General features: G+C 47.6%; 1 protein-coding gene across 6 annotated transcripts; it reads left to right on the plus strand.

The window, feature by feature from the left end:
* The first annotated feature begins 45,956 nt into the window (after positions 1-45,956).
* On the plus strand, positions 45,957-104,862 carry Smco4 (single-pass membrane protein with coiled-coil domains 4). 6 transcript variants are annotated; one of them, XM_057767938.1, is made up of 4 exons: positions 45,957-46,195; positions 78,683-78,759; positions 87,687-87,883; positions 104,105-104,862. In XM_057767938.1, exon 4 carries the CDS (start codon positions 104,187-104,189, stop codon positions 104,364-104,366), a length of 180 nt encoding a protein of 59 aa, XP_057623921.1. In that variant the 5' UTR covers positions 45,957-46,195; positions 78,683-78,759; positions 87,687-87,883; positions 104,105-104,186; the 3' UTR covers positions 104,367-104,862. The 6 variants fall into 6 exon arrangements, with proteins under 6 accessions (XP_057623921.1, XP_057623918.1, XP_057623922.1 ...); XM_057767939.1 differs by lacking the exon at positions 45,957-46,195 and adding an exon at positions 46,245-46,678; XM_057767935.1 differs by lacking the exon at positions 87,687-87,883 and having other exon boundaries at positions 45,959-46,195.
* Positions 104,863-117,464: the final 12,602 nt, after the last annotated feature.

The following is a 117,464-nucleotide window of genomic DNA, read 5'->3' on the forward strand; positions in this document are numbered from 1 at the left end:
TGGCCCAAGTGTTCTCTTCATGGGTAGGTTCTGCCTCTGTGCCCAGCACAACAGATCCTGCTGCAGAAGCACCTGCCTATCATCCCTTAACCACAGACTTTTACATCTAGCAATACCGCACAACCGTGTGTATTCCCAGATGAAGAGTGCAAACATTCGCTTTTTTCACACAGTCTTTGCTAGCTAACTGTACTGGAGATATTAAAGAGAACTACCTCACGACTTGCTGGCAAAAGCTGAGCCACAGATGCCAGGGATTAAGTATTTTATTCTTATATTAAATTTAGAAATTGGAATTTGTTAAGCTGGCTTTTTATTTAGGGATTTGTGGCGTTAACATATTCTGAACATTGTTGGCAAGACAATTTAGGTAAGAAACTCTGGCTATCTCTCGGCACAGGTGACAACATTCCAGTGAAGAATTTCACAGAGTGCAGGACGCTGCCATTAGCAAGGCGACGTCCTCAGCAGTCATGCGTATTTCTTCTTCGTAACAAGCATCTCGTTTGGTGACGGCAGCATGGCAGCTTCACAGGGCATGCCACATTGAAATTCAAGAAGTGCAATCTGTTCTATGAAATACGTCTAACGGCTTTCTCGCTCCCGTTTCTAAGTTGCTGTGTCTATCCTTAGGACTTGGGGCTTTAGGAACACTCACCTTATACTGATCCTTCAAAGCAAGTCTTCCCTGCAGTATAGCCATTATGTTGATTGAACCAACATCTTAAAATACAGCCGGCTCTCTCTACTCATTAATAACTGTGTGGAAGAGGCCATGCTTAAAAGGGGGCGTGGCAAGGATTACGGCTGCACAGGGGCATTGTACCGAACCTTGGCAACTTTGCAGAAAAATTTGGGAATACAGGCTGCCAAAATACACTGGTAAAATCAAAAAATTTGAATTCTCCTTTTGTAAGATGGAAGGGGGAATGATTGATGGATTCTCATCCTTGGCATGCAGCCCTGGTTCAATTCCTTTCTCTGAGTTGTTTGTGCCCAACCTTGACTTCTGAGGCTAACTGGGGAGAAAAAAGTGTCTGAATTATGGAACGTTTTCAAGAATATGAAATTTTAATTTACTTAAAAGAGGTGCTTTCTCAGACCAGGTCCTAATGTTGTCAGGAACAAACTGTGCCAGCACGCAGAAGGTCTGTGGTCAGTACACTTTCTGTGCATTCTGGAAGACCTTCTGCTCTGACACTTAAGGGCCATGTTCTGAAGCACTGAAAATTTTGGGTGTGTTTTCTGTTTTATATTACCTTATTATGGATGCTCAGTCTATAAAGTCTAGGCAAATATCCCAGAATCCCCCAGATACCAAAATCTGAAATAGTTCTTGTTCCAAGCATTTTGGATAAGGGACACTTAGCCTGAAGTCTAAACTGCTGTCTTCAGCATTTGATTTGTTTTTGTTTTTTAACTTTCCCGTCTTCGATGTTTTTTTTTTTTTTTTGCAGTTTTATTTACCTTAGTAACCACCTAGAACTAAATTTGAATTGCATCCGATATTAGCCAGTGTTTCTGGAGAAACAGTACCAGGCTGTGTGTTTTAACAGTCCCAGTCTGGTGTCAAAAGTCTGGGGGATTACTGGAGAGCCATTGTTCCTCCATGTTGGAAGGCTGAAGAACCTGTGATCTGATGGCCGTGAAGGACAGCACCAGGAGTAGTTGGTGACAGCAGCACAGGGTAGATAGACTAGCTAGGGAGATGCCAAGGCCAGCAGGCAGAAAGCAAGAACTTGACCATGGACTTTCTTATATCTGGGCTATAGGAAGGTGCCACCCATGTTTGGGGTGGATTTTCCCACTTTAGTTACTGTGATCAAGAAAATCCCTCACAGGCATGCCCAGAAGTTAATCTTACTGAGATAACTTCTCATACTTATGCCCAGAGGCTCATATCCTTTGTGATTATAGATACCGTTTGGTTTTTCTTCTTGATGGCTACATGGAGTAGGTTTCTTGTTCTTCTACTCCATGGGCCTCCCTCCAAATGCTGAGAAACAGATATCATGGGAGACAATACTCACAGAACCAACAAATCCTTGCTAAACCAGTTTGACTGTGTGTGCGTGTGTGTGCGTGTGTGTGTGTGTGTGTGTGTATGTGTGTGCGTGCGTGTGTGTGCGTGCTCAACCTGCTTAATTAAAACTGGAGGAGAAGGGTCTGCCAGGCCACCACACACTCTCTATCTGCCTTCCAGCTGCTTGGGTACAGCTGTGCCATGCGCAGGCCTGGGAATACAGAGAGGGGTCTCTGAGAAGCTGCTTCCTGCCAGTTTCATTTGTCAGAGCACTCGCCTTAATTAAAGTGTGTCCGCAGCCTGCACCCAGGGATCCCTGCCTGTACTGCCACACCACGAAGGCATCTAGTGGCAGCCAACAGAAAACTGCTGACTGAGAGGCAGGCCATGCCAGGAAATAAGCACCAGGGTGTGCAGGGGGGTATGGGGTGGGGGAGCAGAAAGTGAACTGTGAGAATACAGTCCCCAGTTCAGACTGCCTCTTGAACCTATTTCTGCCATTCAAACAGCTAGCCCCCCCCCCCCACACACACACAAGGTAGGTCCTGTCCCTCCTATCTCCCCAGCTTGTTTTCCTTGCCTGAGGGGCTTGGCCACAGCTCCCAGAGCTGTTTGTGATTTTACAGAGGTGAATAAATGTCAGGTATTTAGGAAAGCACCAGCATTATTCCAGAAGGGCTTGATAAATATCGTTATTACCAAAAGTTACACACACAAACACATGCCGTAGAGATATTTAAAGTGGATGGTATTAATCCTATTTCATTTTTTGTTTGCTCCTCCCCCACCCCGAAACCAGATCTCCCAGGCTAGAGTTGAACTCAAAGCAATTCTCCTGCTTAGCCTCCTGAGTTCTGGGATTACAGGCATGAACCATCAGTTTGGGTAAGTTTAATAGATATGTAGATGGAATATACCTGACACACTACGTGATGGCGCAAGTCATAAACAATCCCACACCAGTTTGGAATTGTGATTAATAGGGTGGTGTTTATTTAAAGGGGAATAAACTTACAGATCACCGTCCCAGACAACAGCCCTCTGCGCACGCAATTAGGAAGAAGTCTAGTCGCCGGAACCGGAGCAGGAAGTAAAGAGAGAGAGGAGGGAAGTAGCCGCTTTTTTTAAAGGGAAAGAGACCATGCCCCAATGGGCTGGTATCTCAGCGGCTATTGGCTGGAGGAGCGGAAGGACCTCCCGCAACAACTATGAGGCTCGATAAATGTCCCCAAAGTGGGCCAAATGAAACGGAATCCATACGCATAAAACTGAGCTTTGAGAGAGTTTCTGTAGGTAACCATTACCTTGGGGCACAGTCCAGGATGGTCCCATAACAGTTGGAGAACGTATCCTGAGCTGAGAGGGTAAGCTGAGAGGCAGATAGGGTAAGCCCCCGTCTTTCTTTCTTTCTTTCTTTCTTTCTTTCTTTCTTTCTTTCTTTCTTTCTTTCTTTTTCTTTCTTTCTTTTTTTTTTAACAGATTCATTTATTTATTATGTATACAGTATTCTTGGTATTCATTACAGGTGGTTGTGAGCCACCATGTGGTTGCTGGGAATTGAACTCAGGACCTCTGGAAGAACAGGCAGTGCTCTTAACCTCTGAGCCATCTCTCCAGCCCCGCCCCCGTCTTTCTTTAGAGGCTTCATGGCTTGCTTTGATCTGCTTCCTTTCTTTTTCTTCCTGTTGTTTTCTTGTTCCCATTTCCTTTTATTACCTTCCCTCTGCAGCCTTAATAGTTTCCCCATTTCTGCTCGCAAACTGGACGATGGCAAGGCCGACCATCCGCTTACAATTACAGTCTCCCCACAGGAGCCCCCTCAGCTGCTAACTTCTGGATGCCCCATGGCCCCTCACTCCCGTTTCTTGAGAGCAGAGCCCCCCTGGGTAGCCTTTCATCCCATGCATGTGACTTAGGATCTGCCGTCTGAAGCCATAGCAGCTCCTGAATGACCGACTGTAGTGATACTTCAGCCTTATGAAACATAATGTTGCTAAAAACAATGAATCCACACTCAACTGAAGTGCACCCGGCAGAACTGTGAGTAGAATCTGGGCTACCAGAGCTGGGGGAGTATGTAGGGAGAGGGCAGCTGTGACTGACAGCTATTAATTATGTATTTCAAAGGCACTTATAGAGAGGATGCTGAATGCTCCCAGCATTTAGAACTGGTAAATGTTTGAATGGATAAGCCTTGATCATTCACGCTGCATACAGGTACTGAAATGTCACACAGTACCCCATAAATACATGAAATTATTAGGTGTTGATTAAAAGTAAAAATGTAGCTCTTTGTTCCCTTGGCCCTGTCTCAGGCTTGCCCCTAGCCCTGCAACAGAACATCAGCTGCAACCTCTATTCCTCCATCTCCGTCTCCTGTGGATCCCATTCTGACCTCCCAGAAGTCAGCACCTAGTCCTATACCACCTCAAACCCAGATGCCTAGTTGCCGGTGTAAAACACAGTAACAGCCATGACGACAGTCTTCGTTAGAGCCCAGCTCTTTTACCATTGCAGGCCCTGAATAGTTCAACAGCTGAAGCACAAGAGAAGACCTCAAAACCACCTAGATGAAGGTGATAGAGGTCCTTGAAAAGAAAACGAATAAACCCCTTAAAGAAATCCAGGAAAACATGAACAAACTATTGGAGAAAATGAATAAAGTCTTAAAAAGGCCAAGAAGAAAAACCAGTTAAAGGAAATTAATAAAACTGTTCAAGACCAGAAAATGGAAACAGAAGCGATAAAGAAAACACAAACTGAGGGAATTCTTGGAATGAAAAATTTAGGAATTTGAACAGGAACTACAGAGGCAAACTTCACCAACAGAATACAAAAGATGAAAGAGAGACTCTCAGGTATTAAAGATACAATAGAAGAAGTGGATACATCTGTCAAAGAAAATGTTAAATTGAAAAAAATTCCTGACACAAAACATCTAGGAAATGTGGGACACTATAAAAAGACTAAACCTAAGAATAATGGGAGTAGAGGAAGGAGAAGAATCCCAATTCAAAGACCCATAAAATATTTTCAACTAAATCATAGGAGACAATTTCCCCGAACTAAAGAAGGACATGCCTATAAAGGTACAAGAAGCATAAGAACACCAAAGAGATTGGACCAGAAAAGAGAGCTCCCTTGCCATATGATAATCAAAACACGAAACATACAGAACAAAGAAAGAATCTTAAAAGCTGCAAGGGAAAAGGACCCAGTAACATATAAAGGCAGACCTACAATAATTATGCTTGATTTCTCAGTGGAGATGCTAAGAGGCTGAAGGACCTGGGCAGATGTGCTGCAGACTCTAAGAGACCACAGATCTCTGCCCAGACTGCTATATCCAACAAAACTTCCAGTCACCATAGATGGAGAAAGTAAGATCTTCCATTATAAAGTCAAATTTAAACTATATATATTTATATTGTATTTACATATATAACCCTACAGAAGGTGCTAGAAGGATAATTCGACAAGAAATAAATTATACTCATGAAAACTCAGAAAATAAGTAATCTCACACCAGCAAACCCAAAAGAAAGGAAACACACTTAGGTACACACACACACCATCACCACCACCATTACTAAGAACAACAACAAAATAACAGGAATCAGCAATCATTGGTTATTGATCTTTTAATATCAACAATCTCAATTGCCCAGTAAAAAAGACACAGGCTAATAGAATGGGTAGAAAAACAGGATCCATCCTTCTGCTGCATTCAAGAAATGCACTTCAACTTCAAAGATAAATATTGCCTCGGGGTAAAAGGTCAGAAAAAGATATTCCAAGAAAATGGACCTAAGAAACAAGTAGGTATATTCATTTTAATATCTATCAAAATAGACTTCAAACCAAAAATAATCAAAAGAGATGGGGCAGGACACTTCATACTCATCAAAGGAAAAATCCACCAAGATGACATACAATTCTTAACATCTGTGCCCCATACACAAGGGCACCCACTTTTGTAAAAGAAACATGACTATAGCTTGAATTATATATTGACCCTCACACACTGACACTGGAAGACTTTGATCCCCTACTTTCACCATAGGGCAGGTCATCCAGACAAAAACTAAACAGAGAGATAATGGAGCTAATAGACATTACAAACCAAGTGGACCTAAAGATAGCTACAGAACATTTCACCCAAACACAAAAGAATAGAATAGACCTTCTTCTTAGCACCTCATGGGTCCTTCTTCAAAACTGAGCACATGCCCAGACACAAAGCAAGTCTCAACAGACACAAGGAAATTGAAATAACTCCTTGCATCCTAGCAGCCTACCACAGATTAAAGCAGGATATAATCAACAGAAGAAACTACAGAAAGCTTATAAACTCATGGAAACTGAACAATTCTCTGCTGAATGACTACTGACTGGGTAAAGACAGAATAAATAAAGAAAGAAATTAAAGACTTCCTAGAAGTCAATGAAAATAAATACACAGCATACTCAAACTTAAGGGACTCAAGGAAAGCAAGCTAAGAGGGAAGTCATAGCACTAAAAGACTACATGAATGGAGAGATCTCATACTAACAACCTCACAGCACACCCAAAAGCTGTAGAATAAAAGGAAATAAGCACATCCAAGAGAAGTAGATAGTAGGAAATAATCAAACTCTTGACTGAAATCAATAAAATAGAAACAAAGAGAACACTACAAAGAGTCAATGAAACAAAGAGTTGGTTCTTTGAGAAAATCAACAAGACAGACAAACTTTTATTCAAACCAGCTAAAAGGCAGAGCGAGAATATCCAAATTAACAAAATCAGAAATGAAAAGGGGGACATAACAACAGACACCAAGGAAATCCAGAGAATCACAAGGACATAGTTTAGAAACCTGTACTCCACCAAATTGGAAATGTAAAAGAAATGGGTAATTTTCTCAATAGGTACCACTTACTGAAGTTACTGAATTATCAAGATTAGATAATCAATTTAAATAGACCTATAACCGCTACTGAAATAAAGGCAGTCATTAAAAGTCTTCCAACCAAAAAAAGGCCAGGGCCAGATTGTTTAGTGCAGAATTGTACCAGAATTTCAAAGAAGAGTTAATTACTACACTCCCCAAATTACTCCAGAAAATAAAAACAGAAGGAACTTTGCATTTCTTTCTGTTTCAATTCATTTTATGAGGCCTCAGTTATCCTGATAACCAAACCACATAAAGACTCAACAAAGAAAAAGAATTACAGACCAATTTTCCTTATGGACATAGGTACAAAAATACTCAATAAGATACTTGTAAACCAAGTCCAAGAACACATCAAAAAGATCATCCACCATGATCAAGTAGTCTTCATCCCAGATATGAAAATCAGTCAATGTAATCCACCATATAAACAAACTGAAAGAAAAAAAAAACATCTCATTAGATTCATAAAAGACTTTTGATAAAATTCTATACCCCTTCATGATAAAATTCCTGGAGAGATTAGGGGCACAAGGGATACACCTAAACATAATAAAGTAAATTTACAGCAAGCCTATAGCCAACATCAAATTAAACAGATGGATACTCAAAGAGATTCCACTAAAATCAGGAACAAGACAAGGCTGTCCACATTCTCCATATCTATCCAATATAGTACTGGGAAATACCTACAGCTGATAAACACTTTCAACAAAGTAGCTGTATATAAAATTACACTGAACCTGATAGAAGGGAAAGTGGGGACTAGCCTTGAATGAATTGTCACAGGAGACGACATTCTGAACAGAACGCTGATCGCATAGGCACTAAGATCATCAGTTAATAGATGTGACCACATGAAACTGAAAAACTTCTGTAAGGTAAAGGACTCCATCAATCAGACAAAAATGGCAGCCTACAGAATGGGAAAGGATTTTTACCAATTCCACGTCCAATAGAGAACTAATATCGCAAATATATAAAGAAGTCAAAAAACTAGAAACTAAAAAACCCAAATAATCCAATGTAAAAATGGAGTACAGGTCTAAACAGAGAATTCTCAGTAGAGGAATCTCAAATGGCTGAGAAACACTTAAAGAAGTGTTCAACATCCTTAGCCATCAAGGACATGCACATCAAAACCACTCTGAGCTGGGCGATGGTGGCGCACGCCTTTAATCCCAGCACTCGGGAGGCAGAGGCAGGCGGATCTCTGTGAGTTCGAGACCAGCCTGGTCTACAAGAGCTAGTTCCAGGACAGGCTCCAAAGCCACAGAGAAACCCTGTCTCGAAAAAACCAAAAAAAAAAAAAAAAAACAACAACAAAAAAAAACCACTCTGAGATTCCATCTTATACCAGCCAGAACGGCTAAGATCAATAACACGTGACAGTTCATGCTGGTGAAAATGTGGAGCAAGGGGAATGCCTCTCCATTGTTGATGGGAGTGAAAAATTGTACAACCACTGTGGAAATCAGTATGGTAGTCCCTCAGAAAATTTGGAATCGATCTACTTCAAGACCCAGCTATACCACTCTAGGATACTCCAACTTACCACAAGGACACTTGCTCAGCTATGTTCATAGAAGCTTTATTTGTAGTAACCAAAACCTGGAAACAACCTAGATGCCCCTCAACAAAATAATGGTTAAAGAAAATGTAGTACATTTACACAATGGAGTATTACTCACTTGTTAAAAAAATAATACCTGTTGGGCGGTGGTGGCGCATGCCTTTAATCCCGGCAATTGGAAGGCAGAGGCAGGCAGATCTCTGAGTTTGAGGCCAGCCTGGTCTAGTTCAAGGACAGTTTCCAAAGCTACAGAGAAACCCTGTCTCAAAAAAAAAGAAACAAACAAACAAAAATATGACACCATAAAATTAGCAGGCAAGAGGACTGCTCTAGGGCTTATGGATGGATTTCCCAGAGGAAGGAAAATAGATTTCATGAGTGGGCTGGGGTGAGTGGGGACAGGAGTGGGAGGGATCGGGTATTGGGGAAGACAGTATGGAGGGAGAAAGTGCAGGGAGAGATAGATGGAATTGGGGGCCATTCGGGGCATGGTGTGGAAACCTAGTGCAGTGGAAATCTCCTGGAATCTGTGAGGCTGATCCTAGTGAGGACTCCTTGTAATGGGGGATATGGAGCCTGAACCAGCATCTCTGTAGTCAGGAAAGTCCCTCAATGCCCATTCTGGACTGTGTTCAGTTGAGTTGTTGGGTGGGTCCTGTGGAGATCCCCATACAACCCAGGCTGACGCTAGGACAGAGAACTGCCCTTGGCAAACTGAGAACTTGGGTACGGGGTGAGAGTCGAGGGCTGTCATTGCTGAGAACTGGGGTACGGGGTGAGGGTCAAGGGCTGTCATTGCTTGATAACAAGCTCCGCTTCGCTCATTGGACGTGGAGACGTCAAGCTGGCGGTGAAGCTGGCGCCTGCATGGAGCCTGCACCCCTGTGTTCTAGTCTCTTTACGGCGGGAAAGCACTCAGCAGCAGGCTACAGGTTTCCTTGTCTTAGCTGATGAGGATGACTGATCAGGTCTCTTCCTCAAGGAACAGGTTCTGTCCAAATACAAACTCGGATCACTGGATCCAAAGTCTACGGGAGCTGGTGCCTTCGCAGGCTGTGGACAAAGAAACCCCGCTCCTTCTGCTCTCTCCATCTCTGCACCCCTAGTCTCCCCCTTTTCCCTCGTTTTTCACAAATGTCCATATTTCCATATGAAGAGTAGCCCCCTTCAGGAAAACTTCTCTGTCCTTGGGATTTCCCAGGCTAAGGTGCACTTCTGTTGAGGGCACTGCGGTGTCAGAGCTGAGAGTCAGGATGAGGTAAGTTTTGAACTTAAATCCCAGCTCACTACTGTGAAGATTGGACTGGTCACTGACCTTGCACGTTTCTTTCAAGAAGAGACAGAAGGGCTGGTGAATGAGGGGATGAAATGATGCCGCGTGGATGGATGTGGACTGCTTAGGTCTGGTTACTAGTGGTGAGTATACTACTGTCCTAGGGCAATTGTAGGTGCCTCTTACAAACTTCTTTCTTCAGTTATTTAATGAGGTTCATAACATCAGCATAAACTCTGTTGGGAGACACTCCTCCCAGCACCTGGCAAATACCAACCCTTTACTCTTAAAACAGTCTCACAGGCAGTGCTGCTGTGGTACGATGTTGGTGGCAGGGGTTTCCAGGATGCCTTCTGTGAGTCTCTGCCAAGCTCCTGCAATGGAAACAGCTACAGACATGTTAGGGCTCTGGAAGGACCATGCCTGATGAACTGTCACCAAGTCAGCTGCCAGCTGCCCTGGTCCCTGAGGCCAGGCATTCAGAGAGATGTTTCCCTTGAGTGGCACCGAGTTTAGGCCTATGCAAATGCCCCTACACTGGCGTTTTCTCTTTCTAGAAGTGTTCATGGCCCATGAGGAAGTGTTTCTGATAGTAGGGGTGGGGATGGAACACCATAGCAGAGAGCTTGCCTAGCGTGGGGGTGGTAGTTTGAATGTATTTGGCCCCCATAAGCTCACCAGGAGTGGCACTATTAGGAAGTGTGACCTTGTTGGAGGAGGCTGGATGACACCTGCCTTTAATCCAGACCTTGAGGCTGAAGGGCACATCTTTAATCTGCGGCACACCTTGTGTGTCACCGTGAGGGTGGTCTTTGAGGTCTTTTCTCAAATTTCCCTCTGTGTGACAGGTGACTTTCTGTTGTCAAGATGTAGCCGGCACCATGTCTGCCTGCATGTGGCCATGCTCCCTCTAAGGAACCTCTGAAACTGAAAGCTACCACCTCAGTTAAATGTTTTCTTTGTAAGAGTTGCCACTGTCGGTCATGGTGTCTCTTCACAGCAATAAGAAACCCTAACTAAGACAGTGAGTAAGGTTATAGGCTTGACTCTAATACAGAGAGAAGGAGGGAAAGAGGGAGCATAAAGGAAGGAAAGGAGAGAGAAAGAGGAAAAGAAGAGAAGAAAGAAGGGCAGGGAGAAAAAAGAAAGAAAGATGGAAGGGGAGGGGAAGGAAAAGAGAAAGAGAGAGGGAAAGAGGAAGAAAAAAGAAGGAAAAAAGAAAAGGGAAGCAGGAAGGGAGGAAAGAAGGAGAGAGAGAGGGAGGGGGAAAGGAAAGAAAAGAATGAAAGAGAAAGACAAAGAAGAGAAATGAGAGAGAGAGAGAGAGAGAGAGAGAGAGAGAGAGAGAGAGAGAGAGATTCTCCAGTATCTCAGAAAACAGGCAACTGTCTGGAAAACCTCTTCTCCTCCCCAAACCCCTTTCCTTCTAATTAACTCCTACTGTGTATGTTCAATAGTTAAGCTGCAGGTGGGGACATATGCCAAGACTCATGTTATACATGTATGCATACATGTACACACATGTGAGCAGAAGAAGGACGGGGCCCAGGCATGTCTAGGTAGCTTATTAAGCAAGGTCAGCCTGACCTCCCTGGCTTTGACTGTTTACACAGCTATGGTAGCAGGTTTCCACTCTACCTGGCTCCACGAGGATCTCTCTCCCTATGTGTGAGAGTGTAGTAAATCGCAGAACCAACATTTCCTGTGACAACTTATTTAAAAGGAAAAAAAGCCTCATAATAAAAGGTGATGAAGACAAGATTGAGGTAAAAGGTGAATCAGGACACAGAAAGTGGATGAGCTATAGGAACGGACACACCACAGGGGCACGCAGGCAGAGCTCTGCAGTCAGCACAGTTAGCAGGGGCCCAATGCCCCTCGACCATCACACGCCAGCTGTGGAGGTCAGAGATGAGTAAATGCACAGATTTCATGTTCTCTCTTACAGGTAATGATTTATGAACTCAGAGACTCATGACTAAAAGGGGGGAGGGAAAAAGCGGAGACTAATGTTTTTCATTTGATCATATAATTAGTCATTATCAATTTCATCATGACTAGTTGGGATCCCATAAAGTGGGAAGCATTCTCACCCGCAACCCCACCCCATGTTGTGTATCAGAGACTGAATTATGGGCTCCCACATGCTAGGTAAAGCGGTCTACCACCAAGTGCCATCCACAGCCCTCTCTTTTTTTGTTGTTATTTTTGGAAGTAGGCTCTCAGTATGTTGCCCAGCTCTGCCTCAGCTGTTTGGGCAGCTGCAATCAGAGGCCTGAGCCAGTAGGTCCGGAAGGTGGGAGACATTTCAAAACAATTCTATTAACAAAAGGTCAAGAAATGGGCTTTGCTGAAGGGCAGAAGAAAGTTGGGTTTTGCTCAAGGAGTAAACTGAGAATTTATCAGGTGATGCTTTCAGTTATCAGAGATGCCGCTGTAAACCACAGCAGTCAATTTATTTTCTCTGCCAGGCAGAGATAATACAAGGAAGCAACAATCTTGACTCAGAGCCAGAGTTTAGCGGCTATAGTGCGGCATCACCGGAGAATTACCGAGAGTCCACTTTATCCTAAAGGACGTGGTCTGGCTGCAGTGAGGACCACTCTGGCCTCTGCAGGTCTTCACCCCACCGCAGGCACCAGTGAAGGGAACCCGGGCAGTTTCTGCTACCAGGAACCTGGTCCCATTGCCTGAGAGGGACCTCACTCATTCCTGGGGCAAGGTCCCAGCTTCCACCCGCGCATGCGTGGTGGGAAGAACAGCAGGCCCTGGGTTAGGAGGTCCTGCTGTGCACGCTGATTTCTTTCTTTAGACTCTGGAATTTTCCTCTAGAAAAAGAAAAAGTAGGCCTTAGTGCTAGTCGCTCTCAGGCTGCAATGTATAGGAGAAGCTTTTCAATGCTTTGAAGGATGTACGTGTAAAACGCAGCGTTATTTCTTCCCACATACTTCCTGACTTCAGTAGTCTAGAAGGGGTGTGGGACCTAAGGTTTGGGGCTAGAATTTGATTTGGATGGTCTCAGGCTGGTGTTTCCTGGGCTGGGGCTGCTTAAAACCAACCCTACCAGGAGTATACGGCACTGATTAACTTTATTACGTGTTAAGTAATAACAGAAGTATTAAGTAAGTCCAGAAGTCCAAGAGGAAGTTTCCTGCAGCGCCGTTCCTTCTGAAGCCCCCCACTCTGGCTTGTAGATTTACCTGGTGTGTCCTTCCATGGTCAGCTCGTGCTGGGCACTCTGTCCCCATATCCTCTTAACCAGTCAGGCCTGGTTACGGCTTTTCCTAAAAGCTTCCTTTTAATTTAACCACTTCTTTGAAGGTCATATCTCCAAATTCTGAGGGATTTGGAATTAAGGCGTCAACAGGAATTTTGGGATGCAACTTAGATCCCAACACCACAAAATCTGAAATTCTGGCTAGTCAAGGCAAGATCAGTGCTGTACAAACCCAGGCTTTGCTCTGAGTCTGTGGAGCGCTCTTGCAGCGTAGCTGGGACCCTGTTTTGTTTTTCTGGGCAAAGTCCCCAGTTCTAATCTGGGGACACCTTGCTTCAACCTGCCGTAATTAGGATCACCACCCTATCTAAAGTGCTCACTACCTCCCCCAACCCTATCTAAAGTGCCTGCTACCTCCCCCGACCCCGTCCTGACTTCAGGTCTCTCCTGGCTTTATCTGTGAGCTAGTTTCTTATCTTTGTCTCCCTTTAGACAATCAATTTACACAACCCAGGCAGAGCAGTTTGCTTGCAGCCTGAATAAATGAGCAATGATAAGCATTGAGGTAATCCCAGAATTCATTGTTTCCTCCTCTTCCTCTCCCTCCTCCTCCTTTCCTTTGTAGCGCTGGGGGCTGAACCAGGGCCTCCCACATGTGGTCACTGAACTACGGCTTCATCTCAACTCTTCCCTGCTGCCATGCTGGCACCATGTTTAAGGTGAGTGTGAGCAGGTGCAATGTTATACATACGTGGAAATGCCACAGAGAAAAATGTTATTTTGTGTATTCATTTTTTAAAAAAAGGATGAAAGGCCTCTCTTCAGCTAGATGAGGCACAGTGAGCAAGAGCAATGTCTGCTACAGTTCTGGGGAAAGAGAAGACATTCCCACTGACGATTTAGCCACGTCTCACCAAAGGGAGCCCCGAACCTGGAGAGCTTGCACGGTGTCAGTCAGAGGTCAGGGGACGGAGAGAGACGGGTATCATCCTCAGACATGCTGCCCAGCATATGACACCCAGGGCCTTGCCGAAGCTTCTGCCGCAGCCGTGGCGGAAGTCCAATGTGGTCATCTTCTTGTGGGTCCCCAAAGCTCTTGCGTACAGACTTTGCTCTAAGACATTTTCTACACCCACAGAAGCCGTTACACTTTTCAACTCATGTAATTCTTTCAGGGAGATGGAAAGATGCTGGAATGTGTCAATAAATAAAGAAGAAAATGGCAATGCAATAAAAGAGTCATAATGAATAAAGAACAAAAAGTCGGTATTTCATGCAGAGAACTATCAGGTGGCTGAAGACAGATGAAAGAAGATATTTGTGTTGGATCTGGGAGGAAAACATCTTCAGGCACAGAGGGCAGTATTTTTAGGTAGCTGTCATGCACACTTTTGTTGAATGCCTCGATCCAGGCTGAGGTGACTGCTTTTTCTTCACACTTATTCAATTTGAGGGCAAATACATATTTCTATGTCCTCCTCCTCTGCTTTCTCAGTGTCTCCCGGGAGTGATGAAATACCTTGTTTATTTCTGTGTCTCCTGCACCTGCTACATGGGCTCAAAAATTGTTGGATGAATACCAAGCAAGGAGATTTAAATATTATTGACTAGCAAACAGTACCCGAATATTTTAAGGCCGTTAATATTGCTATAGTGATGCTAATATTTTCTTCCTCTAAATCATTCTCATTTACGTAGGGAAGTTTTTTACAGGTATGTGTATGTGTGTTTGTGTGTGTGCATCTGTGTCTATGTCAAAGGCTGACATCAGACACCTTCCTTGATCACGCTCCATCTTATACACTAAGGCAGGGCCTCTCACTTGAACCTGGAGCTCACCATTCAGCTGGTCTATCAGGTCACTTGGCCCATGGATCTCCTGTTGTTGCTTCCCAAGAGTGAGGATGGCAGGCTGGCCTCTGCATCCACCTAGCATTTACATGGGCACTGGGAATCGAACTCAGGCCCTCACACCTGTGTGGCCAGCACTTTACCAGCTGAGTCACATACCCAATCCCAATTCGGTAATTAAAAAAAAATAGTTCAGTAAATCTGGGATCATGCCTGTAATTCCAGCACCTAGAGGCTGAGGATCACATGAGTTCTTTCTACATAGTGAGTTCTAGGCATTGAAACTATGTCCTAAGACTTGTATAGAAAGACCAAACAACCAACTAAACTGAGCTAAAATGTGGTTAATATAAGGCCAACTCTCATTAGACCGGGCAGAATTAAAATGCTGTAAGAGAAGGCTGCAGGTTTAGCTCACCTCTGAGAAGGTAGAGTGATTTTTAAATAATCATGGGTCAGACATAATCAGGAAAGTAAATGCGTGGTAGGGGAGCGAATGCCTGCAGAGCAGAGGAAAACATTTATAAAGTCACCCCGGGCTCCAGCGTGTACACAGTGCGGCTCCACTCAGCAGTGTGGTTAATAGTAAATTGGCTCTAATTATTAATACTGGTAACACCATTCATTTACTGTGAAATCAGTTTATAAGAAAGAATTATTTAGCTCCCAAGTTCCTGGGGCTAAGCCAAACACTTGCTGGAGAGGGAGCAGGAGGGATTATTATTATTAATTATCTGTCCAATTATCCCTGTTCTGCTAGGAACAGTGACAATATGCATGTCCCATCTGAGGACAGGGGAGATGGCCGCCTGAGCCTTCTCCATGGCTCAGGCTCCTTCCACAGTCTGGAGGCCCTTCAGCAGGTGACTTAGTCCTGAAAAAGCTTTTAGAGCCTCTTGAGAATGTGTGCCAGGATGTGTGTGTGTGTGTGTGTGTGTGTGTGTGTGTGTGTGTGCAGGGTTATTTATGGGGTGGGGAGACTCCTCCACAGTCACTCCCTTCCATCTCCTTCCCTAGGAAGCATGCCCCACCCTGGCCAACTCTCAGGAGGTCTTCCTTCCCCTTCCTCTCCTTGAGACAACCTCTCTCATTGTTCTCCCAGACTCCTCCCCTTCCTCTCCCCCACCCCACCTGTCTCTTCCCCTTTCTCAGCTACTTTTCCTGTTACTGTGATTAAATACCTGACCAATCAACTTAAGGATGGGAGAACTTGTTTTGGCCCACAGCTGGAGGAACAGACCATCATGGCAAGGAAATCGTGGTAGCAAAAGCTTGAGGCAGCTGGCCACATCTGCAGCTCAGAAGCACAGAGTGTTGGGTGCCTGTACTCAGTTAGCTTTCCTCTATATTCTCCAGGATTCCAGCCCTGGGGGTGGGGCTATGCACAATTAAAGGGAGTGAGGGAGTCTTCCCACTGCAGTTAACTTGCAAGATCTTGCAGTTAACTGCAAGATCAGCCTTCACAGGCCTGCCCAGAGGGTGTCTTCTAGCTGCCTTTAGATCCTGTCAAGTTGTAGGTATTTATTGTCACTATCTCCCTTTTTCACCTCTGAATCAGCTATTGAGGGAAGGACCATAAACAATCTTTAAGTTGAGTAGAGTTTTTGAAAAAAAAATCATGGTAAAATACACATAAAATCTGCCATTTAAAACCCTTGAAAGCTTATGACTTAACATTTTCAAGGCACCAGTAATACCATGCAGTCTTCACCACCGTCTAGTTTTTAATCACTGAAAAGCTGTTTCTTGGAATTGGCAATCCCATCCCCCAACTCCATCCCTGGAAGTCAGTCTTTGCTGGGGTCCTAGTGAATTTTCTCTTCTGAATATTTCCTACTGAGCACAAACTCCTCGGTGGCTACTTGCCTTTACTCGGATTGGTTCATCTATTATTCATGTATCAATTCTCCATTCTTTTTAATGATCCAATTAAATTCCATTATATGGAGAGAGAAGTCTTCATCAGTTAAAGTGCATCTGGTTGCTTCCACCAACCAAGCTTTTTAGGGGGAGCCCCACATATCATCTCTGTTTTCTCAGTTGAGTGGGAGATGGTTTCTGTCCTGAAAAAGGTAACAAGGAAAAATGAAGCCAGCCAGTGGTTACAGAGAACCTGGGCTCATCACTGCATAGAGTACTTTCCAATCAGAGTTTCCTTTGCTCCTCTGTTCATCTTCATCACCAGCTTGATGAGGTGTTGAATTATCACCAGGACACACATCTGGATGTTTTTGCATGAGCTCTAGACAGGTTTAACAGAACAGGGGGACCCATCTTGAAAGTGGTTGGTGGTACCATCTAGTATTCTAGTCCTGGACAGGGTACGAGGAGAAAGTGAGCTGAGGACCAGCATCCATGCCCAGCTCACATTGCAGATGCAATGTATCCTAGTTAGATCTCTGTCACTGTGATAAACCAGTACAATCAAAACCAACTTGGAGATGAGTTTTTCTGGTTATAATTCATCACCAGGGAAACCAAGGCAGGAACTCAAGGCAGAAGCAAAAGCAGAGACCATGCATGAAGAAACACGGCCTTGCTCTCCATGGCTTGCTCAGTCCGTTTTCTTATATAAAGCAGGACTCTCTGCCCAGGTGTGGCCTTACTCACAGTGGACTGGGATCTCCCACATCAATCATCTTTCAAAAAAAAAAATACCTCCAGACTTGCCAATAGACCAATCTTATCAACTGAAATTCCTCCTAGATTCCTTAAGCCTCCAATTGCCAGGCTTCTTGAGCCTCTGTATTCCCGTAGTGGTTGCTAGGCCTCCTTATTCCCAAGGGACTGCCCATTCTGCAGTCCCACAAAGCAGGACAATCAGACACGATAGGGAGTCTAGTCAAGCAGGAACTCAGTTTATTACTGTGAGCATCAGCTTATATAGGTCAAGTGACATCATGTGATGCAGGGGTACCTCCATCCAATGAAAGGCAGCCAAACCCACCCTCTGGCTGGAGGGGTGTCTACCTAACTTTTGCTCTCTCATTCTCACTCAAACTTGAGCCAGGCTTTTCTCTGTCCTACAGGCCTCGAGGTACAGGACCTGAGATAATTTTGGTCCAACAATTCCTTTTTCCCAGATGACCCTAGCCTGTGTCACATTGACAAAAAACTAATCAGCACACAACGTGACCAGCTCCTCGTGTTCCTGCCACCAAGCCTTCTCCACCATGATGGGTTGTAGTCTCAAACGTGAGCCTACCTTCTTTCTTTAAACCCTTCCTTCCATAAGTTGCTTTTGTCCTTGTCATTTTGCCACAGCAGTGACAAAGTAACCAATACGTTTTTCTTGTGTGAAGCTTGTGGCTTTGATTGTCATCACGCTGTTCAGTGGAGGAGCTGGTGTGAATTCTAGCCCAGGCCTACCAGCTCAGCCAAGCACCTTGCAAGGGTTGTTTCTGTCTCCTGAGAGGCGCTGGGCTCTGCACAGAAGCAGCCCTTTGCACAGCCCTCTGCCTTAAATGCTGTCCCTGTTCCAATCTACACTTATGGGAAGGAAAAGTCAGTGCTTCACACAACTTTCCCAAGACCAGACAGCTAGTGAGGAGAAGCAGCCAGGAACCACAGCCAGCTCTGACTGAGGGAATCCTTAGTGACTCACTTCTCCAGGAAGACATTGATGAGGACATCTGTAGCCTTCTTTCTTCTTCCAATATTTTCTTGTACCAAAATTCAAGAAGAGGTATGCCCTCATGACCAGTATGGCATTTCTACAGCAACAATCTTCATGGATATACACTTAACCTTAGTACCTGGAACACATTTTATTGCCCTTTGGGATATTTGGTCAGGAGTCACTAAATTAATTTCCAACAAGTTGTTCACAGTTCAAAACTAACTACTTTCAAGGACTTTGCTGCTTAGCTTGGCTTCTGTGATGTGTCTGAAGATACTCTTCCTAACCCATCATCCTCAATCTGCCTGAAACCAGCCATTCAAGGCTCATGCTTCTGCCACCTATGCACCTTTAGAAATGGCTCTGCTGCTCCCTGATTTAGTTAGATGCCTGCTCTGCCTCCCAGTTTCTCAAGGACTTACTGAAAACAGCCCAAGGAAAAGAGGCTTGCTGTCATCAGCCACAACTAAAAACAAGAGCCACAGTGAAATAGTATTATACAATACAATGGCGTCTGGAGTTACAACTCCGACAATGTAAGTGTTGGCAAGAATATGGAGCAACTGAAATGTTTGTAAGTTGCTGATGGGAAGAGAAAGAGCTTCAGTATTTGGGGGACCTATGGGCAGTTTCTTGTTGTTGAAGAGTCCAAGAATAAGAAAATAAAAATGTAGATTCCAGAAATAAAAATGTAGAAATAAAACTACAAAGTTCTAAGTCTAGGGGAATGAGAACAGACTGTTGGCAGCTTTCTCAGCAGATCAAGGGTCAGTCATTCACAGTGAGCTATTTTCTCGGATGCTTGGGAAGCCTCCATCAGCCTAGGTCATTCCATTTTACAACTGGCTGTTTATTTACAAGGCCAGAGCTTCTCTCTGCAAACTGAGAGTAGTGTCCTGGCCATCCTTGATAAACAACAGATATGAACTGAGTTAACCTTTATGAGACAGAGATACTGACCTCTGGGTTAGGCACTGTCTCTGTTATGGGAAACTGGCACCATTAAAGGGGAGGCGTGGGGCTTCAGTATATATGCCTGGAGGTGCCAGGAGACACACTGGACAAGGTATAAACACAGATTTGACTAATGAGCTCTGATAATGGAGGTTGTAAAATATGGCAGTTTGTATCTGCATTTTACCTTGAGATAGTGTGAAAAACTTTCTATCTTCTAAGTTCCGAGCCTAAGAACAAATTATTCGATTTTATTAACCTTCTGATATTACTAGCAGTCCCTTTTCTAACTAATTGCTAAAGACACCTGTTTTTTTTTTCTTCAATTAGTGACTTTCACTGTAGTATTCTCGGAAACATATTTCATGATAGCTGCCTAGTTACCCATTGATGTTAGAATACACTCCCCCGCCTACCTTTAGGGTCTCCATTGACTGACCCGCAGGTCAGGACAAGATTGTAAAAATTCCTTTGTTCAGACCTAATGCTTGGTGCCCTAACTATAAAAGGTGGGTTCAGAAACCTGCCTTTGCCACACACAGCCTAATAAATACCATCTCTGGCTGTGGTCTCAGCTAGCTGATAAGCTTCTGTGCCCCGCGGTGTTTATTTTTTTATTTTTAAGTTTTCTTCTGGTTTCTGGAATAAAGTTTGCTTTTGGTTTATTAGACTTGGTGGTGTTCTCATCTTTGTGCAACCGCCCTGGACCCAACAGTTGTATTCCATCATGCTTAGTATGGGTTCTCAAAATTCCACTCCTATGCCTTTTTCCCCCAGAAATAAAAACACATATGCACTCAGATCCTTGGATACAAACAAATTCTCTTTATAGTTTTACTTCTCGTCCCAAACAGAAACCAACTCAAGCATCTACCAACTGAGAACTGAGTGAGCAGAGGGAAGAGCTGGAAGGTAGACAGGGAGGTGGCATTCTCCTTTCATTTCTGCTGCTGTGATAAAACACCTGAACAGCACACAACATAGGGGAGGAAGGGTTTATTCCAGCTCACTCTTCTAGGTTCCAGTTTATGATGATGGAGAAGGCACAACAGCTGGGTCTTGAGACAGCTGGTTGTAGTCAATTTTAATGAAATAGTCCCACACTAGCTCAGAATGGAGTACAATAAAGGGTCTCTTTATTTAGGGGTAGATTCACAGATTACAGTCCTCTGCACGAGCAGGAAACAGGAACTAAATCCAGCAGTCAACAGGTTGCACATGCTTCTACATTTCTATATATGTGGCCACTCTTAGAGTGAGCCAAGGTCTTAAAGGTTATTGGCTGAAGGAGTTCCCACAGCATCTTTTGGCTAAATAAAATGGTTCTAAGCCTAATACAAAACTATATACAATAATAGCAAATATCAAATATAAACATTAGAATTACAACTAGCACAAACAAAATCTGTTGAGGGGAGCTGCGGGCTGTGTTCCTACCACCCAGCTCCCGGCCGCCTGGCTAGTTTATGTCCCAAAATAATGACACACAAACTGTTTGGCCCATTTCTATTAATGTGTGTAGCACCACGAGGTGCGCTTACCAGGAAGATTCTAGCCTACGTCCATCCTGGGTCGGAGATTCATCGCATCTGCCCTGAAGAGCAGTGGCATGGCATCTGAGCTCATTTCCTCTTCCTCCCAGCATTCTGTTCTGTTTACTCCACCCACCTATGTTCTTAACCTATCAGGCCAAGAAGTTTCTTTATTAATTAACCAATGACCTTCCTCCATCAAATATCAAGCAAGAAACATATGTTAAATGTTTTAGCTATCGTAAGGGAGTCTAAGTCTAATATTAGAAATGGCTTGCCTAAGTCATTAGAGGAAAGTAATTACTACTCTCTAGTCTTCAACCCCATCAAAGACCTGAGAAAGGAAATAATATTACTTGAGTAAGCAGGAAGTGCAATCTAGCAACTTCCAAAAGGTGCAACAAATGACAGCCACAACTGGCTACCTGGGCAATCACCCAAAGTCTCACTTGCAACATTGTAGCAACCAACTTTGACTTAGGCCTAGAGTAACTGACAGACCATTTTCAGAGGCAGGAAATTTTTCAAAACTGTCTTACCCTGTCTTGGCAAGGTTTGGCAGTCTTTTTTCTTGTTTCCTGCTTATCCAGTTGCTTTGATCTATGACAGGACAGAACAAAGCAAGGTGGGAATTCCAAGCAAAGATAGAGGAGAAAAGAAGGCCAAGTCATAGAGATACCATGTAGCTGCTGCAAGAGACAGATGTCCAACAGAACCTAACCAGTAGGCCACAGCCATGTGGTGATACACAGATTAATAGAAATGAGTTAATTCAAGATATGAGTAAGCTAGATCTATGCATAAGCTATAGGACAGGCAGTGTTGTAATTAATATAGTTTCTGTAAAATTATTTTTTGTTTGGGTGGCCAGGAAATGAACAAACAGCCTCTGCCTACAAGCTGGTCACAGTCATGGTCAAGGCAGAGAGGAATCAATGCATGCACAGTCATTACCTGCTAGCTTGTGCTTCTCCAGACTTAACGTCTCTTCATAGGGGGTAGTACCACCCACAGTGGACTCAGTCTTACCCTGAGTGAATACAATTAAGCCATTCCCCTACAGACATACCCACAGGCCTACACAATGTACACGATCACTCAGTGAGACTGTTCTCTCAAGTGATTCTAGGCTGTGTTCAGTCAACAATTAAAGTTGACCAACACCGTAAGTGCAGATGGTCAAATGCACATGAGGCACAGGGTGGAAGCTATATAAAACTCAGCACTTTGTTCAATAAATACAGAGCAATTGCAATAGAGAAGATAGGCTGTGTATATATGGAAAATATGTATTTGAGGCAATTTTCTATGAAATGAAGATACTTAAGACTTTTTAAAGGCTATAAATAAAAATGAAGCATAGTATACATTCATTCAATGGAACACTGCTTTACTACATAAATGCATCAACTGCTGATTTAGTTAACACAAATGGATGAATTTCAAAAACACTATGTTGAATTAATTCTGTGAAAGGAAAAAACTGCAATGACAGCATATCAATGGTTATTGAGTTGGACTGGATAGGTGTATCATTCACTGACTGAAGAGGTCACAAGGTAACTAACTTTCCATGTGAAGGAGAGATTCTAGCTTCAGGGTGCATATAAAACTGTCAACATTCATCAAACTGTGTACTTAGGTAGATCCACTTTAATTTATGTAAAGTGTATCTCTCTAAAAGTTGATTTAGAAGGCCAGGTGAGGTTTAAAAGTATTTCTCCCACTTTCCCCACCTAGCAAAATCAATTACTAAATTCTGCTAACCTGACTTCAAATATTTACTTCACAGGCGTCTCTCTGCTTCTGCTCTGTGGCACAGATCCTCATTCCCCCGTTGTGCCAGGTGAACTGCTGTCTTCCTTCTGGCTGCCACTCAGATTCACCTAATATTCTCCACATTGCACCGTCACCCCGCCCATGATGTTAGCTGCCTTTGTCACAGTTCATGGTGCAGAGTTGTCCTTCCCTTCCTCCCTTCTCCTTACTTTACACATCTCAACAAGTGGTTTTGTTTTTGAGGTGCACTTAGCACCCCATACATAGACACTTCCTAAGCCATTCCTCATCTTGACACAGCTGCACCTGCTACCTGTTCTTTCCTATGGCTCTCACTTTCTATTCAAGGTCTGGCTGGGACAATCCCACCAATTTTCTGATTACCCAACACTCCCTCCCACCAGGAGTCACAGAACCTCTCATTTAACTGACTGACAATATACATATGCATGTACATGTAACAACAATAATTCCAAGAGATAACTGGTGGCTGGAGAGGTAGCTCAGCAGTTAGGAGCACTTACTCCTCTTGCAAAGGACCTGGGCTCAGTTCCCAGCACCTACAAGGTGGCTCAAAACTGTAGCTCCAGTTCCACAGCATCTGATTCCCTCTCTGACCTCCTTCGGTACTACACACATGTGGAGAACATGCATACAAGCAGACAAAACACTCTGATACATAAAACAAATACATCTGAGTTTTTTTTTTTAAAAGATCATAAATCTGAGGAGTTGCAGGAGGAATTGGAGGCAGGGAGTGGTGGGAATGATGTAGATGAAGTACCTGTATACAAAACTCATAAAAATAAGAGAAGAGAGAAAGAAGTATAACCTAGTTTTGTGTTTGAAGCAGAGGGAGGCACTGAGATTTCACACATGACCTGCTTCCAGTGTAGGCACTTAGCTCAAAGTATGACCTTCCTGGGGTTCTGTGTTGCCTTTAAAAAATACGTTTGTATAATTTAACGTTACTGAACTTGTATTTTTTGCTATTTTATTGTTTATAAATTATTAGGCAAACATCTAACATGCAGAGCTGAGGTTAGAGGAACTGTACAGGAATAAGGACTTTTTTCATTTTCTGTGCAAATTCCTCTTACCAGCATCTCCCATCTGAGTGGTATATTAGACTCAGTAAAAACTCACAGTCGAGCGGTGGTGGTGCACGCCTTTAATCCCAGCACTCGGGAGGCTGAGGCAGGCGGATCTCTGTGAGTTTGAGGCCAGCCTGGTCTACAAGAGCTAGTTCCGGGACAGGAACCAAAAAGCTACGGAGAAACCCTGTCTCAAAAAAACAAAACAAAACAAAAAAAAAACCTCACAGCTGATGCATCCTGACTCCTGAGCAGGCGCACCTTGGGACTCACGCATACGCTGCCTGGTCTGTGTTTTAAGCAGCAGCTACCATTATAACAGTGTACTGCGCAGTATCTCTACTCTTGGGTCTCCTTTTTTGCACATTCATCCCTGCCTGACCGCATTCCTGCGAGTCTCCAGGCTTTTCACTGTCTTCAGAGCTTCTCCATTTTCAGAATGTCCTGTAGCTCAGACCTCCCCTGTGATGGTTGATATTGCCTGCTTGACTCTTAATCTCTCTGAGCAGTAAAGAAGGTCCCCATAGGCTCTTGTATTTGAATGCTTGGTCACCAAGGAGTGGAACTGTCTGAAAGGATTAGAAGGATTAGGGGGTGTGGCCTTGTTGAAGGTAGTGTGTCACTGAGGGTGGGCTTGGAGGTCTCAAAAGCCCACACCAGGTCAGGTCTCTCTCTCTGCCCATTGTCTGTCAGCTACTGTTCCATAAGGTGTACAGTTGTGCTCTGTCATGAGGATAATGGACTAAGCCTCTGAAACTGCAAGCAAACCCTCAACTAAAATGCTTTCTTTTATAAGAGTTGCCTTGGTTGTGGCGTCTCTTCACAGCAACAGAACTGCAAGCAAACATCCCTGTTCAATATTCTTCTTTCAGTTGTGAAGTTGTGTTGTTGTATTGGTGTCTGTCTCTCACCTCAGTCCTCTTCTGTACAAACTCAGATCTGCATGTTTGTGGCTGGTTTTCCATGTGTCTGGATCGTGCTAGGATTTGAAAGTGTTATTAGACCCCTAAGAAATGGATTAAAGAAAACAACAGTCCACAGTTTGATGTACGCCTAGTTTCTAAGCCGGGGATGAAGAATCATTTACTCTGAATGAACAAGAGTCAAGGACACTATGAATTACAGGAGCTTGTGCCCTGCGAGGCCAGGAAACACATCCCATCCCAAAGACCAGATCTTGGCAGTGGCCGACACCTTGTTGCAAGCCATCTGGCTGCCTGTACTTTGGAAAACACAGTGATACATTAATTCTCAAAGGCAAAGTCCAAGGGCACAGCTCTGCTGAAGGGCTGCACGCCTGACTGCAGCCAGAGAGCACACTCTCCAAATGTGTCCCATTGCCAATGACAGTCCCTGTGCTCTGCGTGGCTGATTCGGGACCACACTGCCATTAGAACAGGAGGATCTGGCCTGAAGACAGTGCACCTGCTTCCAGTGTGGGCACTTAGCTCAAAGTGTCATCTTCCTGGGGTTCTGTGTTGCCTTTAAAAAATACTTTTGCATAATTTAACTTTACTGAATTTGTATTTTTGCTATTTTATTGTTTATAAATTATTAGGCAAACATCGAATGCAGAACTGAGGTTAAAGGAACTGTATAGGAATAAGGACTTTTTTCATTTTCTGTGCAAGATTTGAAATGGAATTGTTAGACAGGAGAGAGTTTGCCACTTCAGGGTGTAATAGGAGCCACAAGATAGAAAGTGTTTCCTTTTTGGCTATGAAAGATCATTTTAACTTTAAAAGTTAAAAAAAAAATTACCTAAAGCTCCCAGAAGATCCCAAGGACAGTAGTTAGAGGCTGGCATCTGAGCCTTTACCACATGAGCCCTGAGAGAGATTCCTGAGCAGCAGGAGTCGGAATAGGACTCAAACATGTGGGGAAGTGAGTTCAGCTCCCTAGCACCCTCATCTGCTGAGTGTGACAGTAGCTCAGGTCTGTAACCACAGATCTGGGGAATGAGACAGGTAGATTCCCCAAGCTTGCTGGTCTGCCGTCCTTATCGAATTAATGAGCTCTGGGTCCAGAGAGAGATCCTGTCCCGAAAGGGAATACACAGAGTAATGGAGGAACACAAAGGACCTCAGCCCCTGGCCTCCATGTTTATGCACACAACTGCACAGATACAAGAACATGTGCACACATATGCAAAAGGCGAAGGAAATGAAAACAGCTACCACTTTGTTCCTGTCCTAGGCATCAGCATTTCTGCCTCTTGGGGCTCTGAGCTGAAACTTTCAACACTGACTGAGTCCTCTGAACTAAGTTACACTGCTGGTGTTCAGATGGCTGACCTCCTTTATGACGTGAGCCGATTCCTGTACTAAGTTTCTGCTTACTGTGCCTGTATCTTTCCCAGGGGAACTCAGACTAATATAATCCCCATCAATGGAAACACACTTAACTGATGAATGAACGAAAGGCCTGCTGTGTTTGTGCTGTTCTGCAGTTGCTATCTGTGGTTTGAAACATTACTGTAGCAGTATCGGGGAAGTCGCATAACCACCGGGAGGACTACGATACTCAAAGCCCCTCCCTGGACTATAGAAGCAATAACCATCTATAGTTGCTGGGGAGAGGAGGCTCTCTGACCTGCTCAGCCGCCTGCAAGTCTGCAAGCCCTGCAGGCAGCTCCCTGGATGCAGCTTGCCTGAGTCATCACCCAGTCTGGGGTGGACTTTGCACTGATGCAGCTGCCTGAGTCACCCCTGCTTCTGCAAGCAACTCCAATACATTCATTAGATTACCAAGATGGACGTGCAGGTAGAAGCAATTCTTTTGTGCATCCTCTGTTGGTCTGTCTGGGATGAACAGATGCTTGCTCAGACCTCCTCAGGAAAAGTTACACAACAGGTTGTAATCAGAAGCGCTGAAAAGAAGAAATAGCATGAGGAGCTGATAGGCAGCTTGGGCATGTGAGGTCCGTGGTAGGCATGCACTAAGGCCACCTATGCACACATGTGATCCTATTAGCATGTCATAAAAGCTTCACTTATCTCATTCTTACAGAGAAAGGAACTGAGGCACTGGTAAGTGTCTTGCTCCAGACCATTGGTCAGTAAGTTGAGGCCAGCATTTCTACCAGGTCAACCCCATCATAAGCTTTAGTCTCTGGTTGTTGGAATCCCTATTATAAGGAAAACAAGTATAGCAGATTGTAATTGAAATGTGTAGTCTATAGCTGGAAGGACAGAATTGATGGAAGAGTCTGTGCCACTGAGCTAGGTTCTAGGCAGCATTGGCTGCACTGGCTGTGCTGGCCATCCCTAGCTTTATATTCAAGTGCCAGGTCCTGGAAATGCCTCGGAGACAATTCAAGGGCAGTGGAAGAGTCTGATGTGTCAGAGGCTGCACCCCTGTTGTGGAATGTTAGTAAAATGTTAATTAGCAATGTGTAAAATGTTACATTTGTTTATACGGTAGAACATTTGTTTAAGGATGCAAAGATGCGCTACATTCTTTTAGGTTGCATTTGTTTAACTCTGTGAAAGTGTGTTAATGTGCCTGTCTAAAACGCTTGATTGGTCTGATAAAGAGCTGAACAGCCAATAGCTAGACAGGAGAGGAATAGGCAGGGGTGTGGGGGTGTGGGGTAGTGATAGGCAGAGAGAATGAATAGGAAGAGAAATCTGGGAAGAAGGATTGACGAGCAAGAGAAGAAGGAGGACATCAGCCGCCAGTCATCCAGCTACACAACAAGCCACAGAGTAAGGAGTAAAGAAAGGTATACAGGATAAAGATAAAAGCCCAGAGACCCCAGGTGGTGGGTGGTGCACACCTTTAATCACAGCACTTGGGAGGCAGAGGGAGGTGAATCTCTGTGAATTCAAGGCCAGCCTGGTCTACAGAGCGAGTTCCAGGATAGGCTACAAAGTCCAAAGCTATACAGAGAAACCCCGTCTCCAAAAACAAAAAACAAAACATCATCAACAAAAAGAGCCCGGAGGCAAAAGGTAGATGGGATAATTTAAGGTAAGAAAAGCTGGCTGAAAATAAGTCAAACTCAGGCCAGCATTCGTGAGAAAGAAGACTCCATGTGTGTATTTATTTGGAAGCTGGGTGGCAGGCCCCCAAAGAGAATAAAGAACAAAGGAAAAAAAAACAAAACAAAAACAAGCAACATCCCTTTCCTTGTTTTTTGCTGGGCTTCTCAGTCAGGTTTTCTGGAGTGTGACAAGCCTTTAACAGCTTGGAACAGACCAGAGATCAGAATGAAGGAGAAGTAGGGCTTGTCTCTATTTAAGTGTCTTAAATCTGTGGTATTCCAAAGAGAAAGAGCCAGGAGGGTGCCAAGTTCATGGGAATGGAAGTGAGAGGCCAGGTCACTCTGTCTGCTGCTACATGCCCTGAAAAGAGCCCAGGTTAGGGGGTCTGTCTCCCCATCAAGAAGCCATGCTTTATTTGCTGCTTCCTGAGGCTTCATGGCGGAGGCCAAAAGCCAACATTGGAGATGTCAATGCAGAACCCACAGCACGAGGCCATGCTTTCCGAAGGCGGGCTGCCAACGCATGGGCCAGTGACCAACTGAATCTGGCAGTAGAAGCCACTCACTCATTCCTCCTCCAGCCAAAAACAGAGTAACTGGCATCTTGAAGGAGGTTCAGTCACCACTACGGGTTGGATCGCTCCCAAATTGACTCTGCAGTGGTGCCCACCGAGCATCTAATGTGAGTTGCTCTTGAAGACCCGAAACCTCTCTGCTGGAGAGAGACTAAGCCTCAGCAGTTTGCCAGATGCTAGTCACCCAGGCTTCCCATTGTCTTGTTACTAATCTTGTCTCTTATTAACCCAGATAGACACGGGTACTATTCAGGGCTAAAGCTCCTTCCTCTTCGGGATTCAAATTGGCAGCACTTTCTTTGTTCCAGGCACCACTCTAAGCCCTTAGGTGGACTTCCTACCTGTCACAATGGCCCTTTATAGAACAGGGAAGCGTAGAGAAGGGAGTAACTCTTTAAGGGCACAGAGAGAGGGAGTACATCCAAGGCCACCTCTGAAGTCTAAGAGCACTGGTCACATACAGAACCTCTTTCTCATGAGGCATTTGGAGAGGAATTATCTAAGCATCTGTGTCTCTGTTTTCTTTCCAAATGCATTTCAAATTCCTGAAGGGAAGGGGTCACATCTCACCACCGGGTTTCTGTAGAACTCATTCACGCATTTGGAAAACGCTGATTGAACAGCTCCGTGTGCCAGGGATCACACTGCCAGGCAGATTCGCATCTGCCAATGTGAAGGCCAAAGCCTGCCCTGTGGAAGTGCTTAATCCCAGGGCTTATCATAGCATTGTGAGGGCTGCCCACACGACCTGTGGCATTCTTATCCTAACAGTTAATTACAGACCAGGATCATAGTTTATAGTCCAAATATCTGATTCTAAATATAATTAACAAGCATGTTCTTCTCTAGGGGTAAAAATCTTATATTAGTCCAGTCGAGGATGTGGTGTACCCTACGCATAGAACTTTTGTCTCTGGCTCTTGGCGTAGAGTTCCTAAATACCTTGGGATTTTTAGAGGGATCAGAACATCTTTTATTTAGAGGCAATTCTGGCAGACCTCAAGATGGCCACAGAATAGGGGTGAGTCAGTAGAAAGAGCAAATCCTGATTTGACGCCTGGAACTGTCAACTTCTATCCCTAACTCTGTCAAGGTGTGGGGACCGGAGAGTGAGGGGTGACCGATCCTGCCAGACATGGGGTCTGCAGAGCTCCAGGATTTGGAGAGTACATAGAGGTGCTGGGAGACCGGTGCACCCAGAATGCACGGAGCACCCCATGCCCTCACCGTGAGGCCACTCAGGTGCTCTGGAGGCACCTCCTCTGCTCAAGCAGATTGTTGTGAGGCGTCTTCCTTGGTTCTGTGCATTGTTCTAGGGATTATCAGCTCAAATGGGGAAACAGTGGGAACCTGGGACTTAACAGCCAGTCAGAAGCATGGGGACCTCGGGACCTGGGACTGATGCCTACGGCGGGGCATTTTGTGGAGCTGAATCTGAATTTCTTGGAGCTGACACTAATTACATATCCTATTTTGGGGACATGCAGTTACTGTCTGGAGACTTGGAGAATTGGTCATGGATGTTGGGGAGCACTCTTAGAGACCCTTGAGGAAGCAACATACTTTTACCCATGATGAAATATTCCATCAGAAGGTTATATAAACATATCCTGTCAAAAATGCGCAGAACTGCGAAATATGCACAACTTCGTTTTTAAAGCTGTTAAGATCAAAGAGGTGTGTGTTTAAGGTTTCTATGATGAGTTCCTGCCTGGACCATCACAGAGGCCTCCTGACTCATACTCCTGTGGTCTCTGCCCCAGGGCCAATCTCTCAATGCTAAACTTCTTAACACAACAAAAGGGACAAAGTTCAGCAACGACTTGCAATTGCTTTTCCATGAAGTCCTGACTTTCTCATCCGGTCTGTGATGGTTGACATGACCTGTCTCTGAGCTTTCTGAACTGGCGTGACAGTGGTGCTGATGATAAGGATGGCGATGATAGATGGGTGGCCTTTATTGAGCTTCCACGAGGCATGTCACATTTCCCTTCATTTAATCTTTAGGACAGGACATGCCTCCTCTATTCTAATCAACACAGAAGTGCGTGGAGCGGTCACAGACACCTGCGCTCAGCCCCACTGACATCACAGACACCTGTGCTCAGCCCCACTGACATCACAGACACCTGTGCTCACATCACAGACACCTGTGCTCAGCCCCACTGACATCACAGACACCTGTGCTCAGCCCCACTGACATCACAGGCACCTGTGCTCAGCCTCACTGACATCACAGACACTTGTGCTCAGCCTCACTGACATCACAGACACCTGTGCTCAGCCCCACTGACATCAGACACCTGTGCTCAGCCCCACTGACATCACAGACACCTGCGCTCAGCCCCACTGACATCACAGACACCTGCGCTCAGCCCCACTGACATCACAGACACCTGTGCTCACATCACAGACACCTGTGCTCAGCCCCACTGACATCACAGACACCTGTGCTCAGCCCCACTGACATCACAGGCACCTGTGCTCAGCCTCACTGACATCACAGACACTTGTGCTCAGCCTCACTGACATCACAGACACCTGTGCTCAGCCCCACTGACATCAGACACCTGTGCTCAGCCCCACTGACATCACAGACACCTGTGCTCAGCCCCACTGACATCACAGGCACCTGTGCTCAGCCCCACTGACATCACAGACACCTGTGCTCAGTCCCACGGATGGACAGATCCTGCTCATCTTTTAGTAACAATGTCAGCTTTTTTGGTGTCTGTCCTTGACAGCAAATCACGAGATCCCTAGCTGGGCTGACTTTCTGCTGCTGAGAACTCACTGAGGCCTTTCATGGCCCTTTTCCTAACGTTTGCCTCTCTCTCCATCTAGAATATGTTACAGGCTGTGGGACAGCAGCTCTCTTGACTTGCTCACTGCGATATTACAAGCCGATCCTGTGTGTACAGCATGATTCCTCAATATGCAACTGGTGAGATACATCTTAGGGATGTGTATCTTAATGTGATGATCACCCCCCGTGCCAACATCTGTCACTTAACAGGCTTGTTTTCCAGGGGTTCACTACGATGTGTGCAGCAGTGACAAGAGAAACTGGCCCAGGGACCTGTGTTCTGAAGAAACCTGGTGTCATTGCGTACATATGGCTGCTTCCAGGAAACATTAGGACCACAGGGTTGACAGGAGGGTACCTGGATTTCTCACTGTGACTCAATAGCCTTGTCCTTCTGCCTGGCAGTTTCAGAGTTCCAGGCTCTGGAATACCTTTAGATGTTTGGCCTTGCTGCTCCATCAACTGCTCCTTGCCTCTATTCCTCCAGCTGAAATTCTCCTTGTGCTCGTGTCTGAAATACGGACTCACGTCTGATGTCCCCTATCTATGACTTTGTTCAGATAATTAATGGCTCTGCTGGGCAGTGGTGGCACATGCCTTCAATTGCATCACTCAAGAGGCAGAGACAGGTGAATCTCTATGAGTTCGAGGCCAGCCTGGTCTACAGAATGAGTTCCAAGACAGGCTCCAAAGCTACAGAGAAAGCCTGTTTTGAAAAACAAAACAAAAACAAAAAAAACCCAAAAACCAAAATAAAGGCTCTAGCTCCTGAGCCCCGAGGTGCAGTAAAGACATATGGAAGTGAAATCTGTGTTAGTAGGGGCTCTATAGTAAGCCACCTAGGTCTGCCTATGACCAGTCATATGTATTAGTTACATTTCTCATCGCTGTGACCACATACCTGACCTGATGAGGGCAATTTCAGGGAGGAGGGATTTATGCTGGCTTGGGGTTTGGGGGGATATCTTCATGGCAGTAAGCTGGACCCTGAAGGCGCTTACATGTCAGAGGACGAGGGAGCAGAGACCTAGATCAGACCTTATGCCCTCCAGGTAGTTCCCCGTGCAGTCTCCAGTCTGCTATAACAGCACCCCTAGCTGGGGACCATGAGTTCAGACACGCATGCCTGTCAGACTATAACAGCATGTAACGCGAGTTACTGAACACTCTGGGATTTAGCATCTTCATCTGTGAGTGATGATAATCGATAATCGTGATGACCATGACGATACTGTTGGAGTCAGGTCTAGTTGCTCCAGCGAAATCCCATGCACTGGGTGGCTTCAGGCAGAAGCTGCTGTTTCTGTGGCAACAGAAACCCCTCTCTCTCAGCTGTGTAGGCTGAGGAGTTCAAGCTCAGGGCAGATTCCATGAGTGCGGAGGACCTGTGTCCTCCTGGACGGCCATCTTCTCACCACAACCCCAGGAGGCAGAAGGTACAGGACACTCTAAAGGCTAGTCTTTTTTCTATCCATAAAAATGGCCTTTTTATTTCTGTTTATACTCTCTTTTAATTAATTAGCTAAAATTATTTTCACACAATATATTTTCATCATTTTTCTTTCCCCTCCCCCAACTCCTGCCAGATCCTCCCTACCTGCCCGATTTCATTCTTTCTCTTTTTCCTCAAAAAAAATTCCTCAAAACAAAAATTAAAAATCAAAACCAACCGACAAAATCCCAATAAGATAAAACATACCAAAACAAATGAAAAAGCACAACACAAAAACACATGGAGTCAGTTTTGTTTTGGGCACAGGGCCTGCCCTGGAGTGTGGATGAAGTACCTAGTGCCACTCCATCGGAGGAAACTGATTTTTCCTTGCCCAGTGTGTACCAGTTGAACACAGCTTGTAGGTGGGGCTTTGCGTCCACTTCTCAGCACTGGGATTTTGTCTGTCTCGAATATGTGCAGGTGTAGTAGGAGGAGACTTGTTTGTCCCGGCTGCCCAGACTTCCGAAATAATCACACAGAAACTGTATTAATTAAACCACTGCTTGGCCTATTATCTCTCACTTCTTATTGGCTAATTCTTACATCTTAATTTAACCCATTTCGATTATTTTATATTTTACCACGAGGCTTGTGGCCTACCTGCAAGGTTTCAGCGTGTCTGTCTCCAATGGGGCTCCATGGCTTCTATCACTCTGCCTCCTTTCTCCCAGCATTCAGTTTAGTTTTCCACCACTCAGCTCGCTCTACCCTATCAGGCCAAGCCAGTTTCTTTATTAACTAATGGCATTCACAGCATACAGAGGGGACTCCCACATCATAAGGCCTTGTGCCTGCTCTCAGAGTCTCTGTGCATTCATAAGGTGTCAGCCTTGCTGTGTCTGGAAGCTATTGTTTCCTTGGAATCATCCCCCACCTCTGGCTTTTATAGTCTTGCTTCCTCCTCTTCCACATCTCTGTGCCTTGGAAGGAGAGGTTTGATGAAGGCATCCCATTTAGGACTGAGACTCCAAAGTTTCTCTGCACAACGTCCAGCTGTGGATCTCTGTGCTAAATGCCATGGGATGGCTAATCTTGATTGCCAATCTTGTGGATTTGGAATCAATCAACAGATACACCTCTTCGCGGAGGGGGGGGAGTCTGTGAAGGCGTATCCATAAAAGATGAACTGAGGGGAGAGGACCCTCCCTAACAGTGGGCAGTATCTCCTGGCAGCCATCCAGACAAAAAGACGTCTAAGGGAAACACAGACCTGCTTCCCTGCGTTTGCTCCTTGCTGGTGAGTGTGACTGCCCTGTGGTTGCCAGTACTGCTGCCACCCTCCACTAACATCTGTCCCTGGCTTCCTTGGCCTTTCAGCATTGGTTGAAGGCCAGTGACTCTGTGAGAATCCTTCAGGCGTCAGTACCAGATTGGGACTGTGGAGGCATTGAGCTTTACAGACTAGACAGCTTCTGGACTCGGAGTTTTCCCTGTGCAGGCAGACATCATTTCCAAGTCTGTGTTCCTCCTGTCTGTTCTGTTCCTGTAGAGCAGTGGTTCTCAGCCTGTGGGCCGCAGCCCCTTTGGTAAACCATCTCCAAAAATATTTATGTTATGATTCAGAACAGTGGCAAAATTACAAAGTTGCAATGAAAATAGTGATATGGCTGGGGGTTGCCACAACATTTGTGATGCTAACGTGTCAAAGCATTAAGAAGGCTGAGAACCACTGGTCTGGACTCCTAATACTTTGCAAGCCCTATGACCCTATCACCTTTCCAAAGGCCCATTCCCTTCTGTCATCATTTTATGGATTAGGATTTAAGCATGGATTTAGTAGAGGCACTAATCTAGACTGTGCGTGCTGGATTTTCCATGAAGGGTTGTTGGAAGGGTCTGGTGGGCTGTTATATGGATTAGATTAGTCTCTCACATGCTGAGGGGTACATGTGGTGCTACTTCCTTGGTAGTTAGTTAGTTCATGTGCTTCTGTCAGCAGAAGGTTCAGGTTTTATCCTAACCCAGAGCCTTGTTGTGCCTGGCCCACCATGGCTAACGAGAATGCTGCTTGAAAGAATGATTGTCACAGCTGAGGAAATCAAGGCTCAGAGAAGTTAGGGAACATGGTCCCTAGAGTGTGCAATGAGGCCCGTGTGAGCCCTGGGGGCAGTGTTCCTTGGTTAGCTGTTGAATTGTGGCATGAGTTGGTTTACCTTGTGTTTTTAGCAAGGAATTCAAGTTGCTTTCCATGTAACCTTTCATGATACCTCAGAAAGGGACATTTTCACCTATGCAACATTAAAAATGTATGGTTAAGAGCAAACCTTTGAAATTAAGGAGATTTAGAGGCGATAGGTGTTATTTTTCACAAATTTTGTATAATGTGAGTATATGCCATGAAATAATTGGGACAAAATGGAAAATAAAGTGGAAAAATCTTTATTTTTAAGATGGATCCCGAGGGTAAGGCATTGCGGACTTGTGTGGTGTCTGTAGCAGCTTTCTTAGGAAATAGTCCCTTAATGTTTACTGACCAAGTGTGTAGCAGAGGGGCTGGAGGAGAGGGAGGACATGTGTGCCCGAGCCCTGAGATTGGGGCTGTACTCAAGGGCTGAGGTCCAGGCTGTGGTGTGCATTCCTGGGAGCGGAGATCTGCAGTGATCTCCCAGGTCCTATCCGTGGCAGCAAGACAAGATGGTGCTTCAGATCTCTCACAAAAAGCCCTTGCTGGCCAGCGTGTAGTGCGGCTCACAACCCAAGAAATCAGACAGCTGACTGGTGCCTTAGTATCCACGGGCAGAATGCGGAAAGAGCAGCCAAGAGCCAGAGTCTGGCATGAAGGGGGGATGTGTGACAGACACCACAGTTGTCTGTCATGGAACAACTCTCTAATCCAGCCCTCACGTGGAGAGAAGAGAGGAGAGGGCTTTAAAGACAGCCGAGGGCTGGGGGACTTCACACTGTCCCCACTACTGCATCTCCACGTCCTCCAGCTCACAACCCTAGGACAGAAACGAGCGCCGCCTCCTGCTCCTCCTCAGTCTCCACTGCTGCCTATTTTCCAATCCAGGAGAAACTTAGCAGGTGCATTAAAAATGCCTCCTGGCACAGGAAAGCCTCGTTTGAGGGTTGAAATATAGCTTGTCAGGCGAGTATTTAGTGGTATGTTTTAATAAGCTTAAGTGCCAACCAGAGTTTACTGTGGAGGCTAAGTACACATTAGCAATTTCAGAAACAGCCTGAAGTTTCAGGAGGCACTAGTGAGGTGGGGGAGGGTGGGCAGAGGGAAAAAAAATAAATGCCAATAAACTTTGGGGCATTTTCCCTTTATTTTTCTAAGTGAGACCTTAAATAATTCATAGTAGGGGTGGTTATGGAGTTTTCTATTATTGATCTTATTGCATTTTATATCTTACTGGACTAGAATAGAATTCTCACATTAAAATGAACCATTTGCACTGTATAATTTTGTGGCATTTAGAACACACGCAGTGCTCTGTCGTGATCACCTGTCTAGTTGTAAAAGGAAGCCCTGTGCCCCAGACAGGTTACTCTCCCCATGCCCCCCTCCCCCCACCAATCTGCCCTCTGTGGATATAGTCATCCTAATCTCTCCCTCTCTCCTTCCCTCCCCTCTGTCCCCTCTCTTCCTTTCTCCTCTCCCTTCTCATTTTGATTCTGTCCCACGGTTCATATAAGTTTCTTTCTTTGGAGCCTAGGCAATGTGTGCTTCTTGGCTGGATTCAGAAGTTGAACTGCTAGAAGTCAAGATGCCTGGCTGTTGTAGAATCAAGCTGGATGGGGAAGGGACTCTTACGGGACTTTTTTTCAAGGGCCATTTGGCCTCTGGGTGTTGCAGGTGAGTCAGAAGCCTGATGGAGCTCTTGGTCCTCATCTCAGGAAAATATTTTCAGTAAAATAAAGCATAGGGATGGCAAAGAAAGCCAATTCTATTGAGACACAGTTATAAAATATTGAAGACCAAGTAAAGCATACACTTCATTAACTTGTTGAATAACTTAATCTACTAAAGATTTAGTAATGCTCTAAGTTTAAAGTAACGAGAGGCATGAATTGTATTCCCAGATCTCTGTAATGCTATGATGTGAAAATATCTGATTTCTGTAGAGGCAAAGTCACATACACAGCTCATGACACCGTGAGCTGCCTACCTTCATACGGAAGAAGCACGGTGAAGGTCAGTACAAGCCAAAGCGTTTCTAGGTCTGTCGAGTGGGCTAAGGTAGGAAAGTCCACCCTGACTGTGAGCAGCATTGCTCTACGGGCTGGGGTATCAGACGGAATAAAGGGGGAAAGCAAGGGGTGCAGAGCCAGTACTCTCTTCTTCCTGACTCGGCAAAATGTGAGAAGCTACCTCATGCTCCCCTCTCTATGATCTCTCCACCCTGGAGTATGATGCCCCCCATACTCCAACCAGGATAAATACTTCCTTCATTAACATTGCTTTTGTGGAGTATTATGTCATGGCAATAAGAAAGGCAACTGATACAGACAGCTTTGAGAACCGGAGACCCTTTCATCAGAAGAAAAGCTGTTTTCTGTACATACTAAATTACAGGTACATATTCACGGATCATTTCCAAGTCACAGACTACAGATGGGGACCTCAGTTCTAGGACCAAAGTGATGGGCAGAATCCCACTTAGGGTTCTCTGGCTGTATCTAGAAGGATCTGATGCAGGAGCCAGATGTGGGCAATCTTATCAGCATCCCACATCTGGAGTGATCTGCTCCTCACACTCCCATCCTTGTTCTTACAATCTGGTGACCTAACTTGGTGGTCAGGAAAGGAATGGTGGGTGCCCTCGATGACATGCTGCCTAGACCAAATCTAAGAAAGACGATTCTAGAAAGATTGTGAGGCGTTTTTGCTCGCCCCCTGCCAGAAGCTGTGAAGCAGATGGAAAGCAAAGTCTATGCTGAGTATCATCAACGTAGCGACAGGCGCTGACCCCCGCTTGTGTTTCATACGTTTTCGTGTTCCTGTTAACAGGACTCGACTCTGCACACGGTTGATCCTGATGTGATGATGGTTCAGAGCTGAAGTCAGTTTGACAGGAACTGTATGTAAGTTTTGAGCTTTAGTGTTTTCCAGGTTAGCTCTGTAAGCCACAGTAAGCTGCTAGGCTGTGCTGTGGCAGTGACATTCAGACTGACAGACAGTGCGGGAGACTCTGTGGCCACACGGCAATATTGGGCAGTCTAGGTGTTTGCAAAGCATTTTGAGTTATGGTGTTTCCAATGGTAACAAGTTTATCGGTATGCATGTTGGAAAGCATCTGCTTTTGTGGATACAGTGGGGTCTTAAGTCAATCAAAGCCCTGCCTGCTGGGCTCCTTGGTTTCAGGGGCGGCTCTACATAGTTCTGCATAGGTGTTCTTCCTGCCTTTTCCTCATCATCTCAGGTATAAAGCACACTTGCTAACTCCGACTTATCTCTTATCCCATATCAGATCAGATACTGAACACTAGGATGTGCTGAGATAAAATTCACCTTTATTAAACAAACAGGTGGTTACGACTCAAGCTGTCAAGGGCCTTAAGCACAAAAAGGGAGACTGAGGCAGCAGCTCCCTCTCCAGGAGCCAAGAGATTGAATGTGGAGGTTACAGAAGTACAGGCGAGCACTAGCCTAGGCTGACATAGCTGACACTCACCTGGGCGCTGACTCAGTTGACACCTGGGCGCTGACACAGCTGACATTCACCTGGGTGTTGAGACAGCTGACACTCACCTGGGTGGGCACTGACACAAGTGACACTCACCTAGGTGCTGACTCAGCTGACACTCACCTGGGTGGGCGCTGACACAGGTGACACTCACCTGGGTGGGCACCGACACAGCTGACACTCACCTGGGTGCTCACACAGCTGACACTCACCTGGGTGCTCACACAGCTGACACTCACCTGGGCGCTGGCACAGCTGACACTCACCTGGGTGCTGACATGGCTGACACTCACCCAGGTGTTGCAGTCAATGGTAGTCAAAAATTTCTGGAAGTCCAGAGTGGGTTGAGTAGAGAAAGGAGCTGCTGTTGGGAGGATTGGGGAGGAGGTGGTCCTTGTGCTGCAGCTGTGTCTGTGGGAAGACAGGGCTAACTCCAGGACTCTGCTCTGATGCACTGGGAAGTAGCCATTCTTTTCCCATTCTTGTCTAAGATCTAGAAGCCTTGAGTGATGACCACATAGGAGCAGTTTCCTTCCAGGGCCATTGCCTGCTCATCAGACAATCTCCCCCAAAGTCTCATGGTCTGTCAGTTCCAAAACTCAATACCTAGTATGTACTCACTCAAAGGGTGTAGGCTGATTAAGGAGGTGAGCATGGACTAGAGCCTTTGTCACTGTTTTTGGGTAAGAAAATTCACTTGGGGACAAGGAAAGAGGTGACAGGAAACAGGTTCTGATGTTGGAATTTGGAGACAAAAAGGCACAGCTGGTAGCTGAGTCACCGATGGCTCTCTTGAGGGCCATGATAAACAAAGACGGACTAGGAGTGCTCTTTTTCAGTCTGTAGTGGGCTATTTTTGGCCTTTGGGAAGCTCTGTCCTCCACACACTGACAGCTCCCCTTTTAACAGGCTCTGGGTAGTAGTAGATTTAGTGTGACCCTACTTTCCCAAAGAACCCTTGTGAAAGCCTGAAAGGAGTCAAAGGTGCATGAAGACAGGGAAGCTAATGGCACTCTAGGAAGAAATTAAAGTTTGAGCTGGGCCTGGTTGGCACAGGCCTGTAATCCCAGCACTGAGGAGGCTAAGGTGGAAGCAAGCCTGGGATACCATGCTTGGCTGTTAGTAGAGAAGGGGTAGGGATTGCTTCTCTTAGTTGGTGGCGTCAACTCCAGGAGCTTAGGACCTAAGCTTGAAGGTATCTGTTGAACTCTTCATCTGGGCTTCATCTAGTCCTTTGCATGCACGAAAGCAGAGATCTTAAACCGTTTCCTTCTAAGGGCTTTAACAGCTTTGTGAGAATCGTCAAGCGTAGCCTGTGCTGTGCAATAGAGTAGGTATAATTTTTGCTCAAACTCTTTGTGAAAAAATTATATATTACTGTTAGAAAAAAAGAGGTTTTTATTACACTGCTTGATAGATATATTAGTTTTCTTTGTGGAACTTGGGTTCCAGCAAAGTTCATGGAGGGAACAGGCTAGCTTCTGGTGAAAATGCAGACCCATAGGGATATAAAGCAATATGATTTTTCCTCCTAACTGCACAGTCATTGGTGAGAGCTATAAAAACATTTTGATTAAGCACATGATAGACTTTTTGACCAAATCTACCCCCCACTGGCCCCTTTCCTTTTCCCAGCCAGCTTGATGTCCACATTCATAATATATATACTTAAAGTTTTAGGTATACACATAAAATTTTAGACCCACAGGAGAGAAAGCACACAACACTTGTCTTTCTAAGTGTGGCTGGACTTTCTTACTGTGCCAACCTCCCCCTCATGCTGTGGGACAATGATCCTGTACCCTGTAAATATTTGTCAGTTGTATTGCTTTAATAAAATGCAGATTGGCTAGTAGCCAGGCAGGAAGTACAGGTGGGACAATGAAAACAAGAGAATTCTGGGAAGAGAAAAGGGTCAGTCTGCAGTCATCACCCAGATGCAGAGAAAGCAAGATGAGAATGCCTTGCTGATAAAAGGTAACAAACCACATGGCTAATACAGACAAGAATTATGGTTTAATCTAGAATGTAAGAATTAATAGGAAGCCTGAGTTAATAGGTCAATCCATTTATAATTAATGTAGACCTCTGTGTATTTCTTTAACTGTTGTGGGAGGGCCACTTGTTTGTCCTGGCTTCCCAGAACCGAAATAATCACACAGAAACTGTATTAATTAAATCACTGCTTGGCCCATTAGCTCTAGCTTCTTATTGGTTAACTCTTACATCTTATTTTAACCCATCTCTATTAATCTGTGCATCACCACAAACTTTGCCTACCAGCAAAGTTTCAGCATATCTGTCTCTGGTGGCGACTCCATGGCTTCTCTCTCTGACTCTGCCTTCTTTCCCCCAGCATTCAGTTTAGTTTCCCCTGCCTACCTCTATTCCCTGTGCAGGCCCAAGACAGTTGTTTATTAACCAGTGGTATTCACAGCATACAGATGGGAATCCCACATTATTTAACTGAACAGCTGTGGGACCAGGAAGGAGAGAAACCTCTGTCAACACCCTCACACACCCTTTCCAATACAGGAAGTTGGGACCCCCCACCCTTTTACTCAGGGAAGATATACGAGTCTTTACTAGCGTAGGGAATAATCTTGATCATGTAAGGCCAAGCTGCTTTTCTTGTAGGGCTTGTGGTTTAGAAGGCACAGAAGAAAATCAGTGGCTGTTTTAGTAGCTGAGTCTTCTGGAGGCCTGTTTGTCCCCAACAATTCCTGTGTGACCACAGCTCTTGGCCCTTCTGAAACATGGATGAAGAGACTGCAGGCCACCTACTACCATTGTGTGTGTGTGTGAGATCTTGTCTACCCTAGTTCTTAGCTTGCCCAAGATATTGTCCAAGATCATTGTATTTAAAGATTTATTTTTGTTTTTGATTGTGTATGTGTCTCTGTGTGGTACCATATATGTGGGTGCCCTAAGAGGCCAGAAGAGGGGTCAGACACGCAACTGGAGTTACATGCAGTTGTGCGTCACTTGATATGGGTGCTGGGCTGATTTTGGGTCCTCTGAAAGAGCAGCAAGTGCTTAGCCAGCAGAGTCACCTCTCCAGCCCCAGGAAGAATATTTTAAACTGCAACAAATGTTAAAAAGGAAAGCTGGAATAGTTCAGGGGTGTAAGAGTCTGCATGGAGACAGATCCCAGGTCAGAACAGTTCAGGAGCATAGGAGAGTCTGTGTGGAGACAGATCCCTGGCCAGAACAGTTCAGGGGCATGAGAGAGTCTGCAGAGAGACAGATCCCAGGTCAGAACAGTTCAGGGGCATGAGAGAGACTGCGTGGAGACAGATCCCAGGTCAGAACAGTTCAGGGGCATGAGCGTGGAGACAGGTCCCTGGACAGAACAGTTCAGGGACGTAAGAGAGTCTGCGTGGAGATAGGTCCCTGGACAGAACAGTTCAGGGGCATGAGAGAGTCTGCAGAGAGACAGACCCCAGGTCAGAACAGTTCAGGGGCATGAGAGAGTCTGTGTGGAGACAGATCCCTGGACAGAACAGTTCAGGGGCATGAGAGAGTCTGTGTGGAGACAGATCCCTGGACAGAACAGTTCAGGGGCATGAGAGAGTCTGCAGAGAGACAGATTCCTGGCCAGAATAGTTCAGGGGCATGAGAGAGTCAGCGCTGAGACAGATCCCTGGGGATCTGAGGCTCTTACCAGCTCAGGTGTTTCTTCATGACATAATGAGGTACTAGAGTCAATGATCCTGCTTGTTCTTCACTCCCCAGTGTTTCCTGATCTCATCTCATCATGGGCTGCAGAGATGGCTTATGGGGCAGGCAAAGCACTTGCGCACATGCAGTACTGCTGAGTTCTAGCCCTGGAAGCCAAAAGAAGAGCCAGATGCAGTAATGCATGCATCTGCAATCCCATCATGTCCTTTTTGGGAGACGGGAGGCAAAGAGAGAACTGCCAGAAGTTCATAGGTCAGCTGGTCTGGTAGACACAGCTGTGAACAGGAGAACCCGCCAGACACTAGGTTGAAGGCAAGGACCGCCACCCACGGCCGTTATCTGACCTTCACATGCACCACACCACAGTATGCACGTGCATACACACACACACACACACACACACACACACACACACACACACACAGGGTCATTAAGGAGCTTACAATATAGGGAAGAAATCAACTACCCAGCCTCCACGACACCTACGCTTGGCATTCAAGTCAAATAGGCTCACAGCTTGATAGCTTACAAGCTGACCTTGCCAGCCCCTTGTCATACTGGCAGCAAAGGAATTTTAACCTGCCAGGCTCAGTGATGAACCAATTCAGTGAAGAACTCTGGGAGACGCATTTACATAAAATGTGACGGTTGGCTAAGCTCAGACACAGGCTGCAGCTGAATACTTCATGACAGAAAACACTAGCTGGAGACTGATTCTTGGGTGAATTTCACCAAGACCTTGTAACTGTAGAAATGCCTACCATAAAGGGTGGGTGTCTCTATTATCTATTGTCGTGTAAAAACCATTCCAGATGCTGAATGACTTAAACCAGTACCATTTTATGGGTTGAGATCCTGGGTTCTTTGTGGCTGGCTTTGCCCAAGACTCGCTCAGGTGAGGACCAGGCTGTGTTGCAGGACTTTTCTCTCCTTGGGGTCTTTCATAGAGGTTAGACTGGGGTTCTTTGTGGCAATCTTGGGACACCCACCAGAAGAGCAGGGAGAAAGAACTCAGTTCCTAAGACCTCATAATATACCCACAGGTCAACGTGGTCACATAGTTAGCATGGGAGGGGGCCAGCTTAGGGTGGGCATGCTTCTTCCAAGTCAGGGGAGTGCTGGGTGAGCAATGACTCTTGACTTTTGGAAAAGGCAACTCTAACATGTAAATGAGGGCCCTTTCACTAGGATGCAAAACAGGTGCTTGCCAAACATAAAGGAACTTGGAGCCATCTTATTAAAAGGCGGATTTCTTCAATGCTTCATAAAAATACTTGTGAATTTTTGGCAGTGGACTTTGGCAGTGGGAAGTTATATACAGCATATTTAGCGGAAAAAGTGCTGCAGACTGATCCTTGCGGCTTACTGACTTTATATAAACTGCATGCCATTCCTGGTGCCCTAGATGGAGGATACCCGTGATGTCTCACCCACCAGAGCTCAAACTTGAGGACAAAGTCTTCCCCTCACACGGTTGCTTACCCTGGAGTTTGGTATCTTGGGTGTAGTAACAAAATCTACCTTGTGTGGGGGCAGGGTGAATGGTGGTTTCTTTTAACTGGTTCTTTACTCATTTGTGGGTGTCTGAAGCTGACCACACTTGCTGAACCACACATGGGGGTGCAAAGGTGGCTTAAGGTAGGAAGGCTGCAAGGCACAAGTGTGGGGGTTTCTAAGCTGGAGTAATGTCTGAATCGGTTCATTTGTATTGCTACTCCTTATTTGAGGTTAGGCCAGAAGGCAACTGCAGAGAGGATAGCCTCTGCCCATTGCCTCACGTTTATGGGTGTTGGGCTGTATTTTCTGAGTACGCAGAATTGAACAGAAATGATGAGTGTCCATTGTGGTGGCTTTCTGAATCTCTTCAGATCTGTGTCCAACCAAAAAAATTCTGTGAGTCTACAAATTGGGGGAGTTTTATCAATACTAAAGACGGGTGGGGAGTTATGTGACAGAATACTTAGGACAGATGAGTAAAGTGGTCTCTTTTTTCCCCCTTTACGGTGTCCTTGATCGTTTGGAAATAGGATCTTCAGAAACGTGGATCAGGGCCCACAACACTGAATAGCTGCGTCCTATGTGCTTGCTAACTACACTGATAGTGCTTTATGAAACACCCGTGTGCTCTAGAGGTCGCCGCATCGACAGGCAGTCCTTCTTAAAGGACCGGTCACAAGCTCTGGCGGAAACCTGGGCAGTGCCACATTCTTAACAAACCAGTGTATCAGCTTGAGGAGAGACAGGAGAGGCCTTGTTCCCATGGTTGACTGCTGGTCAGGCAAGAGCTACCACATGGGGTTTTAAGGATGTCCAATCTCAGCACTCCGGAGGCAGAGGTAGGTGGATCTCTGTGAGCTCGAGGCCAGCCTGGTCTACAAAGCTAGTTCCAGGACAGCTAGGGCTCACAGAGAAACCCTGTCTGGGGGGAGGGACCACAAACAAACAACAAAAAACCCAACAAAACAAAACAAAAACATCTCAACAAAACCTAAGATACAAAGATGTCCTCAAGTGAAAACATCGCCTTTTTAGGGGCTGGAGAGAGAGCGCGGAAGTTAAGAGCACTTGCAGTTCTCCCAGGGGACTCAAGTTTTAGTCCCAGTATCAGAAAGCTCAGAACCTCTGGTAACTGAAACTCCAGGGGATCTGGTGCCCTCTTCTGGTCTCCTCAGGGAACACAAGCATACGTGTAAACAAAAATAAACCTTAAAAACTGGCCCTTATTTTGTATGTGTCCCTGTGTGCCTGCAGGTACCTGTGCACGTGGAGGTCAAAGGCCAACACTAGTGGTCTTTGCTCTATGGCTGAGACCTTGTTTGTGAGACAGGGTCTCTCATGGAATCTAGATCTTGACCTTTTAGCTCGGCTAGCTGGTCGGTGAGAAAGAGTTCAGGAATGTTCCTTTCCCCCAGTAGGAATTTGAGACAGAGACAGAGAGAGAGAGAGAGAGAGAGAGAGAGAGAGAGAGAGAGAGAGAGAGAGAGAGAGAGAGAGAGAGACAGACAGAGAGAGACAGAGAGAGAGAGAGAGCGAGAGAGCACTCGCAATATGCTCAGGATTTATGGAGCTAGAGATCTGAACTTAGGTCCCAATGCTTGGGTGGCCATTTAATTTACTGACTCATCTCCTTACACCCCCAAAGTAGCCTTCTTATACATATGTGTTTTTTCATCCTGCAATAATCCAGTAATAAAATAAGTAAGCACGGCTATGCTAAGTGCTGTACAAGATCTCTGTGGACCTTCAAACCACAGTATCAGGAAGTAGGTTTATGAGTATTATGGATGAGTTCATTTTTGGCAAAAGGAAATTGGTAATCCTGAGCCAGTGGTTGATTTAAATCCTGTGTTTGGCTACAAGTCCTTAGTAACATTTAGCTCAGGGCCTTGTGGGACTTTAATACTGATGAGATAAGGAGCAAGGAATCCCATTTTATTTATGATAAACTCAACATGTGTGCACATGTATAATTTACAAGAAACAAACACTGTCGCCAGAGCATCCCCTTGAGGCGTGAAAGCCTACTTGCATGGGAGGGGAAGGATCTGTATTTTTATTTTGCTTCCTCATAAACCCCAGGCACAAGTCACAGCACAAACTTCCGCCATCAGGCACTGACCTGCTCCAGATAGGAAATGGTGCAGCTTTCTGTGTCCTCAAAGACCACCAGAAAACAGTTCTGCAAGGGTGGAAGCCAGCGCCTCCTGTCTCTTCTCAGTCATGTAGAATTTAGAACTTATACTCACTCCCCAAAACCTACCTCTTCCCTTCCCCCTCAGCAATGGCGGAGGCGCGGCTGGGTGTACCTGGCCTGTTGGCAATTGACCGTGCGATAAAGCACTTCGCTTTGACGAGCCAGACCCCAGCTCCCACTCACTGGTTCCCAGACTCGGGGTGCGGCAGGCCTGGCTGCCTCCGCCGGGCCTTGCCAGCGACGCGTGCGTGCCTGCATTTGGCGGGCCGGGCGTCCAGGCCTGCGGGGCGCCCGCGGGGTGCAGGGTGCCGCGTGGCCCGGCGCCGCGTTAGGGTTAGGGCGCCGGATTCGGCTTCCCGGCGGCAGAGGGCGCCTGGCGCCGCGCTCCCGCGCCCCGGAGCCGCCTGCGAGGCGCGAGCAGAGGCGAGGCGGGCGAGCGGCGGCCCCTGCCACGTACCCGGCCGTGCGCGGCGGCGGCAGGTGGGCGCGGGGGCTGCGGGGACCGCGCGGCTCCGGGCGGGGCCTCGGCGCGCGGCTGCGGGAGGCCGGGGCGCCGCGGGGGGCGCGCGCTGGCGGGCGGGACGGCTCCGCGCTCCCCGCCGCGCCTTCCGGGCCGGGCCGGGAAAAGTTGGGGCGGCTGGCTGGCCTCGGGGGCCGGGCGGGAAGTGCGGCGCGGGCGGCCGAGGCCCCGCGCGGCCCGCAGAGGGGCGCGGGGTTGCAGGTGGCGACAGGCGGCCGGGGAACCCGGGAAGGCGGCGGGGACGAACTGGCCTCTTCCCCGCTGCGGCCCAGGGGCCCGGCCCAGAGTTGGGGGCCCCTCGTGGCGTCCGGGGCCCCCGTGGGGAAGGAGCCTAGCGTGGTTTCCTGCGTCGCGGGCTCCAGGACCGCCCCTCCCGGTGCCTCATTCACCTCACACTGCGGTGCGTTTGTCCTGGGGAAGTTGAGCGGGCCGCCGAGTGAACGGTACGTGTAGGGTGTTCCGAGGAGAGTGGGATGGGACCGCATGGAGCACGCACACCCACCCACCCTCTCATTCCCCGCTCAGCGCTGCGAAAGCCCGGGCCCCCTAGCGTTTAAGAGATTCCCGGGGCTGGGCCAGCAGCTGCCCAGAGCCACACAGCACATCTAGGCTTAGTGTGTGGATGGGAGACCTGGCCTCTGATTTTCTGTCTGTCGCTGGATACTTCCCAAACAAGGTTTCAGCGGATGCCCACCTATGTTAGGACAACCTATGCGGTGCCCTTTGATGAACCCGATGACCCCCCCCCACCTCCAAATAAACTTAGTATCCAAGACACTTATTTGCCAAGTCCAGCACAGTAAGACACAGCTGTGGGCCCAGGCCAGGGGCCTCTTGGGTCCTTGAGAGAATCTCAGTGTACCAGCCGGACTTGACCTTGGGTTAGCCCTCCGGACCTCAGTGTTATCTATGCAATAGGAGGGAAAAGCCGGATAATCTGTGGGAGGCAGGAATAGGTTTCTGTGGGAGACTGAAGTGTAGCCTTGTGTGACTTGCAGGCACCTGTGTGTACATACGTTTCTGCCTGCTCTCTGGAAGAAACTGCGATAGTTTTAGAGGAAGGCAGAAACTGAAAAGATTGACCACACAAAGCCAAACCGTCATTCTTGGTAGGAGGTGTACATTGTGAGTGCTGTGTATCCAGGCGGTGCCTGTTCCGGGCTGCCCATTTGTCTTTGCTGTAAAGTAGCTCTAAAGCTGAGAACACACTGAACATATCACCCATGGGCATGGACGGTTTCTTTTTTTAGCCTTCAAGCCCGGGGTGGTCGCTGAGTTGGCTTGATGGAGCCTTCCCTGAAGGACGTGTCCAGATCTCATTATCCTTCTGTCTGAGCCTCGAGCATCTGCAGCCCTGCTATCTCTTCTCTCCCCAGTTTAGGAGTAGCGGGCCGATGCCCTATTGCGCCTGGTGTTTGGAACTAAGCCGGTTTCTTTCACGTGAAAGTAGTAAATAAATAGGCATGAGGTATGCGTGGGTGGAGCTGGTGAGAAATAGCTTCAAGTAGCCGTGTGTGCTGTGTCTGCACCATCTCATTCCCCAGACCCTCGGCAGCCCCTCGTCTGAACTTGGGTGCTGAGGGCAGTCACAGAATCATAGTAACCAGCTTATTAACTACCAAGCTGCAGTGTGGGCAGGTGGGGAGGATTTTCGTGTTCTATCATAACAATGTTCTGCCTGCTTCCATTTTCAGCTTTCAGAGTCCACATTGGTTTGATTTGGCCATGTCATTTTTGGTAATCCTTAAACATGTTTTGCTAGTTTCTTGGGAGCGGCAGTAGATGTTAAGTTTAAGATAGTATAAAATAATATCTTAAACACTTAAGGGCTTGACTAATTATAGCCAACCCTTACAATATCTGTATTGTTGCCAGGTGCTGGTGGCACATGTCTTTAATCCCAGCATTTAGGAGGCAGAGGCAGGCGGATCTCTGATTTAAGACCAGCCTGGTCTACAACAGAGTGAGTTCCAGGATAGGCTCCACAACTACGGAGAAACCCTGTCTCAAAACAACAACAACAACAACAACAAAAAACCAAAAACAAGTATATGTATACATACATACATACATACATCTGTATTGTGTGCATGTGTGAATATGACCTTAACAGAGACTGCTGAATTAACAAAAATCATGTTTTCCAACATAGTTACCATTTGCGTCCTGACTTTTTAGACTTGGCGAAGTGGAATGGGCTTCGGTTCACAGGTGAGAAAGCAAAGCCAAGAGGCCGAGTTCTGGGTCACTGCAGCTTCTCTGCATCCAGACAGCCTTTGGCAGCTACAGAAAGCGATCCATCTAAAAAGCTTGCAATCTCTAAGTGACATCACAAACCTGAAAATCCACATGATCTTACTCAGGATGCTGCCCCATGAGCACTGGAGGACACTGAACGCTGCCTGTTAAGTGAACATGGAGCATAGTAGGCCCAGGTGTAGTCTTGAGCCCTTGGCCTCACCCTGGCCTGTGATCTGCCTTGCTGCTCTCCCTCACCTGTGAATGCCGGGTGAAGGCTGGCCCCTCCTCTCTCTCCCTGCTCTGGCACTCCAGATAATGGGATTGATTAAGTCTTCCAGGAGGAATTGTCCTCAGGGGAGAAAGGTTTTTTAAAGTACATTTTTGTCCTTATGAATAATTCCTCTGGCTGTTGCCTCCCCACGCCAATCCCAGTTTACACAGAGAACATTCCAGGGCCTAGGGCTATGGATGGGTTCTAGAAGGAACTGAAGAAAATCCGAAGCCAGGAAGGGCAAGTCCTGTGTTGGTAGATGGAGATGGCTATAGCTAGTTTTCTTTTGCTCATTTTCTAGATTTCTCTTTGTTTTTGGACAAGGAAAAGGTAACTGAATTTGGCGGCTTCTGGGACCCTGGAGGGGGTTGAGGGTACGAGAAGGGACGTGCCGGAAGGTCATGGAGGAAGCGAATCTGACTGAGAGTGGATTCAGATGAGGAAGCTCTTTCCACCAAGTTCTCTGCCTCTGCTGGGGCTTTGAAGTTTTGCACTCTAGGCAGATTGTGACTTGCCTTAGTGGCAACATCAGTGAATTTTTGTAGTCAGTTGTATGCGGAAAAAGGAAATTAAATTCCAAGAGGGTGTTTGTTGTGATGGATGCCAGGATTTTTATTAGGATCTACTCAGTCTATAAATGTACCTTCTAATTCCCTGAAGGTATTTATTTTTTAAAAAAGTTTTTAAGCCATGGAAATGTCTCCGTTGTGACCCTCGTAAAATTTTGAAACAAATGAGGCCCAAACATCCGAGGAATTTATATTTTAACCTGTTCCTTCCCGGTTCTTACATTGCTTTAATAATGGGTTAATTTTGGTTTCTTTTACGTTTTGCTAGCCCAGTTTTTATACCGGAGAGCTTACTTCTGCCCAATTCTTGCTCACTGTGCAGAGGTGGTGTGGAAATAAAGAGCACAGTGTACTGAACCAGACTGGGGACAGCTGGGTCATGCTTGGAGAGCTCAGATGTCATGACATGGCCATGACTCTGACAACACACCTGAGAGGCCGGTCCTATAATGCACAAAGCGTGGGTCTCACAGACATGAAAGCCTGATATGTTGTCTCCGGTGCTCAGAAGCATGCTTGGCGAATTTGAGTCTGTCATAGATGTGATGGTTCAGAGACACGTGGCCAACAAATGGTCAGCCTTAGAGCATGGCCTGTGTATGCATTGATTCTGGGCAGGGTGGGCTGTGCTTACTCTTCTGAGGATAGGATACCGCCACTGTCATGGAGTTTGGGAACTTCATCAGTAGAGTGGCAAGTCTGCACAAGGAGTGTTAAGCGCAGCAAATGCAAATTAGCAGCAAAAAGAGTCCATTAATATAGTGGGCTCGAAACATAGCCCACGTGAAAAATACAGAACTGTGACCCTGTGATGGGGAGGTGCACAGTGTGGGGACCCTGTGATGGGGAGGTGCACACCGTGGGGACCCTGTGATGAGAAGGTGCACAGTGTGGGAACCCAGTGATGGGGAGGTGCACGGTGTGGAGACCCTGTGATGGGGAGGTGCACGGTGTGGGGACCCAGTGATGGGGAGGTGCACGGTGTGGAGACCCTGTGATGGGGAGGTGCACAGTGTGGGGACCCAGTGATGGGGAGGTGCACGGTGTGGAGACCCTGTGATGGGGAGGTGCAGTGTGGGGACCCTGTGATGGGGAGGTGCAGTGTTTGGGGTCTTGATCTTTGGATGCTGCAGTGCAGAGGAGCCATTCCTAGATGCTCATTTTCTCACAGTTTGAGTTCCGAGCCTGGTGATGCGAGAGGAAGTCTGTAGTAGCCGGCGTGGTTTCTTGCTGCCAGTTAGAGACAGGTGTCTGAGTGTGACCTTTTCTGTGGCCTTTGACCTTATCATTTCCAGAAGGTTTTCAGGATTGAAGTTGGGTTTCTTAGACCCCACTTAGGGATAGATGTAGCCTAGTTTCAGAGTGGTTTGCATCCTGGTCATTGCTGGTCCCCACGCAGACACTAGGGTTAGTCCTCAGTGTTCTGTGCTTGCCTGTGTGGGATTGCTGGGGAAGGCAGTGCTGACACCTGTGCTGTGCTTAGTGACCAGCTATGAGGAATGGAGGTCATCTTCCCTCGGGCAGTGGTTCCCAACCTTCCTAATGCTGCTGCCCTTCAAATCAGGTCCTCAGGTTGTGAGGACCCCCAGCCATAACATTCTTTCACTGCTACTTCATAAATGTAATTTTGCTACTGTTATGAATTGTAGATATATGATATGCAGGATATGTGATCTGTGACTCCCACAAGGATCGAGACCCTCAGGTTGAGAACCGCTGCCCTCAGCTCTGTAGCGCGTGCGCAGCAGGGGCTGGAAAACTCAGGTGGAGCAGCTTATGAGCCCTGGGACTTGGGTGCCTGGAATTCTTGCATGAACACACTCTTCTAAGTCTCAGGACCTCTCCCCTAGTCTGTGCCGGAGATGGTAGTGAACTTGCTTATGGCCTTTTGCTTTCTGTTTGCATTCTTCTTTGTTCTAGTCACACTGGGGACTTGTTGGCCAGATTCTGGCTTTGTCTGGGCTATGTTCTTTATGAGGAGTCAGCTGGGTTACCTGTTGAACCCTTTTGTACCGCTTCTAGCACACGTCATAGTCTCTGCTGGGAGACAGTATGTGTGGACCCCCCACCCCTTACTGCTCGCTGTTTACTTTTTCCTCTGAAGAGGTGGCCTTGCATTGTTGTACCTCTTTTTGGTCCCCGAAACTGCTGACTGCAATAGCATTCATGTCGGGGTGGTAGGGCCGTGCTGTAGAAGAGTGTGCTTACTGAAGATAGTAGCTGTCATACCTGCATCCGTATTATGTCCAAAGCGAAACGTCTTTACTGGCTTTCTTTTTTTGAGGTGTGTGTGTGTGTGTGTGTGTGTGTGTGTGTGTGTTGGGGTCTGTTTGTTTTAATTATTACTAAGAATCAGGAAAGATATTTATCAAATGTTTAAATCTGCAGCAGTGCTGTCTGTGGCTCTGGCAAGCGGGAAGAATAAATATACATTTAGCCAGGATACCGCTGATTTATCTCTTTCTGTGCTAACGCTGCTCTGTTGGCAGAGTTGTTGGATTTGTTTGGAGGGAGGAGAAAGATCCTGGGCTGCTTGCCGGAGTGGAGGAACTCCACCGAGCAGACTTCTCCGCCAATCTTGGCTCTCCCGCGAAGGCAGGCACTGACTCAGGGTGCCTCCTGTGCCTCTGTTGGGAAGGTGGAGTTTGGCCAGACCTTTTGGTTGGCTTGCCTGGGAGATGCTCAGAGGGTGAAGGTGGAAGACCACCCCCCTACCCGCTACAGGAAGGGGACTTCTCCTTTGACATTGTGTGCCTCTGTGTGAGGGAAAGACCTGGTGCATTTGGGGATGGCAAGGTGAGGGTGGGAAAGGCTTGTGTTCTCAGGAACTCAGAGCTCTCCTTGCATCCATGTTGCCCTCCTACCCTGTCAGTCCCAGTTTGGCCTGTTGTCAGAGCTCGGAAATTAGGCTTGAATCTTTTTAATTCCTCCTAGAGTGTAGTATGGAAACATACAGATGTGTGGTGTAGTTTTGCCAGCAGGAGAGTCTGCTTGGGTGGTGGTATTTACAGTCAGGCCAGTACTTTCTTCTTAGATCATACAGGTGGCATATGAGTATCTGTTCCCACACCCCCACCTTCCCATGTAAAGAGCGTGGAAAAGGAAAGCTGCCATGTCGATACCCAACAGCCCTCTCCCAGATACCTCCTCCCTGCCAAGTCCTTAGCAGCAACTAGTTTTAGCAGTTGGATGAGTATCTTGAAGCCGTTTATCAGCCTGTTTAGACACGTGTGCATAGGGTTTCTTTGTTCTGCAAACCTAGATCTTATTGTATGCACCATTTCGTCGCTTTCTTGGTTCTTGTAATATCCTGTGAAATTTTTATGTGCATGTATCTTTTCTCTGTTGTCTATAAAGTATGTTGTAGGTTATCAGACCATGAATTGGTTTTCTGTTGATGGACAGGTGAGCTAGTTCGTTTGCTCTTCTTCTACGTGCATTACTAATGCCTGTGTTTCTCTAAAACTGGAATGGGTTTTGTCGGATGTTTACAGTCATGTAGTACATCGCAGCAGTACCCACATGGTGCTCTTAGATGCCCTGATTTCTACTACAGGTTTACAAGTTTGCCCCTTTCCTTACTAGCTGACATTATACTGAGTGGAAGAAATGACTGTGTTTGATAAATGTTCTGTCGATTACCGGTAAAGCTGTGGCACTCTTTGCTGAGCCTCCAGATCTCAGTGGTGAGATTTTAGAGTGGGTGGGCCTATAGTAACCACTGAGTAAGCTCACAAAGACCTTGCTTGGCTCTGTGAAGGGTAACATAAGCACTGTTACCAGGGGTGGCGGTGTGGCACCTCGGAGCCAGACCTGGTTTCATGTTCTTTCCACCTCTGCCAGAGCCCAGGTACGGTGACAGGACACTTGGAATTTGGTGTAGGGTCCCTGAGTAGATCTTGAAGCGTTTCCCTGAGGAACTGTGTGTGTAAGTACCAGTTGAGGCTGGTCTGCAAAGGAGGCCTCCTGTGTGATGACCACACACCTGAAAATCAGATGCTGTGGTGTCCACAAAGACGGGAGAGCCTGTGTGGGGCAGGCCATCACTCCCACTCCTAGCTTGCTGTGGGATAGATACTGTGACAGTTCGCCAGGTACCGGGCTCTGGGAGAAACTGGAATCTTAGCAGACAGCCAGCAGGCTGATAGATGGTACCTGTAGACTGCAGCCTGGGCCATGGACTTTGGGAAGCTTTGGCTTACTGGATCATTTCAGTCTTCGTACCAAGGGGGTCCCGGGATGGGGGTAGAGAAGAAGAGTGAGGAAGGAACTTAGCTCCTGCTCGGTCCTCATCGAGGAGAGGGCCACACCCAGTATGCCCTGCACTAGAGCAGAGTTAGCTCTCTTTCTGGTCTCAGTTTCCCCACTGGGAATCCAGGCACATCTAGGACTTAACTCACAGGGTGATTGTGAGGATGCAGAGTGCTCTGTATGAACGAGTTTTGACAGCTACCCAGCTGCTACTCAGTGATGGAAGTAATTTCTTCTGTTTGCAAACTCCTCTCCTTAGCAAATGGTTTGAATATTTTAATTGATTTGTGTGTGTGTATGTGTTCGCGTGTGTGAGCGCACGGGCATACATGTGTGGAGGTAACAACTTTGTGGAGCTGGTTTTCTCCTTCCATCTTTATGTTGGTTGCCGGGGTCGCTCAGGTTGTCAGGGCCTGTGTGGCAAGAACCCTGACCTTCTGAAGCATCTGCATAAATGCTTTTATAAGTGAATGCCTGTGCATTGATTGGCTCCACATGAGAACGAGTGTAGCCTGCTAACATTTTGGGCTGGGTCTGGAGATGAATAGCTGCCTGGAGACAGATAGGATTAGAAAGGGGTGCGGGGTGGGGGCGGTCAGGGAGCCTCAGTAGGAGAGGAGCTCATCCCATGACTGAGCGCTGGAAGACCTAGAATGAAGTCTTCTGAGGCCCTGGAAGGTGACGTGTCTGTTTCAGGTCACACAGCGGGCAGGACTGAGAGGAAGCCCCAGTTTCAGGCTTTAAGGACTAAGGACTCTCTCCATCTTCTGCTCACTGTCACCTGTTACCTAGTTCCAGATGTGGACAGTGCTAACTGTGGTGTCTGCTGCCCTGAGGCTCCAGTGCCTTGAGGTCACTGAAATACGGTGAGGAAAGGAGGGGATTGTCTGTGGTGCTGGGATTATGGCTGCCTGACCACGAAGCTCACGTCTGTGCTCCTAACAGCAACAACCAGGCTGATGTGTGTGGAATTTCGTTCTCCCCAACCACCATGATGGTTGTGTTTGCACCACTCTGTGTGTGTGTGTGTGTGTGTGTGTGTGTGTGTGTACATACATGCTGGCAAATTCACTCACAGCCCCCAAATTGTTTGCTGATGGTTCATTTCCACCCGATGTCTGAGGCCTGCAGGGTGAGTATAGAGAAGGCCGTACCCCAGGCCTGCAGAACAGCCTCGGTATAGTAGCTACTTAGAAAAAGACAGCATTATTACTGCACGCTGTGCATGGTGTGTGAGCATGTGGTCTGGGACCTGTGGGGTCCCAGCGCACCCTGCACAGATGCAGAGTTTCAGTCACAGCGGCTGTGACATGAGTCTGGACAGTGTGTGACAGTTATGGTACAGGTGGAATAATAGTGGCCTGCAGTGCAAGAGAGCCTTGAGCGCAGTGTGCAGTGGGTGCCACACATGTGCCCTGAACAGAAGTCAGCAGAATCCAGGCCTCACCTTGGGCCTGGAGGTCTAGGCGGCTTGTCAGAGCCAGCACAAGTTAACCAGCCACGTTTATCCTGGAGCCAGCAGACTCACTGGGCTTTCGTAGCGGCGCAGCATTTGACTGAGGAGACGCTGAGACCGCAAGGGGTGAGGTGCCGGTTCAAGGTCACAGTCTGAGGGAGGGGAGGGCTGAGCTGGATCCTGTTCTCTGGCCCCGGGGCATTTTTGCTGTAGCAGCTTTCCTGGAGGCAGGAGGCCACCGCCCGTGGGAAGCTAGTGTTGTGAAAGGCAGGGATGAGTTTCCAGTGAGCTCTTGACCTGGCTGTCTGGTTCCTGGGGACCTTAGAACATCAGTCTCTGCAGGGTGTCTCCAGGCTGAAGGTCCCGCCCTTCCTGATGCAGTGACCGTGCTTGCTGTTGAGGGTCTTACAGTGAGTGGGAGGAGCCAAGGTCTGTCCTGCTGAGTACCTGCTGGCTTCCTGTAATCGCAAAGACCTCCCTCCCCCCCCCCAAGTGAGAGGCTTAAGCAACACAAGTTGATTCTGCCCCAGGTCTCAGGCTCCAAAGGAGTCCGCTTCTTGTTCCATCCTGCTCTGGTGAACTACTTGGTGTTCCTTGCTCTGCCGTCATCTGCCATCACCCGGGGCTCTCCTTGCCTCTCTGTGCTAGGTCTCCAGAGGCACAGAACAAGCAGTTAGTGCAGTAGCTAGTTTCATTGTGTTAGGGCTCTTCCTGAGAACTGGAGCCAGTGTGTGTGTGTGTGTGTGTGTGTGTGTGTACTGTACTGTACTGTAATGTGTTGGCCCACAGCATTGTTGAGGTCAGAATATCCTAGGATCTGTCTTGGGGAAGCTAGCCCCAGCACAGCAGGAGTGAGTTCTGACCCAAGTCTGTGACCTGGGGCAGGAGAGCCAACAACAGAAACTGCAATCTGATGCGGGCAGACTGGAGACCTTACACCTTGAACTCAAGAACAAAGGCAGGAAATGACCAGAGCCTTCTGAGTATTGGGGCAGTCAGCTGCAGGCGTTCTCATTTCCACGAGCTGTGCTGTTCCAGGGTTCTTTTGGTTTACTTCTTGAGGCAGAGAAGTCCGCTTTTCTCAGTCCTCCATCTCCTATGTCACAGGAAGTTTGATCAAATGTCTGGACACCTGAGGGCTGTTCAATCCATGCATAAAATTAACGCCACACTTAAGTTAGAACTAACTGCACATGTCCTGTTTACACATGAGGTCCCACGCCTGAAGTTCCAGGTGGTCAAGCCTGAAGTCCAGGTGGTCAAAGATTTGGGGATATTGTTCAAGCCAGTTAGAAGCCAGATGAAGTGATGGCTGAAAATGCAGAGAAAGGGGCAGCCAGAGGGAAGATGTGAAAGGGCCTGGGAAGGCTCACTGAAGGAGTGTGTGTTTGAGCTTTAGCCTGAGGGGAGGAAAAGGAGGGAATGTTCTCTGTTAGGGCTGGTGTTAACTGATGCGTGAAAGAAGGAGGTCAGCAGAGTCTCTGAGGTGGGCGTGCCCTTCCCCAGATGGTGCAGGGTCAGTGTGTTTGAAATGCCAAGTGTGTGTGTGTGTGTATGTATGTGTGTGTATATGTATGTGTCATGGGGAAGTCTGGTAGGCAATCTTCTGAGGGTCAAGGATAGCAGAGGTCCCATCCTGTCCTTTTTGGAGATGCTGGTCTTCATGTAGATGGGTGTGAACTACCCTCGAAGCTGCAAGCACAGTGATAGGACTTTCCTAAGCTCCGATGGCTGTCCTGATGCATGTGCCCCGTGTGTGTGTGCGCGTGTGTGCGTGCATGTGTGCACATGCATGTGAGTGTGCGTATGTGCACATGCATGTGTGTACGTGTGTGCACATGCATATGAGTGTGTGCGTGTGTGTGTTTTAGAAGGAGGAAGTTAGTTTTCATTCACCACAGATCCCCTGCCCTTTCCTTCACCCACCCACCTCCCCTCCCCTCACATTTGCCACATTTGTGAGCACGAGCTTGGGTGGCATTGCACAAGGATGCATAGGCAAAGCCACCCTGCTTTGAGTTGCATGGCCTCCCACTCCCTGATTCTGTTCCAGAGTGGTGGGTGCTGTCCTTACAGTTAGGCAGCCATTGTCTCAGGGAGATGTTGGAAATGTTCAGTTCAGCATCTGGATCCTTGCAAGGTGTTACAGTCACGGTGCAGTGAAGAGTCCAGCCTGCTCCCATGGTTGGCCTTGAAAATGCAGGAATGTCTGCTGTGGAGAGAGCTCATCTGCCTTGTGTTCTTGGTACCTGAGCCCAGGGCCTTCATAAAGTTTTCATAAAAACATGAAGTTGCAGTCATGAAAATGAAGAGATTCAGATGGAAGCTTGCCTTAGCCTGCTTGGCCTGCCTGAGGCCCCGAGGGGGGGGGGGGTGTCAGTCTGCGTGACTGCTGAGGAAATAGCTCAGTGCTGAGTCGGAAGCCACCTTGTCTAACTGACAAGGAATTTCCTCTTGGAGCCTCAGAAGGAAAGGGCTTGGTACCCTGTGAGGAAGGCTCCTGAGAGGTAGGCAGTGGGTGGGGCTTGTTTCCTCCACCGACACAGGACCTCCTAGAGGTCATGTTTGGAGGTTAGCTGGGTGGTGCTGCTGCCCAGTCCCCTGTGAAGGGCATGGTTTTCCGTGATAATTATGTGTAAGTGGAGATGGGAATAGAATTACCTGTGTCAGGAGTGGCTGCTGCCTTTGGGGAGATGCACACCTACCCCCCAACTCCCCCGAGTGAAGCCCTCCACAGAGTGGGGGTTGTAGACTACCCTTGCATTTTGTGAGACTGTAATTCTTCCCCAGGGTTATTTTGACAGTGTTTCTCCTAGTGCCTCAAAAGTGACTCCTGCAGAAGAAGTGCTTTTTAAAATGTAGTCTCTCTCAGCTGGAGCCAATCAGGAAGCTGGTCTTGGTGGCGTCCTATCGATGTTACAGGCCAGTGTTGTTTCTGCGTTCTATATACAGTGAGAACCCTTGTCTCATAGCCAGATGACAGTCCAGGACTATGGCCCAGCTTGGTCCTGAGCCTGGGGATGCCTTGTGTCTCTGTCATTGTGTCCTGAGCACTTAGTGTTGATAGACGAGATGGTATTGAGTGTGGATGCTGGGGATGCCTTGTGTCTCTGTCATTGTGTCCTGAGCACTTAGTAAGTGTTGATAGACGAGATGGTATTGAGTGTGGATGCTGGGGATGCCTTGTGTCTCTGTCATTGTGTCCTGAGCACTTAGTAAGTGTTGATAGACGAGATGGTATTGAGTGTGGACTTGGCCATGTTTTGGGGCCTTGCAGGCTTATGGGATGCTGTGAGATCTGAGTTCAGCGTCCCCACATTGGGACTGTAATACTAAATTCTCTTCTCATACTTGCTGCTTTGGGAAAGTCACGTGCTACCCTGGGCCTCGGTCAGAGACATTATTGGGGCTACTTGCCAGAGCATGGATGACTCAAAAACAGCTGCATTACTGGGAACCCCACCCCATCATGGGCAGTGGCACGGAAATCCTGTCCTGGAGCTCCCTGCACAGCTTGCAGGCAGCTCCACTGGAGAGCTTTCCCCAAGCCTCTGCTCGTCTCTCCTTTACCCTGCAGGATGGATGAGAGAACCAGACAACTCTCTCTTCCTTGTGTCCTCCTCTCCCACTTGGGCAGCCTCTTCGTCTCATCTCCTTATGTGGGCATCCCTAGAGGGTAGGGCTATTCTTTTGATTGAGAACCTGACACATTCAGACTCCCCTAGAAGTCATGGCCAGCATCTCTAGCACTCCATGGCGGCTCTCCTCCTGTCCAGCCTCCAGGGTCCTCGCTTCCTAGGCAGTGGTGCTTGGGAGGGAGGTACGGAGGGGAGGACTTGGCTGAACCCCCACATTGCTTCTGGAGTCAGTGGCTTCAATTGCTTGGCTAATCTCCATGTTTTCTCTAGTCTCACATAACTTTCTTTCCTTGCCTTGAACAAAGGCCCTTTATTTCTGGAGGTTGTTTTCATAACTCAAGTAAGGAAAAATACGGGTCATGGCTACAGGATTTTACATATATTACATTGTAAATTTACTGAGAAGTGTGTTTGCACAGGAGAAATACTGGAAAGTTATTTCCCTGGTTTGCTATATTTTGTATTCTTGGAAATTTGCATCTTTCTTTTATTTTTGAGACAGGGTCTTATGTGTGTCAGGCTGATCTCACACCTGCTGTGTAGCTGAAGATGACCTTGACCCATCATGTCTAGTTCATGTGGTGCTGGGTACTGAGCTCAGGGCTTCATGCATTCTGGACAGCATTGTACCAACCGACATACATCTTTAGCTCAGATACGGTTTCTGTAAGTAGCAATTTATTATTAATATTGATGTTTTTTTATCATTGCTACTTACTAGAATTTAGTAGGTACCAGACATTGTAAGACATACCTTTACAGTATCTTATGTAATCTAATGAAATTATTTATCAAAATATAAATAATAATCTTTTATTATTGTGATAAAGTATAAACTGCATGAAGCTTACCCTTGTAATCTTTTTTTTTTTTTTTTGTACATAGTTCAAGCTGGCTTTGAACTTGTGATCTTCTTGCCCCTACCACTCTCAGTACTGGAATTATAGGTGTGTGCCACCACTCCTAGACTTTCTTATTTATTTTTATCTATGTGTGTGTACACAACTTTCAGACTCCCTGGAGCTGGAGTTATCGGTGGTTGTAAGCTACCAGATGGGAGTGTTGGGAACTGAATGCAAGTCCTCTGGAAGAGTAATGTGTACTCTTAACCCCTAGGCCGTCTTTCCAGTCTCCTACTCCTGGGCTCTTAAACTGCTTTCATGTGTACAGTTCAGGGCTGTATCTCTGCTGTTAGATCCTTTCCTGAACTTACCATTCTATATCTGCCGAGGCTGAGACTTGAGCAGAGTTATTGATGAGGGTCCCAGAGTAAGTTCCAGAGGCCACCCTTAATGCAGCACTGATAGCTCCTTACTGGGTGCTCTGGTTTGTGGCTGTGGGCGTCTCTGTGTCTTATCCTATGCTTGCCCCACACTGGCTGTACAAAGTTGTTCACTTGTGCTTGTTTCTCTTGAGACCTCCAGCAGTGTATTGGTTAGGGCTGTGCTGGTCAGCCTGACTTTGTGGTATTGAAGCTGGTGGTTATTGGGCTTGTTACTGAGAAGGTGGATGCGTATAGACTGCCTGCTGGGATTCTGTCTGTAGAATGAGAGAGTGGCCTGGGGCAGAAGAGTGGCCTGGCACTTAGATATTTGAGCCCAGTGAGTCTGGGTGATGCAGAGAGCAAGCATTGAACTTGGAGTTCAAAGGTCCACGTTTCGGTCTTCATGCTTGGTCTTGTTTCTTCTTTCTCTCCCTCCGTCCCTCTCTTCCTCCCCCTCCCTTATTTTATTTTGAGATAGATCTCCTGTAGCCCAGGCTACCCTCAAACACTATATAGCTTAGGTTCACCTTGAACTTCAAATCCTCCGAGCTCTGTACCTAACAAGTGCTAGGATTACAGGCCTGTGCCACTTACTGTGCCCAGGTCTATGGTATGACGCTGGAGATGGAGCCCTGGGCCTCATGCTTGCTTGGCAAGCACTCTGGACCAAGTGACGTCTCCGCCCACTTTCTGCTGTCAAGTAGTTCCTGTGACGGGGTATGGGCACACAGAGTTTAGGCAGTGTCTGGCCTAAGCCCAGAGATTAGGAGGATGTTGGGGAGGGGGCTTAGCCCAGAGAGGGAGGAGGACGTTGGGTCTGAAAGGTTGGTTTTGCTCTGCTTTGTCGCCAGCAGGCTCCCTCTACCCTTGCTTAGCTGGTGAGGGGAACTATTCCTCTGTGTACCCAGTATTGTGTACCCAGTGCCAAATGCTCCACACTTCACCCTGCCGAGTCCTTAGATCCGCTCTACAAGACTCACCTTCCCCTGCTGAAGGGAGCTGTCGTTTAGAGGTCCCGAGGGCTTCAAAGTGCTAGTGCTGCTCTCTGGCTGGCTTGTCTGAAACCCAGACTTGCTTTGTTCTCTAACCCTTTGAGGGAGTGGCTGGACGTTGTGCTATGTTGCTATGTGTGTGTTTGTGTTCACCTTGGTAGACCCACTGTGTGCAAGACACTGAAGGATAGCGAGGGAAGATGGGATAGCTCTCACAGAAGCCCTGGTTTCATGAGGGAAGTCACAGTTAGGACGGTGAAGGCTTCAGTAGCATGAACAGGCACTGGCAGAAGACCAGTGACCCTTGGTCTGTGTAGGCGGAAGTGCTTTGCTGGAGAGTCAGAGAGCACAAGCAGTTGGCATGCCTTTGCCACTCTGCTTTTCAGTAACTGTTCACTCGGTGGCTTGTAGTGGGTGCCCGCCTGTCTCAGCACCCTGAGTTTGCTTTGGAGTCCTCTCTGCTGCGTGCCTCATGTGACACAGGATGGTCTGAGCAGGGCTCTGCTGAAGCTAGCGGCCCCGTCTCACTATCTGCTTGGTTTCTGCTTTGAGACTGGTTTGGTACTGGACGACTAAGTAGGTCACGGATACATGTTTTGAACGGAGTTTGGCTACCTTCCATGGATGTTTAATTTCCAGAGCAAATCTGGCTGGCCTCATTTGCTCAGGAGACTGGCCACAAGCTCTCTGCTTCATTTCAGGGTATCTCTGTAAAGTGTGAAGATGCTGGAGCAGGAGACACTATGACTCCCCAGGCCTTCTGGGGAGCGGTAGCAGAGAGACTGTGGAACCCTTCCAGAGACCAGGTGGTGGGTGGGATCTTCCTACCCCACTTTTCTTAAGTTTGCTGAAATCCCTTGATTCTCACTAACTGCATGAACTCACCTTCTGAGAAATCAAGTGTATTTCTGTAGCGATTTACTTCGCTTCTGTTTTAAGTCAGTAGCTAGCTGTTTGTTGCTGACTTGCTATGTGCTGAGCTTTTTCTGAAGTTCTCACAAAATCCTCACAGCTACCTTGGAAAGTGAGGCGGAAATGGTAGGGTAAAAGACCCCGCACAGCGCTGCTGGCCAGAGTCTAGCCTTTTGTACATTGCTGGTTTTGATACCCCCATGTGGGGTGAGTGCTTGGTTGAGGCTGTGTGGGCTGCTCTGGCCTCTTTTTGAAGGAAGAATGGCTGTGGGTATCGGGCACTTGCATGCAGGGCGGCGGAGGAGTTCCCTGGAGCTAGTGTGAGGCTGTGGCTTTTTCACCCTTCAGTGACTTTTCTCTTGCCTTGCTAGGTGTCCTCACCCAAACCTCCTGAATGTGGGCGATGTTGGTTAAGACCCCTGCACTGTTCAGGTGTTGACATCATTGCCTCCCACTAGCCCAGCGTGTACTCCAGCTGTTCACCAGACTGTTAGTCTTTCCTGCCCTCCCGCCTGCCTGCCTGCCTGCCTTCCTGCCTTCGCCTGCCTGCCTGCCTGCCTGCCTGCCTTCGCCTGCCTGCCTGCCTTCGCCTGCCTGCCTTCCCTTCCTGCCTGTGGTTTGAGGAGCAAGTCTGAGTGTAGAGGTGGTTGTGTGCCTCATCTTGCTCTCTAGCTTTGTCCTCAAAGCTGATGGCAGTCCTGAAGGGGACATTGCTGTTCCAGGTTGATGGTTGTCTTATTAGAACCTGGAGGTGGTCTGCTGCCCAGGGATTGGCTTGGCCAGCATCCCTCAGAGCCACCATTGTCCGTCTCCATTTACAGATGCATGTTATGATAACCTGGCACTTAGATAACATGCTTTCTTTATGCTGTAGTTTCTTCTAAAATATTTTTTAGGTTCAGCACACAGCAAGTCAGCTGTGAGCAGCTCCTACTGAAGCAAAGTAACAGTCTTTAGAAAAGGATTCTCCTAAAAGGTTTTCCTAAACAACAATCTGAAGAGGTGTCTGTTTAAAATCAATGAGAGCGCCTCCTCAGAAGCCACCTGGGACTTGCTGGGACCTGCAAGCCTCTCCATCAGGAGCAGCCATCGCCTCCCAGCGTTTCCTGGCTTTGTGAATAGGGGCTGCCTACTGTTCCTTTCCTCTCTGTGTCCATCTGGATTCCCAGTAACACATGTCTAGGAAGCTATGGTGAGACACAAATGAGACTGTGTGAACCATAGAACCCAACTCATGGGTTGCTGTTTGTCTTCAGTTTTATGTCAACTTACGTTAGAGAAATCACCAGTTTTGCTCTGCTAGCTGAGCCCTGAGACCCTCTCCTTTCCCCAAGGAGAGTTGAAGTGATCTACTCTGTAGACCTTTGTAGGGAGACCCTGTAGAGAGCCCTGATTTGGAGGCCAGTTGTCTTGTTTGTAATGGATAATCTTGGGGTTCACTTGACATACCTGGGAAGAAGGAACCTCATCTAAGGAATCCCCTCCATCCGCTTAGCCTGCAGCACCCTCCCTGGGCAGGTGGTGTGGCCTGTTCCTCCATAGCATCTGCTTGAGTTTCTGCCTTGGGTTCTGTGAATGACAGACTGTAACCTAGAAGGTGAAGTAAACCTTCTTCCCCTTAGACTGCTTTTGGTTATGGTGTTTATTACCATGATAGAGTCAGACTGGAATACCTGTTCTTTCTGGTTTGGGGTCTTGGTTTCAGCTGCCAGGAACCTAAGGAAAACACGGCTTTAGAAATGCCCAGGCCAGGACTTGAAGGGTGAAATGACAAGGGAGAAACTGACTAATTCATTTTTATTTTATTTTAAAGTGTTTTTTATTTTGAGTATGAGTGTTTTGCTTGCATTTGTGTCCGTGCGTCACATGTGTGCCGTGTGTGCAGAGGCCAGGAGAAGGCATCCCTGGAGCTGGAGTAGCAGACAGTTGTAAGTGTCATGTGGGTGCTGGGACTCAAACCCTGGTCCTTGAGAAGAGCATCCGGTGCTCTTGACTGCTTGGTCATCCTGCTAGCCTCAGTTTATTTATTCTTCGACACAGGTTCTTACTCTGTAGCCCAGGATGGCCCTGAACTCATGGTGATCCTTCTGCCTCAGCCTCCTGAGTGATGGAATTACTGATATGAACTAACATGCCCGGCAAAACTGCTTAGAAACAGTCTTTAGAACATGAGTGTTGGTTACCTGCACTTTGAACACGGTCGCTTACTAAGTAATCATCATGAGCTCACTCTGAAAGCCCCTTGGCCACCTCTCAGAACTCTTTACGTGCAGCTCTTGCTATCTAGTGAGAACTCTCCCCCCAACCCACCCTCCTCCCTGCTTTAGTGTTCAAAAACTCGAGTGTAGACAAGTACAGGGAGCCAGGAAACCACCTTGGTGTTTAGTCTTCAGGGTTCCAGTGCTGAATGTATTTGCCATGTGTTCTTGAGTTATTCTCGTTATTTCAAGGAACTCATAACCCTGTAGAGCAGAGAAGCCTCAAATTCTGGTCGTGTTCATGAACCGAAAGTCACACGAGGGTTCTTTCCTTTAGTATTGGACTTGATGAGATGAGGTGGAGGTGCTGACTGTCGAGTCTGAATTCATCGGACATGAGACCGTTGGCAAGCTTGGTCTTCTACTGACAGCACTGCAATGGGACGAAGGGCTGGGAGTCTCGGGGTCAGAAGTCCTCCCTCGGACTCCCTAGAGCCCGTCCTGTGTCCATCAGCTGCCACTTACCTGTGTGCCTGTCAAGGAGCACGCCTGTGGCTTCCACTACAGCTGGAAGAACAGCCGGAGAAATGTGCAGGTCAGTGTGCCGAACGGTGTTCCCACAAGGAATCATAAAGGGGGTCTTACCTTAGCTTTATGAATAAAGAAAACAGGAAGATGGCGGTGATCAGGAAAATACCACCTCAAATATGTGAATTTGGACTTCAGATGGGTCAGCGCGTACAGGAAGGTGTGTGATCTGAGCTCCCCTTGTCTGTCTGGAGATGCATCCTGCAGCCAGGGATGATTGTACGGATGCCACAGAAAAGGGGAGCCACATCACACCTACTTTGCTGCAGGATGCATCTGTTTCTTCTTTCCCAGAAATCAGTTCTTCTCCAGATCACCTGCATTTCCCTCCTTCCCTGGGGCATTTTGCTTCCTGGTCCCCCTGCACTTTGGTCCTTCAACATGATGCCCCATGTAGACGGATCTATCTACTGTCAGCTTTCCTTATGGACTCATTGGTCCATGCCTCCAGGGCAAAGGGTGGTGTAGACCTCCAAGGCAAAGGGTGGTGTCTTCATTCTGCTGCAGAGATGAGTGTGTGACAGTTAGAAGCTTGGACTGTGCAGAGAAACCCGGGAACGAATTCTTATGTGACTTTGGATGCCCCTCCATCCTGAAGCTGGGTATGGAAACATGCCTACCTCAGAGATACTGGAGCTGACATGAGCTGGCCCAGAGCCTAGCATCTGCAAGCGCTACCTGCTGCTCTTGGTTTTGTGTTTAGGATTGAGAAAGACGATGTGACTCACTTTGGGGTCAGGGTGCAGCTGGAGCAGTGCTCCCTGTTGGAGGCCCCTTCCTGAACTTTGAACTGAACTGGGAGCTTCACCTGTGGCTTGATTGTGGCTGTTGCAGTAAACAGGTGTGTAGTGGAGAAATTTCCTGGTTTTATACTTCCCTGGATGGGGAAGTGGGGGTGCGCTGGAGTTGGAGGACCTGATGAAGCAAGCTTGGGACAGCAGGCGCTTTTTATTTTCTGAAACAGTGTAGCAGTTTAAGGGAACCTGGTGGCTTTGTATCCAGGTCAGTGACGGTTTTAGTGGACTCTGGTCCGGCAAACACAGGGTTCTGAGGTTCTTCTCTGGCCTTAACAGCCCTGCAGTGAAGCAAGGCCGTGACTGGCCACCCACACATCCTCCCACACGGTTTGTGGAGGGCGTCTGTGCTGAGTTTTAGCATCAGCTCTTGTTTTTGAGTCTGAATCTGTCCGGTTCTGTCCCTTAGGCCGGAGTGTCATGAACTCTTCCTCCCTTTATAGTGGGCTTTTCTTTTCTTTTTTTCCCCTTTTCCTTCTTTTGGTGCTGGAAGAGGCAACAGTGGTACATATTGAGAATTAGCCAATGACAGACAGTTTCTACCTCCTACTTTATTTGAAGTAGAATCTGTCCCTTGCTGCTGGCTAGCAACATAGTGTCTTTATAGTCAAGCTTAATGTTTAAGCCTGCAGACTTTCAGCCAGGCTAAGACTCCGGCTCCAGTTCTGTGATTTGGGTGAGTACCTCAGTGCCTTTCCTTTCCTTTTTCCACTTGCATGTATGTGTGTGGTATGTGTGAGTGTGGGTACGTGTGTGTGTGTGTGTGTGTGTGTGTGTGTGAGTATACATACGGGGTTCATGACTGTGGAAGCCGAGGATGGATGCTGGAAGTCATCCCTGATCAGTCTTCAACCTTGCTGAGGCAGGGCAGGGCTCTGATATGGCTGCTCTTGCTGGCCAGCTTGTGGGCTACCACACCCCGCTGGCATTTCCATGGGTGCTGGAGATCTGAACTCTGGTCACACTTGGTGGCAAGTGTTTGAACTGCTGAGTAATCTCCCTAGCCCCCTGTCAGATCCAAAGGAGACTCTATTTCCTCAGATTGTGGCAGCCAGACAAAAGTTAGTATTCCTCAGGAACTTGTGAAAATGGTTCCCCTCTACCAAAGGCTTCATTTCCCTCATCACTGGCAGGAGGGACAAATGGCTTTAGTGGTGACTGTTAGCATGCCAAGTGTGTGCTGGTCTCCAGGCTCCCACAGCATCACATGTTTTAGAGCCCACGCTGGCTTCCTGGCTCTTCTCACCCCGCACCCCTAAACTGTTCCAGCTCATGGGCTTCCTTGGCCAACTTCTCCTTCTCCTCCTAACCCTGCTGTTTCGGCTGTGTGCCCTCCTGGTCTGTCTCTGTGTCTTTCACCTCCCCCTCTGCTCCCGCTTCTCTCCTGGCCAGGCCCAGCCTGCTGCCTATGTCTAGTCTACTGCTTTCTCTCTGTACTCTGGATTCTAACAGAAGTCTCTGGTAGATCTCCCTCATATCTACAATAAAAATCTTCCCCTTGACCGTATCATGGAGTGGCCATGTTGTCAGTTTATCACCGTGAGTTTCGTTGCTGTAAAACAAGGGTGTTGTCCACCTGCTGTGGGTCCTTGCTGACTCATTCTGCTTTTCACTGCTAGTGTCTTGCTCGCTTTAGGTAGAGTGGTATGGTGTTGGCTGCAGCACTGGGGGTCCCCCCTTCCAGTAAGGACTCGTAACTACTCCGTCACATGTTGACCCTGATCACCCTTGTTTTTTCTTAACCTCAATTTAATTCACGGTGTCTTTCCCTTTTCCTGGCTGTGGCAACACCTCTTGCACCTGCTTTTTGCTAGCATGTTCTGCTGCTTGGCTTGCTTGCTGTGTTTGTGTCAAGTCTCAGCTTGGCTGAGTCTCACACCTAGAGGAGGTTACAAATGAGAGTGATCCCATTGCTTTGCTGTTGGCTTTTACATCTCTCTGCTCTTTTTCCTTCTGCATTTGTATCCCCGCCCCCACCGCTTCCCTGGAAGAACCCCTGACTAGAAAGGTGTGGCTTTGTGATCCACAGCTCCTTGCTTTCTTTTTTGTTTGCTCAGGGTTTCCAGTTGGGAAGAGGTTGCCGGAGTCAGTTTTGTATAATTTTATATACATGTGCTTCTTTGTCAACCCCGGCATTTGCAGAGTGAGTCTCTGGCCCTCCATTGATGTCTCAGGCTTATCTCCCGACTCTGCTGGGCAGGAATGCACAGTGAATTAATTGAGTTGTTTTCGTCCCATTTCCTGTCTTACTGAACACCTGTGTGGTGAATGCTGCGAGCTCCCCTGCCTCTTACCTGATTGGCCAGCTGTCCCTGCTACATTAGTTGCTTGCTTCTATCAGAAGTGTCAGTCTTCTCTTTTGAAGTCACTCAGCGGTGTTGTTCTAACTTAAAGGCACACTGCATGCTCTTTTGGTACCGTCCCTGCGTTCCCACCTTGCTGTCGCCCTTGGTGACCACAAACCTCGCAGAAGCTGCTGAGAGATGAAGAACCCTCGAGGGTGTCAGTGTGCTCTGCATGGGTTCCCATGCTTGCTTGTCTTTTCCATGGCCTCATTTTGACCCAGTCTTTCGTAAGGGCCCGACCTCTGAAGATGGGTCCTGGGTTCATACCATCCCAAGGGCAAATGTGGCTTTACCAAGAACAAGAACGTGGGCAGAGGATGAATACAACCCAACCACAGATGCTGTCCCTGTCTGCAGCCTGTGCTTGTCCCTTGCTAGTTTCCTTTGGTTGAAATGTCCCAGAGCCAGCGTTGTGGCTCCTGGTGAAGTTATGGCTTAGGTGACATTTTGCTGCTTAAAATCCAGCTGAGCTCTTGGGGGTCTATGCCCAGGAGTGGTTTTGTTGGACTAGGTAATAGCTCTATTTTTATTTTTTGAGAAACCTCCTGTGGTGGTTTGAAAGAGAATTCCCTCATGGCCTCATTTGTTTGAATAGCTGGTCCCTTGTTAAAGGAACTCTCGGGGAAGGATTAGAAGGTGTGGCCTTGTTGGAGTGAGTACGGCCTTCTTGGAGGACCTATGTGAACTTTGAGGTTTCAGAAGCCCACGCCAGGCCCAGTCTTGTTCTCTCTCCGCCTGTGGATCAGATGTGAGCTCTCAGTTGCCATGCCTGTCTGCTGGCATCCTCCCCACCATGATGGTGATGGACTAAACCTCTGAAACTGTAAGCCTCCAATTAAATGCTTCTTTATGGTCATGGTGCCTCTTCACTGCAATAGAACAATAACTAAGACACCTTCATACTTATTCCCTTAATGGCTATACTGGGTTATATTCCCACTAGCAGTGAACAGTGTCTTTGCCTTACCTCAGCTGAAAAAAGTCAGATAGGCAGCTAGACCTGTCTCCATGAAGGTGAGGTGAGATTCTATAATGACCTCATACAGCTTGGGTGGGGCTCTTCAGTGAGGGGACAGAAGTAAGTGTGGAGTTGATTGGCAAGGCTGGGATCCTGGTTTGTCGCTCTGTGCCATGGGCAGATTCGTCAGGGAAGTGATCTTTGTCCTCTCAGCAAGTTTAAAGAAGGCCTCACATTGGTGTGTCCCATTGGGGTTGTCAGGAGAGAGAGGGATGGGAAGTGCCGGGCATGCTGCAGTGCTCAACAGACATCTGTCTGTATCCTGTGAGGAGACCAGGCTGTACCCTCTCTCTCTCCCTCCCTCCCTCCCTCCCTCCCTCCCTCCCTCCCTCTCTCTCTTCCCTTTCTCTCTCTTACACAAGATAGAAACTCACTCACCCACACACCCTTTCTTTCTCTCTTACACATACAGGACACATTCACCCATATTCATATCCCCACTCCTACCCCTGCCATCCAGCCCTGGTGGACCCTGCAGCTTAGTAAGGCCTGGGGAAGGTCCCCTTGATCCTTGATGGAGTAAGGTGGGAGGGCAGAGGCTACTCTCATGGGTAAAGAAATAGCTTTGTTTCTTCATGTTCTGTCCACACTGGTGGAGTAGGCTTTCTAGTTTTCGGATATTGTTTGTCTACACGAGTCCCCTGAGCCTCTCCTTTCTTGTCCTGTTTTCTCCCAGCACCCCAGCTGCAGTTAGTGTTGTCTGCTGGAGTGCTTGCTGCTTACCATCCGTGCTTGCCGGTCTAGTGTCTGCGGGTTAGATCTGATGTAGAGAAGAGTTCAATGGGGAGCAAGCTTTATCAGGGAGTGTACAGATTTCACTAATTCATCCCCCTCAGCTACATCCTTTCCTTTGTCCCGGATGAACAGAACCTTTTTCTTCTGTGACTCACACACTTAAGAGTTGTGGACTCTGTGACCTTTGACGACTCCCTGGACTTGCCTTTTTCTTAGTGACTCTAACAGGAGATGATTATTTTATTAAGTGCCTGGCATTAATGAATCCACTATCCTGAATATTATTAATATTCTAAACAAAATGTGTGGTGAGCACAGTTAATCTTTCAAGTTGTAATCCCAGAATTGCTTGACCTGACCTATGTATCTACAGGAAACAAATGAATGGCTCTTGAAAAAGGGTGGCCTCTTCTGTGCCCGAAGAAGGCCTTTTCTGAGTTAATTGTGTCCTGGGGAGCAGAGAGTGCCGTCTCCAAGTCAGACAGGGTGTCCTCCATGTCTCTGTGACAAGGATAATGGTCCCAAGATTTCAGAATAATTGTTGTGTGGATTTGGCCTTGGAGTTAAATAGCTTCAGTTTGGGTGCTGGCATGACTCTTCCTCAGCTGCACTGTTCTGTGTCTGTGTGTCACCTGTGCCGTGGGAATGGCTGAGGATGACAGTAGGAGGTGACCTAAGTCCTTAGCTGTGCAGGAATGCTGTAGAAATGGTGGCTTCAGGAACAACATAAGGGCGTGAGTCTAGAAATTGTGAATCTGAATGTAATATTCAGGACCTAATCTATTAGTCATTGTTAAAATTGGCCTCCTGCTGCTGGGTGCCATTCTGTGCAGGGTGACAGTGATGTGGGGAGGAAGTACAGTCTTCTGAAATCCCCAGCCTCATGTTACACCCCCACTCCAGACACTCCAGAGGGCCTTTGCCCTTTCCTTCCCTCATTAGTGACCCAGTGCCCACCAAGTCCTGTGGGCTCTGCTGCCCTGACTTGAAGCCAACATCTCTAAGATTAGGTCATTGTCATTGTTACTAGATTCTGAAATCAGCTTTTCAAAGACACAGGAAGAAAAAGGCAGAATGGAGGGCTGGAGAGATGGCTCAGAGGTTAAGAGCACTGACTGCTCTTCCAGAGGTCCTGAGTTCAATTCCTAGCAACCACATGGTGGCTTACAGCCATCTATAATGAGACCCAGCGCCCCCTTCTGGCTTTCAGGTACATGTGGAAGGAATGCTATACACATAATATAATAAATAAATATTTTAAAAAAATGTTATTATAAAAAAAGCAGAATGGAAATGTTGGAGGTTCTGCATGTAGTCAGACAGACGTAGTTGGTGAGACGCGTGTGGCAGTGGTTTCATAACCGTGGCTTACACTGGCAAGGGCTTCGTGTGCACTGATTTATCTGTCCCCAGCAACATTCTAGAGAGTGGTGCCAATGTTGTTCTTACTGCTTTCCATTTGATGAAACAGTCCCAGGAGCTGGTGGAGCTGGCCTAGGGACCCAGGTAACGCTAGCATCCCAGTGAGGCCGTGTGTGTTTGTGAGCATGCGCGTGTTCCTGTGTGTAAAGTGCCCTACTTACATGTAGCCACGGAGTAAAAGCTGGAACGGTTCTGTGTGATAGAGCCCTGTACAGCCACACTTTCTAATACAGATACAGCACTGCCTTCCTTCAGGGAAACCTCTCAGAGCCCGTTCACTTCAGAGTATGAAATCTGGGTGGTCATAAGGCCCCCTGTCTCTGGTCTCTGCTGCTTCCCAGCTCCTCTCTGTTGACTATCAATCTTCTTACTCATTGGTCTCTCAGCACCTTGAAAAACCTGGTCACCTCAGACTTAGGTCTCTTCATGACCTTTACTAGTTGACTGTGCTTAGAACAGCCATAAAGAAAGTTTTCTGCTCACTTAAGACCTGTCGAAAGGCTCTGAGGACAGCACCTGGCATGCCAAGGAGATACTGACTGTTCCATTTTCTGGGGGAGGCAAAGAAGAGGGAAGAGTCAAGTTGATCATGTCTGTCAAATAGTCTTTAGTCTTCTTTGTGCCTGACCTTTTTGGGATACATTTAATTGGCTATCTTTATTACATAGACTAGGTCAAAATCTTTTAGATTTTATCTGTTTATTTACTGAACTCCCAACATCTACTCCAAGTGAATGTTGATAATGGGTGAGCTTTACATTCTGCTGGGGTCTGAAAGTCCTAGACCTTAGATCAAGAGAGCAATTCAGATCTGGGGGATGGCTCAGGTGGTGAAGCGCTTGCCGTGCAATCATGAAGGCTTGAATTTGAATTCCGGTACCCACATAAAAAAGGCAAATCTCTATGGTGAAGTCTGGATGGAAAATAAGACATCATGCATGAAAAAACAAGGTGGAGACTGAAGAAGATACCCGAGGTTCACCACTGACCTCTGCACACAGATGTATGCACACACACACACACACACACACACACACACACACACACACAAGTAAGTGAACAGTGGAACATTCTTGTGCTCCATAAACCAGGGCTGGCAATAGCTGGCAGCTGACCTCTAGGTGATCCTGACCCAGGGGAGTGAACAGGATATGAACGGTCCATGGGATTAACCATCCTGTTGTCCAGGAGGCCAGGTGTTTCTTTAACCTTTCCTGCCTTGGGTTTCCTACTGGGCAGAGTACCTTTGTGATGCAGGCTGCTTGGCACTAAAGAGGCCACGTAGACTCAGGCCTTGGTCAAGGACAGAGCTCTTCAGCTAGACATGTGTGATCCTGGCCAAACCCGTTCAAATTCCTTCTCCACATCTAAGCTGTGAGTGAATTTCCAGACTCTTGACAGCTGGCCTTGGGAAACCATAGATTCTGCTTTGGCTCTTAAGTAGAGCTGCTCTGATAATATCAGATAATCTCTGATAATCTTGCTTGTGGAGCGCCCGCTCTGTCCCAGACCCAGGCTCACAGTGCCACCCTTTTATGGTGTCTCTGCCCACCATCCTGGAAAAGATGGTGGGCCCCTCATTGTGCAGAAGAGGAAACTGAGGCCCCATGAGCTTGAACAATTTGCCGTTGTTTTCCATTTAGAACTTTTGTGATTTAGCAGATCGCTGTGTAAGTTGATTGAGTGAATTTGCAGTACTCGGTCCAGGTTGGAGTAAGCAGATGTTTTCCAGGGCATATGCTTGCTCAGGAGGTCAGCTGGACCTGACTCTGCAGGGCTTGCTCTCCTTCGCTCTTATAATGTTTGTTCTCTCTCTGCTCCCCCTCCCTTCTCCAGCAGAGGGGTGCAGTGTGTGCAGATTGGCTGCAGCCCACACTCAAGCTCTGCCAGCAGAGACCATTGTCCTCTCCTCACTGCCTTATCTTCCTGTCTGTCTGTCTATGTACATACTGATATACCCACCTATCATCTGTCTGTAGCCCAGGTTAGCCTAGTTCTCAGCTGCCCCACTGCTCGGTCTCGAGAGTTGGTATTGCAGCTGGGTGCTTTCTTTTTCCTCTTTGCTCTTCAATTTGCTATTCTTTGCTGGCCTCTGTAATTTTATTTTCCAGACTTGCCTGAAATGCATCTTGATTTTGGCATCTTCAGAGATTTAAAGCCCTGCATTTGTTGCCATGATTTCCTTCACTTTGCAGGATTTTATTTGGATACAAGTCTGCTTTGTAAAGCCTGGCTTTTCTTCTTTCTTCTTCCACCATTAAATTTTAATATCTCCCCATTTCTGCTCTTTTGTAGAAATTTGTGTTTCATTTTTTAGGATGTAATAATGGGTCTTTGGGGCCCTGCAGTGTGACTTCCCATCGTATTTGTCCTTAGATCGTTTGTCTGTGATGCACAGAGTGCTTTTGTTTGCCTTGCTCAGAGACCAGTCTGCAGTAGCACTTGGCCTCTTGGAAGATCAGTTCCGAGTGCCACCACAGTATTAACCTCCATTCCTCCATTCTCTGACCCCTACGACACCAGGCTAGTGCTTGGGTTTAGGACTCTTCTAAGTCCTAAAATTAGAGAGGTGTTCTTGAACAGGGTGTGTGTGTGTTTATGAGAGAATGTGAGTGTAAGTGAGGGAGGATGTGTGTTTGAGAGAGAATCTGAGTGTGGTGTGAATGTGTGTTTGTGTGTGTGTGAGTGTGCATGTGTACGTATGAGAAAGTGGTGTGTGTGTGTGTGTGCGTGTGTGTGTGTGTGAATGTTAATGTATATGGCAGAGGGCTGTGTATTCACAGTGCCTACAGCCCAAGTCTGAGGATGACCTTGACTTTTGGTCTTCAGGTACCTTTTGCCTTCTGTCTCAGACATTTGTCATTGCCTGGAACTTGGCTGCATAGGTCAGGCTGGCCCACACACTCCCAGGAATCTGCATATGTATGCTGCTCATATTGCCAGCATTCCCAGCTTTGTACTTGAGTTCGGGGGTCCAAGCTGTGTCCTTGTGTTTTCAAGGCCTTTCCCCAACAAATCCATCTGAATACCTTTCATGTAGACAGACCATGTTTAGAAACTTCTATATAGTAGAATCTGAAATGACTTCAGAATATTAAGTTAGATATAACAGTAATAATCAGGTTTCATGGTATCTAGACATTCTTTGTGTGTGTAGCATTTGCATGATGTGTAACCATGTTTGCACACCTCTGTGTACATGGTCATGTGTGTGTGTTTGTGTGTACGTGCATGCATGCGCGTGTGTGTGAATGTGCAAATGTGGAGGCTTGAAGTTGGTGCTGGGTATTTTCCTCGATGACTCTACTCTTAGGCAGAGTCTCTTGCTGAGCCTGGGGCTCCCCAGTTCTAGGTAATGTAGCTGACTAGTTTGTCCTGGAGCCTTTCCCTTTTAAGTGGCTCCCAACCTTTATGTGGGCTTCGGATGAGAATTCCTGTTCCTGTGCTTGTGTGGCAGGTGTTGTATCCACCGAAGTGTTGCTCCAGCCCAGCTCCACATTCCTAATGAAAGTGACTGTTTCCAGAACAGGACATCAGTAAGAAGAGTGGCTGGAATTTTCTGTTGTCTCAAGGCTTTGCGTTTGTCCTGTTTTGGGGTCACCTGGTGGTCATTTGTTCTGTGAGGTTCATCTTGGTTGACAACTTGACACACCCGGAAAGGGAGAGCCTCAGTTGGGGAATTACCCCTACCCCTGTCTGATTGCCCTGTGGGCATTTCTGTGTGTGTGTGTGTGGGGGGAGGTGCGGGGGGGTGCGGGGGGGATCTCTATTGATACAGGAAGGTCCAGCCTGCTGTGAGCAGCACCATCCCCAGGCAAGTGGGCCTGGGCTATATGAGAAAGTACAATGTCTTCCTCCTAATAATCGTGTATTCTGGCCTTTCCCTTTTTAAAAAGATTTATTTATTATTATTTATTTTTATTTATGTGTGTATGAGCATGTGGGCCAGAAGAGGACGTTGGATACCTTAGAGCTGGAGTCTAGGTAGTTGTGAACTCCAGTCCTGGAGAACAGTCACTCAGCCCCAGCCTTACTGTTATAACAGATGGTAAAATTGCCTGTGTTTGTTTGTGTGGGACCCCGTAGGTGTAGACACCACTAGGTGCTGGTGCCGTGGGAAGTGGAGGGCTGGGTGGGAGACTCCAACATGCGTTGGCTAGTCACTGACACTGCAGGTGGGGACCACTTCCCGAGAGGCATACCATACTACATCACTTGTCCCCAGCTGCCCTGTAGCGCTCTCCCTTGCCCATAGGTCCTTCTCTGGCTACTGCTACTGGTATCCTTGTGATCCAGACAACAATGTCAGCTGTCAGCTGTATGCCATACTGAGTCAGCCTCCACGGCACCATGTTGAATTTGCCTTGGCATGTGGGACATTATAGGTGATGTACCCATGAATCCATTGACTAGCTAATCAAACAGTTCAGAAATGTACTTAGGGAAACCTGGACTGTAGGATGCTCTCCTACCGGTAGTCCCCTCTGCTGTCCCCAGTGTCTCCCTCCCTGCTCTGCCCCCCATGGTCTGAAATCAGATAACGTATAAGCTGTGTTCTGTGAACCTGGTCTGGCCTCAGCTAGAGGGAACCAGCTACTCTCCTTTTCCACCTTCTTGTGAGAAAATATGCAGATCAGAAAGACACATCCTGCTGTCTGTTTTGGTCCAGTACTGCCCACACATTGGGGGAAACGCTAATACGCCCTGCGAGTCTGTCTGATCAAAGCACAGGTGTAGGTACAGTGGGGCTTGGCCTTGGCTGTTGGGACTGCACAGGAGCCTTGTGACAAGTGGCCTCAGAGTCAGGACGGGGCGAGGAGACTAGGGTGCTGTTTCATGTCCCCTTCTGAATGTTACCTGCAAAGAAATTAAACATTTACCTTCACTGGTACTCTCCGTTCTTGGCACATGACCGCAGACTTTGGGCTGACCCGGCTGTCCCCAGCACCACAAGTCTGGAGAGACGGAGGAAAACATGCCATTCTCTGCTCCCCTCGGCTCCCAAAGCCTGAAATGCCTTTGGCTAAGTTTCGCTCCCACCACAGTCTGAAGAATTAGGTTTTGACAAAGTGAGGGCTGGGGGGTTCCCTAACAGTGTGGTAGGCCTCAGTTGGTGGTTTTCTTCAGGTGGTGGCTTGAGATTGAATTAAGATGATTATCAGGGAATTTTGGACCTCTTGATTTTTTAGTTCTTGTATTTGAATTAGATTTGCAGAAATACCATGAATTGCTAATTAAAAAACCTTTCTCTTTGTGAAAATAATTCACGCTAATTATAGAAATTGGAAAAATATAAAAAAGCATAATGCTGAAAATGTTTCTATTCAAGGGCAATCACTAAGAACATTTTGTTGTATTTGTGTGTATTTTGTACGCATAATTAAGATCATTGTATATAAATTTTGATTTGTTTTTATTGCTTCAGGCATGAGTGTTCTCTCCTGCGTTGGTTGCAGCACAGTGTAGGTGTTTGCATGGGTTTCTTGTACCTGCTGCAGTGACTTCCTATGTATGGAGTGGCTGTAATCAGTGCATGTTTCCTTGAGTTGCAAGAGACCAGAGTCCAAATCAAGGTGCAGGCAGGACCGACCCCTCAACTGGCTATATGCTGCTTATTCTTTGCCGTCTGCTTCTGTCAGCTGTGGCAGTCAGGTTATTGCTTTGCTTTGCTTTGTTTGGTTTGGTTTCGCAGTACTAGGATGAGTCCACACCCAAGCACTCTGTTTCTGAGCTGTGTCTCAGGTTGCTTTTTAAAGTGAACGAACAAACAAAAATTCCAGAAAAAAAGTTTCTCCAGTTTTGAGTAGACTGTCGTCACTAAGTTTCTCAGCCTGGGTTACACTCGCTCTGCAGCCTCTGTTGGCCTCGAGTCCATCCTGGCTTGAACTCAAGGTTGCTGATATCTACAGAGGGTTGTCCATGCAAGGTACAGTCTCAGCTTTCCGGACAGGGCTCTTGTCAGTCTGCAGTGCTTCAGAGGGCTCTGAGGCTGTACTGTGTGGGCCCAGATCCCGGAGCCCCCCTACAGGCCAGATGACCGTGAGCGAGTATCGTGATTCTCAGCCACTCATTTTCTGATCGTGAGGTTGAAATAAAATACCGCATTCCTGAGTTGATAGAACCATTGTTGTTGTTGTTGTTGTTGGTGGTGTGTGTGTGTATTTGAGAGAGAGAGAGAGAGAGAGAGAGAGAGAGAGGGAGAGAGAGAGAGAGAGAGAGAGAATATATACAGTAAATGCTTGGGGGAGTGCCTAGCTTACTTAAGAATTGCAGTTATTTTTATTAAAAATTCTGCATAAAATGGTTTTTTATTTTAATGGCTTAATAAAATTTTATTTATGAACCCACCACATTTACTTATCTAATATTTTCCTTTTGTTGGCAAGGGCTCTTTTTGTTTTTTACCTCACACAAAAGTCTACCATGGATATTCTCGATGGTCTAGTTTTGTTCTGTCTCAGATCAGTTCCCTACCATAGACTTTGGAAAATGGAATCGGTGGCCTCAGCTTCTCAGTTTCTCAGTCAGAGTACGGTGAGCAGCCTTCCAAGAGGCTCATACCTACCCCTGCCGACATGGAGATATGAAAGTGTAGACACTCTCGGGTCTCCTGAAATTGTGTGCAGCTAAGGCTGGGTATGAGTTTGCAAAGGAACCAGTGGTCATCTGTTTTGAAATGATGTCCTGTTCATCTGTGTCTCCAAGTCCTTTTCTGTTCATTTCTAAGACCGAAAGCTTCCTGAGAGTTTCTGAGGTCAGCGAGGATCAGTGTTTGTGCAGGGGAGCGCAAGTTAGCGGCAGGGTGGTTGTGGAGGGAGCACATGTTAGCGGCAGGGTGATTGTTTGTGGAGGGAGCACATGTTAGCTGCAGGGTGGTTGTTTGTGGAGGGAGCACATGTTAGCGGCAGGGTGGTTGTTTGTGGAGGGAGCACATGTTAGCGGCAGAGTGTCTCCAGGTTTCTGTTTTCACATGTAGTGTGGACACTTAAGACTCGGTTGGTGGCACTCGAACAGAAAACCAATTGGTTTAGTTTTGCGGCTGAAGCCATGTGAGACCCCGAGGGATGATGCTCCCAGCTCTGTCCAGGGAAACTCTTTGGTGGTTTACAGGTCCTGCCCTGACTATGCACTTTCCCCTGCAGTCTGGGCCTCCGTCCTAATGTCTTGTAACTCTGGATTTTAGGATTTATATTTTAGCTCTGCACTCTGGGTCCCTACATTTTTTTTCCTTGAATACTTTTGGTCCAGTGGTGTGAGACCCATGCCATTACTCCTCTTTTCTTTTCCCAAAATCTTTGTTTTAGAAGCCACTCTTGGGGGGGGGGTAAGAAGAGGGATAAGGGAGGAGAACTGTGTTTAGAATGTGAAATGAAATTTAAAAAATAATAAAAAAAAATATCGAGAGGCCACTGTTCCTTCACTGTCATCCTCTAGTCCCTTTCCTGGGTCAGCCCAGGTCTTGTTTTACAATAGTGACTGTGCTGCAGGAAATAGGGATGCTCTCGCCAGTTTAAGTTGGCAGAAGATTGCGAGGACTCCCAGGAATGCTGGGAACAAACTCAGCAGTCTGCTGGGGGTGCTCGTAGGAGGCGCACCAGCCTGGGCCGTCTCTCGGGTACGGCGTTGACTGTCCTTCCTTCACCTGGCAGTTGGAGGAGCGAGCTTGTGTCTGTCTTCTCAGCATGGGTGGGGGTCAGGACAGATAGCCGATCTCAACACATCTCTTACTCCTTCCTGTCTGATTTCTCAACAGGAATCACTCAGGTCACCCTGACTGGAAGTCGGCTGACTGGCGTCACTGAAACAACAGCTCCAGAGTTTGAAGAAAAGGTAAAAACTACTCATCCTTAGGAAGATGGCAGATATGCCTCCTCTCTGCTTGGCTTGCTCTCTTCTTGCTCATCAGGCCTTTCTCCAATGTCTGCACAGGGTTGGTTTTGAACTGGGGTTGAGCAAGAGGCGGCCTGATGTGATGTTTTAATCTCATTGTGGTTGTGCCTGGCAGACCTCACAGGTGAGCCTCTGGTCTGCTTAGTGAACAGTTTCACGGAGCTGTCTCCTTACCACACATTTCACTTTAGAGTAGCCGGTTCCTTTTCTCAAACCGTTTATGTATCTGCAATTATTCCAAAGAAGCTGCTGGCTGTCCCATCACTTTCTTGGTTGCTGTCCTTGGGTGACAAGTCCCAGCCGTTCCTTGGTGACCATAGCCACACAGTCTCTTGGGTCTAAAGTGCCTTCCCACTTGCTGGTAATCCTACACCCAGCATCCAGCTCCCTTTTCCCAGCGGTCTTGGGCGACAGGCAGGCATATGGCAGCCTTTCATTCCAAGTCAGCAGACCAGCTCACAAGTTCAGAGCTTGTTCCAAGGGCACGAGCCAGTGTGGACATAGTCTGTTTACTCCCTCTCTTGTAGCATCGTGGTCTTCTCTTTGGAAACCATGGCAGTCTGCTTGTGTAAAGAAACCTGGAGCCCCACCCTTCCCAGCCTCAAGTTGCTTTCAGGGGATTTTGCTGTCCGGTTGACCCTGCTGTTTCTCTATCACCAGCTTTCCTCTACAGCCAGGAACCTCTTCCGGGTACCTTCCAGTCAGCCTTGAAAGCGCCCTCTCGCACTTAGGGCTCATTTAAATGCTGGGAGTATAGTTGTTTCATATGAATGCTGCATGGTCATACTTCATAAATCAGCTGAAGTCAGTGTCCTATCAACTTGATTCTGCTGCATCTGATGATGTTTTCTTTTTCATTTTTAAAATAATTGCAAATGCTCCTGTCAATCAAGGTGGCACTGCACACTGAATTGCCGTGTGGAGTTGTTTAGTTAAATGCAGTTTCTAAAAAAAGAAACGAATCAACTTTTAATTAGAAAGCAGATTGTCAACTGACATTTGATGTGTCCTTTGATGAGGAAGTTGGAAAACAGATGCCACAGTGCTAGGCCAGGTTGTAGTCCAGAAGGAGGCAAATTCGCTTGAGAGCAGGATGCAATTTCAATGAACCATTGTTTCCTGAAATAGGCTGACCTTTCCGGTCTCTTCAGTTGGAAGGCTTTCCTCTGTGTTTGATACCAGTTGCCCCGGGACTGAACGGGAGCCCTCTAAACAGGCCCATATTCTCCAGGTATGGGTTGCAGGGCCCGTGACCAATACCAGCGCTCTGTTCCTAGGAATACCTGAGGGGAGAGGTCAGCAGAGCTCCATGATGCTGTAACTGAAGAATTTATTATCAGGCTGTGCACTTATAGTTGTAGCATAAAGCAGATTAAAAAAAGATTTCATTGTGTATTTCCACTATATATTGTACTGTCACATGGAGGAATTTTCATACTAGTATTATACTTTGAGTATTAACGTCCCCCATGTCTCTACTGTCCCCTTCCACCCGTTAGTCCCTTTCTTTCCCTGGACGGTTTTACTTCATGTCATGTATACGTATATACATCATTTTAATATCTCCATGAAATCTAGGAAGCACAAAAAAGAGAAAACTGAAATTTGTCTTTCTGAGACTGACTTAATTTGCTTAATATGACTATTTCTGGCGGCATCCATTTTCTTGCAAATGATGTAATTTTGCCTTTATGGCTGCAAAAAAATTCCATATAAACCAAATTCTTTCTCTCCATTCCTCTTGTCATTAGATACCTAAGAAACAAAAACCTTGTTTCCTTAACCTGTGATGCTGGGACTGTGACAGAGGAAGCCTGTGCACCTCCTAGTTGAACTTGGTCTCACTGGTTGTACTGCCTCCTGAGCTGGCGCAGTGGCAGGGACACTCAGTGAGAGAAGATGACAGAAAGTGGTCAGCACAGAGACCCCCTCAGGTGCTCGTCATTCCCCACGATTCTTTTGTGCTGTCCCGTCCTTTCTGTTTCTTGTTCAACAGTTGGCAAATGTGGGTCTGGCAGGGGCACCCCGAGCTCCATGAGGCTGGGTTTTAGCTCTTCCCAGATCACCGCTCTCCCTCCATCTCATACAGGTGGAGAGTGGTTCCCTTGCTTTTCCTTTTAAGCCAAGACTTGGAGAGTCACCTGGGCATGGTCACCTTTTCTCCTTCAAATCTTGAAGGCCTCAGTACTTTTCTCAAAGTTAATCTCATCCTCATGTACTCCTTCCCATGTCCAGACCAGCTTCCTGTTGTCAGCTAGCTGCCTGGCACCTCTCTGTCTCTGTCCTGACCCTCCCTCTGGGCTGAGAGTTATCTTGACAGTACAACCATTGTCCTTCTTCCTGCCCTTGGATGGAGCCTGTAGGCTTGAGGGGCCTGTGTGCACTGAAGATTGCCATGACGCTGATCTTCCGAGTGCAGGAAGATACCTGTCAGACTTTCAAAGGCCTAAGTGGGATGGCTGTGGTGTTATAGGACATGGACCGGGGTGGGGGTGATTTGTTCCCAAGAACCCCAGAACTTCAATTCTTAGACCTCAGAGGTGAATCATCGTTTCATTTGGGATCTTGATAAGCTCACAGCCGCTACATACTGAAAAAACATTTTAACACCTCCTTCCTTCCTGAGTGACCCTCTCCCTCTAATATTCTTGGCGTAAGAATGTTTAGCAGCAACGTCACTCAGGGACTCATGACTACATCTAGTGGTAGAAAAGAGCAAGACCAACGTCCTGCAGAGGAGGAAGGCTCAAGCTGGCAGATTGGCCCTCCTGTTAAACACATTCTTTTCTGCAGCATCCGCTGTTCTTATCTGACCTTGAATTTTCTCAACAAGGAGGTGTGTAGTTGCACAGGCCCGCACAGCTCTTTACCTAACACCCCATCCTGGTGCAGTGTGCTCTCTAAGGAACTCAGCTGTCCTGTAATCTTAAATTTGAAATAATATGACTGATGAATCATGACAAAAATGACCACGATTTGCCTCACAAAGAGAGTTCTACGGGTGTTGCAGGCACTGTGGTTGAGTTTATGCCCAGTGACCCTAGGTGCTCAGATGGGCTCCTTCCTCATCTTCAGAGTAGAAAGTAATGTGAACTTTACGGTATGTCTTAAGGGGAATTACCAACCGCTTCAGACAGTAGGAGGTCCCCAGGACTGTTGGGGACACGCGGTGGGGCATGAGCTCTGGCAGGTGGGTAGGCGCTAGATCATGGAGGACCTTACTTGGGGACAGGGTTAAACAAGGAGTTTGGCTTCTTTAGCTAGAGGAACATTGTTGAGGAATTTATGTTAGGGAGTTCTGGGTCAGATTCATCTTTGGAATATGACTGCCTTCTTCCTCACGTCCTCCCCAGCCAAAAGGCAGTGGTCTGATTCCCATGTTGTGTCTTTTAATCTATTCTTTTTTTTTTTTTTAAAGTATGTTTTCTTGTGTATTTGTGTTTGGGATGGAGATACGCTATGACGTGTGTGCATTAGAGAACATACATGTTTGTGTTTGGGATGGAGATGCTCTATGGCATGTGTGTGCATCAGAGGACATGTGTTTTTGTGTTTGGGGTGGAGATGCGCTATGGCATGTGTGCACATCAGAGAACATACATGTTTGTGTTTGGGATGGAGATGCGCTATGACGTGTGTGCATCAGAGAACATGTGTGTTTGTGTTTGGGGTGGAGATGCGCTGTGGCATGTGTGCGCACCAGAGAACAACTTGAGGGGTCAGTTCTCTTCACCGCGTGGTTCTTGGGGATCAAAGTCAGGCTGCAAGGCTTGGTGGGAAGCACCTTTACCTGTGGAGCCGTCTCTCCAGCTCCTTTGATCTGTCCTGTGAGGCCTGACTCCAGTTTACTGATTAACCACGAAGGTGACATGCCGCTGGATGCACTGGTCAGCGAGGGCCTTGCAGGAGTTTGGGGGCGGGGGCTTCTGCACTGGCAATGCTACTAGCCAGGGCCCTGCTGTGTGTGGAAATTCTGGCTTCAGGCTCCCTCGGATCTTGGAAACAACACTCTCATGGTGCTGTGTCAGCAAAATCCTGAATTCGTAACAGTTTCTAGCTGCTGGGGATCTAGATGTTTAATGGTCAGTTACTGCTCACTTGACTTTCTTGTTATTAGTCTGACAGGTTGACTTTTAACCCTGCATATCGAGTAATGCTTATTTATGACAGAGATATTTCCATGCTGAAACAGTTTCCAGCGACTGTACTTTCAGACAGACGTGAGGTTTAGGTGAGTCATCTGTACCCCTCTGCTGAGGATGTTCACATCTCCCGTATCTGCTGCCACAGTGATTTTGAAGTTTGCTTTTGTTGGTAAGGGGAAGTGAAGGGGATGGGCGGGTATAGCACGCTTTACCCTGCCTGTGTGGGCAGTGGTTTTAGATGGGGTTAGGCATGTTTTCATACCTAGGGCTTGAGAGAGTACTGAGTTTCAGAGAAAACACAGGTTACACAACTGTTTTTGGCAACCTTCAGGAAGAAAGGTCAGGCCTGAATTCAAGGCTATGGGGACAGAGAAAAAGGGACATAGGAGCAGTATCGGGAGGCAGGGAGTGAGAAGGGCAGGGATAGAGCGTCTATGCCAGGAGTGATGCTGTGGAGGAGAGGTTGGGGAAGTCCATGCTTTGGCTCCAGCAGTGTTAACAAGAGTGGGCTGGCACCAGTCAGACGGGAAAGTTTGAAGTAGCAATGTTTTCCCACTCTGTACAGACAGATATGCGACAGTGGATGAGCCATGTTCCAGGGCCAGGTCCACATGCCACACGTGAAGGACCTTGAAGGCCCAGCCACATCAGCACCATGTAGCATTGGCAGTGGGAGTCAATAGGCCTATTAGTTGAGTGGCCCTTGACTCTGTTGACATCCTGACATTTGGGGGTTGAGGGACTGGGGGACAGGTCAGATAGGCACTGAATGTCAATGAGGACTGCAGCTCTGCCTTACCCGTGCTGTAGAGAGTTCAGATTCTATGTTTAGTAAGTAGGAGGCTGGTGAGCCCAGTCAAGAGCTCGTCAGCAGCGGGGAGTGTGGTGGCAGTGGCCACTGACTGACTTAGGCCCTTGGAATGGCCTTATTGACAGTGACTCTGCAGAGGTCTCCGTGGGCAGAGGCCATGCTAACCTGGAATACTGGGAAGTCTAAGATGAGCACCTTCTGTGCTCGAAAGCCTTTTCATTCTGTGCAGTTCACCCAGGCCGCCCACCTCGATACCTACTTTGGAAAGTCAGCTTAAAGTCCAACCAAAAGATGGCATCTCAATTTAAGGCTAAATCTTTTATTTGTCAACTTGTTATTGACAAATGAACCTTAGTAGCTCAAGGTCCTTGTCTGATGGGGCCATTTTCCGTCTCCCACCCCAAGACCCACTCTTAGGAAACTCCCTGTGAGCACGCACTGCTGTCCCAGGAAACAACAATATTTGGTAAACATTCAGAGCACCCAGTTCACTGCCTGCCTTTTGCAAAATAGCTTAACTTTTTCAGGAGCCTGGGGCTACCGTGAAGCCAGATTATAAGCCTCGAGACGTTGAACTCGTCCTTCACAGTCTCTTGAATCCATCTATCTAGTCCTGCAGCTTTCCGGGCCACTGAGCACTTCAGCCTCTCTGCTCTGGCTGCACCTGTGCACTTGTCCCTCTCACACAGCACACAGTTGTTGATGATCGTCTTCCTCTGTCAGAACTGGAGTTCTGAGACCAGGTCCACCACCGGCATCAGACGCGCGTGCAGAGTTGCTTTGTGTCTGGTGAGTTGTGGCTGTTTCCGAGCCTGGCAGGCAGTCATCACGGTCACCACGGCTAATCAACACCAGGCAGACAGTGGATGGAGTTTGCCAGTGAATCTGCGCGTGTGGGTCCCGGCACAATGGTGCACGACGAATGTCTATTGAGTAAATGAAGTGTGGTGTGAGTTCTCCGTCTTCATCTCCAGGTCCAGCCCGGCAGGTCATTGAGCCCCAGTTTCTTTAGAGAGGAAGGCCCACATGCAGAGTTTTGGGAATAGGAAGTTCCATTCTTTTTTGAAAAATGCAGGCAGCCCTTCACTATTTGATGTATCTGCCATCAGCTGAGATCTGTGATTTACTTACTATACTTTAGCTTAGAGATGGATTTTTCATTTTAAAGGTTCACTAGACACTGATGCTTGTGGTATTTTGGTTGTTGGTGAAGTCTGTGCCTGTAAGAACTGAGGGCTGTGTTCATGTCTAGGAAGGAGAGGGGAGCATTTCTGTAAGAACTGAGGGGTGCACTCATGTCTAGAAAGAAGAGGGGAGTGTGCCCAGATCTGGCCTTAGAAATGCAGGAATGGGCTGACAGGTTCTAGTCAAATTATAGTGTTCTTATTTGGGGTACACCATAGTGCATCTGCTATGGGTGAGATAGCGCCACAGGATGATGTGCATGTCCCTTGAGGAGCATGTTTGATCTGGGAGAAATGACATATAAAGAATATCAACCATGGATCGCTGTTGGATGAGAATTTGACAAGCTTATCAGTGGAAGCAAAGGCGTGGAACCGGTCTGCTCAGGTTTGACACTGATCCACTATCTGTTTGTGCTCCGGTGTCTGGGCCAATTCTAGAACCTTTAAATTGGCTTTTTGTCTCTGGGATGAGGGCCTGGTGCCCAGGGAGAGCTGGGGGCCCGAGGATGTTGTCAGGGGTCAGTGAGAGCCACGGATGGCTTAATCGTGATGTCTGACACTGTACAAACAAGGCTAATGTTACAGATGACGCCTTGACATTTGAAGACAATAGAGCAGACAAAATGAAGTTTTATTCTTTGGCTGCCTGTGCTTTAAACCTGGCCTTTAAATAAGGATGACCACTCTGTTCTATTTCAGACAGAGAAATTAGAGAAATGTTGTCTTAAACTAAATACATGCGGTTGGCTAGTCTGCACCTCTTCATGAAGTCTCCCTGGAACCTGGCTTTAGTCCTAAGCTGCTGTAGAGTTGAGCTGTCATTAGCCAGGGATGAGCTGGTCTTGCATGGCGTGCCTGCTGTCTTAAAGTGTCTAACTGAATATCGGATGAAGCTGAGGTGCTGTGGGTTTGCGTAAGGATTTGTCACTGAGGAATGGTGGCGTGAAAGAGCTGGTCACACTCCTGGGTACCTTCACATATGTGATGTCCTTTCTGTCTCAGGGAAAGCTGTTTATCAGGTAGAGAATGCTCCAGAATAGAGAGAACAGCAGCTATCGTGGGCCTGTGACCCAACTGTAGAATTTCTTCTGCAGCCTGCAGTTCCTCTTCTGCCTCCTTTGACCTCTTCTAGAGAGGGAGAGCCCCCTGCCTCAAAAGCAGTCCAGGCTAGTCCCCCTGTAACTTCTGTCCAGGGTTCAGGGTTCCTCTGGAGCCCCAGCTTTGACCTCAGCTCACTCACTCGATCATGGGAGGTGTCTGTGAGACCAGCCTGTGCTTGTGAGGTCTCCCCTTCAATACTCAGACACCTCTGGGCCAACATTATTTTTTCATAAGAACGCAAGGCATGCAATTGTAAGCTAGTCTGGGAAATGTGGCCATAACTCAGACTGAAAAGGGAGGGCTGTGGCTTAGTGGGCGTGGTAGAGCTGAGAATCTAGTAGTGTTTGCTGACAGTAGCAGCTGCCTCACCTTGTTTTAGGATGCTGTGCCGCAGCCACCGCAGCTCTCCAGCAGGTCCATGCCCTACCTGAACAGGTGCTCTGTGACTTCCCCTACTCCCTCTCCCTGCCTGCGGGGCTGGTTGTTGTCTTTCCATATTGTTTTTCATGCACAGTTGTCTTGTCAGTATTTCTGTCCTGACGAGAGCTGATGGGTAGATGCTTGCATTGTGCTCAGTATGCAGCGGGTCTTCGCACACTTAGCTCCCCAGGTGTAACTGCTCACTGGGGCACAGAGAGGCCGAGTGACCCACTTGTAGCTATAGACCAACAAATGGAAAAACCAGGGCTCTGCCAGTCCTCACTGAGTAATTGTCTGCTGAGAGCTTTGTGGGGGGCTGCATGTTCCCTCCTCCTTCCTGCTTGCCCTGCCCCCACCACAGCTGCTCAGAGGCTCTGATGACCCACCTGTGGTCACATCAAGTGGGCACTCCTTCTTCCCCAAACCCCTTCTTCAGTTGGCTCCCAGGGCACCCTGCTCTTACCAATTTTTTTCGGATTCTCTTTTATCTCTTACCAGTTCCTTTTAACTCCCCAAGATCCAAGCATTGGTTGGCAGCAGGGCTTGGTTCTCAGACTCTGTTTTGGCCTGCGGCCTGTGGAACTTTCTGTGACCACATTTTATCTCCCATTATCTCCTGAATCCAGACCAGCTCCTTGAACCGAAGGTTGGGTCCTGTCCAGCTGCCTACTCAGGGTCTTGATGTGGTCTGTCAGGATCTCAACGTTGACTCACACGTCCAGGCTCCTATTTCTCTGTATCCCCCACACCTCCTGTGTCTTCCCTACCGAGCTCTGTGGCTCAGACCAGAGAAATTTGGTCTATTTCTTTCTCATGTCGCTCTCCCAATCTGTTGGCCTCTCTAAGTGCACCCAGCATGTGACCACGTCTGCCCTCGCTCTGGACCAAGTCCCCATACCATGCATGAAGGGATTGTTAGTTTCGCCTGAGTCCCTTGTTTCAGTCTTTGCCTCTAGTGAGTTTTTCTATAGAGTCCTTATTACAAAATGTTAGCAGATGGCTCTTGGGGCCTCATGTGCCCTTGGCCTGCTCCCACTTTCTGATCGTTCCCCATGATACTCTCCTGCCCTCTGCAGCCTTGTTGGTCGCTCTGTCATGCTATGGTGTGCCCGACATGCCCACCAGAGAGACTGACTCTGCTCTGCTGCCCATCTGGTAGGTCATCCCAGAGATCTTGACGGGCTGTTCCTTACCTTCTTCCAGGCTCTGGTCCAGGCTCACTTCTTCTGAATCGCTCTGCCACCACTAACAGAAAGCTAGCAGCTTCCTGGAGGCTGGGCGTCTGTCTTCTCACACCCCGTGAAGGAAGAGCACTTTGCTACCGAGGGCGACATTTCTGCCCGCGTGGTTCGTAGCTGGCTCCTTGCCATCGTCCGAGTCAAGAAATATTTGAATGAGAGGTACTTTTATCTCTGATTTGCAGTGAAATAATTGAAGGTCTAAGAGGCTAAGTGTTCGGCCAGAGTCGCCATCCCTAGAATTACTGGGCTGAGACCCTGCCGTGTCCCCGATTGCTGTGTGTGTGTGTGTTGTCTTATTGCAAATACCACACAGAGTGGCTGTGAGGATAGAGGGATAGTGCACGGGAAAGCACTTTGCAAACCCCAGTTTCTAAGACATGTAACTTGCCCAAGGCACTGAGAATCCTGGATGCCCACGCTGCTTCTGTTCAGCAGCCCCCAGATTCTCCTGTGTCCTGGGACTTCTCTTTAGGCATGACCGTTTCTGGTGTTGTCAAATTTTATGTTTTCTTGATCCTTCTGCCCTCACTGTGAGGTGTGCTTCTGTGTGTAGTCCTGATCCCCTACACCACACACACACACACACACACACACATGTGTGCACACACCTCTGGCCTATTAGCCGTAGGGGACGGAGGAGCAGGCTCCTGCATGGCCCTCACTGTTTGTTCTTGTGTGTTCCCAGGAAAGCACTTAGGTTAGCCGCAGGAGCTCAGCGGGAGTCTCTTTCTCAGTCTCCCTAGCAACCTGCCTGCCCCTTGCTCCTACTCTGTGGAAGGGTGGAGTGAAGGGATCCCAGTACACAGTAGGAGAAAAAGGCCATGCAGGTCTTAGGCGGCTCCATAAACTACCTTCTTTGGTATTGAGAAATGAGACCTTCACTGAGAACAGGCCAGCCATCTGCCCGGGACCTGGTTCCTGGACTCTCCATGTGTTGAGTGGTCAGATATAGTTGCTATAGTCCTCAGCTTCTTACCATGGACTCCAGGCCAGATCAAGCTGTGATTGGTGAGCACAACTCCAATTCTGGGCTGTCTCTGTGCTGTTGGCCCTTGTCAGTGTAGTGCTCGGTGGGCAGAGAAAGCTACACTGACCCACAGGGGTTTGGAGCCGCCTAGCCTTCATACTCACTCTGACAGGGTGCAGCCTGGCTTTTTACCTGGCGCTGCAGCCTAGGCACCAGCAGGAGTCTAGGGCTCACAATGACGTAAGTGACGTCTCTTTAGAAACTGGAGTTTGCAGAGAGCTTTCTGGCCTGGTGCTCTTGACATCAGCACAAGCCTGCCTTGAGATGGACTCTGTCTGTAGCAAGTGAGACAGCCTGCAGGCCTTATGTTCTTCCTGTGGCCTCAGATTGTAGAGCCGATGAACAGGACAGGTGGTCCAGAGGCTTGTGGAGAGGATGCTGCTGGCCATCTTGGAGCAGCTGCATGGAGCAGCACCTGGACCGTAAGGAGCTGGGCTGGACACACAGCTGTGCCTGTTTGGGACCCGGGGCCTGCAGCTCCCAGTCAGCTTCCTGTCTGCATGTTTGTAGAGTGCTATTGGGGAGGGCGTGCCTGGGAAGCAGCAGTTACTGTTCTCAGTTGTGGGTGACTGGTGGCCCCTTGGAGTAACAAAGAGGGTGAGCTGCTTTCAGTCTGTCCTGAGTTCAGATCTTAGTCAGTTATTGCTCATTAAATGTTTCATGCATGATTATTGTGGATTTTCGCCGGACTTGACCTTGTGCTGTTTCCTCAGTCTTTAAACTTGGAAAGTTCATTGTGCTGATCTGAATTTCTTCCATCATGTAGAATAGTAGAAGTGGTGACCATCTAGGGGCCATGGTCAGTGTGAAGCTAGGGCTCAAAGTGTTCCATAGTTCCTACCTGTGTCTTCCCATTCTGACGGTTTGCTGAAGAACTGCCTCAGTTCGGCCTTCGTCCCCCATCCAGCACATTTCTGCTAAGTGCCTGTTACTCTCAGCGTTTCCCGACAACCCAGGGGGTTCATTTGCCATCTGAGAAGTGGGGAGCGAGCGGCAGAGGCCCAGCCAGTGAGGCAGCGGCCACCAGCTAGGGCTGTCATAAAGGCACAAACTGAGTCATGAGGTCACAGACAAGGAGGCATTTCTTCTGCCTGGTGAGTGTCAGGAAGGTTATGAGCGAGCCGACCAAGGGTGGGAGGGGCTGTGGCAGCTGACAGTGCTCAGAAGATGGTGCTCAAGGGGAAGTACGGGATTGACTGTGAGTATAGGTGCCCAGTGTGTAGGCGGCCATGGGTGCCCAAGGGGAACTACGGGATTGATTGTGAGTATAGGTGCCCAGTGTGACAGCGGTCATAGGTGCCCATGGGGAAGTACAGGATTAATTGTGAGTATAGGTGCCCAGTGTGTTGGTGGCCATGGGTTTCCAAGGGGATGTACGAGGATTAATTGTGAGTACAGGTGTCTAGTGTGTTGGTGGCCGTGGTCGGGCCGCTTTAGGAGGCCTGGGAGAGCCAATGGCACTGGGCTGTGAAAACCCTGGGGAGCTGTCACTGTGGTGAGTGAAGCCCGTGTTGCTGACATTTCCAGGAGGGCAGAGCCTAAGGCTCCTTATAGCACTGTTTGAGCTCAGCAGTGTCTACAACAAGTGTTGTGCAAGCTACTGAGGGAATGAAAATGCTCCTAGGAGCCAAATTAAGACAGGGAACAGGTGAAGTTAACTTTGTCTAAGCCCCGGTATCCAAAATATTATCATTTCAACATGCAATTTTTGGCACTAATCTACCAAAATATGGTATTAAGCAACATGGCTCATTTTGGAGATCTGTCACATTTAAGGTTTTATAAATTATGTGAATGTGTCTCTGTATGGGTGTGAGCAGGTGTGTATGGGTGTGTCTTTGGAGGTCAGAAGAGGGCATCAGATTCCCTACAGAAGGAGTCGCGGGCATTGGAGCTGCCCCGTGGGTGCTGTAAATGGAACTCAGGTTCTTTGCAAGAGCATTGCTCACTTTGACTGTGGAGCTGTGCTCCAGTCCCTCAGCAGGGCTTTTATTTATTTATTTTATTTATTTTTGGTTTTTTGAGACAGGGTTTCTCTGTGGTTTTGGAGCCTGTCCTGGAACTAGCTCTTGTAGACCAGGCTGGTCTCGAACTCCCAGAGATCCGCCTGCCTCTGCTTCCCGAGTGCTGGGATTAAAGGCGTGCGCCACCACCGCCCGGCTCACTTTGACTGTGGAGCTGTGCTCCAGTTCCTCAGCAGGGTTTTAAATGCTCAGGCTTCAGTATTCGGCAAAGGGTTTAGTCGGTCTGGGTTGAAGGGAGCTGGGAGTAACCTTTGTTCTGCAGAGCCTGCTCTTGAAGGCAGGAACCAGCCTTTGAGCACATCTGCCCAGCAGCTGACTTTTAAATAGGGGAAAGAAAGCACTGAGGATTCTGTTTCCCATAGGTTATACAGTCAATTAAAAAACAACAGTGTTCAACTCAGGCACAAGGACAGCCTCTCTGGGTAACAATCTTCCGAGTGTCCAGCCTCGGGTCAAGGACAGTTCTCTGGGTAACAATCTTCTGAGTGTCCAGCCTTGGGTCAAGGACAGCCTCTCTGTTCACTGGGCTCCGCTTTGGCCCATTGAGTACCCTGGACACGTCTAGTAGTAGGTTGGTTCTAGTGTTTCAGGAACTCTACAAAGCAGCCTTCATACCCAATCAACAGAGGATAATCAGGTTGTGAAAAATTTAGTGTCTTGCCTGAGTTCTTGTGACTCCATGCATGCGGCAGAACTGAGGCTCAGCCCTGATCTCAACCAGGCTCTTATTTCCAGCTGTTTCCTGTAGCATGGTGTAGTGCAAATTTAATTGGTCTTAATAAAAATCTGGAGTCAGATATAGGGGTAAAAGCTGAAAGATCAGAGAAGCAGAGCAGCCAGCCACTAGTTCTTATGTCTACTGAATCCTCAGACCAAAGGGGTGATCCTGTCCCTAAAAGTACTCAGACTGAATGCCTTCTCTATGAAACCTCAGACTGAATCCTGAGCTGTCTCCTCCCACCACATACTCCTCTCTCTGCCCAGCCATATCCCTTCCCATCTCCACCTTCCTAGTGCTGGGATTAAAGGTGTGAGCCACCACCGCTTTACCCTGTTTCTTTTTTAGGCTGATTAAATTTCCTGTAGCCCAGAGTGGCCTTGAACTCACAGCAATCCACCTGCCTCTGTCTCCCAAGTGCTGGGATTAAAGGTGTGTACCACCACTGGCTGGCCTTTATGACTAACTAGTGTGTCTAGCTCTGCACTCTGATCTTCAGGCAAGCTTTATTTGTTAAAGCACAAACAAAATATCACCACAGTTTCCCTACTGGGATTCAGTGTCATGTACATTATGATCTCTGAAGTGGGGGAAAGAAGTCATTGTAGAACATACAACATATATATGTACCCATCAATGTGCACACGTATGGGAGACTAGATAGTTATAACTGAGTAAAACCATAACCGTAGCAGTTCCTCATCTCCTGCATATACCCCTACCTCCAGGCTACTCCCACTGGCCTCTTAGAAGGCTCCAGGGTTGGCCAGTTGCCATGGGCTTCCGTTGGTGGGTGTGGGACATAGCCTATGAAGTCCCATTAGAATCAGGGAGAACTCAGTGTTTGTGATGTTTCCGTTTCCTTGGTGAAGGGAGCCAGAGACTGCAGGTGACCAACTGGTAGCATCAACTTTCGTCTTACTGGGTACGTCAGGTATGTGCATTGTGATCTCTTACTGGAAAAAAACGTTGATTAAGGAATGTAACTGCCTGTGTGTAGGGAACTCTATTGCGGGTGCAACTAGTAAGAGTGTCGGTGACGGCAGGCCTGAGCTGTCGGGGGACACCTTCAGAAATGACAAGGCCCTAAAGAGAGCTAAGGGCAGAAAGGTGTGTGGCGTGTGCCCACAGGGTGGTGCCTGTGCAGGCTTGTGGGCAAACCTCGTGGGTTGGCAGTGGGTTGTGCTACTCCCTCTTTGGGTAAGCTGGGGGCTCTGGGGGAATATTTAAATCAGGGCAGAACATCAGAGTCACGTCAAGGTGAAGGCGTTTATTACCACCAAAACAGATGCCAGTAACCTCAGGACAGAGGCGCTGTGACAGTTGGGTCCTCCCAGAGGTTGAAGCTGCCTTTCTGTTCCTAATTCCCACTGTGTCTTGGCTCCCCTGCTTTTGTCTCGGGACACTGAATAGCTTCTGTAGTTCCTTCTCACTTCACATGCAGAGCTTGACCAGTGGCTCCTCCTGATCTCAGATTCCAGAACTGCAGGCCAATTGCTCAGCTTCTGCAGGAAGAAAACTACTCATTTGCAGAGTCCTGCAGTGTCACAAGGTGCAGCCCTGGCCAGGAGATCACCCGATTCAGTCCCTCAGGCTAGCACTTGGGGTCCCCAGCATACAGAGAGGAATCCCATATCATTTCAAGCCTCCTTTCCTTAGACCTGCCTCCTAACTGCAGCTAACTTGTCCTATTTACTTCCAAACAAAACAAAACAAAGCCAAAAACATTTCTTTCCAGGATCAAGGGTCTGCCCTGGAACAAAGGAAGGCCAGGTCTATACTGGAGGAGACACGGGAGCCTCCCTCTAGGCAGGAAGAACCATCCCTCCTGTCTTTTTCAGTATGGACAGCCCCCATGTCTCCTCCTGACAGAACCACTCTGCCCGTGTCTCCTGCAGTGTAGACCTGACCATCTGTGTCTCCTGCAGTGTAGACCTGACCTTACCGTGTCTCCTGCGGTGTAGACCTGACCCTCTGTGTCTCCTGCAGTGTAGACCTGACCCTCCGTGTCTTCTGCAGTGTAGACCTGACCCTCCCGTGTCTCCTGCAGTGTAGACCTGACCCTCTATGTCTCCTGCAGTGTAGACCTGGCCCTCTGTGTCTCCTGCAGTGTAGACCTGACCTTACCGTGTCTCCTGCAGTGTAGACCTGACCCTCTGTGTCTCCTGCAGTGTAGACCTGGCCCTCTGTGTCTCCTGCAGTGTAGACCTGACCTTACCGTGTCTCCTGCAGTGTAGACCTGACCCTCCCGTGTCTCCTGCAGTGTAGACCTGACCCTCCCGTGTCTCCTGCAGTGTAGACCTGACCTTACCATGTCTCCTGCAGTGTAGACCTGGCCCTCTGTGTCTCCTGCAGTGTAGACCTGGCCCTCCCATGTCTCCTGCAGTGTAGACCTGACCTTCTGTGTCTCCTGCAGTGTAGACCTGACCTTCTGTGTCTCCTGCAGTGTAGACCTGACCCTCTGTGTCTCCTGCAGTGTAGACCTGACCCTCCCGTGTCTCCTGCAGTGTAGACCTGACACTCCCGTTTCTCCTGCAGTGTAGACCTGACCTTACCGTGTCTCCTGCAGTGTAGACCTAACCCTATGTGTCTCCTGCAGTGTAGACCTGGCCCTCTGTGTCTCCTGCAGTGTAGACCTGACCTTACCGTGTCTCCTGCAGTGTAGACCTGACCTTACTGTGTCTCCTGCAGTGTAGACCTGACCTTACTGTGTCTCCTGCAGTGTAGACCTAACCCTCTGTGTCTCCTGCAGTGTAGATCTGACCTTACCGTGTCTCCTGCAGTGTAGACCTGACCCTCCCGTGTCTCCTGCAGTGTAGACCTGTGTTGTAATAAGAGCAGCGGGGCTGCATCCCCGGCACCCGGCCGCCCGCATGGCTAGCTTATGCCCCGAAATAATTACACGGAAACTGTATTCTTTTGAACACTGCCTAGCCCATTAGTTCCAGCCTCTTATTGACTAGCTCTTACATATTGATCTAACCCATTTCTAATATTCTGTGTAGCACCACGAGCTGGCTTACCAGGAAAGATCTTAACCTGAGTCTGTCTGGAGTGGGAGAATCATGGCGACTCCCTGACTGGGCTTCTTTCTCCCAGCATTCTGTTCTGTCTACTCCGCCTACCTAATTTTCTGTCCTATTAAAGGGCTAAGGCAGTTTCTTTATTTAACCAATGAAATTAACTCTTCCATCAGACCTGACCCTCTGTGTCTCCTGCAGTGTAGACCTGACCCTCCCGTGTCTCCTGCAGTGTAGACCTGACCCTCTGTGTCTCCTGCAGTGTAGACCTGACCCTCTGTGTCTCCTGCAGTGTAGACCTGACCCTCTGTGTCTCCTGCAGTGTAGACCTGACCTTACCGTGTCTCCTACAGTGTAGACCTGACCTTACCGTGTCTCCTGCAGTGTAGACCTAACCCTCTGTGTCTCCTGCAGTGTAGACCTGACCCTCCCGTGTCTCCTTCAGTGTAGACCTGACCTTACCGTGTCTCCTGCAGTGTAGACCTGACCCTCCCGTGTCTCCTGCAGTGTAGACCTGACCCTCTGTGTCTCCTGCAGTGTAGACCTGACCTTACCGTGTCTCCTGCAGTGTAGACCTGACCCTCTGTATCTCCTGAAGTGTAGACCTGACCCTCTGTGTCTCCTGCAGTGTAGACCTGACCCTCTGTGTCTCCTGCAGTGTAGACCTAACCCTCTGTGTCTCCTGCAGTGTAGACCTGACCCTCCCGTGTCTCCTGCAGTGTAGACCTGACCCTCACGTGTCTCCTGCAGTGTAGACTTGACCCTCTGTACCTCCTGCAGTGTAGACCTGACCCTCACGTGTCTCCTGCAGTGTAGACCTGACTCTCTGTGTCTCCTGCAGTGTAGACCTGACCCTCTCGTGTCTCCTGCAGTGTAGACCTGACCCTCTGTGTCTCCTGCAGTGTAGACCTGACCCTCCCGTGTCTCCTGCAGTGTAGACCTGACCTTACCGTGTCTCCTGCAGTGTAGACCTGACCTTACCGTGTCTCCTGCAGTGTAGACCTAACCCTCTGTGTCTCCTGCAGTGTAGATCTGACCTTACCGTGTCTCCTGCAGTGTAGACCTGACCCTCCCGTGTCTCCTGCAGTGTAGACCTGTGTTGTAATAAGAGCAGCGGGGCTGCGTCCCCGGCACCTGGCCGCCCGCATGGCTAGCTTATGCCCCGAAATAATTACACGGAAACTGTATTCTTTTGAACACTGCCTAGCCCATTAGTTCCAGCCTCTTATTGACTAGCTCTTACATATTGATCTAACCCATTTCTAATATTCTGTGTAGCACAACGAGTTGGCTTACCAGGAAAGATCTTAACCTGCGTCTGTCTGGAGTGGGAGAATCATGGCGACTCCCTGACTCGGTTTCTTTCTCCCAGCATTCTGTTCTGTCTACTCCGCCTACCTAATTTTCTGTCCTATTAAAGGGCTAAGGCAGTTTCTTTATTTAACCAATGAAATTAACTCTTCCATCATTTCCCATTTTCTGTTTAAACAAAAAAGAAAGGCTTTCACTTTAACATAGTAAGATTACATATAACAAAACAGTTGTCAAGCAAGAATTACAGTTACAATATTTCTATCTATCTTTTATCATAACTAAGGAAAACTATAACTATCCATCCATTCTTCAACTCCATCAAAGACTCCAGAGGATATAATATTACCTAAGTAAACAAGAAATCCAAAACTCTAGAAATGAAAGAGACATCTCACTGCCTGGACAGTCACCCAAAGTTCTTTTGTACTGTTGAGGCATCCATCTTCAGCCTTTAGGCCCATAGTATCCAACAGACATTTTCATCAGGCAGGAAATTCCAAAGACAGTTCAGTCACTTTCTGCTGTGTCCTGCAGAATGTCTCGCAGACTCTTTTATGATCAGGAACCCCGAAAGACCATCTCACCTTTAGGCAAGTTCAGCAGTCCTCTTTCTGCGGGTTCTCTGTGTCCAGTTTATGCAACAGTCCAGGCAAGAGCAGTTTCTTGCCCAAATGGCTATCAAACTCCTTAAGGAGCCTCTTCGGTGCCCATCTTCCTCTTGAAGTAGATTGGTGCTGCCAGGAGCAGACGTGTCTCATTATCATGAAAAGCCCTAAGTTATTAAAACATTAAATGCCATATTCTGCAGTCTTTGAAAGATATGAAGAATGCCTATCTAGCTGAAATATATCTATGCACATCTAGAAAATCTAACATGACTAAAAGCTTGACAATTATCGATGATTATCTATTAACAACCTATATACATTACATTTTTAAATGAACTATACAATCACAATACCTTAATCAAGATTAGAAATATGCATATAACAAAATTGACCTTCAAATCCACACCAATGCAAATTATTCATATCTATATCATATCCCCCTTTAAATGTAAAAGAACATTTATAAACAATATTTGGACATAGATAGAAGACCTTCGTCTTCTCACAGGGCAGAGAATTTGGACTGCTCTTCAGTATCGAAAGGGAGGGGGAATGGTGTGGGGCGTGGAGAAGAGGAGTGGGGATAGGGGGAGGGGAGGGGGGGAGGGGGCAATATTTGGGAGGAGGGGAGGGAAATGGGAAACGGGGAGCAGGTGGAAATATTAATTAAAAAAGAATAAAATAAATAAAATAAATAAATATATTTTCTGGAAAAAAAATAAATCCTAAAAAAAAAAAGAAAAAAAAAACAATATTTGGGAACATGGGCGCAGTTTTAGAGCATGAGACTCTTAATCTCAGGGTCGTGGGTTCGAGCCCCATGTTGGGCACCACTCTGTTGTAATAAGAGCAGCGGGGCTGCGTCCCCGGCACCCGGCCGCCGGCATGGCTAGCTTATGCCCTGAAATAATTACACGGAAACTGTATTCTTTTGAACACTGCCTAGCCCATTAGTTCCAGCCTCTTATTGACTAGCTCTTACATATTGATCTAACCCATTTCTAATATTCTGTGTAGCACCACGAGCTGGCTTACCAGGAAAGATCTTAACCTGAGTCTGTCTGGAGTGGGAGAATCATGGCGACTCCCTGACTGGGCTTCTTTCTCCCAGCATTCTGTTCTGTCTACTCCGCCTACCTAATTTTCTGTCCTATTAAAGGGCTAAGGCAGTTTCTTTATTTAACCAATGAAATTAACTCTTCCATCAGACCTGACCCTCTGTGTCTCCTGCAGTGTAGACCTGACCTTACCGTGTCTCCTACAGTGTAGACCTGACCCTCTGTGTCTCCTGCAGTGTAGACATAACCCTCTGTGTCTCCTGCAGTGTAGACCTGACCCTCCCGTGTCTCCTTCAGTGTAGACCTGACCTTACCGTGTCTCCTGCAGTGTAGACCTGACCCTCCCGTGTCTCCTGCAGTGTAGACTGACCCTCCCGTGTCTCCTGCAGTGTAGACCTGACCTTACCGTGTCTCCTGCAGTGTAGACCTGACCCTCTGTTTCTCCTGAAGTGTAGACCTGACTCTCTGTGTCTCCTGAAGTGTAGACCTGACCCTCTGTGTCTCCTGCAGTGTAGACCTGACCCTCTGTGTTTCCTGCAGTGTAGACCTGACCCTCCCGTGTCTCCTGCAGTGTAGACCTGACCTTACCGTGTCTCCTGCAGTGTAGACCTGACCTTACCGTGTCTCCTGCAGTGTAGACCTAACCCTCTGTGTCTCCTGCAGTGTAGACCTGGCCCTCTGTGTCTCCTGCAGTGTAGACCTGACCTTCTGTGTCTCCTGCAGTGCAGACCTGACCTTCTGTGTCTCCTGCAGTGTAGACCTGACCTTACTGTGTCTCCTGCAGTGTAGACCTGACCCTCCTGTGTCTCCTGCAGTGTAGACCTGACCCTCCCGTGTCTCCTGCAGTGTAGACCTGACCCTCACGTGTCTCCTGCAGTGTAGACTTGACCCTCTGTACCTCCTGCAGTGTAGACCTGACCCTCACGTGTCTCCTGCAGTGTAGACCTGACTCTCTGTGTCTCCTGCAGTGTAGACCTGACCCTCTCGTGTCTCCTGCAGTGTAGACCTGGCCCTCTGTGTCTCCTGCAGTGTAGACCTGGCCCTCCCGTGTCTCCTGCCGTGTAGACCTGACCCTCTGTGTCTCCTGCAGTGTAGACCTGGCCCTCTGTGTCTCCTGCAGTGTAGACCTGACCCTCTGTGTCTCCTGCAGTGTAGACCTGACCCTCTGTGTCTCCTGCAGTGTAGACCTGATCTTCTGTGTCTCCTGCAGTGTAGACCTGACCTTCTGTGTCTCCTGCAGTGTAGACCTGACCCTCCCGTGTCTCCTGCAGTGTAGACCTGACCCTACCGTGTCTCCTGCAGTGTAGACCTGACCTTACCGTGTCTCCTGCAGTGTAGACCTAACCTTCTGTGTCTCCTGCAGTGTAGACCTGACCCTCTGTGTCTCCTGCAGTGTAGACCTGACCTTCTGTGTCTCCTGCAGTGTAGACCTGACCTTACTGTGTCTCCTGCAGTGTAGACCTGACCCTCCCGTGTCTCCTGCAGTGTAGACCTGACCCTACCGTGTCTCCTGCAGTGTAGACCTGACCTTACCGTGTCTCCTGCAGTGTAGACCTAACCTTCTGTGTCTCCTGCAGTGTAGACCTGACCCTCTGTGCCTCCTGCAGTGTAGACCTGACCCTCACGTGTCTCCTGCAGTGTAGACCTGACCCTCTGTGTCTCCTGCAGTGTAGACCTGACCCTCCCGTGTCTCCTGCAGTGTAGACCTGGCCCTCTGTGTCTCCTGCAGTGTAGACCTGGCCCTCCCGTGTCTCCTGCCGTGTAGACCTGACCCTCTGTGTCTCCTGCAGTGTAGACCTGACCCTCTGTGTCCTGCAGTGTAGACCTGACCCTCTGTGTCTCCTGCAGTGTAGCCCTGACTCGCTGTGTCCCCAGGGTAGACCCATGATCCTGCCCCTCTTCATTATCTTCTTTCCTGTGCTCTTTACTCTGCTTTTCCTCTCTTCCTTGAAAAATGTTCTCATTTCTGTTCCTTCCATTCCCATCTTTAGGAAGAGGATTTTCTTCCATTCTGCTAGGCCCCAAACACCCCCTGCTTACCCTCGTTATTAAGATAAAACCAGATACCCCTTTCAGTCAGAGTCCTCTAGCCGAACTTCAAGTCTGCACTTCGCTTTTCGAAATTTGCTCTCTCTCTTTACGGTTCAGGAGATGATGAAGGCGTCCCTGCCACATGGGCATCAGCCGTGCGCTGAGTGTGTTCAGCCGGTTTGTTTTTCACGGCCAAATTCTCTCCAGGAAGGAATCAGCATACTCAGTTACATTCCAAAGCGCACTGTTACTTAGACAAGTGAGAACAAGTTTGGGACATCAATAACATCTCAACCCATCTCATCCCCCACTGAAATCCTCCACAACAGACATGGTGCAGTGACTAGTGCGTGCAACTTCGGTCTGTCTTAGTTGTCTTCTCAACAATGACCTTGGCTTTCCTGAGCCCTGCCACTTCCCTTTACCCACAGCAGGAGGAGTGAACCTGGGAAATACGATCTCGGAGATGGGTGGGGTCAGAGAGGGGCCCTAAGAAATGGAACGAAGCTCTGGGGCCTATGTGGAAGGTCTGGTGGATGTCTGAAATGGTGGACACTGCCTGGTCTTGAGGGAGGGTGAGACGGTTACGTGAGAAGAACCATCCATCCTTGGTGTGGCCCATTTTCTTATGAGTTCGCCCGGTCTCCTGGTTGATGACAGGGCTGGAAGGAGGGAGTCAGAAACAAAATATGTTCTCTTGATCCAGGGGTCTGAAGGTCAGACCCTGGACTACTGAGTCAGCCTTGGCATTGCCTAAGGCCACTGGGTCCTTGGAGGACTGGTGTCCCCGGTAGTGGATTATGGCCACTTCTGCAGGGAGCTGGAGGACTCCCAAGAGCTTGGCTTTAAGGGGTCCTTTAACTATGGGAGTACCCTTGGTAGTGAGAAAGGCCCTTTCCTTCAAGAGGACAAAGTAGATATGGGCTATTAAAAAGTCACATTTAGAGTCAGTATAGATGTTAGCCCTTTGACCTTTGGCTAGCTGTAGTGCTCAGGTGCCTTTTGTAAAGAAGCTCCCGTTGGCAGGCAGGTCATTTCAACTGTTTTAGTGGGAGTGACCTCTGCATACGCTGCCTGGCGGTTTCCTGATCTGTCTGTAAGAGAACTTCCATCAACAAACATGGTGAGTTGGAGGTTTGTAAGTGGTTGGTCTAGGAGACCAGGCCAAGGTGAACGTAAGACCTCAACAGCCTCTGGGCAGGAGTGAGAGGAAGGAGGTATGGGGTGGGGCCGACAGGAAGGAGGGTTGCAGGGTTTAGGGGAGGACTGGAGGCCAAGGTAATTTGGGGGGTTTCTAGAAACAGTAAGTGAGAGACTTAGACTCGTGAAGGCCCAAGGAGAGAGAGGGGAGTGTCTCAGAAGGTCTGAGAGGTGGTGGGTGGAATATACCGTGATTCGCCTGAACAGGGTGAACTTGGGAGTCTCCCGGGAAAGTTCAGCTGCTGCTGCCAGGGCTCTCAGGCACGACTGCCATCCACAGACGGTGAGGTCCAGCTGTTTGAATAAAAAGACGACAGCCTGATTCGCAGGCCCAGCCTGTTGGGTTAGAACTCCTGTGGCCACTCCTGACCTCTCATCTGTATAGAGAAGGTAAGGCTTTGTGGGGTCTGGAAGAGCAAGAGCAGGAGCTGTTAGAAGGGCATCCCGCAGTGGAGAGAAGTGGCGGCGGACAATGGCCGGGTGGGTGAGAGGTCCTGTGTGGGTCTCTCTGGCTGTCTGGTACAGAGGCTTGGCTGTGATGGCAAAGTTAGAGATCCAATGATGGAAGAACCCTAGAAGGACCCAAAATGAGAGGATTTGAGCCCCTGTGGTTGGGGGTTGTAAATCCCACAGAGCCTGGACCCTCTCAGAGGTGAGGGTCTTAGACCCCGGGCTGAGTTGAACACCCAAATATACCACCGTGGGAGAGCACAGCTGAGCCTTAGCTGGTGAGACTCGATATCCCAGGGATCTGAGGAAGTTCAGGAGCACAGAGGTGGCCTGTTGGGACAGAGACAATGTGGGACTGCAGAGAAGGAGATCACCAACCTTTTGGAGGAGTATGCTAGGACCGGGGTCAAAGGTCAATAGATCCTGAGCCAGGGCTTGGCCAAAGAAATGGGGGCTGTCCTGAAAACCCTGAGGGAGAACAGTCCTTGCAATTTGTCTGGAGGACCGGGAGTCAGGGTCCTCCCACGTGAAGGCAAAGAGGAAGTATGCGTCAGGGTGTAAAGGGACAGTAAAGAAGGCTTCTTTCAGGTCCAGGGCAGCAAAGTGGGAGGTGGCAGGATGGACGTTAGACAGGAGATTGTGTGGGCTGTTAACCACTGGGTGAACTGGAATAACCGCCTCATTTATGAGGTGGAGGTCTTGAGCCAAAAGGTAAGCACCAGAACACTTACGCACGGGAAGGATGGGACTGTTGCAGGGTGAGTCAATAGGAATTAAAAGTCCCTGAGATAGAAGGCAGGTGATAATAGGCTTAACAGCTCAGCAGTGGGTTTCAGGAATAGGAAACTTCTGGAAGGGAAGGAAGAGGGTTGTTATGGTCCAATGGGATTGGCTGGTGGTGAGTAGCAACCATGGCGGTGGAAATATCACATTCTTGGGGACCTACTGGATCAGGGAGAGTAGGGACAGGACAGTCTGGGGTAGGAACCTACAGGGTTACCCTAGGCTTGGAGAGGACGATGGGTGTCACCAAGTCTGGGCTGCGTCAATCCTCTGCCTGAGTCAAGTGCAGGTGTGTGGAATGTCTCATGCAGCCAGTGCCATCCCTCTGGATCTCATTGTTGAGAGGTGTCAGGACCTGGGGAAGAGGCCCAACAACTGTTCTTGAAACTTTAACACGGTGTCACAAAGTCTAATGGAAGTTGTTGCCTGGACTTTCTGTACTTCAAAGCATCACAGTGCTGGGCAGTCACTATTGCAGAACGTCCTGTAATGGATGCCATACACAGTTAACCCATGAAGAGAAGGGGCTTGTTTTGACTCACAGTTTGAAGTTTCAATTAGATTTCCCTTGGTGGGTAGAGCATAACATGGTAGGATCCTGTGATAGTAATACTGGTCATCTTTTGATTGACAGCAACATGAGAGGGAGAGGAGGGGCTTGCCTCTGACCTAGGCCCCGCCCCTCAAGGGTTCAGCCCCTCTCAGCAGCACCATAGGCTGGATAGGGACCTGTGATATCTGGGCCACTGGGGAAGCACTTGGTGGCTATTGCTAGTACCCACGATTCCTAGATGTGTTATGGAGGTGTTGGAAAGCGAGGGGCAAACTTTCTTACTTAGCTGGGGCTGATGTTACATCATCTGAGCACAGCAATTCTCATCGTCCTACCCGTAAGATGGGGTGGAGCACACTTTCAGGTGTTGGATGGGAACAGGAGCAGTTAGAGATTAGGTTCCCTTACAATGAAAAGGGGAGGTATCAAGACCTGACTCGGAACTTACTTACTCTCTGCCACCCAGCAGGGTCACTTGGATGTGAATGTCTTTTTGCTCATTAAGACATTGACAAGCCACCCACAGCCCCAGCCAATAGTGAGTGCATGGTCTCTGGCATAAAAGTCCTTGTCAGAGGAGCCCTGGAGCATAGCCCTTCCTCACCTGCTGTGGGTCCCGTGGATGTTGTCGTGACCATCGTCATGGGTGTTATATCCCTGCCTTGAATCTAACCCTGACTCGTCCCTGTGTCCGAGGTTGCTCTGCCTGATGTGAGAGTGGGAATGCGAACTGTGGACATGTTGAGCTTGATCCTGGTCTGTGCAGTGTAGAGCTGGGCCTGGCAATGAGGTCAGCATTGCATGTGTTCCTAGCATGGCGGTAGCACTACCGTATGAAGAAGACATAGACTGTGGCACCTGTGCATTGGGAACTGGATCTGGGCTTGGATTATGGCATCATGGCATCCCTTATGCTGCCCATTTTCTGAGTTGGCCGTCTTGCTTTTTGAGGAATCTATGAGGTGCCAAAAGTTTTGAGTGAAATTCTCAATTCAAATCAGCCACAGTATATTTCTGTTGCTTAAAACTAGGAATCTGAGTTCTGTAGAAAAACTGTACTATAGTTATTTGAGGGTCTTACTTGTTTTCCAATCACCTGAGTATCTCCATGAGCCTTAGAATCTAACATAAGACAGACGCTGGTTGAGGGATGGTGAGACCATGGACACTGTGGATCTGAGCAGACTCCACTCTCCGCAACACACCCTGCACTAAGTAGCGTGGTCTCCGGAAGACAGAGCAGCCTCCACTTCTAGCTCAGCTCTGGAGGGTACCCAGCACTTGGAGGTGCTCAGGAGGTTTTGGATGAAGTTGTCTTTGGCCCAGACCTTGTCATGACCTGTTCTTGCCCCCCGACTTACAAGTTGTAAATCTGCATACTCTTTGTTTTGACTATGCTGCCTGTTTCTGTTCCCCAGTGTTGGGGTCACTGGCAGGTGGAGCCATTCCTGGCATAACGAGGGTATTGGGGTTCTGAACATAAGTCCTCATGTATGTGGTGTCATCATTTACCCACTGAGTCCTCTCCCCGGCTCTAGGTTTCTTTTATTCCCTTTGTTCCACTCCTCCCTCATCACAGTTGTTCTCCTTGCAGAGGCTCCCGGCCCGGGACAGAGGATTGCAGCCCTTTCTTCCAGAACTCTCTGGACGCATCTTCCCAGCATCCTCTAGCAAAGATGCGTCAGCTCAAGGGAAAGCCAAAGAAGGAGACATCCAAGGACAAGAAGGAGCGGAAGCAGGCCATGCAGGAGGCCCGGCAGCAGATCACCACAGTGGTGCTGCCCACCCTGGCTGTGGTGGTGCTCCTGATTGTGGTGTTCGTGTATGTGGCCACGCGCCCCGCAGTTACCGAGTGAGCCCCTCCGTTCCAGCTCTCCTCTGCAGACGTGTCTACAGCGCCAAGCTCCCAGCAGGAGGGCCCTGTCTTCTCTGCTCTTTGACTTGACTAAAATTTCTCTACTTGTTTGGGGGAGGGAATAGGGAATATTTTATCAGTGAATGTGCCATACACCTGATGGTCCACTTCATGTGCCTTTCAGACTTCAAAGCAGAGTGTGTGTGAGTGCGTGTGTGCGTGCGTGTGTGTGTGTGTGTGTGTGCGCGTGCGTGTGTTTCTTTTTCTTCTGAAATCGATGCATAACTGCTCCTGGGGAGCCGAGGACTCTCTGGGTGAGGCTGTTGGTTGGAATCAGTGCCACCTCCCTACCATCCCTGCAACATGCTCTCCTGCTCCTGCTCACTACTTCCTAAGGGGACAGCATTTCTGCTCTGTGCTTGATGGGATTTGAAATATGTTGATTCAAAGTGAAATATTTATTTTTTGAATAAAGGAGATAATAGTCTTAAACTGGATGTTTGTCTTGTTCTGTGTCCCTTTCTCTACTTCCCTTCCCCTGGGGTTGTTTCCACCTCCCCATTAGCTTGCTACTGTTCTGCACTAGTGGGAACATGGTGCATCTTGACCAGATTTTTGTAAGGCTGAGGAGGAAGTCTGAGTGCTAACTGATCTCTTTTGAGCAAAGTGAGAGTTCTCACTGGACCACACAGGCCTTCTGGCTGGTTAGCTTTTCCTGCTGGATGCTATATTTGCAAGTGGCAACACACCCTAATTCCTAGTGGTAAAAGGCCAGACTAGCTTTTGTTCTTAGCTGATGGATGCAGGCTCTTGGCATTCCAACTGAGTTTTAAATGCAAATTGGCCCGAGTCTCATTGCTTTCCAGCCGAGGCTTCCCAGGTTCTGGTGCCTGATGGAGCTGCCTCTTTAGAAGTCAGATCCCTGGTAAGTGTTTCACGGTGTCTCTTGGCTCTGTCACTGCTGATTACAGAGAGACCTGCAAGGAGGGAAGGGCTTTCCTGTTATCAGTGGTGGCTAATGACTCGCTGACAGCACAAAGCACGGGTGTTATGGGATATTTGGAGACTGTTGGAGAGAACCTCTCTGGGAGAGAAGATGAAAGACTCTGGCTGAAGTCTGGAGATGCAGACATGGATAAGTGACAAGGAGCCACTTCCACCCCGAGGGTCAGTGGTCAAGTGTGGGGTGGGCAGAGTGTGTGACAACAAGCTCTCAAGTGTGGGGAACTTGGGGCTCTTTCGAGCCTCAATGACTGGTGGTATTGGAAAGATGGAAGGCCACAGCCCCAAGGCCCTGCTCAACCAGGAATTGGAGGGGAAGCTTGCAGCCATTCCCTGTTTTCCACTGTGGCCCCAGGCTGCTGGCTGACCCCTCGTCCAGGAGTATATGTCCTGAAAGCATGGCAAGAGCAGCCTTCCTTCCCACCAACAGAGCAAGGCCTGCCTGTGTCTTGGTGACCTGGTCTGCATTTAGTCCTCAGACGTCTACAGGGATTGCATGACCACGTTGTGCCTTGGTTTCTCTGTGAGCAGCTGCTATGAAACACTAGGGAGAGGAAGCTTCTAGTGGAAAAAGAAGTTTTAGAGAGGACCTGAGTTCTCATGCCGATTGCGCTGCTAGAACTCAGCCCATGTCCTGTGGTGAAAGTGGTGATGGTTGTCACCCTGTCTGAGGGTGGGTGTGACGTCTGCAGTGGCAGGGCCCTGTGGTCCAGGAATCCGTGTCCCACTGCAGTGGCAGGGCCCTGTGGTCCAGGAATCCGTGTCCCACTGCAGTGGCAGGGCCCTGTGGTCCAGGAATCCGTGTCCCACTGCAGTGGCAGGGCCCAGGTCTGTTGTTCCCTTGGTTTTATTATGGGAGATCTCAAACACAAGTAGGAACAGACTGTAAGGCTCCTCATGACTGTAAAGTGTGTGCTCACTAACAGGCTTCCACGGCTGTGGCATAAAAATCCCAGCTCTCACCTTGAAGGGATAGGAATTAATTTTTTTCTGGAGCCAAATATGAATGACTATGGTTCCAGAACACAGATTTAGTTTACCCCAAATTTTATGTTCCAGCATAAGAGTTTTGTGATATTTTTGTAGCAAGAGAACAAAGAAGTCGTAAATCAAGACATTTTATGATACATTGTAGGAACGAACGTCAGGTTAGAGCGAAGCCTGCTAAAGCCTCACATAGGTAATATAATGATGACATTTCTAACTTTTGGCTTCATACGTCTCGAAAAGATGAGTCTAATAGAGTGTTAGGTCATGTATAGAGACAGAATCAGCAACACTGTTACATCTTAGCATTGTTGAAGTCCTTTTGGTCAATCCATCTGTAGAATGTTCCAGGTAGGCGATAAGTTCTCTTTCTGGAAACTTCAGGTCATAGAAATGACACAGAAGCTTAGTATCTGTATCCTCAATATCTTTTCCTCAGTAACTTACCCTTGTCTCCTTACTCAGGTGAGACCCACAGTGTACTGTGGAGGACAGGAAAGGTTTACTACAAAGAAGCCCTCTTAAGAAAGGATGGCAGCATGTGGCCCAGGGGCCATATGCTAACCTCCGTATTTGGGTAGGTTTTCCTGAGGAGTGTTTCCCTATCTGGGTGATTGACAGGCTTACTTCAGTGGTGAGGACAGTGGTGGTCTTTGGTCTTCACTGGAAGGAGCCTCCTCTTCAACAGTAACTGAACTGTGCAACAGTTCAGATTGTCACGTCTCCACTCTGGCCCAGACATCTGACTCGGATCCCATTCTTCTGGCCAGCAGTCAGAGTTCTGGAGTTTGAGGTTCCAGTTTTACAAGCTGGAATTCTGAGGAAGAGGCCAATACTAATGAGCTTCAAGCTACCATCTGCCTAGTGGAGGACGTGAACCTGGTACCAGCTCCAGAGGGCACAGTCTCTATTAGAGTTTCAATGGATTCCTTCAAATCTGCACTTCCTAGATGTGTTTGAACAGGCCTCACGGGGTAAGAGACTGTGCAGCGTCTTAGATATCATTAGTAGATGACTTTGGTGTCCTCTACAGGGCACCTCATAAACCATCATTCAGGTGAAGAAGGTCCTTGCCAGGAGACATCAAGAGACATGTCTGTCCTGTGGGCTCCTTATGCAAACATTTGGGGGTTCTTTGACATACGAGATTTTGAGTTATCTAAAAGCATGAGTTTGGGGCAGCAAAGATACTTGTGGATCAAACCTACCCCTTGGCTTTCCAGCTGAGCAGCCTCAGACTTCCACAGCTGAACTCTGGGGCTCCACATCTGTCGATTTTTCCATTGGGACGGTAAGAGGATAAATTGAAATACAAAACCAACATAGCATCCTTTCCAGTATAGGAGTTAAGAAAATGCCTATTTCTGCCCTGATCTGTGTGTTTAGAACCTCACACAACACACATGCAGTCCTGTTCCATGGGCTTTCCTAGCAACTTAGATCCCAGAATACATGTGAGCCCATGAAATCACATGTATGTCTTGCTTGCCTTGATGTTTTCCTCTTGTTCTGGGGAAGGAGGCAGATTTGACCTGTATCTACAGAGTCAATGCCTAGGCAGACTCGGCGAAGGTGCGCCTAAAGTAGACTTTGGAGGTTAATACAATCTTGCTGTAAGCTGCCCTCAGGCCGGCATGAGATGTCAGTTTACTGTGGATCTGTTGGGTGGAAACTCACCAATTCTCAGGGTAAACTCCGTTCTCGTGTGGGTGCACTTGGTAATGAGCTGAGGCACTGGCTTCTGGGTTCTCCCCAGGTACTTAGCGGCTTCGTGTCGAAACAGAATGATGTATTAGGCGTGTCAGAGCCAGGCTGCGGTTTCTGTAGTGGGGTATGGGACTCTAGGGCCTTAGGCCGCATTACTGAGCCTGCTCCAGAATAGAGAAGTCAGGTTGGAAACAGGAAGAGGAGCCACAGCAGTGGGTGTAAATGGTGTCATTTGATGCTTGTTTTAAATCAGTGCAACCCTGTGTGTTTGCTTACCCATTCTTTGGCTAAGCAGAATCTCAGTGACCCATCAGTACAGCTGTTGGAGTAGGAAACTAAGAATTCAGAGCAGTCTTCTCTCAGGGTGACGCTGGCCAAGCGCCTCTGTGGGTATGTCTGACTATAGCTTCTCTTATAGCCTCTGATACCCTAGAGATTCTGAGTGCAGCATCAACATAGTCCCTGCATGAGTTAAAAGGTCACGCAGAACTCAGGGAACCAGCAGCCCCGAGGATGGAAACTTCCAGGAAGCCTGCATGGCCTCTCCATCTGCTCTGTGCTGTGTGACTGCTCTGGTTACTTAGGAGCCTGCACCGGGGAGAGCAAGGCTCAGTTTGATGAGTTCTGAGGTTGCCGCCTCTAATTCCTCCCTGGCTAGTTCAAAGAGAGATAGGCATGTGCCTCTCCCGACTTCCTGCCAGCAGCCAGGCTCATCTGAGAATTGGCGATGCTGACACTTGCCTTGGGTTGTTGGCAGCATTAAAGAGATGGTTCTTTTCCCACCTGCCCCGCAGAGGATCTTATACCATCGTTTACTTGCTAGAGGAAAGAAAGGAGGAAGTGGCTTGGTTCTGTCCACCATCGTGTGTGTTGGTATCCGCAGTAACTGCTCCCTGTTGCTGTCCCATGCAGTGTGTCTCCTGATTTCACCAGAAATGTGGTTTCTCTCTGTAGGAACCCTACTGATTCGGAGTTCTGGATGGTATTTACCACAGACTGCTCTGCAGACATCAGGCATGAGATACAATGTCTTCAGCTTAAGGAACTATGTGAGAGAGAGCTGCCTTCCAAGTCCTCCCCAAATGTCTGCAGTAAGAACGGAGATGTTCAGGGCTTGGAGGTGATTGTCCCTGTTCTCACATTTCTGATATTAGGAAGAACAGGTGGGCTTGTCTGGCTTCCCACACCTGCCCTGCTGGGTCCTGTTTTCTTCTGATGAGTCTTTTGGATAGTATCTTGCCTTCCCCAGCAAGCTTCTTCGACATTAGTATATGTCAGGTGCTGCCCTGGGTTATTTCTCTGCCTGCCAGTTCTTTCTAAAAGATCAGCCTTTTCAAAAGCTTTTAATCCCTTCAGCTGCTAAGTCATAAGCGCTGTGGATCCCAGAGAGCTCCTGAATGCTCAGTAAAACTGGCTGAGCCTCTCTACTTCCCTTGGCATTTTCCTCCCCACATTTCATAAACATTGTCTGCCTTTCAACTCTCCTGGAAAGAACATTTTTCCCAACTTTTAAATATTCCTTTTCCGGTATTGGTCACAATCCTCCCAGACTAGATTTTTAAAGACTTTAGTTACATCTACAAAGACATAAATTTAAAAAGAAATGGAGAATGAGAAGATGGAGAAAGATGAGGCAAGCATACATGAACAGAAACCATGGCAACAGTTGTAACATCAGTGAAACAAAAGGCAGATGTGTCATGAGGAATAAGAGATGGTGGACGCTAGTCGGGCAGTAGAAAGGTAGACGTGACTGTAGATGTGTGGGTTGATACCCTGTCCTCAAATCTACGTGAAGCAGCCGATACTGCTGGGGGTCGGCAGGGAGATCTGTTCATTCTGATTGTGCTTTGTGATTCATCTTTGAAGCAACTGAACGTCAGAATAATAAAATTGGTACGCTCGATCTGGTAGATAAATAAATGTAAGCAATATGTTCCCTCAGCTGGAGATGTGCATTCTTCAGAACCTGCACCTGGAAACATTCATAAAAATTGGGTGAAAAATGTAGACCTACAATTCAGAAGTCTCAACAAGCGCTAAGCAGGATCACAGGAAATCACCTTGATTAGTTCACTGGAAACCAAAATTAAACCGTGGGGGGTGTTAAAAGCAGATGCGCATGGACAAGCGGTCCGTGGCCCCTCCTGGTTGAGCTCTCCGTTCCCAGTGCTCAGAGTGCTGTAGCCTGTGTTGGCTGCTATTCCTGACCTTGATTACCTAGCAGCAGAAAAACAGAGTTTTTTGGTTCCTGTTCCTACGATGTGTATTCTACTGGGTGACGGCTGACATACATGGCAGTAATTAAAAAAAAAAGCCTTTATGAATGTGAAGCATCTGAAGATTAGTTTCATATGAGCATTTTATGGAGAAATTATGGATGTGAATTTCAAGCACTCAAGAGAGAAATAGAGAAAATACAGCAAGAGAATTTACACTGGGATTTAGAATCACCTCTTCCGTGGTCATGTTTCTGGGATCACGGCTTAAGAAGAGCTGGTACAAACGGGAAGTGGGAAGAGGAAATAAGGGGGCACATAAGTCTATCTTTTACTCTGTCACTAGAATCTTACATTCTAAAACTTTCAGCATATGATATAGGGTGACCTGAAAGACAAGGAGAAATGCAAGCAGCTAATCTGGCCTGGGGTGGGTGTATAAGGAAGCGAAAGTGCGCTGTTCGCCTCTGCTCTAATCCGGCTCAGGAGATCAAGAGTGGAGGAACAGGGAAGCTTCCGGACTGCTATGGACAAGAAGGGCTCTTAGGGTAAGGCCTTCAGTAACAATAGAGAAACTGAGGTGGCAAAAACTTTCATGCATAGTCAAGGAAACAGTGAATAACCTTAAAAAACCAGAATGATAAAAAATATTTGCAAATTATAATCTGATAATGGATTAATATCCCAAATATGTAGGGAACACAACTCAAAAGTAAGAAAGCAGATGAATCTATTGCAAAGAAGACAAAGGATCTGAGTAGAAGCCCCCACCTCCCTTCATACCCCCCTCCCTCCACCCCCCAGCCCCCCCAAGGTCCCCCCCCCCCGCCCGGGCCATCGAACTGGGCAAGGAGTACGTCAAACCTTCTGGACACCACCAGTCTGAGGAATGGGGATGCTAGTGTGAGCTAGGATGCACACCTGTTGGAGCGGGGTATTGTCCAAAGGGTTAGGGACGATTGCTAGACAGGATATGGAAGATATGCAGCCATTTTGCTGTGAGTTTAAGTGAGCAAGGCTGGTGGCAGCAAGCCCCAGCAGGTTTCCTGCTTCCTCCCTCCCCAGGGCTGGGCTGTAGGCACAAACCACTATGCTTAGCTTTCAACTTCTGTCTCATGCGTGTACAGCAAACACTCAGCCTCTGAGTCATCTCTCTAGTGTCTAACTACAGATTTTTTTTAATGATTTAAAACTTCTTTCTGAGCCGGGCGGTGGTGGTGGTGCACGCCTTTAATCCCAGCACTCAGGAGGCAGAGGCAGGTGGATCTCTGTGAGTTCGAGGCCAGCCTGGTCTACAAGAGCTAGTTCCAGGACAGGAACCAAAAGCTATGGAGAAACCCTGTCTCGAAAATCAAAAAAAAAAAAAAAAAAAAAAAAAAAAAACTTCTTTCTGCTGAATTATGGTCTAAATGACTAGGATATGAAACCCAAGTGTGATGACAAGGACCAGAAGACTCCAAATCTTGCTTTACAAGAGTTCAGTGGAGAAGTTACTTATGGGAGTGTGGGAACTTCTCAGTGGCTAACCACTGAAGAAATGGCTCTCTTTCCACTAACCAGTTTGTATCTTCAAGAAGGGAGACCCCACGATCCCTTCGCTGTCCCTGTGGGAACATCTGTGGGTTTAACCTTGCGTGGGCCTTGTGCAGGCAATCCGCTGCCATGCCCAGAGGACAGCTCTCTCTGGCACGGCCATCTAATGAAACCGCCTTCCTTGTTTGCACTGAGCTCTGCAGAATAAGCCATAGCCTGTGCACCACGTTCAGCTTGCCACCTGTTTGAACAGACAGGGGCTAAGAATAGTTGTTTTTAAGAAGAAAGCTTATATTTTGAAGTAGTGATAGATTGACACATAGCTGTAGGAAATGACACAAAGATTGTGGGTACCCTTACCTCGTCCCCCCACTCCAGACTAACTTTCTAACACCTATCATGAGTGTCTGAGGGTAGCCTGGCATTGGTGCCACTGAGATGAATTGCAGATTGTCGTAGGACTTCACATACTGTTCATTTCTCTGCTCCTGCTGGTGCATTATGACCTTTTTTTCATCTTTAGCCCCTTTTAAAAATTTATTTGAGAATTTTCTTTTTAAAATATTTTCTAGATTTATTTTATTTTATGTACATGAATATTTTGCATGCATGTATCTGTTCCACATGCGAACCTGGTGCCTGTGGCGGGTGTTGGATTCCCTGACTGAGGTTACAGTTGTGGGCCGCCACGTGGGTGCTGGGGATTGAACCTTGGAGCCGCCTTTCTATCTCGCTTGAGGATTTTCGCCTTTTGCTTCTCTGAGCCAGCATCCCTGCTCCTTCTATAGTTTAATTTGAATTTCCTGGATGCTGGAGCTTAGCCATCCCCCACGTGCTTATCTGACAGCCCTGGCTTCTCCTCAGTGAAGTGGGGTAAATGGGTCTTCACATCTCTTAGCTGTATTCTAACTGGATTGTTGGCTGTTTTGCTGTTGAGTTTGCAGAGATTTTTAAACATTCTAGACACCAGTTCTTGTCAGTCCTGTGATGTGCAAATCCTCCCAGGAGGTTTTCTTTTCATCTTCCTAACAGGGCCTTTAGCCGAGCAAATGTTTTTGGTTTTGGTAGGTCCCCACTTACCGATTTGCCTTTCTACGCATTTTGATTTTCCTGTCACATCTTCAAACCCTGCCTAGCTGCAAATCACAGTTTTTATCCTAGGCTTTTTTTTCTAAAAGATTTGTGGCTTTACATTTGTATCCAGGATTTGCGTGTTTATATGTGTGTGTTTTGTATTCACATATATTTGTGTGCTCGTGTCTAAAGGCCAAAGGTCAATGTTGAATGTCTTCCTCTATCTTTTTCTACCTAATTTTGGGAAACAATGTCTTTCACTGAGCCTGGAGCTTGCTATCTGTCCAGACTGGCTGGCCTGTGGTTCTTCATGAGAGATACCAGGCACAGGCCACTACACCCAATTTTTACATGGATACTAGAGATCTGAAGGCATTCTTTCATGCAAGCACTTACTAACCGAGCCATCCCCCAGCCCCCATTTTTTCATTGTTGCTTTTTGATGGGGTCTCACATGGTGGTAGCTCAGGCTGACTCTGATCAACTCAGAATCTTTCTGCCTGAGAGTCCCAAGTTCTAGGGTTACAGGATTGTTCTCTCACCCAATTTATTTTGTACAATTACTAATTGTATTATTTATTAATTATAAAACCTTGATTTGAGTGTAAGATGCACATTTTCCCTCTTGATGTCCTATCCCTCCAGCATTTGTTGTTGAAAGACTGTAGACCCTCTCCTGAAAAGCTTCGGCATTTTTGTGAATCTACTGGGAGTGTTGGTGTAGGATATATCTCAGGTCCTATCAGTACCCGTGACAGCCAGTTTTGATTGTCACCTTGAGATCTAGAGGCACAGGAGGCTGGGCTCTGGGCATGCCTGAGGGGGTTGTCCTGAGTAGGCTGATTGAGGCAGAAAGCCCTGCCCCCTGTGGGTGGAATCCTTCCCTGTGCTGAGATACTGAACTGAATACAAAAGGAGAAAGAAGGCTGAACATGAGCATCCACCACTCTGCATGCAAAGGGCTGGATCTGCAGACCCAGAGCTGCAGGATCTTCATGACCAGGCCAAGAATAGGATATCCAAGGGGAGCCTCAGTGAGGGACCAGTGTCAAGGGTGCAGCAGAAGCCAGGGGCCTTGAGCCAGACCAATGACTCATTGCAATCGAGACTTGCAAGTAAAGCTATGTGTGACTCACTGTGTCACACTGCAGTCCATGCCAAGACTTCTCCCTTCCTTCCTTCCTTCCTTCCTTCCTTCCTTCCTTCCTTCCTTCCTTCCTTCCTTCCTTCCTTCTTTGCCCTCCCTCCCTCCCTCCCTCCCTCCCTCCCTCCCTCCCTCCCTCCCTCCCTTCCTTCCTTCCTTTCTTTCTCTCTTTCTTTCGTATATTAGTTACATTTGATTGTTTGGTTTTTCTCTTAAATTTTATTTTATTCAGGTGAATTGCAAGGGCAGTGGGTAGATATAAAGGGATGGATAGACAAACGGGATCTCCCTCATCCTCACTACCAGGGTGACATTTCCAGTATTTCTTCAGATAGCTGACCCAATGCAGCAGGTGGCTAGGAGTGGGGCCAGTTCTGCCCTCATGCCCTTGGGGCTGGCTAACCCACACCACCAGAACCAGTTCTACTCTTTTGCCCAGGCAAGGTGAAGGATCAACTCTCTTGTGTGCTACAGCCAGTGTGCAGCAAGGTGAGCTCTCCCACTCTTGTAACTTTGAGACCAGCTCTTCTGCCTGCTGCAGGTGGCAAGGAATAATGGGGGAGAGCTTCTTTCCCTCACACATGCCACCACATGGCAGATGAAGGAGGCTGGGGTCTGTTTGCCTGCTCTCATGCCCTCAAGGCAGGCTCACTTGTACTCCACCAATGGAGTCCATTCTACTTTGTTGCCTGGAGGAGGTGCAGGATCCATTCTTTCTCCCAAGTGCTGCTACTGGTGAGGTACAGGACCAGTTCTCTCACTCTCATGAACTTAGGACCAGCTCTCCCACCTGCCACAGGTGGCAAGGGATAGGGGATGGGAGAGGGTATTTCTCCTTTGCCCAGTGCACTAAGGTATGGCAGATAAGGGGTGGGAACAGATCTCTCATGCACTATCACTGGGCCAGATCATCTGCATAACTGTCAAAAGGGTCAGCTCTATTGTGCTGCCCAGGTGAGGTGCAGGGCTGCTCTCCTGAGTGCTGAAGCTAGCAAGGGAAGTGGTCAGCTCTTCCTCCTGCTGATCCTGGGACTAGCTTTCCCACCTGCAGTAGATGGTGAGGGGGGTCAGCTCTCCCTTATCCATACCACCATGTGACGGGGCAGAAAGATAGTGGTGCTAGCTCTCTGTGATAGCCGCATGTTGAAGCAACATCTGTCAGGGTCCAACTTCATTCAGTTTGTACATTTCAGGATAGGGTCATGTGGATTAGAAATGTTAGGTAAGAGGAACAGAGATACAAAAGAAATACAGAGACATAGGCTAGTACCTGGAGGACAACCTAGTGGATACTGAATCTGCTTGTGTTTATTTCTTATGATCTTTAAAGACCCCAATCCCAAAAAGAGAAAGAAAACAAAAGGCTTTTTTATCATGATACAAAGAATAAGCAAAGTGATTACCATTTTAATACCCCAAAATACTAAGTAATCACACCCTAGGTCAAGATATCTTTATTAGCAGTCACACCTTAAGTCAAATCTCCTGTCAATAACTCTTTGGCCTTTAGTCAAGGTGTAACAGATTCACTTCTGTGGGCACCTATATATTTCTCACTTTTTAATTTATTTAATAAAGTCTGTGCTTTCTGCTATAGGACAGATGACTGTGCCTGACTTAGGCATCCTTCTTTTACTTTCCAGACTTACCCATCATTGATCCATACATTCTGTCACGTAAGTCCTGTCTTAGATTTCCTGGAGGGATAAAGATCATACCCTTTATTGACTATCAAACTCTGTAAATAAAGGGTTAAGGAAGGGTCTCAGCTAGGCTCTGTGTACCTTTGAGCCAACTTTCCATCAAGAGAGGTCACAGAAAACAAGATAATCATATGCAAGCAGATAATGCTTTGCAATATACATGCTCCTATGGCCACAATATCTCCTAATAAAGGAGTGGAGGATGACTAAGATGGGATGATCTTTTTAAATTGGTCTAGGATGTCTCTAACAGTTTTTTTTAGCTGCATCAAAATCCAAATTTGTCTTATTAAACATATCAAATCTAAAGACTAGTTGGCATTATGTCAAATTTTTCTCAGACAAGATTTAACATTTCTCTAATCACTAACATCTTCATAATCAACTAAAGCAGTAACACACATTGACAGGTCAAGACCATAATTCTGGTTTGAAAATTAAAAATAAGCTCATAATTTGCCAAATCACAATTCTCTTAAATCCATTCTAATTAAAAGACATGAAAAGGTTTCTGTGATGGGTGAGCTATGAGTCTTTTTCCTTTTCTATAATCTAATTGTATTGCTGCTTCTAACTTTCAAAGATAAGTTCAAACTGTCCCAGTCTAAATATCGGCAAAAACATTTATGCCATTCCTTCTCTAAAAAGGGGCTTCAGTCACTCTTTGCCTCCATAATAGTGTTCCATTGCTTTAACCAGTCTCTTTCCCCTAGAGGGGAAATTTCAGAGATTTCAGTTCTCATGTGTTCTGTTTCAACAGCAGAATGAACATCATACTGGAAAAAACGAGTTCTGTGTCCCAAGATAAAGTATGGATAAGCTGCCAAACATCCAGTTAGTGTTCTAGGGCAGGCTCCAAAGTAAATAGGACTCACTAAGGTCTGGGAGTTTGTGCAAGAAATTGGAAATTGCCAACCATCACCATGATCTTCCTTGCTTTCTCAGACTGCAGCACAACATTAGAGGGTCAGAAATACAGGTTCAGCAGGCTCTTCTGTGGGGGCACCAACTGCTATGATGTCATTGGGGCTGGTATCCATCTTCTGTGCACACCAGACCCAACATTCCAGAAACCATCATGTCTCATTTTCCCCCAGTGAAAAAGCACAGAGATGCCCTTTACCCCATATTAAGGCAGGGTTGGGTTCTTTCCATAATCCTGTGCAGTGTCTTTCCATTTTACTACAGTAAAATGTTGCTCTGGTGCCATTATGACAGAATCTATCCATGGCAGAATGTTCATGGGTATCCACATTCATGATATTTCGAGTAAAAAGGGCACAATTTAAGGCATTATATGGTGACTGAGAATATAACTTCCCCATTTTTATCTTTTAAATTGTGTTTTCAGAGAGCCATGGGCATGCTCCACAATTCTTTGTCCTTGATTATAAGGAATGCCTGTTTTTTAGTATAAGGAACATTGATCACATTAGGTTCCCTGCCAAAATATCTCCTGGATTCCGTCTGACTTTTTTTTTTTTTTGCAATTTTTGGAAATCAAAGTTTGTAAGCTATCTTTCTAGTTCAAGTTCCAAATCTCACTTTTGTTGTTGGGGTTTCTGTCCTGCCTGGTTCCCACAATCATTAAGTCCCAAAGAAATCACACAAAGGTCTACATTAGTTATAAATGGATTGGCCCATTAGCTCAGGCTTCTTATTAACTCTTATAACTTACATAGCCCATTATTAGCCATTGTTCTTATCTGTGTTAACCATGTGGCTCAGTA

This window comes from Chionomys nivalis, chromosome 4, assembly GCF_950005125.1.
Source record: "Chionomys nivalis chromosome 4, mChiNiv1.1, whole genome shotgun sequence".
Lineage (NCBI taxonomy): Eukaryota > Metazoa > Chordata > Mammalia > Rodentia > Cricetidae > Chionomys > Chionomys nivalis.

What these genes read in the sequence shown, in the direction of transcription:
- Smco4 (XM_057767938.1), top strand. Translation starts at nt 104,187, where the DNA reads ATGCGTCAGCTCAAGGGAAAGCCAAAGAAGGAGACATCCAAGGACAAG.